Below are 114,161 nucleotides of genomic sequence, written 5' to 3'. Positions count from 1 at the left end.
GAATTATTAATGCAGCAAAACATAAATCTATGATCTAACTAAAGTCTGAAAATGATGTGATACATACATGCTCAACCCTCTACTGTAGGGAGAATAGACTCGATGTGTTTGTGTGTGTCAAACTGCCATAAATAATTTTGTTAAAACAGCAGCCAGAATATTATTGAGCTCTGTGGCACCTGGATGTTTCAGTTTTAATGCAATTGTAGAAGAACACTCTTTACTTCTGCAAAGCTTTATGAACCGAGTGGTCTTCTGAACATCTATCAAACGGGACACTCAAAATCAGAATATATTTCTCATCATGACCCCTCTGCCATGGCAACAATCTGAAAAACGCACAGTTTCAGCAGTAGCTGAAAGCTGACGGACAACAGCACAGGAACAAGCCAAGAGTGGAAGCCGAGAACAGAACATCCCCTGGGAAATTTAGTGGATAGCACAATCAAATACAAATAGCCCACATCTGTGCTCAAAACATTAGCCTTTACTTAAAAATCATGTTTATTCACTGTGCGTAGGCATGAGGATTAATGCTGCATTCACAAAATCACTGAGATTTTCCCATCAATATTTTACTTGGATTGTTTCAGCACACTTGGTTTTAATCAACGGTTTTATAGGTGGAAGAAGCACAGTTGAAGTTCAAGTTTAATGTATAAGGCTCTGCGACATTTTCTGCTGGTTATTGCATACCATGCAAAACTAAATTAAATAGCTTGCTTTTCTCTGCATTTCCTCTGTCGGCAGAATGGATGATAAACACTGCTTGACAGCAAGTTATTTTATGATGATCTTTAGGCCATCATCCAATATAAAGTTAAATGTGCCAAAAGAAATTGCAGTATTAAACTTTGGTAAGTAGATTATGCACCGTTTGTACTACAGATACTGAAATTGGAAACCTCACAAATTAGCCCCTTTCACACAGCGCTTTGAACCCGGCAAATTGCCGGCAAATTGCCAGAGTGCCTTCTGTGTGAACGCAAACACGACCCGGGACTGATGCCGGGATCGATGCCGGGTTGGGGACGTGATCGGTTTTGTGTGTGTGTGTGTGTGTGTGTGTGTGTACACTATCCGGACAAAAGTATTGAGACACCTGCCCATTAAACCAACAGGGACTGTAATGACTGCATTCTAAATATATAGACATTAATATGGAGTTGCATTTTGGACTAATTGTTGCTAGTTTATTGAGGCTGCAGGAACCACCTAGTAATGCATTACATGAACTAACTTTTCTGCATCAGAAACAGATAACATGTTCCAGTGATGTTTCTGAGGTGGAAGTTGGCTGTTTTTGTGAAACACGAGTTGCTGTCAAATATAACACCCAGGTAGAGGATGAAGTAACAGTACATCCTTCTAAATGCAAATTGAATTCTAAGAGATTCTGTGTACAGGTTTTGGTCCAATGAGTAATACCTCAGTCTTCAAAATTACTGGTCATCTTATACATATTTTTTATATAAGTTCTTCCACTCCAAACTCATCCAACCATGTCTTCATGAACCTTGGTTTGTGCACTGGAGCACAGTCATAGTGGGATAAAAAAGTGCCTTCCCCAAACTGTTTCCACAAAAATGGAAGGATAGCATTGTCCAAAATGTCTTGGTATTCTGAAGCATTAAGATTTTCCTTCACTAGAAGTAAGGGGTCAAGCCCAACCCCTGAAAAACAGACCCATACCATTATCCATCTTCCACCAAACTTGACATTTGGCACAATGCAGTCAGGCAAGTAACGTTCTCCTGGCATGCTCCAAACCCAAGCGTGATTCGTCACTCCACAGAACACGTTTCCACTGCTCTAGAGTCCAGTGGCGGTGTACTTGATGATGTGAGGCTTGCATGCAGCTGCTCGACCATGAAAAACCCATTCCATGAAGCTCCCGACGCACAGTTTCTGTGCTGATATTAATGCCAGTGGAAGTTATGGAATCAACAGATTGTTGATCTCAGCACTCGGTGACTTTGCTCTATGACTTTACATGGTCTTCTGTTTCGTGGCTGAGTTGCTGCTGTTCCTAAACGCTTTTGCTTTCCACTAATACCACTTACAGTTGACCGTGGAATATCTAACAGTGTTGAAATTTCACAAACTAACTTATTGCAAAGGTGTCATCATATCACAGAACCACACTTTAATTCACTGCTCTTCAGAAGGACCCATCTTTTTCACAAATGTTTGTAAATTAAAAAGGTGTGATTGAAACAACTGAATTCAATAATTAAGTGTCCCAATACTTTCGACCATGTAAGCATGTATGTATGTATACAGTACCTGTCAAACCTTTTCAACATTGATAATAATAATAGAGACATTTACCTGAGCACCAAATCAGGATGATTTCTGAAGGATCATGTGACACTGCAGACTGGAGTAATGACGCTGAGAATTCAGCTTTGCCATCACAGGAATAAATTACATTTTAAAATATATTAAAATATAAACAGTTCCTTTATTTTGTAATAATATTTTACAATATTACTGTTTTTACTGTATTTTTGAATAAATAAATGCAGCCTTAGTGAGGATGATAAAAAGCAGTTCTTTCAAAAGCATTTTTTTTATGTTTACAAACTTTTGACAGATACTGTGTGTGTATATATATGTAATACATCAGTTATAGCAACCGTATACAAACGCTAAAAAACACACACCCAGCAACTGCATAGCAACGCTCAAAATGTTACAATGCTGCCATGGTGAAGACCAAGAATGGTGACTTTTTCCATCTTGACATCACATGTAGAGTTTCATGATGTTAGTGACTTCAGTGCAGTTTGGCTGGACCACCTAGGCGGGATAAATATCCAGCTGATTTTTTTTTTTTTTTACAGTGGAGAGACTAACAACGAATTGTTTGACAATCATTTCAAAACGCCGCTCAAACTCGCAAACATCAGTGGTGTTCTTTTCTGAGGGCCTCCGCGAACTCTTTTGATCTCAGCGTGATGTCGCCACACTCCTCAGCTGCTAAGACCAAACCTGACCACAACTTTCTGATGTTTATATAAGGCAGTGCCCCTCCATTTACTCTCTAATGAGCTTCTAATCATTTGCACCTGTGCAACAGTGCACCTGATTTTCATTTTAGGCATTTGCTGCATGTGGAAATTGCATTTCTGTTTATTTAAATAGTACAAATGACTGTAAAACCGTACTCAACCCTATATGACCTAACCAAATCTTTCTATCGATTCTGATTCAGCTGAGAATACTGCAGTGAGACTGTGCCACAGGGCAGGATATTAACACTGCCCCACATGTGCTAACAAACATATATACACATGCAAACATATGCATGTTATTATACACAGATACAAATAAAAGAAAAAAACAACTGTTATTTATGTTGCTGATATCCTATATGTAATAGCATCTTCCCTTGGAGACTGTAAGAAAAGACAAACAGCATCACTGCTGTAACATGAGCACCTAAATTGGAGGTTTACGCTGATTCATTTATAGAAGCTACATGATCTTTTTGTCCACATTGAACATCATCAGATAACTGCCTCTTCACTGCAATTTTTATTTTCTTATTTAAAAAAAAAAAAAAAAACTATGTCTAAATATGCACACACCCTTAAAACAATAAAAAAAAATCAAGCTCATTAAAAGGGCGGAAATGCTTCAAAAAGTTAAAAAGCTAAAAGTTACAAAGCTAAAAGTAACACAATAATCTTTTATTATTATTATTTATTTCATTCACAGAAAGACATTAAAATATTAATGTTAAGTTGTTAACACATTTTGTCCACAGACTTAACACAATGTTTTAGCATATATCTTGAACCATTATTTATGAAAAGGCACATTTTGTTCAGGTCAAATTAAGTATTTATAATGCAAAAATACTTGAAATTTAAAAATACTTAAAAAAATCACCATAAAAGTTAGAAACCATCAAAATGTTTGTGGAAAATTGTTTCAAAATCTATGAAAACAGTATAAATACTTGTCACATTCATTTTAAACTACAGATTTCACTATAGTTTCAACTCAACTTTTTATCATCTCAGACATCTTTATTTGTCAGACAAATTATTTTGAAATGAAAAACAGCATGAGACACCCTGGTTATTGTGTTAGGTGAACATTTCTCAGGTGAAATGAAGATACTGATGATGTCGTCTGTCCTATAGGTAACACAGGTGACCTTTGGTGATGATGTCAAAAGCATGCTCTAGCTAGCACATAGTGATTTAATTACAATCCCCCACAGAAAGAGTAGCATGCTTTTAAATGGCAAATATGAGCCCAAAACCAAATTCAAGAGGTGATCTGTTGTCTTGCTCTCCCACACACACACACACACACACACACTCACACAAACACACTTACTCCACGCCAGATGGCTCAGGGTACAAAAATCAATTAGATCACCTCAGGAGCAGAGGGAATTCATCCCGGCCGACCCCAGCAGCCCCTCCTCGGGTCTGAGTACAGGAGGACTGAGGTTCCCCTTCTGCCTCATCACCTCAGCTCTAATCTACTTCTCTCCGCTGCATATACACACTAACTTCATTAGACGAGCGGGGGGAGAGGGAGAGGGAGAAATAGGGCACGCTGAATATCTTGAACTGCATGAATCAGAGCTCCTCTAAACATAACCGAATTGCGAGAGTATACTTGAGAGCAGGAGAGAGAAGAAGAGAGAGCTGTAAGGAACATCAAAATGGATTTACTTTGCATTGTCAACCCTTGCCAGCTCTGCTTTGGAGGAGAGGAGCAGAGAAGGAGGGAAGAGACTGTGTAGTGGGATTCTGGGAGAAGGATAATGTGCAATAAAAAGAAATAAGCTGACAGCAAGAATTAAGACTGTGGAAGGGCTTAAAACATGATCTTCATTACACCCTAGTGTTCATATTACAACATTACATCGATTTCAGAAATTGACAACCCCAGTCCACATTCGCTTTCATTATTAGTCTACAAATTATTCCCAGTTGTTGTGTTCCACAGAATTTGTTTTTTATTGAATTCAAACTTTAACAAAATGTTGCAGGCTGTATGTGAAAAGTCCTTAGAAACTACAACCACTGAGCAATAATAGAAAAAAAAGAATGGTCATTAAAGGGATAGCTCACCCCAAAATGAAAATTTTGTCCTCATTTATTCACCCTCATGTTGTTCCAAATCTGTATGAGCTTCTTTCTGTTAAACACAAAAGAAGATCTTTTGAACTTTGAAGAATGTCGGTAACCAAACAGCCCAGATAGCATACATATCCGGGCCAACTATGGCACATATGGCTCAGTTCTGCCAGTGGCAAAGGTCACATGGGCCGTATCTGGCCCACACACATCAAGCCGGTTTTAGTGTGAGTTAATACTATGGATGGGTGCCGTCAACTGTCTGGTTACCAACATTCTTTAAAATATCTTATTTTGTGTCCAGCAGAATAAATAAACTCTTACAGGTTTGGAACAACTTAAGGGTGAGTAATGATACAATTTTCATTTTGGGGTGAACTGTCCCTTTAAATGATTGCATGCGTTTCAGACAGCTATTAAAGACCAATGAAAGACGGGAGAAATATTAATAAAAACAGTCACGTCTTATTCAATGTCAATGGTGGTTACGGCCCTGTTTAAGGATACACATTTCAAAGGGAAAAAGCTGCATGTATGAGTAGACAGCAACCTAATTGATGTTTAACATTACACGCCTGTTCTGTACCTCTCCGAGCTACTATCTTCTCAGCAAAACTGCACTGTAAAGAGGCTGCGGCACCTCAGATCATAAATCATCAAGAGTAGGGTGTGAAGAGATTGTGTGAGTGTGTGTTCTTGTTAGGGTAAGTGTGTGAGCTAAACTCACGGGAGCAGCAGTCATAACACTGGCGCGAACACCCATCATTTATCACACACGCGCACACGCTCGCGCATCAAGCCTATGATTTCATAGGCCTTAATTAAAAAGGCACACAGCACTATTTATAAGTCTGATCGTCACTTAGTAGCACTAATAAGGATGTTAGTTGAAGAAACACATTATTAAGCCTTAGGAGAAGCAGGGGCTCTGCTAGCATGTACACATGCTAATAAGCTGCTGACGGGGTCTAACACCACTCCACGGGCCTGAACAGGATTAATCAGCCTGTAAAAGAGACCCACCACACGGCTTCCTGCAAGGACACCGAGGCTAAATCAGCAGTTGGAGACAAACTAATTAAAGGGGGGAGAGAGACCGAATCACTAGAGACTAGTGAAGAGAGGCATTGCTTCTAAATTACTGTCAGTCTTATTCACAAGATGCCTGGCTTAAAGGGTTTCTTTCAGACTGTCTATACCCAGGATGTTTAAGCTGATGTATGTGTAATTTTAAAGCTGTAGTGCTCTTTACTTCTCATTTAACTTTCGAATCCAACTTCTGTCTACACTTTTCTTTGTATAAGAATTCTTAGTCTTATTTTAAAGCTGGCATGCATATGTATAGCCTATGAGATATTTTACAAAATGGTTGTCATTTGTATCCTCCATATACATGTAAAAAATGAATAGTTGATGCCAGCTTCATTTTTGAAAAACACATCAGCAAACAATTTTAGTAAACAATTGATAGCTGAAATATGGATATTTGCAGAAATATCAGTGTTCATTTTTCTAAGGGGCCGTGGTGTACACGACACCGTTTTCAACTAAAAACAGAAAACTTTTGATGCGTTTTGGCCATTCATTTAAACGACAACAGCGTTTTGGGGGCCTGAAATAGCAAACTTTTGAAAGCGGGTTTCAAAGTGCAAGTTTTTGAAAATGATACTGTTATCATCTCCCTGTAAACTACAAAAGCGGGAATTTGTGAAAACGGTGATGTCATGTGCACGCAATATCAGTCTATCGCATATCAGTCTATAGACGACTAGTGTTTCTTTACAAAGTGACAATTGCCAACTACTGGCCTGGCATGCATAATACAGCGCTTTTAGTCGTTTTCGTGGATCTGTGTCAACGGGATTGTTTTGATAATGTTTTCGTCTGTACGCAAAAGATGCAAAGGAAAAACTTTTCCGTTTACATCGTACCCTAAGAAGCACCATATCATTTTCAAGCCTTTGTAATCTCAAGTTTAATTGTCAGCCCTTTTACCTTTCTTAGGCCTCATATCTCAAAGTAAACATTTATCTAGGAATGGCACAGTGCATATGTGAACACTTTAATATTATTTGTCTGATAGAATGTTTGACATCTTCCAAAATTAAAAAGGAGCAACTTATCTGGCACTCTGGAAGAGGCACCCATTTCTTATAAATGACCAGCACATTGGCACACTCTCCAGCAGCCTCATGCTGGAGCCACTCTATAAAACTCTGGCCAGGGTTCTTCAGGTGTTCTCTTCTGCAGGATTTACAAGCTCTTAATGCTGGGTCAGATGATGGAGTACGGATAAACCAATCAGGCTTCACCCAGGATGAGTAAATGGACATGCAGATGGGTCCATTATCTGTCAGGCTCGTATGATACAGCAGCTCTATATTTACGGCCTACTTAATGGGGTTGATTGTATTAGTGCACATGGAGGGGGAATGGCTCTATCACAGACATAGTAGTTCCAGCTTTGTGCAATTACCTTATGTAAATCCCGCAACCAGGCGTCTATTTAAAATGCATTGAATTTCCCAATGCAAAACCATCAAGTCCAACCATGCGAACTTCATTAATACCAAAGCATGGGCAGATAACATTTGAAGTACTGCTATGATTACTTTAGCCAATGCCCGTGTGCATTTGTTTTTTTTTAAAGGATACTTGAGATGGTATTTGGAAAGACTTGCTAAATGGAGCATTTAAGCACAGTAGCCTCAGGAGTGTCTTAAGTGAGGAATAAGCGCAACTTTACATGAAAGTACCATCAATATTTACACAATTGCCTTATAAAAGACAATTAAGGAGAGGAAATGGATTTCAGCATCATGTTTGTTCTGTATTCGGCATGGGTTACATCTCTGTGCAAAAATTGAATTAATGGTCAATCATTTCGCACAAGAGACATCTTGAACAATACCACATTCTACTACATTTAATGCTTAAAGTTACACAGCAGACGGATGCTTATCAGCTACTTGGACATTCCTATAAATGTCATTCAGGCTGCATGCATAAAGATTTACAGCCCACAAATAGAGTTTACATTTATATATGGCCCTATAATAGTAGTTACCATGTCAAATAAAATGTTTTCATCTGCTCTCCCCATACAAGTTGTGTTGGTGTCAAAGATGAATGTGATTGGATTTTAGAAAATGTGGCTTTTTTCTTGATCTGATAGGCTCATTCAGCCGGCTTTAACAACAGCGAATTTTTATTTCTTATCACAGCAGTTGAACAAAGCAGCAAATGCATGAATTTTTTCTTTTCAGTTTTAATGAACACAATTACTCAGTTTAGTTGGGGCTCCAAAACAGAGATATGAAAATGAATCCCAGTAGAAGTGAATTCAGAGAAGACTCGATTATCGTTTATGAAAGTCTTCAGTCACACATGCTTTAGGCACACAAACATGTTCTTGGTCAGAGTCTGTCATTCATTCTGATCAGGTGGCAAGATGCAGCAACATAGAAAATGATAGACATGTAGAGGAAAAAAAAAAAGAAGAGTCAAAGTCATGAATGTTTTATGGGTCATAATGGCTTTCTCATATTTCCTCACCACACTTTGGCCTCCACGGACACACAAGACCAGGGGTTTTCCTGGCACCTCTGCCCCACAGACACGCAGCAGCATATGGTGTGCAATTCAGACACCTCTAGGGCCCTGGCTGCAGCAGAGTGTGGTCAGAGCTATGAATTATGGATATGAGCTAATTGTTTTCTCATTTGGAAAGTCTTGCTCTTTTGAAGTCGCACAGCTCATGGTTTCTAGCAGGTGTTTGATTTGATCACCACCCGGCCTCGATTCTGTCATTTTCCATGCCACTTTTTCACTGATTAAAGGTGGTCCTGTCTAGAAAAACAAAGCGAGTTATATATAGCCACACTGTAAAAAAAAAAGTTGTTTTACCTTAAAGTTTTTGTTCTGCCTTAAATTTTAAGTGTAGTCAACTCAAATATCTAAGTTGTCACTTAGTACAATTTCACATTTCAAGTTGACTAAACTTAAAATTGAGGCAGCACGGATACTTTAAGTTGAAATAACATTTTTTTTCAGTGTAACTTAACTAAAGATAAATTTAAGCTTTAATGAGATTATTTTGCTGTGATTTAAATCAAACTAATTACGCCAGTGTTTTACTGAAGCTACTGGGTTTAAAAACACAGAAAAGCTCTGGACAATCCGCTCTGCTCAAATAAACAGGATTTATTTTTGTATTATAAATCCCTGTATTAAAAGGAAGGAAATGGTTGATAGTTCCCCATTTCATATTATCAGTTTCTGCAATATCGAGATGAATGACACATGAACAATGAAAATAAACACTAGACTAATAACTCAGGCATTATCACTTTAATATTATCCATGAGTTTTTGTCTTTTTTAATTAGGATTAGACATCAATTTCAGAAATAGCAGTTAGTCTGAAAATTACATTCAAAATGTGCAGTTCACAATGCGTGATGACATCACCCCTCCCTCGCCCTACCCAGCACTCATTTCTTTTTTCCATACATCAACAATATTAGATCTTTTCACTTGTTATTGACACACAACTTCAAGCCATTACACTTCAACTATTATTGGTATTTTTCTTTGTTTGTACAACAGGGTTCAAGTTCTTGTTGAAGTAGTATGTACATATACTTTCTGAATTTGGTTAAAAACAAGACAAAGGCGGCGTTTACCATGCGTACCTTCCGTTAACACTAACTGCAGTACTATTTCCAGTACCATCCTGTCAATTTGTTATCAAGCAGCTTTCCATCCAGGGGCAGAGCAGGAAACCGGAGATGAATATTTTTCGGTATTGATTTGAAACTGTGTAAGGCCTAAATGCCGATATAAGCATCTCACCTTTCTTTTTCCAGTAAGCCCGAGAGATACGAGGGCGAGAGACGAGCTCTCTGACTGTTTTTGAGAGGTCTTGCTTTTGAACTACACAACATATATCAGGTTCACATCTGGAAAACAACCTGTTTCTCCTGCATACTGTTACACAATTCGGCACAACACAGTCCATTTATTCCAAGGAAACAACACAGGTTTGACCTCAAGCACGTGAAAGACCTGATATTTCATTAAAGGGAGGGCCACTGAATTAAAAAGGAGTTTCTCTGTTGGATAACACAAAAGACACAAGTGTGATGAGCATGTCTGTTATCCAGTAGCGTGACGTCCTGAAGCAAGAGGCGCATGGCCTTTCCGGTAAACTTTAGGCAAGTGCAGATGGAGGGCAAACATGGGTGGATATGGAGAAAACACTCTGGGAAAAAAAAAGAGATTTTTCTCAGAGCCTTTCCCATTTGAAACAGGATTCCTGTCCTAATACTGATTATTAATCATTGTCCATTTTAATCGATCCCCATTATCCGTCGGTCAGTAGTCATTGTCAAATAATACTGTCTACTAATACAGTGCACTTTCAGCTTATTCCACAGGAAAAAAATGAAGAAAACAAAAACTCTGAGTCAAAGAAAGCCCAGATACAAGTCAGACACGTGTCTCAATGAATGAAACCCCAAAATCAGTTTTACTTTTAAACATTTCACAGCAAAAAAAAAACTCAATCTGATGAGACTTGAAAGTGTCTGCTCAGTCAGTTTTCATTCTAGGCGTCAATACTGGCTAAGATAAAGTCCATTCCAGTTCCCAACTTAGGGAAATATTCAAATTTCCCCCCAAAAAAGAGTGCATAAAGGAAACTAATGACCATCCATAATTGTCCAAAAGTTCATCCAGCTTATTCTAAGCCAAGGAATGACGATCCAAATGGAAAAAAAGAGAAAATTTTGTATATCCTCAAAATAAAAAAAATAAAAAAAACATTAAGTGCATAAATAACCTTCCTGTATTCATTTTCTTTGCTTATATCCAGTCATAAGTCACAGTAAATCCACTCATGTTTGTTTATATACACTTTTAGGCTTGGTCCACAGCAGTGGTGCGTGTTTGTGCGATGGATATGAGATGTTAAACTTCTGGCGTTGTGTTCTCTGGATTGATTCTCAGGTGGTGTCACTTAGAGATGTTCTACCTCCCAAAAATGTTCTCATACTCCAGAAGGATGAGTTCTACAATCTGGTTTTGATAGACCATATGAACCGCCATATTGCCCGTCTCAATCTCCGGCCTCAGCAGGGTTGGGCCGAACACGATAGCCACGCTCTGGGTCGTCATCCTGTTCACCTCGCCGTGATCTATCACTCTGAAAAACACAGAGAGAGTCTGAGAGTCTTCCCTTGCTTTCCTGTAAACTGGTTAAAAATGTAACCATCGTCAACAGAAGAGCTTCATTTTTTGCCACTAAAGAGCTTCCGTTTGTCTGACAAACAAATCACGAAAGGTGAATTTGTAGCAGGTAAATGCATTTTTGTTTTGCCATCGATTTTACTTTTAAATAAAAATGTTTGGGTATTGTGCTTAAATTACATAAATACAGATGCCTTTTCCCTGCAACAGCAAAATGTCAGACCGTAATTTTTCTGGAACGCTATGCCTCCATCCTCCATTTTTAATTACAGTAGACCGAGAGCCATTTAAATGCAAATGGAGCAAAGGCAAATGTCATTGTGCGTGTTTGATATAGCAATTACGATTGAGACTCAATGCCGGTCTCAAATTACATTCAGAATTACACAGTAAGGCACATCATACAACAACATGGGGAAAATGATTCACTCTATATGTCCAGAGAAAATGGAGTTTTCTTTGTTTATTTCCCACTTCATTTTAACTTTGAGTTGATTTAAAGAAGCCTGAAGTAAGTATACTAAAGGTGTGAAGGTGATGTCCCCACAAAAAAAACATCTTCTGAATTTGCCTTAAAGGGATAGTTCACCAGAAAATGAAATTGTCATCAATAACTCATTGTCTTGTTGTTCCAAACCTGTACGAGTTTCTCTCCTCTGTTGAACACAAAAGAAGATACTTTGAAGAATGTAAGCAACCAGACAGGTGACATTGACTTCCATAGTATTTTTGTTCCTACTATGGAAGTCACTGGGTGCCGTCAACTGTCAGGATAACAACATTCTTCAAAATATCTTCTTTTGTGTTTAACAGAAGAAAGAAACTCATACAGGTTTGGAAGAACTTGAGAGTGAGTAAGTAATGACAAAACTTTCATTTTGGGGTGAACTATCACTTTAAAATGATGTGCATGAACAGACACGTCTAAAAATAGTGTTGTCATTTTAGATTTACAAGAGACTATGGGAATCTAGAGGGATCGCGGGACACTTTGACTGCTGTCCTTCACAAAGCTAAGAGCAAAATTAAAGTTGAAATATACAGTAGAAAAGAACTGACTTCACTAGACCAAACGAGACAACTCCCTAAAGAAAGCCCAGAGTGATTAAAGATTCATGTGACTCTCACCTGCCACTGAGGAAGCAGCTTTATAGCTCATGGTTATTTTAAGGTTTGGAATGGATGTGATAACAGAGGTGGAGTTAACAATTTATAGTTATAAAAAGTGTCTTGATAAACCTAAATCGACAAGAAAGATAAAAGAGCAGTTTTAGTAATGGATTAAAGACTGGATTGCCTCCTGAAGCACAACAACATGATGCCTACAAAGACCAGTACACTACTTTTTTTTTTTGTTGAAGAGAATAAATTAATACTTTTGTTCAGCAAGGATGCATTAAATTGATCAAAAGTGACAGTAAAGACATTTAGCATGTTACAAAAGTGTTTATTTCTATAGAAGATGTTGTATTCATTAAAGTATTCTGAAAAAATACATGAGATGAGATCATGTGACACTGAAGGCTGCAGTAATGACTGCAGAAAATTTGCTATCACAGGAATAAATAACATTTTAATATATATACACTACCGTTCAAAAGTTTGGGGTCAGTGAGAATTTTATTTTTATTTTTTGGAGGAAAGAAATCAATACTTTTATTTATCAAGGAATAATTAATTTGATCGAAAGTGACAGTAAAGACATTTATAATGTTACAAAAGTCTTCTGAACTTCCTATTCATCAAAGAATCCTAAAAAAAAAAACAAAAAAAAAAAAACTGTACAACTGACAGACCAACAACTGTTTCAACATTGATAATAATAATAAATGTTTCTTGAGCATCAAATCCTCATATTATACTGATTTGTGAAGGATCATTTGACACTGAAGACACTGACACTGGTGATGCTGAAAATTCAGCTTTGATCACAGGAATAAATTACACTTTACTATATATTCACACAGAAAACAGCTGATTTACACTGGAATAATATTTAATACTATAACTGATTTTTGTTGTATTTTTAATCAAATAAGCGCAGCCATGGTTAGCAGAAGAGAATTCTTTTAAAAATATTTAAAATCGTACCGACCCCAAACTTTTGAACGGTAGTGTATATTAAATCAGAAAACAGCTATTTTCAATTGTAAGGCTATTTTACAACACTGTTTTTTTTTTTACTTTATTTTTGATAAAATAAATACAGCCTTAGTGAACTTAAGAGACTTCTTTCAAAAACAATAACATATCATACCAACTTTGTAATTCAATTATGTACTCAGGTATTTTTTTCAGTAATTTATTGCAGACATAAATAATGATTTGATCAGATATTCAGGCAGTTGTTATTGATTTTTTTATTTATCGGTCAATATTGGATATTTACTTGTTCATGCTCATATCCTCTATTTTTACATTTAGGTTATATTTGCCAACATCTAAAACTTAATCTTTAACAACATAATAATTTCATAAAACCGTTAAATGTCATCTTTTTCAAATCTCAAAATAAACCATTTTTCATACTAAATTCACTTTAAAACGGTTGATTTTAGTATTTAGTGTTTTATTTATTTAGGCAGAATAGTATATACATTTATTATCAGCCAGAAGTAACAAACAAAGTAAGAAAACATTTTAAATATCAATCAGTCAGTTCCTGTCTAAATGGGCAGATCTATGCCAGAAAGAGGACATCACTTCATGCTAATATTATACTCAACACTAGATGACGGATACTAAAAGAGCATCAGCAACATAACAGTTGCGTTCTCCACATCTGCCGTTTCCTGTGAAGCTCCCAAGGTTGATGTCACAGTCAAGAGCTGTTTACACAGGCTGTTAACTAATTGAATTACATTCCTGCTGCATCACAATCGCAGACCTGGATTAACCACAGCACCTCACGCTTTCCTCCATACAGCCCTTCATGTTCTCTCTCTGTCACTGTCTTCTGCTCTCTCTGTGGCTCGTGCATCACACACACACACCCCACTGCCAATGGCCATGCATCAGTAGGATGTGGTGTAGACCCTCCCTCCAGTCTCTTCCTGTCCCACTCTCCTGCTCCACATGTCTCTCTCTCTCATAATGATGTAGCTGGCTAGTCTCCAGGTCTGTCCCAGTAATGGATACAGTGAGATAACTCGATATAGGCCTGCTGTGCAGAGCACCGACCACACCCTCCTCACCTCCAACAATCACACACACCAGCATGGCTCCAAATCAATAATGAATGATGATGGCTTGCTTGGAAAGAAAGGCTTATTAACTCAAAATGACAAATCAATCCTTACAATAAATGGCCTAGTGTATAATACACAAAAGTTCCAGTAAAAACAATGTCAGGTGCAGTTCCTTACCTTTTTAGGTGTTCAAATAACGCTTTCATTGTTTCCTGATTGGGTTTTGGCAACTGTTTGATCAAGTCTTTTATGGATTGGACTCGCTGCTTGTAATCTGAGTTTTCTGAAAAACAAGCAAAATGAAAAAAACAAACAAAAAACAGGATTAGGATACTGTTGAGAATGAGATGCTCTGGGAACTGGGAAAACTATTTCCCAAGTCAAACTGCTCCCTCTTGTGGTTGATGCTTTATTAGTCTTCTGAGTGTATAATAATAAATGCTGTTCCCTTATTAATAATGAATGAATGAATGAATGAGGCATTTATATAGCGCTTTCATATGTACTACTGTACACCCAAAGCACTTTACAATCCAATCATATCAGGGGGTCTCTCCTCAACCAGCACCAGTGTGCAGCATCCACTAATAAGAGCATCTAAAGAACCATTTTTACACTACTGTTCAAAGGTTAGTAAGATATATTTTGTTTAAAGAAAATTATACTTTTATTCAGCAAGGATGCATTAAATTGATCAAAAGTGACAGCACTGAAAAAAGTATCAGGGTTTCCACAAAAATATTACGCAGCAACTGTTTTCAACATTGATAATAATAAGAAATGTTTCTTGAGCAGCAAATCAGCATATTAGAAGGATTTCTGAATGACCATGTGACACTGAAGACTAGAGTAATGATACTGAAAATTCAGCTTTGCCATCAAAAGGAATAAATGACATTTTTAAATATATTTAAAATATTTAAGTGATTTTAAACTGCAATATTTCACAATGCAAAGTGAAATATTTATTAAATTTTTTCACTGTATTTGTGATCAAATAAATGCAGCGTTGGTGAACATAAAAGACTTCCCGACTCCAAACTTTAGAACAGTATCGTACTTGAATAGAAGCAAAAATATTTCATCTTCATTTTATTTAGGTTTCAATTTGAGTTTAGTCCCAGTATTTCAGATCTCTGAACCCCACAGTATATTTTAAATTAAAAAGTGAAAAGAAGAATTAAGATATTGTAAAAGTTCAAGGAAAACCAAAACAAAGACAAAAACAAAATTAATCATTTCTGAGCTGCTCAAGCTTTTCCAGTTCACATGAAACCTAGATACATCTGTTTGTGAATCAATCAAACAAGTACTTGTCTTAAATAAAATATTTTCCCGAACAGAGAAATGAAAGAACTCACTAATGGCTTCGACAAAGTCATTAAAGGATGTGTAGGTGAACAGAGGCTCTGGAAGCTCCCGGAAAAACATCTTCAGAGCACCTGTAGTCACGTGGATATCCTCCCATTTACTGTCTTCCAGATTCACCTTTTCATCTGCAGACACATAAACACACCCTTTATAACAAATAGAAACTGGATAAAGTACGAGTCAATTTCTGTCTGAATGTTTGTTGTTAGCTTTCAGTGTAGGAACCATTTGTTTTAGTATAATTTATATGCTATCAGAATTTACTAATATTTTGAATTAGCTTTAATTTAGCTATGTTGAGTCTTTATTTTAATTTTAGTTTTAGTAATTTTGTTATAAGCTTTTGCCATTTATTATTATTATAATTTGTGTCCTTTTACATTTATTTTTATTTCAGATTAGTAAATTTAGTTCTTATTTTATTTTAGTTAAATGCTAAGGCAACATTTCAAATGATCTAATATTTATATTTCATTTCAGCTTCATTTCAAATGACTGGAAATAATTCTTAATATAGATTTTATTTTAGTTTTAGCTAACAATAACAATGATTTGCGAGACCTACAGTTTGCGATATTGTATCATTTTACAAAAAAAACCCCAAAAAAAACAAATCCCTACCATGATTGACGGCAAAGCGCAATTTCTGTATGACGGCCAGATTTCCACTGACTCTGTACAAGCCATCAACATTTAAGCCTGAGAAAGAGATGCAGAGAAATGAGACAGGAAGTGGATGTTGTCTGAGAATGACAACTCAAAGAGTGTATTAATAATCAATCACAATCAATGAAACACACAAATAAGTACCTGTATTCTCCACATGCTCAATGGACGTCTTGACAAAATTAGGCACAGAAGTGCCTTCTCTCTGACACAAGGCAGTCAAACTGCAGCCAAACACTTGATCTGAGAACAGACAGGAGGGTTAGCAGAGGTGTCTTCTAACAGAACCACTTCCTCTTTATGTACATCATTCACAAATGCTAAAAAAGTCTTGTTAGCTGCTTTATATCAGGGTATGTTACCTTTTATGTAGCCCTTGTCCCTGACAGCCTGTAAGGTTGGTCTCCGTGTGAGAAACTTCTTCAGCTTCACTCTGGTCTTCTTCTGTTCAGACGACTCCATGCTGGGGTTCTTCACTACTGCACAAACACACACAGGACTCAGCACAAACCCTATATGTAGTTATGATTTATTTGACAAATGTATGTCCTCTGTACCTCTGTTTTTCTTTGAGTCTCTGGGGTCTTTCTCTTTGTCGTGTTTCTCAGTTCCAGGAGACTCGGGCATGTCCTCTTCAATGGCTTCATCAGACTCCCACGCCTACAACACGTGCATCATCGTTACAATGCGATTTTGAATAGTTCATTTCATATTTTTGCACTGTGTTGTGTGGGTATTTCACTCACATGTGTGTTGATGGTTTCAGAAAGCGCTCTGAACCAGTCATTAATAACACTGTCAATCTCAGACTGAATCAGCAGCTCTGTGCCCACTCGTGTCTTCAGCTGCGGGGGTCAGAGTTCATATCAGGTCAGTGGGATCATATTAGGCAAAGGCAGGTGTCAGGACAGATTCAGTTACAGTAAGAATTATTGGTCACACTTTAGATTAGGGTGCAATTCTCACTATTAACTATGACTTCTGCTTTAATAAACTTCTAATTACTGCTTATTAATAGTTAGTAAGGTATTTGTTAAGTTTAGATATTGGGTCGGATTAAGAGATGTAGAATATGGTCATGCAGAATAAAGAATTAATATGTGCTTTATAAGTACTAATAAACAGCCAATATCCTCATTGCATGCTAATAAGAAACTAGTGAGAATTGGATCCTAAACCAAAGTGTTACTGAAATATTACAGTTAATCTTGGAAAACTAATATTATAAATGTATAGTTGCTATGTTGCTTGGCAATCATAAACATGCTGCAATTATGCTAATGTAACTGTATTACAGACAGTAGGCTACCTGATGTAATGTATTTGGATTTTCATTACTAATAACTCACATAAGATCTAAGAATTACTAAATAACTAATAAAATAAGAAATAAATAAGCTATTTGTTTACCACTGTTGTATTATTATTGCTGTTGCCATGTATTATTCAAGTAATAAGCCAGTAATGGTTAAATTACTATGAAATACAGTAATTTGACCAGGGTTAAGAGTTCTAGGCAATGTAAAAACAACCTGAACAAGTGATAAAATCACTGTAACCAACAGTATCTCATGGCGTATAGCTTTATCTTCTACTAATTCATCAGGAAATTGCTAAAAGAAATTCAGAGGTAAAATCAGCTGACTCTCACCTCAATTACATGCTTCTTGCTGGACTTTTCTTTGGATGCCCACTCGACCGAACCTCCTCGGAGGTCCACTGTGAATTCCGGTTTGGACTGGTTGCCTCCAAACTGTAATAACAAAGGTAAATTCAACAGCTCAGTTTAAATCCAGGGCACTCTTCATTAATTAATCATCATCTGAGAGTTATTTAGGATTGTCTTTAGTCCAGTGCTGTTAAACGTGAGCTATATTGTTGTTCCTGTTCAAAAGCGAGTTACGGAGCACGCTACATTTTAAGTGTCAATTAGTTATGGGTGCCAGGGACTATCCACTAATAGGTTAGACTTGAATATTAAATTCACAATGCACACGCTTCACTGTTTTATAATTCATGACCCAGGTTTGCAAAGAACATTCTCATATTTTGCTTTGCGCAGTGCTAAGCTCCACTTTGTATGTTGTGATAATACATTCAAATAGCATAAAATAAATGAGTCTGATTATGCAGAAATGCATGCCAGCAAACATAAGGTTCTTAGTGCATCCAAATTTTCATTTACTAACTCAAATCAGTTTTAAATTCAGCCTCTCTTGCAGGAGGAACTGACTTCAAGCACAAAGCAGGGGGCGATAAGTGAGGCGCACAGGCAGAAAGTAGAACGTGCACAAATAAAATGGGAGACAAGCTGCCCTGCTCAGCTGATCTCAGAACAGCTCTGCATCACATAACTTAAATTAAATTATATAATGAAATTAAATTATATCAAATACCATACATTTCTATCCTATTTGAAACAGTTACAAATCGCAGTCAACTTTAATCTGAGCAAAACTGTTCCTAGATCAGCATAGAGGGCACATTCATTCAGTTCAGAGAGGCTGACACATACAGAAGGAGCCCGGCCGCGTCTACAGTGCGTATAGGACACAGCAGGCCGGGGCTTAATCGAACGCTTCCAGCTACTTAGCAATGAAAGGAGGAGTTCAGGAAAGGAACCATTGCGGCAGTACGACTTTGAAGAGACAGAGAAGAGATGAAAGAAAGGAAAAGAACATAAAGAGAGTGATGATGCATGAAAACACACTCACAACACACATGGGAGATATAAACGAAGGAGAGAGGTACAAATCGCCAAGAGATCTAATATTTATAGTAAATCTGAATACTACTTTATTACGTAAAAGCATCCAGGCGTCTTTTGGTTCACACTTGTTGAGTGCTGAATGCACCCTGCATAAATGCAGGCAAATTTGCGGCAGACTATGGAGGAGCCTGCCAGTATTCAAAGCATGTCGATTGAAATTACGCTGTCAACTGTTATTACAGACTACCAAGGTCAAATACACTGATCTATCAATCTATTCAAGAGGAAAATTGCACATTTGCCCCAGAGCAATGGGTCATTGTAACCTGGTATGAATACATACCCAGCTGGTGGCGCTGCCCTGACCCTTTGCAAAGAGTAAAGAGGATCCCTGCAGGACAGTCCATGTGGAGGCCCAATTCTTCCTGCAGGACAATAAAACAATAAGAAAAGGGAACCACATTACTATATTTGAATTTCAGCTCTGAAAGCTTCATCAGCACTTGTATACATACACAGTGATACGAACAGTAATGATGGCGTCGGTTTTACCGTATCAAGGCCTCATTCTTAGAAAAAGCAAGTAAAGTGGATTTGCTTTCGCAGTGCAGAAAACAGCGTCTTCTTGACACGTTGACAACACGAACTAAACTCTTCCAGTTTCAGCTACAGTGTTTGAGGCCGAATTTACTGAAAACTCGTTTCGGCAGTTCAGAATTGATTCTTTTAGGAGACAATAACTTTATTTGTCGTTTACTTTGATCTTTGCAGACATTTTATGTTCACAAACAGCTGTATTACATACTGCATTAAAGGTAATATTTGAAAAAAATCATAATTAACCACTTTAAAGACCATTTTTCAATTTAGCACTGTTCATTCTTTGTAGCATCAACCAATATCAGGCCACAAAAGGCTTTTTCTTTAAAGAAAAAATTAAATACGGCATAATGCATAAATATTACCATTTTAGTATATCTATTTCCCCATACCTATAAAAGATAAATTACCTGACTTTCTTGCCATGTTCAGTAATCTTGGTGACATTGAGAACACCACACTTTTCTGATGGCTACAGAGAGGAGAAAAAAGAATAAAAATTTAAAAAAAAAGAAACAAATCAAAGGGAAACCGATTAAACAAAAAGTAAATAAATACATAAAATAAGAATATTGTATTATTATAAAGATTATAACAGTAAATAGTAAGATTCTTATTATTATTAACAGTAGTATTTAAATTAGGCAATTTAAATTGCATTGTTAATTCTGATGACAACATGCATTTAAAAGAGAACTGAATGTTACTACACCGAAAAGGCACATTCACAGGTTATGGGTTATACTAACGGTCGAGGGGTGTTTTGGTGAAGAGGGGCAGGAGTCTGATTCAGGAGAGTTGTGTTTGGCATTTACAGACTCCTGTAAGTCATAAAGAAGAAAACGTGCAGTGTTAAACAGGGTTAGAGGATGAATATAAAAAGAGGTTAGATCCATTCTGAAGGTAGTTAAGAATTTCCTATGAGAAAAGGGCTGGTGCTTACATGACAGATAATGGTAAGAATCACGGTTATCTCAAATTATTTGTAAGAACTTGGACAGGATGTTGTTGACATGTTAGTAATAAAAGAAGGCAGCAGACGCAAGCATACACGAAATAAGCACACCCAGATAAATCATGTACAAATCATAAAGAGCACATTTTGAGCAGGTTTTGATTAACCCAACTGATTTATTTCCTTGATTCGCATGAAAACACTTCAATTTGGGAAGTGAAGAAATCAAGAAGTCTGTAATCACATCTGATTGGTTACGGCATAATGAAGTGACTAACTTCTCTGTACAGTGACAGACCGAAGCCCCCGGTGAGGCGGTTCACACTGAACCATCTGTTTTTGAATGGCAGCTGGAATGAAAACCATTGTGTGACACAAGAGCAACATAATGTCAGGCTTGTTTCATTTAGCATCTTTATAGAACCAGCATGATTGAGTGACAAAATAAAATACAAAACACATGCACTGAGGTTAAGAACTCGCGCTCTCCTTTAGGAAATATATTTGGTATGTGTTAATCTTCACTGGCATCTGTGTGGGGGAAAAAATGACTTTGACAGCCTCCTAATTGGCTTTTAGGCTACATGCTGGTTTTCATAGTAAAAGAGGTCCTGAGAGTTACATAAATGGAGCCAGTGTTTCCCACAGGATTTTGGGAAACTGTGGTGGGTGGACCTCGGCCTTCTTAATGAATGGGAAGCAGAAGCACCGACATCTATTTGTGGCGGTCATTGTTGATATTGTGGTGGGCCGCCACAGATAAATCAATGTATGGGAAACATTGGGAGTCAATAATAACAATAAACACCCAAAAAGTCATAACCCAGGGCAATGAACATCAAAGCAGTTATGTTACTTTCATTATTGGAGTTGGTCTATTGGAGTTGTTTGTTTCATTATATATATATATATATATATATATATATATATATATATATATATATATATATATATATATATATACACTGTGTACACACACAGCCGTTTTATTGAGTAATATTAAATAAATACTAAGAACAGCCAATAATATTATGAAGCACAACCATTTTCAGCTGTGATCGTAATAAGAAATGTTTCTTAAAGGGGTCATATAATGGTACATGCACTTTTACAAGTTGATTGTACTGAAATGTGTGTTGGCAGTGCCTGTACACAGCCATCATAAAATGATAAAAATCCATCCAGTGTTTTTGTTTTAATCTCCTTATATGTTTTCCCCTGCCTCAAATCGAGCCGTTCGAGCCTGTGACGTCACAAGCTCGCACGCCCCTCCCACGATTGTTGATTGACAGAAGGGTTTCGACACAAACCCGCCCTCGCTCGTGAGCCAGCTGTCAATCATAGTCCGCGCGGACCGGCGCGGTCATTGTTGATATGCTGGAGCACTGTCTATGAGCAGAATGGCGTCTAAGCGATTGTGGTGTTCTGTTCTTGGGTGTAATAACGAACACAGCAGTCATTTTAATGTTCCTAAATCCGAACCGCCGAAGACGCAGTGGCTGAGTTTGTTTTCGAAGGGAATATTCCCCACAAGCAACGTCAATGCTTTCATGTTTGCGCAAATCATTTCACACACCAGACTGCTTTATAAACGAGGGTCAGTATGAGCTGGTTTTGCTAAGAAGCTGCTCCTGAAAGGATCGGTACCATCTATTCGTGTTCCTGCAGCTGCTCCAGAAGAACTGAAGTGAGTGTAACGTTTTATTAAACTTTATATTAATATTTATATTAATCCTTGTAAATCGCTAGCTGCACGCTTCACAATGAATGCGTCTAAGGTTTACACTCAGGGTACATTACGGCATGTTTTCTATGTATGACGTTCTTAATATAATGCATAATCCCACGTTTATACTGAACAACGTGTTATGGTTATTGTGTTATTGTGTTACAAACGATGTACGCCAGAGCCGGCTCTGGTGTACGCACAGAACAGAGAGGCGGAGTCAGCAAACCTCATGATCATTTGAAGTCATATACACTGAAATGGCGTGCTGAAAACAGAGCTGTTTTTTACCAGGTAAAATAAGTGTTTTCTTCCAATACTAATGAGAATTTTTAATTAAAGTATATTACAAACTTTTAATTTAGACCCTAAATAATCATATTAGCTTGCCATTTTTGTACATTATATGACCCCTTTAAGCACTAAATCAGTATTAGAATGATTTCTGCAGGATCATGTGACCCTAAAGACTGGAGTAATGATGCTGAAAATTCAGTTTTGCCATCGCAGATGAATATTTTAAAATATTTTCAAACAGAAAACAGTTATTTTACATTTTAATCATATTTAACAATATTTTACTGTATTTTTGAGCAAATAAATGCAGACTACAATAATAAAAAAAAATACCCCAAACTTTTGACTGAGAGTGTATGCATTTATGTATATATTACACAAAAGAGAACTGTATTGTGAAGAACTCTTGTTTGTGTCCAACAACATACACGTGTACCTTATCAGTGATGTCCAGCACATATGTGCTGTGTCTCCACTTGGTCAGCACAATGGGCTCCTGCGGCTTCCTTTCCAAACTGTGACTCTTAGGAGCTTCTTCAGAGATTGGGGGAGAGAGATTATACTGGGAACAGACAGGAAGGAGAAGAGAGAGAAAATGTGTTAAAACCATAGATTAAAGCCAGAGATGACTGGAAATGGAGGGGGGGGGGGGGGGGGGGGGCAGGAAGTGAATTTTAGGGGGGGGGGGATGGGGGGGGGGGGGACGGAGTTGCAGTTCAAAATGTAGAGGATTTCCACATTTTATCCACATTAATAGCCTCAAAACACTATGCAAATTTCATAAATATAGTAGGATTTTCTGCATCTATTTAATTCTACAATGGTTTGCAGAAACGAACAAAAAAGGTTGGTTAATTTATATATGAAATAAGTATAGACAGTGATAAAAAACACAGAAAAGAATAGAAAACAGCCGCTGTCGTACCTCTCCCCTCACCGTCCACAGCACCATGTGCGCTCAGATCCCCTCCTCCGAACATAAGCCCGCCCAACCCGCACAGCTATGGCGTTATTATCCTGTCCAATGTCGAGAGCGCATTATTGTAGCGCGAAAGTACATTAATATTATGCGCGAGCGTGAATCTCTCTGCTCGCGCGCGGAATATGATGTGCCGAGCGTGAATCCCTCTGCTCGCGCGCGGAATATGATATGCACAGCGCGAATCTCTCTGCTCGCGCGCGGGAACTGGGCGCGCGCTCTCAGATACACTTCTCTTGTAAGAATTCTCTCTCTGGGCTGAGTGAGCTCGCTGCCTCGCTCAGAGAATATGCCTGCACTTAAAACGTGTTCAGTGCAATCGCGAATTGCTCCTCTTCCCCAGCTAACAATTTTAGGTTATAAGAACGTTTTCATAACGTTCCCATTAAGTTATAAAAACGTTATTTCTGAATGTTCTAGGGAATTTCAAAAAGTCCAGTTTTTTAGACGTTGTATTAACGTTATTTCTTGGTTATAAGACCGTTCAATTCTCCCGTTATGTAAACGTTGTATTAATGTTTTTTCCTGGTTATAATAACGTTAGAACGTTCAATTCTCCCTTTATATAAACGTTGTATTAACGTTCTTGCTTGGTTATAAGAAGTTATTCAAACGTTCAATTCTCCCATTATATAAACGTTCTCTTAATGTTTTTCTAAGATAATGAAAAACGTTTCATTCAATAAAAAAAACATTAAGAAATGTTTTAATAATTATTAAAACCTTTCTTAATGTTTTTTACATAACAAGGTAGCCTATATAATAGGCCTAGCCTATATGAAGAACCTAAAATAAAAATAAAAAAAGACCCATGAATCATGTCTATAATATGTGTAATGTAGCCTACTCCACTGAAGTCGAGTTGAATTGAACCCAAGTAGGCCTATAGTTTATTCCAGTAAACCGATTTGGGTTGAAGTGACCATATGAAATTAACATGAACATAAACTTGGACTAAACATAGAATCACCAACAATGGTACAGGGAACAAAGCTAGACAAGAGACAATGGGAACACAAGGACAAGGATTATGACCAAAAACAACCACAAGTTAAAGTTAATTTAATTTATATAGCTCATTTTTACAACAATTTCCAAGTTTATGTTTATGTTAATTTCATATGGTCACTTCAACCCAAATCGGTTTATTGGAATAAACTATAGGCCTACTTGGGTTCAATTCAACTCGACTTCAGTGGACTACATTACACATATTATAGACATGATTCATGGGTCTTTTTTATTTATTTTTGTCTTAATTTTAAAATCTGAAAGTTCTTGTTTTAGGTTCTTCATATAGGCCTATTATATAGGCTACCTTGTTATGAATGAAACGTTTTTCATTATCTTAGAAAAACATTAAGAGAACGTTTATATAATGGGAGAATTGAACGTTTGAATAACTTCTTATAACCAAGCAAGAACGTTAATACAACGTTTATATAAAGGGAGAATTGAACGTTCTAACGTTATTATAACCAGGAAAAAACATTAATACAACGTTTACATAACGGGAGAATTGAACGGTCTTATAACCAAGAAATAACGTTAATACAACGTCTAAAAAACTGGACTTTTTGAAATTCCCTAGAACATTCAGAAATAACGTTTTTATAACTTAATGGGAACGTTATGAAAACGTTCTTATAACCTAAAATTGTTAGCTGGGGAAGAGGAGCAATTCGCGATTGCACTGAACACGTTTTAAGTGCAGGCATATTCTCTGAGCGAGGCAGCGAGCTCACTCAGCCCAGAGAGAGAATTCTTACAAGAGAAGTGTATCTGAGAGCGCGCGCCCAGTTCCCGCGCGCGAGCAGAGAGATTCGCGCTGTGCATATCATATTCCGCGCGCGAGCAGAGGGATTCACGCTCGGCACATCATATTCCGCGCGCGAGCAGAGAGATTCACGCTCGCGCATAATATTAATGTACTTTCGCGCTACAATAATGCGCTCTCGACATTGGACAGGATAATAACGCCATACACAGCCCCCCAGAGCACAGCATGTGTGTGTATATGTTATATGGAATGAGTATGTGTAATAAAAGAAGAGAGTGTGCTCCGATAAACAGTGCCTCTGAGGCACTAGAGACACTGATCTCGACTAACTCGATTAGGGAATCAGGGTTACTTTTAGATTTTCCTGGTAAACCTCCAACTTTCCTGGTTAACACTAGAGCTAAAGCAGGCAATGAACACCACATTATTTAAAGACAGGAGAAAGACTGTCTGGGTGTAGCTGTGAAAAAGTTTTACTTACTTTTGGTAACTCCCATTCTGAACGGGATCCATCGGCACTATAGTAATACGGCCGTCCTTGTTCATCCACATGCTTAATCCACTACCAAACAAAGAAAAATATCTGTTACACTATGTATCATTCATAACAAAAAAGGTGTGTTAATTGGTGTGTAAGCAGCTCTTTCCAGCACCTTTTCATTGTTGTATTCAGACACATAGAGTGTGTGGCCATGTTCATCCAGTTCCTCAGACCAGCCTCTAGGGGGTGACCCGTACTGACTGTCTGACTGACTGGAGTGTGTACTGGGACAGTTCTCCTCAGAGGACAAATGCTAGAGAAGACAGTGGAACAAGAGAATGAGAAAACAAAAATGTCAAAAAGACAAAGTGATTCATAAAAAAAGATAAAAGCATTCATTTAAGTAACTTCGACCCTATAGCATGGTGCTAACAACACTGGCAACGCTTTTTATTTCCATGAAATAAACGAATAACATGTATTCTTCAAATGCAACTTTCTTCAATAAATGTAAATGTAAATGTTACTTTAAAAAAAAATTATTATTATTATAAAATAGTATAATGTTTAAATAGTAATAAATAACATTATTATTATTATTATTAACAGTAATAAATACATTTAAAAAATAATATTGTTTTACTATTTTACTATTATATGTAATAAATACAAACACAATAATAACGATAATAGTTATAATTATTTCGAAAATAATAATACATTTTAAAACCGATATAGTGCATCTGTAACCAATAATATTTTAACTGAGAAACAAAATATACCATGCCCCACTTGTATTACACCCAAATTTAAGTTTTCACCACTAGATGGCAATGAAAAGAGTGAAACTTGGATTGAAACTCAGGCTGTCCTAAATGAGCTCGGGAAACGGGTCAAACTATATATACTCTCGTAAACATGCATGTTAGCTCTTACAGTATCCAGAACAACTTGACTAACATTATTTCTGTCATTTTAAATAATAATCCATTGTAATAGTAATATCAGCTGAGAATGAGTTGCTCCACTCTGTTCTGTCTGAAGCTGGGTCAACTGCCTGTTGAAGCTTAAATATATGAACAGCATTTTTCAAAAACTTAAATATAGACTGAAGACCTACTTCAACTTTGGCCTAGTTCAAACTTTCACATGCACAAGCATGTGGGCACACAGTCACACTCACATTAGCAAAAAGACATCAAGATATCAAGACATATTTATACATTTTTCCAGTTGTTTGTTACCTCCATGTCTCCAGTGTTGGACGTGTCCCCGCGACTGACCCCGTTGTCTCGTGAGCGGGGTGGTTTCCAGGTCCTCTCTTGAGTCGTGCGGTTGTAGTAGAAGCTTCTTCCACTCGAATCTTTGTGCGTTTCCCAGTCGCCCAGGATGTGTAGAGGGGAGGAAGCGGGAACAGGTGGGAGAGATGACTGAGAGATCTTCAACTCCTGGAGGTTTGTGTACACGGGGGACTCGGGTCGACCCTGTCCGGTGGGAGATATACCCTGTGGACAAAAACAGAGAAAGAGCAGCAAGTCAGAGGAAAATTGTCCTTTTTCAAAAAAAAAAAAAAAATGTTTCTCCAGTTCTGCATGAACATCAACATTTTGTTTAGCAGCTTGAATGTAAATGTCTCAAATGGCACACATCTGACAAAGCAAGAAGGCCAAGAGAAATAAAAGCAGCTAGTAAAACTGTGACTGATTCTGCCAGCCAGTGAAGAAATTCTGAGAGAGATCCAAGAGTCACAGGGGGCTCAGAGAAACATCTGCCAATTATTTTATTGATGCTTTGCTTTCATGGCTGACAACTGGCTCGATTTCCACACTGTTCGTTTAAAACAAGTCATGTTTTAAATGCAAATAAAGCATGGGGAGAATTCAATGAAGTTAAAAATCATAGAGACAAAGAACAACAGGAGAAACCAGTTAAAAAAGCAGTTTCAAAACATCCAGACATCACAGAATGATCTGTACTTCATTTTTGAAATGACTTAAATTTATCAATCAGTCCTGGCAAACACATAATTAATATATTTTGTTAAATAAATAAATAATAAATAAGTTGCTTTGGAAAAAAAAGTTTCAGAAACGAATCAATTGTAAATATAATGACAGTAAAACGGTCCAATAGTTCAGTAGAAATGTCACCTTGGTACACATAAAAGTAGAAGTCAGTCAATTAAGAAGTCAGCCACTCTTTCGGTTGTTTGAAAGAGTTATTTTAGAAAGTGTCTCTTCCTCATTACTATAAAAGAGACGACGTCTTCGACTCCTCGCTGCTGAAGGCGCTGTTATTTTGGTGCAACCCATTGTGAGCTTCAACATAATAACCACACAATACAAACCACAGGGAAATTGAGCAACTGAAAACTCACATATACAGGAAGAACAGAAATAGAAGCCAGTCTCTCACTTGAGTAACACAAACTACTGCTCCCAGAACAGCAACAAAGTCACCAGTGACTACTTGACTTGAAAACCTAATACTGCAATTGTGATTGGCAAGTTAGAGGGTAAATACAGTATCTGTGAATGCATACGCTACAATTGGGGAATTTGGGTGACATGGCATATGTCTGAGGACCAATCCAACAAAGCAATGACCGATTGCTAACCTTTGAAAAAACCTGACACGATTCCTGTTTTTATGGAAAGGCCAGTTGGCAAAGACCTCAAATAGTCAGGGAATTTGGAAGAGAGGGAAAGAGGCCTGTTGGCTAATCCATCCTGCCATGCATGGAAACATATGGGACTTCCTGTCATACTGAAATAATAAGGTTTATCGTGATAATAGACTCAAAGCTGCTCTAACATTTTCCAGTGTCCTGTGTGACTGCGTGGCGTTGGGCAAAACATTCCAAAAGAGAATCCCAACATTACATTCATCTAAATGCTTTTTGACTGGCAGTCAAATATTCATTTATTTGTATAATAGCCACTAAACTACACCATGCTAGTTCTCTTTCAAGCGTACATAATACAAATAATATCAACTCAAATTGATATTTTATGTCCATATATTTATTTATTTGATAAGTGGCTGTGGTTTATTTGTGTCCGTGACCAGCTGACTTACATAACTCTTTAAATAAAAATGACATAAAAAAAGAATAGTTCAAACTTTTAATGTTAGAATAATAACAAAAAAGCCAAGAAAACAATCTTCGCCAATTTTTAAAGGCGGCAGCTGCAGCAAACAAGATTATTTGAATCTACTTTTAAACACACGCAGGGTGAAGAAATAAATAAACTGCATTACAATATTAAATGAACAAAAATTAAGATTTTTACACTATATAAATCATCATTTAAAGGATGAATTTAACTGTATAATATAATATACTATAATATAATATAATAACCACTTGAAATGAATTCAAACATTAAAAAATACATTGGTAAATGTCACCTTCTGACTCCTGCTTGTCTCTTGAGCTGTAGGTCTTTTTCTCTTCACTCTAATACTAAAACTCGACACCTAAATATCTGCATTCAAAACCTCAACCCTTGTTTGCATATCTGTCTCTGTCTCTTGCTCGGTCTCAACCACGTACACACTGTACCTGCAAATATAGACTAGCCTCTACTGGATCATTTCATAAAAAAGTTGACCCAAAAATAGCTCAAACAGCAAAGTTCATTTCACTCAGTGTATGTACAATGTTGCGTGCACAAACAGAAACAAAGATGAACGTATTAAAATCCATATTCAAACACATGCCTCCACATTGAAATCTGTAGAGCACACCCAAGACGAAATGCATACGTGGTAACAGCTGTGAGTGTACATGAATTAAAACCCCTATAAGCAAAAGGATATTTAAGTAAGGACTCTTTTAATAAATGCAGTCAGGTTGCAGGTACTGAAGTGTGTCTGTAATCATGTATACGAGTTCAAACTGAAGTACTAGCACACATGAATGCCAATTGGTTTCATGTTATGAAAAGTCCAGAGATGTTTTCAGATTAGATGTTCAGATATGGATGCTAATGAAGTCCTTTGTGGTTAGTTACCAGTCAGACACACACACACACAGGAATCTGTTGGCTTCTACTCCACATACGCCTTCTCATTCAGACAGCACAAAGGTACAATAGATGCAACGGCACCAGTCACTGTAATCTAAATTCTGCAAGCTTTTTTTACATTTTCTTGAAGCAAAGAAAATATTCTTTCAACTTTTGATTAATCATCATCAATTCATGGATCTGTCCATCATCCTCCAAGTGCCAACCACTCTTATCATGCTTACGCAACCCACAAGTCTTGCCGTTTTAGAGATACTCCGACCCAGTCGCCTCGCTATAATTTATTCAATGTCAAATTTGCTCAGATCTTTATTCCTTCTCATTTCTCCTGCATCCAACACATTGATTACAAGAAACTGATGGTTTACTTACCATCTAATCTACCCAGACCATAATATGTAGCAATGTTAGGATATGACCTATGATATTCGCTTCACCTATGATGACTGGTCATAATGTTTTTACACTTTATCAGATCCTCTGCTGTTCTCTTTTTTGTGATTGGCCACTAGGGGTCCACATTAGACCATTAAACTGAGTGCCAAAGAAGGATTATGTGCAAACATGGTAACCTGCATTCCTTTCCTTCCTAAGCACCTCACCAGTGTGTGTGTAATGAAAAAAGAAACCGGACAAAAGTAAGGTCCACAATATGCATTTCTATAGGGTCTTGGTCTTGTAAAGTACTTTGATTAATGGTGTCTGTGCAGTATCCTCTGAGACAATGTCGATTTATAAAGTTCAGAGATCATTATAGAACAACATTTGACTGCAAAATCCCATTACTGACTAATCATTTCAGAGAGGTTCCATTAAGGTTATCCATTCCATGCACGCATTTACTTAAAGACCTTTGTGTGCTAAGCTGGGACATACTCTAAGATGGTTGCATAACAGAATGAATGTGTAAGGTAAGAAAGAGAAGTGAAAAGACCATTTGTGAAAACTTGTTTCTTTATGGATGTGCTTGTGTGTAGGACAGGAACGTTTTCTACCCAAAATACAGGCTAATGGCCACATGAGAGAAGGCAGTGACTGTGATTGGCTGATTACCTCTTCAGTGGACTAACGTCGACCTATCACGTTCATAACAATTGCTAATTACAAAATATAACTCACTCATATAGACTTTGGCCACTGGAGGAGCACTAATGTCAACTATTTTACATTTTGGCGAATTGGTGTCAAATTTGTACCATTTGTACCTTTTCATACATTTGTACCTTGCTGGTGGTTATTTAGGTGTGGGGTTAGGGGTAGATCTTCATGCTTGCTTTTAAAAAAAAAATGTTTTAAACAAATTCATACGAATTTATACAAATTTGCCAAAAAGTAAAACCGTTACAAACTGCCAATTCAAATTACCAAAACATTTTCTCAAAATATCGGGTTGTTTCAGCTCAGTTAAATTAATACTTGATCTTCATACTTGCAGCAAAGAATGATTATTAATAATAATAATAATAACAATAACAATCTTCCATTTATCTTATCGCTCCCTTTGTTTTTAGAGGGCACCGTCTTTTTTCCTCCATCAAGAACTCCCCCTTACACAAAGAAAGGCCTATCTCACTCTCTTTCTCCTGGACTAAGTATGAATGACCAGTATAACCTACATTTCCATCTGACTGCCTGCAGTCAGGATGCATCCACTCAGCCACACATTAGCACATCTGTGACATATGCAGAGCCACCCAGTCACCTCCCCCAGAGCCCCTGGAGCCACATGGATGTGTGTGTGCTCAACTGAACATGAGGTCTATATCAACTGTATGAGACCACAGTATCAACTGCAAGTGTGTCACGAAGGACACAACTACACACACACTCCAATCAATAAGTGAGGCTCCAGGAAGGCTGATTTCGTCGACAGCAAACTTTATGGGGAATTTTAGCTGTTTCACACCTCTGTGAGTTCAGCGATGCTCAAACTCTGACAGAGAGACAACCAATTAACCTTTAGGTCTTCGGCACAATGCTGCGTGATAACACACACCAACAGACCACCCTGTGCTCATCGCTAATGCTGACGGCTTCTGTAAGACTCAATGAGAATATGAAATCTCAGTCAGAGCAGCATGAAGAACAGCTGTACACTTTTTTTCTCTGAAGCACTGCAAAAGATGTCGAAAGGGTACAAATGCAACAAGAAAAAAAAAACAGATTGAAATTAAAGAGGAAAACCTGGCAAAAATTATTACAGTGTTTGCTTTGCTTTAGTTATGCACAGCCTATAAGAAGCACATATATCCATCAATCCATCCATCCATATGTACATGTATGTATGTAGATATATTATGTATATAGAGCTAGACATGGTTTTTTTTTGGTCCATAAAATAAAAGTCAGTAGGATACAATGTTGTTTTGGACCCCTTTCTTTCTTTCTGCATCCATCATAAACAGTGAATGTGGCCGTTAATATATGTTTTTCTGTGATTGCGTAGAAGTGTGTGCGTGTGTGTATGGGGAAACCTGCAGGCGGTGTGCTTTGATGGTAGTCCCAAATACACTACGGCAGACGGTGCGTCCCGCGTCCATGCAAATCCCTGTGTTCTCATTGGTTCCCTTCATCTCCCCAAAAACCCCTATTAATTATTCAGAAATGTTAGAGAGGACTCCTAGGGAGCAACACTCTGTTCTCTGTGCTCAAACCACTGCTTGTGAGTAAATGTCCCATATCTTCAACCTACAGTCTGTACACACGCACACAACTCACATGCTGATGGTCTTCAATTGTTACCAATCCATGTTTTCCATAGTTTTCCATACATTAAAGTTTTTGGAAAGACATACTCTATTTTCCATTATCGAACATAAAACTACAATTCTGTGTATAGCTTGATGCTACACAAAACTGGAAATTTCACACTAATCATTATAGATATAAGATGAGGGGGAGTTGAACAAGGGGAGTTCAAAATATGGGGATGGTTGTCACCTAAATTAGCTTAAACCATGAAGTGAGTTGTGGTGAGGATGCTCCTGGACAGAAGGGCTGGATTGATGATTCTTCCTTTATCTCTCTCTCGCTCCCATCCCCCTTATCCCTCTCTCTGTCTTTCTCTCTTTGTGTTGCCTCTATGTGCTGACGAATGCAATGGCTTAAAAAACTGCACTACTGAAAAACTTAATTGAACTGACACGCTCTGCAACACAAGTATAACTTTTCCACTGTTTGTATTTTTGTCGACATAATGCATTTCCTACAAGTTCCAGTATCTACAGCAAAGCAGACTGTAGCTGGGGGGAAACTACTAATCCTGACCAGTAAAATCTTGGGTTGACCTTTGGGGATAAACTCTTCCTTCTTTTGATTCATCTATTAGGGTGCATTGACCTCCAGCATTGGAAAGTAACTAAAAAGACTATTGTTTTCAAATAGAATAGATTTTCTATTAACAAGCTAATTTGTTCCAAAAAGTAGCAAAGAAATGGGAATTTGTCACAATATATGGTGTATGGAGGATTACAACCATGCTAGTCAAAAACTCCAGAGTCCAGGGCTACTAGCCTAACTGTATAAATATAATATTAAATTTCAAATATTGTTAACAGTAAGTAATAAAATAAAAACTAATAAATCAAATTACGAGCAAAAGTATATAAATACAATAGAACAAACATACAAATGAAATAAACAATGCTTTTTAGGTTGGTCTAACAGTAGTTTTCAGGTACAGAAATTAAATAAAGTAATAAAAAATAAAAAAGTACCCGTACCCAGACCTATCCGGCGAGATTCTGAAGTGTGCATACGATGAACACTTTACTATCCCATGAGGCCACAGGAGAGGACTTGTGAATGGCAGTGAAGTGACGAAACGGCTGTTAGGTCACATGATAACGACAACATGGCGAATGTACGTCCAGGTTACATTCATACACACATTGATACATACTACTTACTAATAGCCGATTTTAGTTTTTTGGTTGTGAAATAATTACTTATTCAAAAAAATACTAACTCAAAGAATGTGATTTTGGACGAGGTTTACGAGGAATATGGGCACTTTGCCATAATTTTGCACGATTATGTCCGTTCAAGAGCAAGACATGAAAGCCACTTTCTGGGTGTGCGCATTGAATGCGTGTTGCTCACACAAACATCTCAAAAAGTGCACGATTACTGAATTGAATTCTCTTTTGCATCTTAAGCTTAAATATTAAATTTGCAAGGCTTAAAAATACGTGCAAATGATAAACTTTTGTGACGATGCAGCACTGGTCCGATCTGGCAAGAGACAGTTCCGTCCACTGTCCCGAGCATCAGAGACAGATGATTCCCCGACACACACTATGGGGTTAACGATGGTCTGTACAAACTAAAAAACACATTTACCATGCACACACACGGACAGGTAGGTTCACAGCAGCAAGAAAGATTTTATTTTTCTCCAAAATACAGATTTAATGTACCAGAGATAGAGCCTTTAAATAATTTTAGTTAGGCTATAACATAATTTAATTAGTTTCAATCGACTAATTATCTAAGAAAATCAGGACAAACACACTTATAACATCCCAACAACAACTACACTAGAACACAAGTATAGAGATCTATACTCTGATATACCAAAACACTGTTTACCCAGTGTGGCTTTACTACTAGATTACACTTGACTTGATTTGAAGTCAGTGCTTATCCAAACAAAAGATCTTTATCAAAACACAACATCCAATCTAATTGATCTAAAACGCATTTTAAAAGGTGCTAAAGCAATGGTTTATAATCATAATCGTATAGTTTTTTTTAACCAGACTTGCTGGTGACCTGAGATTCTCTGCTGTGTTTATTCTCTCACTTCCCTATGGGCAGTGAGGAACTCACCAAAACCCATTTATTTGTTACATCAAGACTGCAATTGCATTTTGGCTAACTTACCAAAGACCTTTATCAAACACTTACAAAGAGTTCAGAATGCAGCAACAAGACTGCTGTGCTGACTCGTCCTGGACTGAGGAATCACTTAAATCCTTTGGCTCATTGGCTGCCAGAACTGATTGCAGGATCCTCCATTTTTAAATGTCTTCACGGTGTTGCACCAAACTACCTCAGCAATATGATAATGAAACACTTGAGACCAATGTGTAAAAAACAGCGGGTGGGCTGAATGAACATGCAAATTCAATCTCTGACAACAGGCGGCACTTATTGAAAAGCAAAAATACAGCGGTTACCCCGGCTACTATAGTACACAAAGTGCTGCCCAACTTTCTTTCCAACTTGCTTCGTTATAGAGAAGAAAGCAAATAAAACATGTTTCAAACAGCCATTATCAAACACCACCAAATACAAGATTATTAATTTCTAAGTGACACTAATTCGTAGTTTTATGTAACAACTAAGCATGTGACCAAAAGTTTGAATCTTATTGGTTTTCTTCGCAATGCGATAAATACCTCTCTGTAAAAAAATTAAAAATAAAAGTTGCATTAATGGCATGCAAATGTTCATGTGGGCCTAAACAGACATTAACATTAGTCTTGTTGTGAACTTGCTTGTACCTAAAACATAGCCGTCTTTATATTCACTGTTGTCTCAAACTGTGAAAAACAAGCAAATAGATATGCATTTAATATTTTAATTCTGTCTCACAGAGAGCATTACTGTCAAAGATACCATTTTACAAATATATAGGATAAATGTTCTGATAAAGTTTTTATTTTTGAAGTACGTGTGTTACCACTTGGTGTCTTACTACTTTCCTTTTAATCTTCAGTGAAGCACTTTAAAAGGTGCTTTATAAATAAAGTTTTGCTTATTTAGAGAGAACAATGGACAATATTTCAGTGCATCATGCATGACAGGAAATATTAAGCAACACCACATAATGTCTTTTGATCGTATCTTAGCATTTGGAAATGCCTTCTAGATAGATACTTTCCTCGTTCTCTCTTACTCACTTAATCACAGACTGATAATTCAGACAGAGTGGGTTTATCTGAACTGATACTGAAACAGATAATCTTGTCAAGGTGAATCAAATCAGAATCGGCCAAACATGCACCTAGATGCAATGATGCAATCACTGTAATGATGTATCCAATAAAATAAATCCCAACTGTGTGTCCTAGACTCAAATTAAGCACATGGCTTGTTAACAAAGGTGCAGAGTCATTGCGGTGCACTTGCTGTGCTAGATCACTATGGCTGATTTACTCAAGTGTTGTTCCCGGTGTTGGTCCATCACCCCTGTACACACAAGCACAGCAGGGTTCACGAAACGTCTTAGACTCTCGTCGAACGTCTGCCACATGGACTAAAGGAGATGACGGCTCTTGGTACAGAGAGCACAATAGCCATTCAGGCAGAGCTGCCCTCAGAACAACTCACAATGACTCAACAAAGAGGAACAGAAAGATGAATAGACAGAGAGAGGCGATTCGGGAGTGACAGACACAGCCAAAAGGATTTTCAAAAGTGTCACTTTCTCAGCACTGAGGCATGGATGAGCAAAGAATATGATTTCCGAAAGACTTCTGAAATAGTCTGGAAATATGAGGCTCTGCATTGGAAACAACCAAAAACTTTTCTCTATGCCAGAACTGAAGAGCATGTTTGAGGGATTGTGGGAAAGGAATTCCATTTATGCAAAATTATAGGAGAAAGACATTCCCAACGCTCAACATATGAGGACATATGTTAGTGGTGCAGGACACCCATGCCTGCCCTGGACAAGACCTTTAGCTGCAGAAATAGACACAGAACAACGTGTCTTTATCACGATGACCACAAAGCCACCGTACTGACGGAACAAAGCTTAAGTGTTGAAGACACTTGCCTGAATGACATGGGTTAATCAGCAAAAAGACGTCAATAGCTGCAATGACGCAACCTGTACTTGCGTCTCGCCTCAGTGCTGCTCTCCGTTCAAAAAAACAACTGACATCATCCTTCTCTCCTACACACTGTCCATTTCTTGTAGGTCAAGTTTTTGTGTGGGATTTCACCACAAAACTATAGAGTATTCCAGCCGTTAGACAGCATGACAGTGAATTCCTTGTGTAACACTGCAGCTAATTAAAATAATAATCACACCATACATATACATACATCACAAAAATACAGTAAAAACAGTAATAATGTGAAATATTAATATAATTCAAAATAGCTTTTTGATTTAATATATTTTAAAATGTAATTTATTCCTGTGATGGCAAAGCTGAATTTTCAGCATCATTACTGCAGTCTTCAGTGTCACATGATCCTTTAGAAATCATTCTGATATGCTGATTTGCTGCTCAAGAAATATTTCTTAAGTTATTATCAATGTTGAAAGCAGTGGTATGGCTTAATATTTTTGTGAAAACTGATACATTTTTTCAGGATTATTTGAAGAATAGAATAGCATTTTTTTTTATAGAAATGTTTTGTAAGATTATGAATCATTGTTTTCACTTTTGATCAATATAATGCATCCTTGCTGAACAAAAGCATTCAACTTTTAAATGGTAGTGTATATTATTATTATTATTAATAATAATAACAATATATCCACCATATTAAATTTGTATAATTATTATTTGATTAACATTTTTATTTCAATTTCAAAATATGTCACAAATTTACATATGGATGACAATTATCCATGGATAACATTTATCATGCATAAGAAGCCACACCCTTAAATGAGAACCCAACCTACATTAAACGTCTTCCTGTATATCACAGCATTCTCATTTTCCCCATTCAGTGCTCGGACACTCACCAGGTAGTGTGGAGATCGAAGGTAGGAGAACATGTCTCCTGTGGATCTGGGGCCAAAACCGGCCCCCGCTGAGAAAGTGAGGTCCTTCTTAAAGCAAGAGGGACAGCAAGCGATACAGAGAGGGCGGAAGAGAGAAATAAGGAATCAGAGACAAGAGTCAGTCACGGCTTTCTAACTCAAAGCCACAAAGAGGCAGGCACTAGGTGCTTAAAGAGAGCATCTTAGTAGGTTAAATATAGAAGCAGTAGCGTTCTCTTTAAATAGGCTCACTCATTAGGACACCGGTCTTAACTATTGTAGAGTAAAAGAGAGAGAGCAAAGCAACCACTAAGAGAAATCATGACAGGGTGGCCTTGTACGCTGCAGGTCTGCCAACAGAGGTCAGAGGTCACAGCACTAGAGATCAATGGAGATGCAGTTCACACGCTCCACAGAGAAACGGTGGGATTTCAATCGCCATAGTTCCTGTTCATGAGTCTGTCAGGGTGTAAGTTTGAAGCTCCATTCACACTGACAGTGATTAAATCACTAGAGGTCACCAAGTTACTGTGCTGTTGGTTGCTTTTGAACATTTCAACTAGACTGCAGTGTCAGGTGGCAAATCCCATGAACTTCACTGACCAAACTCCCACTGGTAGTTGCCAATTTTATATTTCTCATCGAATTTAACTTTGTTGGATGACAATTAATGACTTTTTTTGTGGTCTACACATCACTGTCAGTGTAAAGGCTTGATAAATAAACACTTTTGTCCTATTTTATTATAATATCTACAAGTAAACCATGTGTAGGTTGATGCACTCTGAAAAGTGAAAACACAACAGTGTTATCAAAACATTGCTGTTTGTTTGAGCTCCCTAGCCAGTCTGACATAGCAACAGTGGCTGAACCAATAGCGTGAGTTTGGGGCGGGGATTTTTTTTTTTTTTCAACCAATGGCGGACGAGGGAAGTGTTTGGGGAAACCTGTTTAAAAACAGTCAAAGCTTGACCTGCCTTGAGTCAGCAGTTTTGACATTTCATTGGCTGGGCAGTTGCCATGCAGGGCTTTGAACAAAGAACAATTTTGTGAGTGCCCTGTGTGCCTAGACAAGCTCTATGGCATAAGTCTTCGGCTGATAATTTGCACACGGTCACGTCGACTCTCGTGCCCAATACATCACACCCACTCACAACCCCACTTACTGAATAATGCATATAGTGATTACGGTGTGTGGCTGAGCCTGAGAGAGACTGGTGTTTACAATTCTCTAAAGTACAACCAATGTCCCCTTTAGGCAACTCTGTTGACTCGGCAGCCATTTCCGCAGCTTTAATAACACATCTATGTCAAATAGATTAGCCAAGAAAATTAGCCAAGTTGGCTAAACTGGCACATTTACATAAATGTTTATTAATGCGCATTGTCCCTGTAACCCTGTAACTGTATACATAAAAAATCAATTAATCATTCCTCATCAAGACGACATCAACTCGGTTCGCAGTATTTATAATAATAATACTATAGATAATACTATCAAAATTTTTATGTCAATTTCCAATTAGATTTTTTAATTTTATGGACAAAGCAAAAAATATAATCTCCCCTGCATCATTAAAGTTTTGGGGAATTGAGAAAAAATTACATCCCCACCAAGAGGTGGTGATATTATCAATAAACTTCTATGCAGGGAAGCGTTTTGGATTCATACACTTAACACTCTTGAACAGTCTAAATGAAGAATTGAGCTTATCATGCTTTCTCTAAACATTTAAGCATATTAAAATACATTATGTAAGATGAATATACTTCGATTCCCAGTGTATTGTGAACATTTTATGCTTGTAACCTGTGTGTGGGCACTTGCCCTTTAATGACTGATTTGTGAATATGGCACCTTGGATTAGATGGGTGGGTCTTTGGGTGGCTAAAGCCCCCTTTACGCATAATCACACCTGTTGATGATCCTTATTAATGGCTTCATTGCCCATTTTCTCTAAGGACTCTGATGAGTCCTTAATAATAAATAAATGTATTATTAAGAATGACTCATCTGGCGATGTCTTCCCTTTCTGCCTTGGTTTGTCCTGCAATGGTTGTACCGGATTGTTGTGAATTGCAGAAGCGCAGAGAACCTTCCTTTTCGTTTGAAAAAATATAATCTGTTGTGTTTCATAGAACAAAAAGTCAAACTTTTTTGATTGACATGAGGGTGAGTAAATGAGGACAGAATTTTCATTTTTAGATGCACTATTTAAATAAATATCTCTCACATGCTCATGCAGAAATCGTCACTATGGAGATTACAGATATGAATGAGAGGGTGAATCAGGTTAATTAAAAATTAAGACACTAATGCTTTTATCAAACCTCTCCTGCTTTAAACAACGCGATAAGAAAAAGGGCAAGGTTAAAGCGTGACCGGCAATCTGCACAAGAATACTGTAAAAAAGAATGTGTACATGTGTTATCACTTCTGCAGAGGTGTGAGTATTACCAAGTCTGTCATAGTGATTATAAGAACTCAACACTTGTCCACCAATTTAACACTCAACTTTTCAAGAGCTCTCTTCCTCTCTGCTTCTATATTTTATGCACTTTCTCCTTCCATAAAGGTGACCCACATAGAACCATCCCTACGTGCAAATATATAGATTTTGCTGTGCAGAGCTAATCCAGCATTAAACCCGTCACAGAAACCTCCAATCAGACACTTACCACTTTAGCCTCAGGGAATTTTGTAGGCTGGATTTCCATGATTTTAAAATGTCAATTCAACTATCCTTCAGTGCTTCATTGATAAGAGCGCTTCAGAGACATCATTGACATTCTTTAGGTCAATCAAAAGTCATGTGATCATTTTAGAGCTCAATCTAGTTAACAACAACAACAGCACTGAGACAGGCACAGACATAGAGGAAATAAAACCACTGTGAGGAACAAAAAGCCAGACAAAAGACAGGAAATGAAGTCAAACAGAAGTGTTGTCTGGGGTACAGGTGAGAGACAGCTGCTCAAGTAAACAAAGTTGATCTAAAGGCCTAAATAACATATACAACATGGCCTTTGTTTCAATATTTACATGTATTCGTTTAGCAGATACAAGACAAACCCCATTATAAACACATTTGTACAAATTATAAATGAATATTCAAGCAAGAAGGGAAAATCTAACCATGATCCTTTGCAATTACGTCATACTCTCAGCCTCAAGTTTTGTTTGAGGCACCAAGAAGCAAGTTACCAAGATAATCACAATCAACACTGTTAAGTCTGCTTTGTTTTATTATGTCTATGAAATAGTCTATACTAATGTACTGATGACGGTGGTTGGTTGCTTTGCAGTGGCTGATGTGAAGCTGGATTCCGCAGTGTTTTCGGAATGATTTTAGGTCAGACAGGTCATGGAGATCTTTTGCAGAGTATCCAAAATCTCTCTAGACCTTGAAAATTGAAGAGAAAGAATGAGAGGAAAAGCAGAAGAGAAATAGGCACCCACTAAAAACTTCTGCATTAGCCATCATGCAGCTTACGTTACTCCTACAGACTGATGATCAACTAACATCACCATGTCCCAGCGCTTCCATAAACTCTTAACTGGCACATACATTACACTCTGCTCTTCAGTGTTATGTCCAGTCTGCATACATTAGTCCAAATCCTAAAGATCAAGCTCGTTTGTCACCATTCTTAGTCTTTTTACGTTACAGTCGATAGCAATATAAGAACAAAAATAGTTCCTCCGGTACCCAGAGTTACGTAAACAAGGGAGATGACAAGAACATTGTCATCTGGATTATGGATTTAAAATCTGATTTACCCTTTTTGCCCGGGAGGAGAATGACCTGTTAAGATGTCAAACCACCACAACAAATCAAGACATGTTCTTATTCATCTTGAAATGTTTGTTCCTGACTCAGGGTTTTGAATCACAGGAAGAGAAGAAAATGAGACTCCTCAGACATCATTTGGTACTGATTGTTCATGTAAATAGTAAATTGTTGTTGAGTGTCAGTAAGACGGTCTCTTCCTGTCTTGGAGTACGGCTTGCAGCAAAAAATAAGCAGCAAAATGCAAGATTTTTTACCTTTCCATCTAGTTATCAATCAATATACCGGCCAGGTTGATAAATTGGCAGATATTTGGTAATTTAATTAGTTAATAACCATGTTTGCTTGAACAGAAGTATACAGAAATATATGGCTTCTATTTGAATATATTTTAAAATGTGATTTAGTCCTGTGATGGTAAAGCTGAATTACCACAGTATTCAGTCACGTGACACTTCAGAAATGATTCCAATATGTTGATTTTGGTGCTCAAGAAACATTTATTATTATCAACGTTAAAAACTGTTTTGCAGCTTAATATTTTGGTCAAAACCATGATACTTTTTCTTCAGGATTCTTTGATAGAAATAGAATAAAATAAAAAGTCAGTGTCCCATGCCTGTAAAGTGCAGGAGATTCAGATGTAAATCAAATCAAATATCACAAAATAAAATTTCTGCTATCTAGGGTTGCAAAATTCTGGGAATTTTCAAAGATGGAAACTTTCCATGGGAATTAATGGGAATTTAAGGCAATTAACAGGAATTTACGGGAATAAAGTGGGAATTTTCAAAGATGAGGGTTGGCTCTTCATAGGGAACTTAAATATAGTTGAGGAAAGTATATTTTAGCATAATCTTGACTAAAACAAACAGATGCCATTCAAATACACTTGAATATCCATGCCATTCCTCAATCACATGCACATAGAACACTGCTTACTGCATGGCTATTGAGACCACACCCCCTACTGGAACTATGCATGCCTCCATCACATGTACAGAAGCCCAAAGCACAAGACTATTGAAGGCACACATTTAAGCCTGTGGACTAAACAAAGTGAAGTAAGTTTTGATGATATTATGGGGAAATATATTCATTAAATGTTTAAATTGCAAATATCACATACAAATGTATTCATCTAGTAGCAATGCTGATAAGTTAGATGCTAAATAAGCTAGCATAACTTTATTTACCACATAAGGCAGATGCTAGCTACCTCATGTGGCTGTTTTTCTCTGCCTGCTGCAATATGTTTTCAAGATCATTCCAGTTGTTAGCTAGCCTTACTATTTATGTATCTGTTCATGCCATTGCATTAGTATTCTTACTAGGGTTGGGCCGATGGACGATATCATCGTCCATCGTGATGGCTGACAGACATCACGATGTTTAGCCGACATCACATGCTAAATGTGACATCATTAAATGCGACATCATTATTACAGCGCGTGAATTCATCAGTTTCTCCCGAAATACATGAAAGTGAGTGGCCGGTGAACTGAAAATGATCGATTACATTACAATGAATTCCCAGTTAGTTCCCCTAAATTCCCATTAATTCCCATTATTCCCATGGAAAGTTTCTAATATGGAATATTTCCAAAATTCCCCAGCTTAACTTCCCATGGAAATTTCCCGGAAACTTTCCAGAAATTTCCCGGAAATGTTCCGCCCCTTTGCAACCCTACTGCTATCTCCAATATGTTTCTAATAAGTCGAGAAATTTGTCGTCGCTGTGTATGCGTCTCTTCCAGTATCTCAAACATCCTTTTGCACTATTTCACTTTGTCCCTCCCACATATTTAGCCTCAAACAGATATCAAAACTAGTATTTCACATCTGTCAACTCAAATTCATCTGTGACATTCTCTTTCTCTCGCCCTTTGGCTGACTGACTGGATGAGAGTATTTTAGCTGAAACGGAATGGTAAAGAGACATGGAGGCTCTTCACCCCCCTCAGATGTCTGATAATGTGGCTTTTGTCAGTCATTCAGCCCTTTGGAGGCCTCTGGAGTCTCATTCTCTGTCTAGTTCAGTGATGACAACACTTCCCCTCCAGTTGCCTTAGATTCAGCAAGTAACTCCAGGTGGTGAAGCTAAAAGCAGACATTTAATTCAGGATAGACTGCTGTAGTTTCAAAGCCAATAATTGGGTTTTCGGCCACTTTGTGCATGCGTTTATGGGATTCAAATTTATTACTCCGGGGCTTGATACTTATAATGACACAGCATGAAATTTAGAGCACACAGTCCTAAATAAAGAGACCTGAATCTGAACACAAGGCAGTTCCGCTGTTCCGAGTTATTGTTTGGGAAAAATAAAAGTTGCGTCCCAAATGACGCACTATACACTATGCACTTATACACTATGTACTTATGCACTATGTACTCATCCATGTAGAGTATGAATTTTATATGGTTATTTTGTCATTCGACATCGGAGTCCGATGCCCCACCTCCCTCCACTACGTAATTAAAGTTGCGACAGTTGAGTTGATCTTAATTAAGTGCATCATCCGGGTATTTAAAATGCACTTTTCTTTTTGGAAGTTTCAGTGTGAACACACTAAAAAATTGTGCATAAGTATGCGAATTGGGAGTTTTTTCTGGCTGATATATGACTTCCAGATTCTTTGACTTGAATATTCAATACCATTTTTTTGTTATACTTCACTATTGCTTACTCACAAACAAACACTTATAACTAGGGGTGCACAATATATCAGAAACACTGTTAGTGGCAAATATTAGTGATTCGCAACTGGTCGATTTAATTGTTTGAGCTCATTTACCAGATTTTTACATTTATATTAAGTAAGATAAGTAATCTTTAAAAACACTAATTTAATAAGCAAATTTCAAAACGAATATCCATTTTTCATACTATCGGCATCTGTTATTGACCCCAACATGAAAATAATTATCGGCTAGATTCTTAATAGTGGTACATTAACGCAAAGGAAAGAAATCCGATAAATGTTTTTGAATCTTGTAAGAGGGACACACCATAACACAAGCGGCTCTTTGAGTGTTTGCTTTGGTTCTTTAGGCTCTCTTTGTGCCAGTATAAATGGCCATTTTGGGGCACCCAGTGCTTACTGGCACAAACATCCACCCAAGCCTTTCTTTCCAATTGCACAAGCAGACAGCAATCCATCACACACTGCACAGACAGAGAAAGAGATATTATTGACCTCTCCAAAAAGGACATAAAAGAGTATAAGATGAGTAAAAGGAGGGATAGAAAAACTGCCCTTTTAAGAGGCAATTAACATTATTGGCTGGAACTCAACAAACACCAAACCCACTGTAGAATAAAGATTAGATTGTAGACGTAGATTAGATTGTCGTTTTAAAATCCTCACCAAATGTATGCACATACAACCATGTCATGCTAAGAGTGTGCGTCACATTCCCCTTAATCCAGTTCTTTCCCATCTGCCCCCAACCCCCTCTTCTTTATGGAGGTACCATAAGAGGCTTTTATATGGGGGTGGGTTGTGTTGGATGCAAGAAGACAAGGGGAACATGCTTTTATACTAATTTAAATACACTCCAAATCTTTCCAGGTTGGTTGACTCAGAAGCTGGCATTTTGAGAGATGTTTTTAACTTCAGGCTCTAAACTGATAAGACCTTTCAATTTCCCCAACAGCACTGAAAGAGAAGTTAGAGTGAAACGTGAGAGCTAGAAGCACTCAGTGGCCAGCGATCCAGAGGGTGACAGGAAGGATAGCGAGAGTGGTCTTTGACTGGGGTCTTCAAACCATCTGACTAGACAGTGTGTTAAAACACAGGATCAGACAAGCTGATTTTATGAGGATTACATGAGGGGAGTGTCTTGTTGGAAGATATCACAAACTGTCACTCTCATTGACACGCTTCTCCCTATGTACCAGAGATTAACAACTCTTCAGTGGAACAAGATAAAACATTTTGAAAAATGTCTTGTACTTTTTGTCCATTTCAGCAGGGCACAATAATGTTTTGAACCCATCGACTTTCATTATATGGACCAAAGCTTGAAAATAGTTAAAACACTTCAAATTATCTTCTTCTGTGTTACACACATAGAACAAAAGTCTCAGTTGGAATGACATGAGGGTGAGTCAATTAAAATTTTTGGGTGAACTATCCTTTTAAGAACTGACATTGAACCCTTACTGTTCAGGTCTGTGTATGCTATTAACTCTTTCCCCGCCAGCATTTCTGACCATTTTCACAAACTTTCATGGCCCCCTGAATATTTTGTTGTATGAATATCTGAACATGTAATATATACACAAGAACATGCTCTGCTTTAAAAAAACAGAACAAAAAACTTTTTATTCTAGCTTCATGCATTCTTTTTTACCAATAGAATGTGGGCAAGTTTCATAAAAAACAACATTTTAAATTAAAAACCTGAGAAAATAGTGAAAAAAAGACTACGCCCGGATCGTATTCAGAATGATGATCAAAACATATATGGAGTAGATCGAGTCCATCAACATCCCCTAAGCTTGCACAGTCCTAAACCATTTCCTAGGTCGACATTAGGCAGTTTTGATTTATATGCTGTTTAATGTTTGATGATTGTTATTTTACATGTGCATAAGCCATGGTTCTATCACTTGTTTCCGTTTCTTCTTCGTCTGTGTTTTTATCCGGAGATTTTGTACTCTTTTAGAAGATCATAGCTCCCTCTAACGTATAACAGTAAAAATATGGATTGGCGGAAATTTCCATCAATGGCGGAGAAGCGTTGTGTCATAAGTGATAGAAAATTCTGTCAATGCCGGGGAAAGAGTTAATATTTCAAAAGCATCTCTTTATGTAATAGTGAGATTAGCGCAAGCATAATCTACAGCTCAAAAAAACAAATCTTTGTGATCCAAGTGGTATTTGGTGCAAGAAGGCCAATGGGTAACACCCCGGCAGGGTTATTTGTGTGTTAAAGGAAGTGCATCATTAGGTTTTGCTTGCACAAATACACTGCAGACACAAACTGGCACACAAATAATACACATACAGTAATACTGAAAGTGCAAACAGACAGTGGACAGAGGAAACTTCTTTAGTAATGACTTCCTGTGTCCTTCAGCCACAACTGAATCACAGTAACAAAAGCTGGCAAAAATTGAGAGTGTACAGACGACTCAATGTACACACACAAATGTGAAGTACTGAAACCAGTGAAATTCTTCGCCCTTTTGACATGCTTGCTAAAACTAACAGCTTTGCAAATACTTAAACACATCTCTAAGTGACTGATAATCAAACAAAAACATGTCTGGTTCACATTTCACACAGATAGTACATGGAAAAACTCCCTTGAGGCATATACATTACTGTTCAAAAGTCTGAGGTCAATAAAAAAAGGGGAAAAAAAGACAATTCGATTAAAAAATACATTAGAAACATGAATAATGTGAAATACTATTTTATTATATATATTTTCAGCATCATTACTGCAGTCTTCAGAGTCAAATGATCCTTCATAAATCATTCTAATACTAATTGTGATTTAGTGTTCAAGAAACATTTTATCAATGTTGGAAACAGTTGAGCTGTGGAAACCTTTTAACATTTTTTCAAGATTATTTGATGAAAAGTTCAAAAGAACAGAATTTATTTGAAATAGAAATTGTTTGTAACAATGTAAAAGTCTTTACTGTGACTTTTGATCAACTTAATGCATTCTTTCTGAATTAAAGCTGCAGTAGGGAGTTTTGAGAAAACGTTGACTGAAAATTTGAACAAGCACAACTTACAGGTCCCACCCCCTTGCTCTCTGCTGCGCTACAGCCCTCCCTCCACAGCGGAGCCTGTCGTGAACGCGCAGGCTAGTAAACAGGGCCACCGATGACGGCGGATAAAAAGTTATATGGCACATTCACTAATAGGGACTAAACGTCAATAATATGCTTTACATTGACTATGGCCTGCCCATACTTTGACTACAAACTTGGTCCTCAAATCATTATGTATTTTCCAATAGCCTACATGTAACTTTATAACGTTGCACTCTTTCTATAAGTTATAAATAGCTAGTAAGATAACGTTAATATAACGGTAACTAACGTTACAGCATGTAAGTAATTATTCTAGCGATATATAATGCTAGATAAGGTGTGCTAGTACAGTGGTCTCAAACTCGCGGCCCGCGGGCCATTTGCGGCCCGCAGGGTGATATTTTGTGGCCCCCTACTTGACATTAAAGTTTAATGTTAGTGCGGCCCGTCGTTGCGTGTGCCGCGTTTTAAAAAAAATATATATTTTTTTTATCCCTTAAAGGGCTACCATAGATAGTCTCGTGACACGGTGGGTTTGTTGTCAATAGTTGTCATAGACAACCGCGAAGTACAAACATATTGCGCCTGGAAAAAATGAGCACGTCGCTTAAATTATGAGCGCGCTTGCCGCGCGCCTACATTTGAAATAACGAACTTGAGCGCGCAAAATATGTGAGCGCGATATGTGAACAGGCCCCTTGGCGAGCTACCACCAATCAGACCACGAGCTACTGGCAGCTCGCGAGCGACGTGTTGGAGAGAGACCCTGCCCTAAAACAATGTGAGAATAATCATTTTGAGCTTGTAATATGTGTCCAACAGGTTCATAAGAAGGTTTGCTTTGATTTGTGCAGTCAGTAATTTGAGACACTATACATGTGAAAGAATTCAATAAGACGGGCAGACATGACTGCAAATATTTGTATTTCAAAAGCAATAATTGTTTTTCTAAGTATAATAAAAGGAAATGTGCCTTCAAAAAAACAAAAAAACATTCAATATCATTAATGTGTTGTATAAAGAAAATAAAAAGGACATAAGCAAATATAAATATCACAAATATGTGTTATAGACAAAGAAAGTTTGTAAAATGAACTTCAACTGTCAGAAGGACAGCTCATAAAGAACCAATCATGTACAGAAAGGAATGTTCAAATTCAGAGGAACAGTTCAGAAGAAACGTTAATAATAAATATTGAGAAGATTGGATCAGTTGTGCTCCTTTTTTGGAATACTTGAATACTATTTTTTTGTGGAATACTTGATGCGGCCCCGCCTGACCCCGACTCTACCTCCAGCGGCCCCCAGTTAAGTTGAGTTTGAGACCCCTGCATTTCAGCAACATGACAAGCCAGTGAATTAGCAGGTTTCAGTTGTTGCTTAGCAGAGTGCATGACATTTTATCTACATATTTTATCTGTGTAATTCTTTCTTTTTCGCTTGTTTATCGTCATCAGTCTTTTTCCTTTTACCTCTTTGTTTTATGAGCAGGTGTCACTCGAGAATTGGCAGGTTAGGTTGTTTCTCCGTCATAAGCACAGCTGCAGCACGCCGGCAATCTTTAGTTTGAACGACGGCTCGCGCTCCGGCGCTCGGGCTGTGCAAGAGAGGGGTGTGATCAGCGCTTACACGAGCGTGACTGACACTGCTAAGACACTCCTCTCGGCTCTGATTGGTTGTTTCTGACCGGGAGCGTGTATTTCTTGCAAATGGCAATAGAACCACTGGGAGGAGCCAGAGGAGCTTGATTTTTACACAGATTATCTGTCTCATATTCTACTGTCAGGACATAATGACAGTTTTAGCAAATACATGTTTTCAAAAGTTACCTACAGGAGCTTTAACTTTTGAATGGTGTAGTAAATTTAAATAACATATGATGTTTTGTTTTGCCTTACAGCAATGACAGAAATGTTTTTGCACTGCAGTAATGAGAACTTCAGGAAAGCATGTTTAATTGCTGTAAAAATGGCAATGAAGAAAATATAGTCCAAAAACAGGCTTCATTTTCTATAAGTAAAGCATGATCTCTCACATCTTTCTCTTGATTTTGGGTCAATCTGAACTGCACATGTTCTTCACCTGACTATTTCTTTGCAATGGTTTGTCACAAGCATAGACAAACAGTAACTTTCAGCTTTGAAGGCATTAACCAGGTGCCAATCTTCTATGCTGGAGAGTGACATCAAACAAATTATGGCCTTTCAGACACGGCAGGAAACACACAGCACTGAGACATCCATCTCCACAGTGAAATCCATTTCATTAATTAACTTGTGAGAAGAAACACAGAGGAGAAGGGTCATCAGCCAATCACAGGCGAGGACAGTAGAGGCCTGTGGCCTTGTACTTCCTATCCTCTACACACACAGATGTTGAAAACTGATATGTTTAGACTAGTTAAGCACAAGTAATATTCATGGCAGGGAATTCCCATAGGAAATAGAAATCCATGAGCAAGTTTGCTGACTGCAGTGTTTGCATAAAAAAGTTCTCTAATATGTGAGTGGCTTGATTCTTTGTGAGTGGGCAGATCACTCCGGATCATTCTACAGTAGTGGTTCACTATTGTCACTGATGCACCTCAGCTCAGCAAACCGAGATGTAGAACGTTCCCTCTGACAAAAGCACTCATGCACTGCTGAGATAATGTCCAACATCATCAAAAGGTCATAAACCCCTGTGAGGGACGGGTTACCTAAGTTCAGTCAGTGGCACAATGTTGTTTTCGCTCTCTCTCTCATCTGTTTGACTTTAGCCTTTCCCACAGTTAAATGTCCCTGGATGTATTGTGGCTGGGCTGAATTGGTTTAAACACCAGAATAATGTGAAACGGGGAGAAAAGTATTCGCAGTGACATAAATTGATTCGCAAAGTTTGCTTCTTTTGTATTTGTAGATTAATTTTCACATGTTTCTATGGTATACTGGAGAAAAAAATTAGGCATTTCATAAGATTTAAAGGCTTTTACTGGCAAAAAACCTTTAATGCAAAGAGTGAACATTTTTACAGTGTTGACCCTTCTTCATAACCTCAGCAATTTGCTCTGGCATGCTGGATATTAGCTTCTGGCTGATAGAGATCAATTCTTGCCATATAGTGTTCAGAGTCTGATTGTGCATTCACCATTTGAGGATTGACTCAAGCTCTCTATGGGATTAAGATCAGTGGGGTTGCCAGGCTACGGATCCAAAATGTCCATGTAATGATCACTGAGCCACTTCACTATCACTCTTGCCTTGTGACATGGTGCACCACCTTACTGGAATATGTATGGATCATCACCAAATTACTCCTGGGTCGTTGGGAGAAGCTCCCAGTAGCACCTCAATGCAGTACATGAGATCCACGGGGAGGAGTCGGATCAAGATCCAAGGGGAGGAGTCGGATCAAGATCCAAGGGGCGGAGTCGGATCAAGATTCAGGGGGCGTTCAAGGCAGTGTTTTTGGAGAGAGCCCACTTCCTTGGATGAAAAGCAACCCCACACATGGATGGTCCCAGGATGCTTCACTGTTGGCATTACACAGGACTCATGGTAGAGTTCCCCTTTTCTTCTAAGGACAATCGCTTTCCCAGATGTCTCAAACAGTCGGAAGGGGGCTTCATCAGAGAATGAATGTATCAATCCTTGTACTTCCTGCAGAATTTCAGTCTGTCCTTGATGTTTTTCTTGGAGAGAAGTGGCTTCTTTGCTGCCCTTCTTGACACCAGGTCGTTGTCCAAAAGTCTTGGTGCATCTGATGCACACCCACCTGCTGCCAATACTGAGCAAGATCTGCACTGGTGGTGACACATAGCTGTCGTAGCCTACTCCTCAGGAGGAGACAGTTGCTGGACACTCTGGGGGGTCCTGAAGCCTTCTTTACAGCAGTCGAATCTCTCTCCTTGAAGTTCTCGATGATCCAGTAAATGGTTCTTTCAGGTGCAATATTCTTTGCAGTAAATTCCTTGCATGTGAGGTCATTTTGATGCAAAGTGATGATGGATTCACGTGTTGCTTTTTTAAAGGTAACCATTGCTAAATAACACAGCGCTTCTTCCCACCTTGTATAGCAATCATTCTGCTCTTATAATCCAATCAGAATGATTGAGTGATTTCACCTGGCTAGAGCTTGTTCACACTTTCCCATGTGCTGATGATATGATTAGTGAAATGATGTTAGCTGGTCATTTTGTGCCAGGGCCAAAAAAAATGTTTTTTTGTGTGTGATAAGGTCTATTTGTAATTGTTTAAAATGCATCTGATCACTCTACACAATAATCTAGAAACACCACAGCAACTGAAGTAGCAAACTTTGCGAAACACAAAATGTATGTCAAGGCTGTAGATAGAAAGATAGTGCCTTTATTACTTGTCACCAGTCTAGACATACATTACCAATCCACTTTTTAGATAACAGTAGTAAAATAGAGTACTACACTTTTATTGGTAGCTGGATGGTTCTACCTGACTTTCCAATCCCATCTAACAAATAAACAAAGTAGTATCAACCACAATGTTTTATGTCTATTTTTGACTTAACTCTAATTGCCATTCCAATTAAATAAGACGTTGGATTAAAATGCTAAATAACACATTTTTATTTCAGAGAGCATTCCGTTCAAAAGTTTAGGGTATGTATGATTTTTTTTATTAATTAATATTTTTATTTATCAGTGGTGCATTAAATTCATCAAAAGTGACAGTAACAATATTTATCATTTTACAAAAATTTGTATTTTAAATAAATGACATTCTTTTGAACTTTCTATTCATTAAAGAATCCTGAAAAAAAAAAAATCACAATATAACAGTTTTTACTGTTTGATTAAATAAATGCAGCCTTGGTGAGCAGAAGAGTGTTTTCAAAAAAAACAAAACAAAAAAAACAATGCTAATCCCAAACTTTTGAATTGATTTTGTATATTGATTTTGAAGTGATTTTTCAAAACCTCCCTTTTGGATGGGACACCCTCAATTAAAAAAATATCATAAATAAAGCTTTTTTCTTTTTTTTTTACTTATTAAAAAGCAAAAAATGTTCTTGTAGATTTAGGCAACTATAATTATCTTTACATAAAAAACAACAGAAGTCTATAGTATGTCTCTATTTATATTAAATGTGTGTTAGTCTATTTAGACTAAACTTACCTCACCCTCTGGACACATTCTGCCCCGACAACATGTCAGCTGTGCTCATCGACAGCAGACAGACAGAATGAGTTCGAGACAGAGAGATGCTCTGACAGCACGAGGTTACCAAACCACCCCCACATCACCCCAAACACACATCGATTTGATGTCCACTGCCATCTTTCAGCCTAAAGTCCATATTTAGTCAAAAATAGAGACGGACAGACAGGAACAAAAACAGACAGAAGAGAGAGCGAGAGATCTTTGATACATGAGTAAATATTAGATTAGGGTGAGCTGTACTGTTTTCCGCCCACTAGGATCGGTGGGGCTTTATTGGGTTATCCAACTGAAGTCGGTGTGTGTGTGCTGGTACAGGAATGACAGGAATGCTCGGGCCTCCTTTACTGTCAGGGAAGGAGCTACAGGATTCGGACTGAAGCCGAACCCACACACACTTCTAAGACTCTTTTGGGCCTGTAACATGTGAGCTTAACAAAAGCGTCAATGATTCAATACTTGTGAAAATAACAATGAATGTACATGCATGCCAAATCAAAGGAAGACCAGCAGAAACAGACTGAAACATTAAAGAAGCTGAAGTACAATAACTGTTCAGTCACACAAAGGAAAACACCCAGCTGAGGGGGCTGAATTTAATTTCGTGCAGCTGCCCATTAGAAAAGCCCCTTTCTCTGTTATAAAAGCTATTCGTAATCTTTTATTAGAGAGGTGACATGCTACTAATCCCCGGGTCAAGCGTTTGTGTGTCTTCTGATGGCTTATTATTATTTCAAGTTATTTGAGTCTGTCAAAAAAAGGATAAAAAAAAATAGTAGAATAAGGAAACACTCAAACATATAAAGTCCATAAAAGTGAAAGAGTGGGGGAGGCGAAGAGAGTGAGAGCCGGAAAGTGTGTGTGTGTGTGCGCCTGCAAATCTGCTTCAGGGGGTGAAGATAAAGTCGAGGCATAGAAAAAAGGCGAGAAATTGGGGTTCTAAATCCGTCCTCTGTGGGCCACTCTGGTGGAGTGTTGAGGGAAACAGATTTGGACCTCAATCCTTTCAGAGCGCAGAAGCTGCCCGTTCATAAGTGGAGAGGAGGGATCAACGTCAAGAGGGACGCGGGCAGAGAGTATGTGACTTTGGGCTAAAAGTATTTATACAAACAGTTCCCCCACGCTGAAAATTCATCATTTACTCAGCCTTCCAAGAACGTATAAATGGCATTCTTTATTACAGCGTTGTTATTGGTAACTAAAACTATTAAAAGTAGAGTAGAAAAATGGAATAGAATAGAATATTGAAATAAAGCTAAAATAAAATATGAAATGAAAAACAGAAATGTGGCTTAGGGGTGGGGGGAAAAATCGATTCTTAGATGCATCGCGATGCGGATGTGGACGATTCTGAATCGATTCACAATTGTCAAAAATCGATTTTCCAAAAAAAAAAAAAAAATTTAGAAATATATTTATAATAACGTAATATTGACGGAACGCGAAAGACGGAACTCTGAAGCGCGGAAGTGCAGTGGCCGGACCGTCTGTGGCGTGCACATAACAGACGCGGACGCGATGGCTGAGCGCCAAATCCAAACACCCTCCTCGTTAAAAGCTGACGTGTGGAAATATTTTGGCTTCTGAAGTTGAAGGGGGAAAGGAGCTGGACAAGAGCCACACTAGTTGTAAGCTTTGTAGAGTAAAACTAAAATATTTCGGAAACAAGACACATATGAGAAGCCATATGACACGTTTCCAGCCAGAGGAGGAAAAACACTCGGCTGTAACGTTACCGGTCGTTGTTATATTATTAATTTACTACAAATATGCTGCTGCTAGTTCAGACACACATGTATTTTCCTGTTGGTTCTTTGCAATGTTAATAAAATATATTGTACGTTAATTCTTTATGGGTCATTACTTTGTACTTTTAAAGCAAAGTATTTATAGTCACACACACACAAAAAAAAGATTCTGATAATCGATTTAGCATCGAATCGCAGCCCTCTGAATCGTAATCGAATCGAATCGTGAGGTGCCTAGAGATTCCCACCCCTATTAGCAACTAACTGAAATAAAATAAGTTCAAGTTGAAATACTAAAATTACTAAAACTGAAATAAAAATGCATTAAAGCTAACTAAAAATACTAACAACTTAAAATGAAAACTGATTAAAAATAAAAGCTAATTCAAAATATTTATAAATGCTAAACTACATTTTACTCCAAAGAACAGAAGACTGTTCACACTTCTCTTTGTCTATAAAATATATCCAATACATTTAGGTCTTAAAGGCTATTTTGTGTTAGAAACATAAAATAATTATTTTCTTGGTTATTAACTGAAAACAATCACTTTCATGGGCAGACGGGACATTTGGAAGAGGGGGACATTTTCAGCAAATTTCTTAGTTACAATAAAATACAATGTTATTTTATGGCTTCACAAGACTTATGATATTTTGTGTTTTTAAGGGTATGGAACCATGAGGCTCAGTAATGGTGAACTCCTTCTTTAAACCAAACATCATACATAGCAGAAGTTTAATGAAATTTGGAGGCCAGATATTCTTTGTAAGGGATAGTTGTTAAAGGGCTGATTAAGTAATCACATGGTTTAGTATTAGCAGCTGACCCTAATGGACAAAGCCTGACATGGACAAATCCCTCAAAAGCCCAGAGTACTGTATGTTCTTTTAAGCCCATATACTGTATGTGTGCGCATGGTTAGAACCTGACTTTGAGAAGCATCATGATTATTCTCATTATTTGACAGCAAGAGGCTAGAAATCTTCTTGATGTTGTCAACCAAGATAAGTAATAATAGATCCACTCAATGTGGCATTCCAGAAGATCAGCTCAATATACATGACAAGCTACAGGTTTACTCATGCTTATTGTCCTTATTGTTAACAATGATGATCTTATGGATACCAAAATCTAAATGCGCATCTTTCCATCTCACTCACACATACAAAACGGGGGCAACAGTATGATCTAGTCAGATATGACCTACTTTCTATTCTCCCACAATCCCCTTTGTTCCCCCAGCAGCACCCTGTTTCATAGAAAGAGAGAGAGAGAGAGAGAGAGAAATGGGGGAGGAGGATAGTAACAAAGACTAAACACCCAACTCCACATGATGCACCCTGGGACACTCAAAAAGCTCAATCACTCAGAAACTACTTAGTACATATTACTGTGTGGACTCCCCAAACTGCAGAGCCCCTTGACACCCAAGTAGTGGATTAAACATAATGCATGTGTTTCATGTTTCAATTTGCTCAAAATAAGTCTTCAAAATCTCCTATTTGTGTATTACATCAAAAAATATAGCTTTCATTTTTAATATTGTAGAGTGAAAGCGTGCACACACAGGCCCCGTTTACACGTACATGGTCATTTTGACAAACGGAGACATTTCCCTTCGTTTGTGCCCTTCGTTTACACACAAACAGAGAATTCGCGTCTGAAAACGATTCTTTCTAAAAACTCCGGCCAGAGTGGAGATTTTAGAAAACTTCGTTTGCACGTTTGCATGTAAACTGAGAAAACTGCAGTTTAGGCAGCCGACGTCACAGTATGCGACAGAACTTGCACCTGCGTCAAAAGTGCGACCTTGCGAATCGATTCGTTCGATTGACTAACGTGGGCTTGAGCCTCTCGTTACACTACCACCTACAGGTTTGTCATGCTGTTGACGGCATATATACACGGGTTCGAGAGTAAACGAACACTTTTCTGAAAACTGACAGGTGTGCACGATGTTATTTTTGAAAACGGAGGGTGAAATGTCCCTTTATGAAAATAACCGGCCACGTGTAAACGTAGCCACAGAGAGGCGCGTTTCAGATAGCGCTTGATCACTGAATTCATTTCTCTTTCGCATCTCCTTGCACCTGAACGAACACATACACACAAAATTGTGTCAAAATATCCATCTTGGCAAGTATTCTCGTAAACACAGTCATTATGTCTTAATTGAACGTAAACAGTTGAGAAAGAAATCGGATGTGTATCATTATATTGTATCTGTGCATCAGGTCTTAAAGTGACAGCAGCCTAATATACCTGCTGTTGTCTGTGTCATTAATGTTAACAATCAAACAACAAAGCACAGCTTTAAAAAAAATATATATATATAGCTTTAACAAATATTAATCTATATTTCATTTATATAGTGTTAAAGGGATACTCCACTTTTTTTGGATATAGGCTCATTTTATAACTCCCCCAGAGTTAAACTGTTGAGTTTTACCGTTTTTGAATCCATTCAGCCGATCTCCGGTTCTGGCGGTACCACTTTTAGCATAGCTTAGCATACATCATTGGAGTGGACAAGACCATTAGCATTTCTAAAAAAAAAATGACCAAAGAGTTTTGATATTTTTCCTATTTAAAACTTGACTCTTCTGTAGTTACAACGTGCACTAAGACCGACGGAAAATGTAAAGTTGCGATTTTCTAGGCTGATATGGCTAGGAACTATACTCTCATTCCTGCGTAATAATCAAGAAACTTCACTGCCGTACCATGAGAGCAGCAGGCGCAATGATATGACGCAGCGCCTGAAAATAGTTCCGTTGTGTTGACGGAAGGTGGCCTATTTTCAGGCGCTGCGTCATATCATTACACCTGCTGCACTCATGGTACGGCAGTGAAGTTTCTTGATTATTACGCAGGAATGAGAGTATAGTTCCTAGCCATATCAGCCTAGAAAATCGCAACTTTACCTTTTCCGTCGGTCTTAGTGCACGATGTAACTACAGAAGAGTCAAGTTTTAAATAGGAAAAATATCGAAACTCTTTGGTCATTTTTTTTTTAGAAATGCTAATGGTCTTGTCCACTCCAATGATGTCTGCTAAGCTATGCTAAAAGTGGTACCGCCAGAACCGGAGATCGACTGAATGGATTCAAAAACTGTAAAACTCAACAGTTTAAAGGAGAACTCCGGCGCAAAATGAACCTTTGGTCTAATTACACATTGTTACCTAGTCAACCGTTATCTGAGATTTGTTTTCATGATTATCGAATGTAAATAGTTTTATCTCTAAAAACAGTTTAGCCTATAAAGCTAGTATAACGCTAGTATATTGGGCATAGATCAATGACAAATAAAAATCGCTTGTTAATACCACTAACAAGGCTCAAAATAGCTCCACACTAACACGGTAGCATAATGAGGGTCCCTACCTTCAAACCGAAGCATTGAGAACTTTGTCAGTGTCCAGACAGTTTAATAAGAAGATTTTTAATACATACAGTCAACTTCGCGTAAACAGGCAGAAGCCATCTTTGAAATACAGTCTCTACCAGTCGATCTACGAACGCCGATCCAAGTGCGCTGGTGAGAATGTGAACGAGCTATGAGTTGTGATAAGGTGAGCGCGAACAGCAGGCTTGGATCGGCGTTCGTAGATCGACTGGTAAAGGCTGTATTTCAAAGATGGCTCCTGCCTGTATACGCGAAGTTGACTGTATGTATTAAATATCTTCTTATTAAACTGTCTGGACACTGACAAAGTTCTCAATGCTTCGGTTTGAAGGTAGGGACCCTCATTATGCTACCGTGTTAGTGTGGGGCTATTTTGAGCCTTGTTAGTGGTATTAACAAGCGATTTTTATTTGTCATTGATCTATGCCCAATATACTAGCGTTATACTAGCTTTATAGGCTAAACTGTTTTTAGAGATAAAACTATTTACATTCGATAATCATGAAAACAAATCTCAGATAACGGTTGACTAGGTAACAATGTGTAATTAGACCAAAGGTTCATTTTGCGCCGGAGTTCTCCTTTAACTCTGGTCTGGGGGAGTTGTAAAATGAGCCTATTTCCAAAAAAAGTGGAGTATCCATTTAACACTATAGTGTTATTTTACATTTAGGCCAAATTATTTCACTTCTGTACCTGAATACTACAGTTAGACCTTACTTTACTTGTAACTTTGTTATATTGTATTTTTAATCTATGCTACACTATTAATAAATACAACTAAAATACTAAAACACAATATAAAATATTTTTGATATATTTATGATTGTTAATATAGAACAATTGTTTTATATTATTATTAATATTTATTATTACAATTACACTTAAATAAATATATTATTAAAATTATTCATTCACTAATTTCACATTTATTATATATATTACATATACACATATTTTAATACATACATTACATAAATGCACACCCACACATATAATATATTATACGATACACACATAATGTACCGTGCATTCAGAGATTGTAGACTAATACAAGCAACTTTTTAAATTCAGAAACGACTCTGTAAAAAGCCCAACAAGTGTTGCATTTTGTGATCTCAATGAGTCTGACGTCTCTACTGTCTTAATCAAACCCTGAGAGGTGGCCACAATTTCCATCACCATAGCAGAGGACAGACTGCATCTCCTGCTAAACAAGTCTCACACGGCGGAAAGGAAGGAACGCAGGAAGAGGAGAGAAAAACACTGCTGAAACCAATTTAATCTGACAGAAAAGACGACGTGCAACCGTAAATGTCAGAGGTAAAACCGAAGGAGGGATAAAGGGGAAGAAGTGAGGAGCAAATGTTAGATTAGTCTAGTAGTAATTGCTGGAACAGCAGATAATGACAGTCAAAGGATGAAAAGGAGCATTTCTGGCAAAGATAAGTGCTTGAAATGTAGAGAATGAAAGCCAAAGACGACATCGAAAGAGATAAAGGCAGAACATGAGTAAGTTTGGGAGGGAGAGGGAGAGAGAACAAATGCGTGGGAGAGGAAGGAGGAGGGCGAATGTCACTCGTTCTTACCTGCATGTGTTCGGTAGAGCTGCTGCTGAGCTCATCTCCAGATTCAGAGTCATTTCTCATTTTCTCCAACCCATTTCCTGGTGACACGCTCCCTTCCGTGTCCACCGTCAACACACCTGGGAGTTTCCCCTGGCAACCATGCTCTCGTGGAGGGGATTCCGCCCGCCCTCGTGGAAGTGTGGGGTTGCCATGGTGATAGTTATGATGGTTGTTGTTGTTGAGCAGAGTCAGCTCGGCAACAACGCTCTTCATCCCCGGGTTCTGATTGGTGTCCCGCATCAACAAAGGCGGGGTCAGTTGCCCTGGCAATGGGGAAGGTGTCGTTGAAGGAGGTGGCCTGCCAAAGCTGGACCTTTCCGTAGGAGCGCGTTGGTTGAGATTTTCATTCGACGATCGGCACTGGCTGATTTCAAGGACGTTGGGGGGCTTTGCGCGAGGTTTGGGCGGTGGCATAAGGGCACGTCGGACCTCTCGGACGTACTGAGCGGGGACATAAAAAGCCTTGGTGCCCTCCTCCCGCCGAACTTGCCACCAGTCCTCGTTGGTTTTACGAACCAACTGGTAGCATTCGCCCTGCCGTATGGAGATGAGTTTGTCTTTCGCCTTGTACTCATAATCGAACTCCACCTCGATATATACCTGCCCCGGGGCGATGGACAAATCACAACGGCCATCCCGTTCCGTCATGGCTCAATCTGTCCGTGCGTTATTCAGAAGACAGACTGTAAGTGGATCCACATCTCTCTCTTGCTGTGTCCGCACGGCTGCAAAAAGAGAGAATGAGATTGTTAGCACACAGGGATTGAAATCACACACATGTTGAAAACTGTGGTACTGTTAATCAATAGCATTTGTGACAGACTTGATCTGATCACACATTACACAGAAAAGTGCTACTGTACTTTCCAGCATCAAGGACAGACGCATGGTAACCTAATCATGCGTGAGGACGCCATGGCAACTAACATATCAGTAATCCAATGATCAAATTACAATGACAGGTCTCAAGGAACATAACCGTGCTCACTCACACACCGATCACTGAGTGAACCGAGTGATATTTTCCAGAGTATTGCCTGCAGATCCCTATCTACCATCAACATGCATCTGTTTGCCCCCATATCCCACTCTCACATGTACACAATCCCCCTTAAGCATTCTTAGGTTAAATATACACTGTCATGTTCACATATGGTGCTTACAGATGATGGATTGTGACAGCCTTGGGCCGGATATAAAGAGCGGCTGGATTCACTCTTCCTTTCATTTCTCTGACTCCTTTGTTCTTTTAGCCCTTTTGTGTATATGGAATAAAAGGTGTAACTTTCTGATGCATACTATGCACAAAAACTGCAAGTACTTTCTGATCTGGCCAGCTCTAGTCTGATTGGCTGGATTTTTGAGCAACCTCTGATAGATGATGCACAATCTTTGAAACATGCCGTTTAGTCTACTAAATACACTACTGTTCGGAAGTTTGGAGTTAGTACGATTTTTTTTAAAGAAATAATTTATCGAACAAGAATGCATTAAATTAAACGTGACAGGAAAGACTTACATTGTTTAAAAAAAAATTCAATTTCAAATAAAGGCTGTTCGTTTGAACTTTCTATTCATCTATGAATCCTGGAAAAAAAAAAATCACAGTTTCCAAACAAATATTAAGCAGCACAACTGTTTGCAGCATTGATAATATTAAGAAATGTCTATTGAGCACTAAAGCAGAATATTAGAATGATTTCAGAAGGATCATGTGACACTGAAATAATGACTTTTGAAAATTCAGGTTCGCCGTTTGAGCTGAGCTGATAAATGGTCCGTGTGGCACGGTTCAAACGAGTAGCGCTGTTTTGTTCTGCTTTTGGCGTATATTACATTGAATATTTATCGAACTTTTATCGAGGAAAATTAAATTAGATCACAATAATTATTTTATAGAACAGCCCTATTTACAGTGTATTAAAATAGAAAAAGGTTATTTTAAATTGTTACAATATTTAAAAATATTACTGTCTTACAGTATTTTTGATCAAATAAAATGAGGTTTTAGGGAGCATAGAAGAGACTTATTTAAAATAAAAAGAATTAAAATTAAAATTAAATAAAATAAAAAAAAGAAACCAACACTTACCCCAAACTATTGAACAGTAGAGCATTTCAAACAATTGATTTTGATATTAGCGTTTTATTTTTAATTTATTTAGTCAAAATAGTATAGACTTTTGATATCGTCCATAACATGAAAACAGTTGTGAGCTATAGACTTTATCCCAATAATGCAGAGTTTGGTTAAGGGAAACTAACATTTTAAAGACACACTCTCTTAATAAGCCATGAAACCTTCCCTACTTAAAGTTAATCCACACGGTCTGTCCTTAAACGGTCAGTCATGGAAGCTGATGGGTTTACTAAACATTTCAAAATAGCAACAAATATTATACAACCTGCTCAGTGTGTGTGAAGCCATGCGGCGCTGTCAAATTTTAGATGTGGATTTGATGTGACATAAGGCACCTCTCAAAATAGCCATGGAGGAAAGGGACTGATAAAGGTTACTAAGACTGAATGAAACTGAATACTGTAACCAAACACAGACTACACCGATCCCTCCACTGAGAAAACCTTGCACCGTTTATCAAGCACATGCCGCATACAAACAATTCACTACGCACAAAATAATACCTAATCAGTTGAATGTATTTTAATCATGTGGCACATTTCCACATCAAATCATTGCATTAATAAAGCTGTATCATGTTTGTTGGATGTAACCAAACTGTTTCTATTGGAATTATCACAATCACATTGAACCAATATGATTTACCTCAGACCCCAATTTGGCTACATTGACCTGACCTAAAGTAATTCTCTTTCAAATCAAACTTAGCTATATTATATTCAACCAATGTATTTTTCCATGAAAGTCAAACTTAGCTACAATATATTTTATATAGTTTTGCCTGTCTTTTCTAAAATATCGCTACTACCTTCCTGATCATATACAGCAGGACAGGACACAGCTGCCTTTTATCCAAAAGCTTCACAAAACCTTTGATTTTCAACCAAGCTTTAAATTGATGAACTCATCTTCAAAGAGAGGTCAGCTTTCTTTATAAAGATCTTCATTTGTGTTCTGAAGATGAACAAATGTCTTACAGGTTTGGAATGAAATGAGGGTTTTTAGAATTTCCTTTTAGGTGAACTATCCCTTTAAACATTTACACTGAGACAGTCAAAGGGACTTTGTCATGATGATTCGACACATGTACTAAAACATCATTAGGGTCCTGAACCTCGTGAGAAAGACATAAAACTGAAGCAAAAACGGTTTCTCACATTTGAACTTCTCAACAACCACACATCTCTTCCACTATACAAGTTGACCCAGCATTGATTTAACCAGCGTAGAGCTGAAGTCTGTCTACTCTCCCTCTGTCTTCACATTTTGCAGTAAAGACTCGTGCCAGTCTTGGCAGCAACTTCAATCTCTCACATTCTTTCATTTCCTGCATACTTCATCAAGCCCTACCGCAGGCACGCCAATAAATGGGGAAACAACAAGACAAGATAATCTGATTCAAAGAAAACACCAAATAATATACAAAAAGAACAAAAGACTAATGAAGAGCATGACTGGTAAAGGAGAGCTGCTAAACGCTACCGACTGCATCTTACTTTAAAGGGCTGTTCACACAGAATCTGTTTTTGCATTTCAGTGCACTGCTTTTCAATAGTTCTTAAATGTAAACATGCACTAGACAGACATGTTTGACCATTGCGTTCGAGCCTCGCATCATTTGCATGCGGTTTCTCCTGAATGACACGGTGTTCTAAAAACGTGGCGCTCAAGTTTAAAGAAAAGATCTTAGAAGGACGCATTTTTAGACCTTGCTTTTCATTCCACTGCCCCGCGTCATGTATTTAAATGCAAAAACCTCCTGGATAAATGGGCCCTTAGTGTGAACTGATACCGTAAGGGACACATGCCAAAAGAACTCAGAACATCCAGCACTGAACAACTTTGTGAGAGAGCAGAGAGATGGGTTCTGTACAACTAACAACAATTAATAAACAACTATTAATAAAGTGATTGGCCTTCTTAATTGAGTCTCTACTGAGGAATAAAAATATTTGGGGTCGGTGTGTTGCATTTATTTGATCCAAAATAAAAGTGAAGCATTTTTTTCAGGATTCTTTGATAAATAAAAAGTTCAAAAGAACAGCATATATTTGAAATAGAAATCTTTTGTAATATTATAAATGTCTTTACTGTCACTGTCAGACCATTTTTGTTTTCTCTAATACTAACTAACCCAACCTAAAGTTTAGAACAAGCCTGTCCGCTAAAATGCCCCATCCTCCCTTGACACCATGAACCATAACTTGAGCTAAACATAGTCCATCTTCTCCCTCTGCCAATAACATCCACACTTACACACAGGATCGCCAGGAGTCAAGCATGTTTGAAAGCTCGTGTTGCACTGTTATCACTTGAAGGAAGTCGGAGGAATAAAGGCCTTCAATGATTTCCGATAAGTAAGGGACATGGCGACATTTTAAAAACAAACATTATTAACACAGAGGGGAGAATAACAGGTGAAAGCTCTGATGGCAGTTTTCCACCAACATTAAAACAACTTGAGGTATCAACACTTTTTAAAGAGTAAAGCAGATCTTCATTAAAGTGAGCAAATCTTCAATCGAAAAAGTAGCACACAAGAATTTTTAAATCTACCATGTGTCTCCCATCTGGGGACTTGACTGCTAACCAAAGTGGAGCTTCTATAAACAAGGAGCAGATGGAAGGTCTCCTCTGGGTGTGAGTGCAGTGTTAATGCGGCCAACGCAACGCATAAAGTTACTACCAACTTTGCAGCAAGATGAGTGAGACTGTCACTCCAGCAGAAATCCCATATCATTGCAGGTGGATCTTGACATTCCTATTCAATTTGACTGAATTTCACATAGCGCCTCTATATACAAACTTACAGTAAAACCCAGAGCAGTACCAAAGAGCTTTACTATCAAGACATTAGCACCTATTACAAATGTGAATTTCATTCAGAAACAGGTAAAATACAATATAATATGCAGCATTGTATCCAGGGATTGACATTAACACCCACCAAATGCAACACACTTTAGCGGGTTGATATTGATAATACATTTTTCAACTAGTCTTTTAAAAAGGCGTCTGAAATAACGCAATGTAGTGTTGTCAAATATTGTTTTTTATCCATACTGAAGTATCTGAAATGCTTCCAATGCTCATTTTCCGCAGAATAGATACACGATACCAGCTGCACTTTCTCGATCTCTCATCTCTCCGACAGCGAGTTGACACACAAACCAAACCAGCCTCCGCTCACTCACTCGTTTCTTTTCCTCTGGATGAATATTGTTGGTGTTACAGGGCTTAAATTTCGGCGTGGGAGTGCACGTACTGTGCATAATTTTACTCATTCCCGCATGTTTTGTGCTCACACCCAAAGTGCGCACACATAAAGCTGCCTTTCAGTACAAAATTTAGTTCTTTTTTGCTGCTTATTACATTGAATACACACAAAATACTCAAAAAGCTGGTCTTGCAGAGTATTCGCTGCTATTCACGTAAACAGTCAGTTAAGTGAACGTAAACAGTTGAGAAAGAAAACCTATGTGTAACAGTATAATGGATCCTAATTATGAGATTAAAAATATCTATATGGCAGTTTTTTTTTGGCAAAATTGTGGCCAGTGAAATGCTGAGGGGCTAGTAACTTTAAAAACCACTAGCCACATGAGCAAAAAAGTCAAGCCCTTAATGTCTCCATTTCAAATGCTAACGTACTACAGAAAGGAGAAATAAATTGACAGCAGTTATCTATGTAACAATATAAGCCTACTCATTTTTCCTCAGCTTTAGGTTTCAATACTATTGCTCGAGAAAAAAAAAAGAAAAGAAAAAAAAGCCAGAATAACCAGAGATTAACCAGATTCAAACCAGAGAAGAAAAATATATGGATGAGCCACACAAATCAAACCAAATTTGAAAGCCATAGCAAATGTTGAGTCACAGACACAAATGCATTGAACTTGAGAAAATACATGTCTCTGTTAAATCTCACTTTCCCCAAACGGAAACAAGGCTTGTAGTGTGACATTTACACTCTGGGTATGATCAAATTAAGAATTGCTACACAGTGGTCTTTAACATTACATAACATTTAGCAGCACTAAAAGCCAACATGAACCTAATATCAAATCAGCAGTTGTAAATTTAAAGGCAAACATCATGACGAGAGGTTCACGATATCATTTCTTTTTCTTTTAAACACAACTACCTGTATGTCTAAATTTGAAACCTGGGAAAATCCTGAGTTTTAAAGCAGTGTTTATGGCTGACAGATAAAAGAAAACATTTTGAATCCCACAGTCCGAGCCAGGAGGATCCTAAGATTAGCCAGGATTACACTCACAAACACTGTCATCTTCTTTCGAAAAATGTTTTATTGCGCAAAAAAAGTGTTTTGGTTTGATTAGCCTAGTTTTCAAGTGATTTATAAGCACACGACAAGAAAAGAAAAAAGTCTTCAAAAGTTTAGCAAACTATTACATGCTATTTAAGAGAAAGTGAATGAAGTGTTTTGTTCATTAGTGACTTGTATTGTGTTGACAACTATTTTTTATAAAATGTTGTGTAACGATGTAAATGTGTGGAGAATGGAAGTGATGAGTAAACAAGATGGATGAAGCTTGTTACTCCTTCTCTGCTTAATAACACAAGTAGTATTTGATCCCAGTAGAAACAAAACATTTAGGCGTGGTTTCACAGACAGGGTTTAGATTAAGCAAGGAGTAGGCCTTAGTTAAATTAGGACAATTAGCTTTTGTAAACGTTTCTTGGAAAAGAACATTACTGGTGTGCATCTTGAAACAAAACAATGGCACTGACATATTTTAAGATATGTCAGTGCAAGATGCTTTCATTTAAGACAGCTCAACATGTATTTTAGTCTGGGACTAGGCTTAAGCCTTGTCTGTGAAACCAGGCATTAGTCCACATACTGATACCAGAACATGACACTACTAAATGCCAAAGTGTCCATCACTTATAGATCAGACATAAGTCTCTCATTCCATGACATGACTTTCACCCACATTTGAACTAAAAGATACATTTTTGAAAATAGGTTCAAGTCATGTGATCAACACAGAATTGATAGACTCACCTTTGACAGTGTAATGCCTGTTTGAAATTAGTTTGTGACTTTTAGTAAAAAAAGGCCCTAAAACTCTAAAAAAAAAAAAAATTAGTTTTCTTTTTAAAAATATAAAATATTATTAGGAAACCTTGAAAGGAAAAATGTTTCACTGTTACTTTTGCCTTTACAAAAACATTGAATGGCTAAGCTTGACAAATGCAGCAACGCTACAATTTTACTAAAACCTAGTCCTAGCCTATCACATTTTTTCAAAGCATTTACTTGTCTTCCTGCCATGCTGTAGAAAGGCTGCAAGGAATACTCATTAAATGAGTAGGCTATTTAAAAAGCAATTCATTTTACTCAAATAAAATCAGAAATGGTCTTTTGTCATTCATATTACTGACTTCAAACTGAGTGGCCCTTTCCGATTAAACTCTTTTCTCCCTTCGACAAACAAACACCAAGGCTGGACAACCCCAGACAGCATAAAACGGGTTTGTTTATCTAATCTACTGAGCCACTTAGCAGCCGTGAACACAAAGTGACCTTGCAGGCGGTATACGCATTATCGACAACACTTTGTGAAGTGATTTTCAGCCGTCAGGTTCTCACACGTCAAACACTATTTGTCTTTGTTGCAGCGGTTCATTCAAGACACATGCAGATGAGCCCAAACGTGAGCCGTCACTATTCCTCCAGCGACCCAGTCCGTAAGTAGAGAACCCCGTTTCCCCTGGTAACCCGCCTTTGTTTGTGTAGCGACTGGTCACTCATCACGGTCGCCAGTGCAGTCCCTCCCCGGACGAAGGCGACAGCGAGGCCGCAGGAGAAAGGGGGAAGGGTCGGTTCGGCCCATACACTTTCAAACAAAATACAGAAGTAGCCTACAAACCAACAGTTCTGTTCTGCCCAAGAAATGTTTACTGTGATAAATAACAGATCGTTGAAACAAATGATGTGCCATCACAATAATGACATATTTTTTTCCAATAGCAAGAATAAACATGCCAACTGCCAACACTAATTCTCTAAGAGCCTACTCATCATAACTTTGATGAACCGTTGCGCCCTTTTGACTGATGACAGCTTATTACTTGCAAGCCAAGTGGTAATCAAAACAAACCACATATTATAAACACAGGTCTGAGTAAACCCTCTAAATCACCTCATAACTAGATAATAAAAATGAGCTGGGGTGTCAAATGCGAAGGAAACACATGGCTGTAATTTAAAAACCCGATGGGAGCATTTTGCCGCAGCACGATAGCAGGTTCCCCAAACCATGGATTACCAAAGCGGCTTTCGTGGTTGGCCGCAAGGTAGCAAACCGCTACGCAACAATCAGTCCCCAGCGGTCCCAACAATGCAACTCTTTATATTTGCAACAATGCGCCTTTGAAGCATAGGAATGAACGCAGAATCTGCTCGTACTGACCTGGCGTTCAGGGGAATCTGGGAGCGATCATGCCCGTTAGTTGGTGAGTCTTTGAAATAAACTTTTCCCTTGCAGTCCTTGGCACTTGCGTGAAAAGATACTGCGCGCCAGCAACACAAAACACACGATCTGACCGCCTCGCGCTTCCAATCGCAGTGGGTCTCTGTGGGTGAGTGCATGCGCGTTCGCGTCGCTGCGCACTCCCGCCTGTCCTGTAAAGCTCTTTTGGACTGCTGATGCTCCTGTGTTACTGCATCAGGCCCCCTCGTGGTGCTGCAGGGCTCCCATTGATCCCCCTTCTGTTCAATGGAAAGTACGCAGAAGCGTTTGCGTAGTTCTGCATGCACAACACTCTTGTCACACATTTTTTTGTACACACTTAAGGTTTTAAAGAACTTTTATTTTATTATATTTATTCTATTGCATTTTATTTTGCATTTATCGTTATATATTTTATTATGTATATATTATTCATATAAAAAATGTTTCATTTCTTTTCTATTATTCTCTATTCTGTTCTACATTCTATTATTCTATCTTTTTTGTGTGAAATATGCCCAGATTCCAGGGAATTTTATACGATTAGTGTTTATATAAACCATTCATACAAACAAGCATATTTATTTTCTTTTTATTATTTATGAAGGGGTTCGTTGCAATAGTCTTCTAATTTTTATAAAGACAGTATAGGAAATTCAAAAATTAGTGTTATTAGGTAAGCTATTTTTTGTGGCATAATTATTTTTATTTTCAAGAGCAAATGTGATAATTTGTACAGAGAAAACTATTAGTTATGTCTACTCTGTTTCTGATATTCAACAAGCAATTATGACCACACACATTGTGACATTTAGGAACAGTTTATTCTTGTGTCTGTGAAATGTAATTAGCCACAGTTCATGAATCACCTTCCAGGAGTAGAACTGATACATTTTAACAACTATGCTGCCACCAATAACATTGTATTCACCAATATTGTACATTGAACCACTGTCCACTAGAGTGTGACACGTTCGACATGACATGCTCAAAAACAGATTCCAGTACCTATCTTAAATGAATATGCTCTCAAAGTGTAAATGGCCTATATGAAGACCTCCGATGCAAACGCCTCTAAAAGCCACCTCTGTCAAAAATGAGATAATAATATTGAGTAAATGTTCTCCGCACATAGTAATACTTTCACTTCAAACTCACTAAATCCCAGCCTCAACCCATTCAGAAATGCCGGTACTTGGGTAGAAACCTATACATAGGAGCCTGATAAAAATGTTAATATTAAACAAAAACTTTAGATCGAGGCTTTTGCATCTGAAGTCTTCATATAGGCCTATATATATATTATTAAAAAATATATAATTGTACATTTCTCAGTTGTCTTAACATTTAACTTGAAGATTTTTTAATACATTTTTTTTAATAATCATTATTTAGTTCAGTTTTCATATTTCAGAATAAATTCAGTAAAAAACTATCTTTAAATTTCCTCAGAATGTCAGAATTATTGTGTGTGTGTGTGTGTGTGTGTGTGTGTGTGTGTGTGCGTTACCATACTCTTATTCTAAAATAACATCCCTGCAGAGAACCAAGTCTTCCGGTTCTGAGCGGACGTAAAATCACTTGTAGTCCTAGGTCTGCATTGCTGCGGGTTTAAGAATGCACAAAAAACTACAATGCCCGTCGTTCTTTAACAGGGTTGAAGGAGTGTACAGTAAAATAAATAAATAAATAAACAGCGGTTCTTTCTCATGCTAAGCATCGTTGGGTTGAATGAAAGTGCGTATTTTTGGATAGAGGAACAAGGCTGAATAAGAAATACATGAAAGGCGAATCTGTGCACATTATCCCGTCTCGGTTGTTAATCTCGTAATTCAAATATGGTGTAAGAGTTACAATCTTTTAAAGGCGCTATTAGCTTTTTTATTGTGCAGCACCTGCTATGGACCTGTCATTGCGCAGTTGCAAAAAGTTAGTTCATTTGGACCTGAAAGGGGCACCTCCTAGAATTGACTACCTAATTCAGGTACAACTCCTTTTACTCTAATATAACCGTCTAAATAAAACAAACGAATTAAGGAATAAACCACGATTATGTTTCCTCAGTTGATCCAGTTATTTGCTGATCTTGGTGCCAATGGCTTGCTCATTGAATATGAGGATATGTTTCCCTATGAAGGAGAGCTGAAAGTTCTGCAGTCTACGACTCAGCCTCCATACAGGTGAGGGTATATATTTTAAATGTAGATTTTTTTTGTGTGTGATAATTTATCTGATGAAAAATGCCTAATATTCAAACAGCCGTGAGGAGATTGCATCTATCCAGGATGCTGCCAATAAAAGAGGGCTGGAGATCATTCCCCTGGTGCAGATGTTTGGACATTTGGAAGTAACTATGAAACTGATTTTTGTCATTTACATAAAGTAAGAAAGAGCCAAAGATTTGCCAGTTTAATATCAAAACACAATGCATTAAAATAAATGTATCAACAAAATAAACAAAATCAAATCATGCATATTCAAACATTAATATTTACAATTTTCTCAATCAGTTTGTCCTGAAGCACAAGGTGTTTAGAGATCTGCGGGAGGTGGACTACTGTCTGGGAACTCTGAACCCACACCATGATCGAGGAGTTAGGCTGGTGCAAGAGATGCTAAAACAAGTCATGAAGCTCCACCCTAAAAGTACCAACCTGCACATCGGAGCCGATGAGGTGAACCCCAACCCTCTGTCAATAAAAAGAGTCACATGTCTGATTCCTGCAAGAAAAACTGTTGCCTCGAGATCTGTTCAGATCTTGAAAAAGTAGATGTCTGACATAGGTTGCTAGTTTAATATTGGTCTGTTGATCAAATAACATTTGTTTATTTTCATAGGTTTACATGCTTGGTCTCGGAGATGAGTCCAAACAGTGGTTAAGTGCTCCAGGTCGGAGCGTTCACAAGCTGTTCCTCAGTCATGTCATTAAAGTGGCGAAGGGAATTCAGAAAAGTGTGCCCAACCTTAAGTTGATCATGTGGGATGATATGCTCAGGTCCATGACCCCTGAGACCATTAAAGGTGAGCTTTTAATTATTATGATTTTGCTGTGTACAAAAGGAAAGGATATATTCAATAAATAGTGTCATATGTGAAAAATTTCTTAATTTTCTCACCCTCATGTTGTTCCAAACCTACATTTTTATGTAACCTCTTAATGACATAATGTTTATTTTTGTGTCAGCCATCTGCCAATTGCCAAAAAGCATACAATTATACATAAAAAGACAATAGAAAGACATTTTTTTGGAGCGGGTTTGGACTTCAAACAAGGTCTAAAGGGCTGTTCACTGAGGAGGATGCACTTTTTTTAATTGTTGGTCTTTGACTGATGCGACACATCTTGCTGTTCAAATATTGTACTTAAATGCTCCACATCTTCCACACTTACACAAAGTGAAATAAAAGAAATTAAATAAATAATATAATATACTGTTAGTAATGACCAAATTGAATTTAACAGAAATCCCTATCCAATTTGTGATATTATTCTAGAAAGCGGTCTTGTTGGATTAGTGCAACCAATGTTGTGGGATTACAGCCCTGCTCTGGATGTCAAAAACACTGGTACGTTACTCAGAAGAATTCTACATTACGTTTAAGTTACTGTTAAATGCTTTGAATTATTTGTTCATAGTAATGCTTGATCATTTTACATGCACTCTTTCCAGTTGAGCTAATGGAGCTATATAAGTCTGCGGGTATGTCACAGCAGTGGGCCGCCAGCTCTTTTAAAGGCTCGACCACCGTGCACACCTGTGTGACCTGCACTCAGAGGCATGTGGACAACCATTTGCAATGGCTCAAAGTGGTATCCAGCCTGTCAGCTGGCATTGAGCTACAGGGAATTGCACTAACTGGATGGCAAAGGTTAGATGACATCCTCACTATCACTAGAATCAGTCTTCTTATTGACCAAGGCAACAACATGTATGTTTCTTTTTTTCCCTTAAGATATGACCACCTGTCTGTTTTGTGTGAACTGATGCCCGTGAGTTTGCCCTCTCTGGCGTCTTGTTTGCAAACTCTTCTGCACGGTCAGTCTCTTTCATTTTTAAGTTTCTTTTTCTTTAGTGCTTGCGTGGCAAATTGGTGGGAGTAAATGCATATTAAGAGTGCTAAACTCACTATAGCTGCTCAATGTGATTCAGGTAGCTTTACTGAAGAGGATCAAAAGAAGGTGGTTAAGACACTTGGCACTGTGGAAGTAGGAGACTTAGAGAGGTACCTTTCATTCATACACGTGTCCTCAAAGAAAAAAGCATGTGAGTGTGTAACACTAAGAAACCTCAAGGGTTACTTTGAAATAGACTCATTTACAGCATATTCTTTGGCCTCTGTGTCCCAGATCGTCTTCCAAGATGTCTTCCTCCTTTGTTGGGGCGAAACTAGCTGAACTCATAGTGAAGCTGACGTCTTTGCTGGAGTCTGCAGAACTGAGACAATTTCAGAACAATATGTGAGTTCAGGGCTATTAGGGTTTCCCTTTTAAAAGATGCTTTTGAAGTTATTGCAAAGTTCTCACTAACCGTTTTATTCATTTTTGCATAATAGGTTTGTGAGGGGCTGGTTCACGCCTTATCACATTCAAAGGAAGACCGTTAACCCACTAATTGCTCAACAGATTAAAACACAAGCAAAAATGTAAGTCTTTTATTATGAATACAGTAGTGCATGTTTAGTTAGCTTTTTTTCACAACATTCTTTCTTGTTTCTTATTCAAGTGCATTTTAAACAAGTCCCTTATATGATCATATACAGGTCCTTCTCAAAAAATTAGCATATTGTGATAAAGTTAATTATTTTTCATAATGTAATGATAAAAATTTAACTTTCATATATTTTAGATTCATTGCACACCAACTGAAATATTTCAGGTCTTTTATTGTTTTAATACTGATGATTTTGGCATACAGCTCATGAAAACCCAAAATTCCTGTCTCAAAAAATTAGCATATCATGAAAAGGGTCTCTAAACGAGCTATTAACCTAATCATCTGAATCAACTAATTAACTCTAAACACCTGCAAAAGATTCCTGAGGCTTTTAAAAACTCCCAGCCTGTTTCATTACTCAAAACCGCAATCATGGGTAAGACTGCCGACCTGACTGCTGTCCAGAAGGCCATCATTGACACCCTCAAGCAAGAGGGTAAGACAGAAAGAAATTTCTGAACAAATAGGCTGTTCCCAGAGTGCTGTATCAAGGCACCTCAGTGGGAAGTCTGTGGGTAGGAAAAAGTGTGGCAAAAAACGCTGCACAACGAGAAGAGGTGACCGGACCCTGAGGAAGATTGTGGAGAAGGACCGATTCCAGACCTTGGGGGACCTGCGGAAGCAGTGGACTGAGTCTGGAGTAGAAACATCCAGAGCCACCGTGCACAGGCGTGTGCAGGAAATGGGCTACAGGTGCCGCATTCCCCAGGTCAAGCCACTTTTGAACCAGAAACAGCAGCAGAAGCACCTGACCTGGGCTACAGAGAAGCAGCACTGGACTGTTGCTCAGTTTTGCATGTCATTCGGAAATCAAGGTGCCAGAGTCTGGAGGAAGACTGGGGAGAAGGAAATGCCAAAAATGCCTGAAGTCCAGTGTCAAGTACCCACAGTCAGTGATGGTCTGGGGTGCCATGTCAGCTGCTGGTGTTGGTGCACTGTGTTTTATCAAGGGCAGGGTCAATGCAGCTAGCTATCAGGAGATTTTGGAGCACTTCATGCTTCCATCTGCTGAAAAGCTTTATGGAGATGAAGATTTCATTTTTCAGCACGACCTGGCACCTCCTCACAGTGCCAAAACCACTGGTAAATGGTTTACTGACCATGGTATTACTGTGCTCAATTGACCTGCCAACTCTCCTGACCTGAACCCTAACATAACCATAACACCTCAGCAGTGCCACAGGCTGATTGCCTCCATGCCACGCCGCATTGAAGCAGTCATTTCTGCAAAAGGATTCCCGACCAAGTATTGACTATTGAGTGCATAACTGAACATAATTATTTGAAGGTTGACTTTTTTTTTTTTTGTATTAAAAACACTTCTTTTATTGGTCGGATGAAATATGCTAATTTTTTAGACAGGAATTTTGGGTTTTCATGAGCTGAATGCCAAAATCATCAGTATTAAAACAATAAAAGACCTGAAATATTTCAGTTGGTGTTCAATGAATCTAAAATATATGAAAGTTTAATTTTTATCATTACATTATGGAAAATAATGAACTTTATCACAATATGCTAATTTTTTTAGAAGGACCTGTATATCCCTATTGTTCTTCTCGTCTGCTCCAACAGGATTCTTGATGATGTGGAGATTCAGGTGCAAGAGGTGAGGGGAGAGATGTGTCTTCTGTACTCAGTCTCTACAGTTCAGGAGTGGATGGACCAACACGTCACCCCAGTGCTGGAGCCTCTGCGCAACCTACTGAGAGACACTGAAAGCGTTCTAAATGAAATGGGATTCTGTACTTAATCTACCTCTCAATCTTAATCTTAAATTTGGTGCATGAATTTCATTTGAAAACTTTCTTTGGTTCCTTTCAATTTAAACTCTACTTGCAGAGCAATGTAAAACATAGAGAAACAACTGAGATGGCTTGTGTTTGTGAATAGCTATTGTATTCTTTAAAAAACAAATGCAAAAATAATTTTTTGGGGTGGTAATATAAATGTAATAAAATATAACACTACTATGGTATTTGTTTCATTTAAAATGATCACCAACCAATATGTACATGAATGAAATTAAAATCTCTCATTCTGATTTCCATGCAGAATAAATACATTTTAAACTTTTAAACTTGTTTTTCTTTTCAGCGGGATTGTTGAAGTAATCCATCCGCAGAAGTGTTATTTTAGTTATGTATATTATTATACTATTTATTGATATTTTGAATTAGCTTGGTTTTTTTATTAGTTTTTTTTTATGTATGTATTTCTATATAGCGTTAATTATTTTTTATTTAATTTTTTTAAACTTAAACATTTATTTCGGTTAGTTCCAAAGCCAACATTTCTACAATTTCCCGAACATTATGTCTGAAATAAAGAAATGCCAAAAATACCATTATCCAGACTTTTATTTTGTCACATATAGATTTCCCTGACCGGGAAGTGATATGTTAAGTCTCACCCATAATATTTGTAGCTTGCATGGGTCGTTTGGATAAACAAAACGGATCAGTATAGCGTTTTACGGCATTGTAAGCTATGTCGCCTCGCGTGAGCGTTACTAACACACCGCAGCAATTTTGCCGTCGTCGTTATCAACGCGTGTAAACCCGGCCCGTTTCGCGTAACAGCGCCCTGCGGAGCGCTAAATAAGGCATTTGGTCTCTGATCAAGACGGAACTGACTGTTTGTGCTGCGAAAACATGGCAGAGTTGCACGTTGAACCCAACGCGACTGGCATCATCGAGCAGACCGAGCATTGTGAAATCAGAGGCTCAGTGAACGTGAGACTCCCCTCCCCTACTCTGGTGATTCCGCCCCGGACTGGCTTGTCCAGTCCAGGGGTCTCCAGCTCCAGAGCTGTGTTTGGGTTTCCTATGAAGAGCAACCCCACTTCCCCATCACCAGAAGCCACAGAGAAGCCAGGATCTCGGTGGGTTCGGTTGAATGTCGGGGGAACGTACTTTGTTACAACGAAACAGACCCTGTGCAGGGATCCTAAATCGTTTTTGTATCGATTATGTCAGGACGATCCAGATCTGGATTCGGATAAGGTAAGGCTCTGTTTACATCATTAAAACACGTCATTACATGTAATTTTTCATCTGTATGCAACGGTAACATTGGGAATGAATACATTGTGGACATAAAGGGTTGTATGTGTGCATTTTATTTTGTACTGCACATACTTATACATGCATAGTGCATACACATGAAGCTCAGCTGGTAAAATCCAGCTTTATGAATACAATTCTGTCATCATTTACACGTCGTTCCAAAGACCTGTATGACTTACTTTCCTCTGTGGAACACTAACGACGATATTTTGAAGACTGTTGGTAACCATTAACCAAACAGTATTGACAACAAAATACATTTCTCAAAACATCTTGTTTTATGTTCCATAGAAGAAATAAAGTGGTGGTTAATGAGGGTTATTGAATGATGACAGAATTTTCATTTTAGGTTAATTAATCCTGTAAGATAGATGGTTTAAAAAAAAAAAAAACATAACTGGTTTCTACATGGTCTAAGTTGGTCATTATCTGTTTCACTTTCACCAGTTACCATGTTCCATAAACCACCTTGACCACCTTAAGATGATCATCACCAGCTAACTGGGTTGTTGTTGTTCCAAGATGGTCTACCAGTTTGGACCAGGGAATTACCATTTTAGACCAGCTAGAAACAGGTTAACATGTTCAAGAACCAGCATGGCCACCTTTTCTTCCCTATTGTTGTGAAGTATATCGTAATGTAGGGTGGGACTTTATTTTTTCCATCGGAAATTGATTGGATCATTGGTTCTTTGTGGTTTGCCATTGCTGTGATCTCATGCGACTGATGCGAGTGACAGGTTGTCCCATCCTCAAGCCGGTAAACATCATCAGAGAAGAGATGTCAATGTCCTTGCAAGAGGGAGGGGAACTTATTTTGATTAAAGATTATGAGGGAACATGAATTAAAAAAAAAAATAGTTGTACAGTACACTGATAAATTAAATACTGCAATATTCCATAAATAAAAATTGTCAATTTTGATATCATAGTGACTATAAGCTGGTAGCATTTCATAAATTTCTTGCGGGTCCAAGAAAGTTTACTAGCTTGCTCCACCATCTTGACCATCTCTAGACCATCTAGATAGCTACCATGTTAAGTTTTCTACTAACTTGAACTGTTTAAAGCAGGGTGTACAAGCGTTTCACAGTGCAGTAGAGTATTTCCTCTCCAAGGTGTCAATTCATGTAAAAATAGACATCACAGTTTGCAGTTTAAAATTCACTGAAGATTCTCATTTGAAAAAAGCTGTTGTTGCTACTCTAATTTGCCCTAATACTGGAGCATGAAAGGTCTCACAAACTGGGTTCTAGAAATGTTCAATCACTTGGTAATCAGTCGCTACTTTACCTGCTGCTTCAGTGATGTTAACATGATGTTAATGGTATCAGTGGTTTGTCAAGGGGGGTTTTCACAAATGATTTAACACTTTTAACTGCAGCGACTAAAACAGTGATGGTAAAGGAAATCGAAAACTATGAATTGCAATTGCAAATAGCACTATTCACACTGTTAGTTGTCTTTTCTCACAGGATGAGACAGGAGCATATTTGATTGACAGGGATCCCACATATTTCGGACCCATCTTGAACTACTTGAGGCATGGAAAGTTGATCATCAACAAGAACCTCGCTGAGGAGGGTGAGATGATCTGGGCATGCTGCCCTCAAAAACTTCTTAATGGAACAGTAATGACCTAGTTTCATTTAGAAACATCAATTTTTTTGTGGAAAGGGACCACAGTGTACTCACGTAAGAGATAATTTCCTGCAGGACTGGTGAGATATTGAAAGGCTTACAGTCTATGTGTCCAATAATTGTGTCTTTTTTTGTGAGTCATTGCTCCAAATTGTGACAATGGCAGTTATTGCATGTTGTTTTTGTTTTGTTACCAATTTGGTCTACTTGTAGTGCATAATTTTTGTATTGCTTTTATTGGCATGGATGTAGCATTAAAGGGATAGTTCACCCAAAATGTTTAATTCTGACTTCTTTTACTCACCCTCATGTTGTTCCAAACCTGTATAATTTTCTTTATTCTGTTATACACAAAGTAAGTCCGTACAATGAAAGTCAATGGAGTCCAATGATATTTTGGACCCCATTGACTTTGATTGTGTGGACAAAATAGTTGAAACATCTTCTTTTGTGTACCGCAGCAGAAAGAAAGTTATACAGGTTTGCGAGGACATGAGGGTGAGTAAATGACAGAATTTTCATTTTGGTGTGAACCATTCTTTTAAGACTATATTTTTCCAGATATTTATTTCTGATTACAAAGCGGTAACCACATGATAGATCTTTACTGATTCTCTGGCTACTGCAGGTGTTCTAGAGGAAGCTGAGTTTTACAACATTGCGTCACTTGTGAGGCTGGTGAAGGAGAGAATACGAGACAATGAGAACAGAACGTCTCAGGTATGTGGGAAAATAACAGCCCGAGGAACAGGACACTTTAATACAATCAATCAGCAAATTTGCTAGTATCACTGGCATTACTCAAAGGAGGTATTTCATTCTTCGACTTTAAGCAGTCTGTGCCAAAGGGAAAGAGTACTTATCATTGGAATGTGAATTCCTCATTCGAAACTATTTAGGAACTGAAGGGAACTTTATTTGAATCAATGTTCCTATAATAAAATAGACACGCATTGAGAATTTGCTTTAAGGGAATAGTTTAAATGACGAGAGACTTTTCATTTTAGGGTACTCACCCTCATGTCGTTTCAAACTCGTATTTCTTTTTTTTCTTCTGTGAAATGCAAAAGAAGATGGTTTGAATAATGTTCATGCTGCACTTTTCCATACAATGAACTTTGTGCTTCAATTGTATGGAAAATAGTATGCTCTTTCTAATAACTTGTTCTAGTTCAATGGAAGAATTAAACTCATACAGGTTTGAAATAACATGAGGGTGTGTAAATAATGATAGAACTTTCATTTTTGGGTGAACTATCCTTAAATGGGTTTCTAAAAACCTGTGCATCTTCACAGAATGAATTCATTATGGAATATGATTGTTTTTACAGGGCCCTGTGAAGCATGTGTATCGTGTATTACAATGTCAAGAAGAGGAGCTCACTCAAATGGTTTCCACCATGTCAGACGGATGGAAGTTTGAACAGGTAGGTTTTGTTTTCTCTTCACAGCCCCATCACATAATGTGATACTATTGACCGGTATAGGTAGAGAATAGAGATCCTATGTCTAGACATGCAGTATTTTATTGTAGTAGCATATTTGAACTCAGACATACTGCAGATCTCTTGATAGCTCCTTGATGTCTTATCAGGTTGTTTCTTATAAGTCATGTCCCTCCAAACAACAGATTGTAGATGCTGTACATTGTTTTTGAGAGACAGGCTCAAACACCTTTTGAGTCCCTACACCTTTCTTTGGGACTCACGTAATTTGCTGTTTTTGTTGCTTATCTGTTTGCTATGGTAAAAACTTGACTCAACTTGTCCATCTCAAGCTCATAAGCATCGGCTCTTCCTATAACTATGGCAACGAGGACCAGGCCGAATTCCTGTGCGTCGTTTCCCGGGAGCTCAACAACTCCACTAACGGAATTGTTATCGAGCCCACTGAGAAGGCTAAGGTATGATGAGCTCTTTTTTTTAATTACCTTATTTAGTTGAATATATTTTTTTGAAAACTTTTTTTTGTAACAAAATATGATATTTTGTTATAAAATATAATATTTTGCTACATAAATGTTTTCAAATAAATTATTAAACTAAGATGAAGTTACATTATTATTATTATTATTATTATTATTATTATTATGTTTTGTTACAAAAAAGTTTAAATGAAATGAATAAATAAGAAGAAATAATAAAAATGCGCAGCCCTTCAAAAAGCACAGCAAACCTGGAATATTTTTATATCGCAAATGCAATTTTTTCCCCCTAAATCGTATAGCCCTATTATTATTATTTTTATTTTTTGCTACAAAAAAAGTTTCTATTAAATTATTAAATCAAGTAAAATATAATACTGATTATTATGGTTATTATTAGTAGTAATAATAACAGAAGTAGTTAATAAAATAAATAAAATAATAATACAATAAAGTAAAAAAAAAAAAAAAAAAAAAAGTGGTATTATTTAGTGTTTATTAATGGTTCTTAACTTCCATAACAGATTGAGGAGAATTTTATTTAATTAAAAATTTTAGAGCTCATCGTTGTCCTCATGTTTCCCCAACAGATCCTTCAGGAGAGGGGGTCCAGGATGTGAGGAGCCCAGACAGATCTCCCATCCCTCACTTCCTTTCTCCAGATCCTCCTCCACCATACAGCTGACTTCAAGTTCATTAGCCCACCACCCCTCACCTCACCGTCCCCTCCTCCCTTGTGCCTTTCCACTGTGGGGGTTTCAGTCCCCCTCCTCCCTGCAGTGCTGCAACATTAACCAATCAGCACCACCACTAACTATCACTGCTATTGTCGACTAATCGAAAAATGTGTCCGAGGTCAAACCTCAGATCATTACATTTGATGCAAGACTGATCAGAGAGAGGATTACAGGGAAGGATTCATCATTCATCCTAATGCTTATTTATGCCGACTTCATCATCATCCTCCTCATATCCCAGTCATTATCATCATAATCTTTAAAGCTGCTGGCTTTAAATGTTTAAAGGGGGCGCAGTTGCCCCTGTTGGCTCGGCTGCATCCACATGACCATAATCTCCTCAGGACTTCCAAACGGGGTGCAAGATAGACTCCATTTCCGACCGTCAATACAGCTTCTATTAACAAGCGCATTATCTAATCATTATCAGCCAAATCTGCATCATTTCAGCATTCACTTCCCATTGCCTGGTCAGACCAAGAGCACAGCAGATGGCGCAATGGATAAAAAGAAGACAGCGGCTTTTGAACTTCTTCAGAGTGGCATGTTTCTTTCGTTAACTACCCATTTACCCATCTGGAAAGGACTAAAGGAGAAGGGAGAACTCATACTGCCAATTGTCCGGTCAGATGCCCAAAATCGCGTGTCCATCGCTGTGAAGACGTCTCACATTTCCAGTTCGCTCCGGTTGATTTTTGTCATCCTGGATTTTTTTATTTTATGCCTTGTCGCTGGATATTTCAAAGCATCAAAACAGGAAATAAATAACAAAACAAAGAAATATGTGGTTGTAGGGCATGTGAGGCTTATGTATATTACAAACATATGTATTATGAAGAGGCCGAATGCAAGTCATTGTTAATATCTGTACCATAGTGGTCGAGGTTTTTTTTGTGGGTGTTTATCAAGATGAGTTTCTCTATTTTATTGGGGGAGGTTCTGTATTGACCCCTAATGTAATTTTTGAGATGTGAATTTGTTGTGTGGTTCCTTCAAACTTTGTGTCGATGACTGGAAAAAAACAGGAGATTTCTTGCATAGAGGTATCAAGCCTACATAGTCCAGGTGGTTCAGGAGACTGTTGTAAGACAAAGTGCCCACAAGTTTTGAGTCAGGGCAAAACTGCATTAGTGGCTCTTTGTTGCATTTTTTTTTTTTTTTTTTTTTTACACTTTTCTGACATTTTAGATTGAGATATAGCTCTCCCTGTAACATTTTGGCTATTTAACTGTTTAACAAATTTTTGTTCAACAAAGTCTGATCACGTCAGTGGAATGTTTTTGAATGTAAAGGGATCCATTTATTGTGGAACGTTCTTGTCTTTTCTCCCCCCAAAACTAGTTTATCACTAGAGGTAAATCATTTTAACATTGAAGCCCAGTCTTTCAAACCAGTTGCCCTTAAATAAACTTGATTTCCTGTTTTGATTTTTTTTACTAAATTCATAGTGGTTTTTCTGAATCTGCTGTGATTATATCACAAATTGTCAGTATTTGAATGGTATCCAGGCTGACTTTTGGTTATTCATATCTTTTGATAAACTATTGAATCTAGGGATCGGTGTAAGATGGCATCATGTGTGTGGACTTTAGGTGACGTTTTTATGGTCTGCAGTGTTTTAAAGTGTTGTCTCTTCCTATCTAAATGCCGTTAAGGATTTTACCTCTTTATCGCAGTTTACACTCATGTCCTTTTGTTTATCATATCAAGAAGGCATAGTACTTGAGTTTGTGAGCTACAGTATACTTTGTTTATGTGGTCGTTGGTTTTCCTTTTTTTTTATGTTAATTTTTTTCCCCCTCCTGAGAAGAGTTTATTTGTTCAGCCTCAAATATTAACGGGACCTCGGCTCTCTCACAGGATCCTATTGTACATTCCCATTGTTTAAATAGGCTTCAGGTCTGGTTTCAAAGCAGAGTCCTGGATTCAAATCTAGAGGGCACCGTTTAAGTCTCTCTCCACCCCACCTGTTTGTCTAGTGTTGTGCCTTTGACCTGTCGTGCCCTATGTGTTTTTCACTCCTAGATTACTCTTCTTAAAATGCAGATTGTTAAAATCTCATGTTTTGTTTTGACTAAGTCAGTTCTGTTCCTTGACTCAGATACTGAATGTACCCATTTCCCCTGAGTTTGTTCTTGTTCTTGTTTCAGTGGTTCATCTATATTTAGCTTTTTCATTTCTGCCCCAATGCACTTTTAATTTTGCACCTACCTACATTATAATGTTCTCACTGTGTGGATTTTGTTTTCAGATTTTGTTCTATTTTTAGAATCGAACCCCATGTTAGGCATTAGAAAATGTCATGTGCAGTCTCAAGTTTTATTTAAGACGGTTCAGGAAACTGATATGAATGTCACATTGACTGCTGATGCTTTACAGCACTTGAGACTTCTTTGTATCGTTTCCTTAAAGAAATCTGCCATTCTCCTTTAGGTCTTGTACCATGTGTTGTTTAAGATCAAACAAAAAGATAGATAAAAGATATTTTCTTTGTGAAAATATTTATGCTATTCTGAAAAACCAGGAGGTTGACGTTTTGGAACGGCAACTTGGAAGCATGCAATGTGTTGAGTATGTAATGTTATATGCTGGGATATTGTCATATTGTAAAGGTGAATTGGTGCATGGACAGTTTACAGATGGTATTAATAACACTTAAGAAGTGGAAAATCTGGCCCTATTTTGTTTGTTTTGTAGAGATCACTAAAATCAAACTTGGAAAAACTTGCTTGCTAAGGCAAAATATATTTTTGCAACACCCCGTGTATTTCTATTTGGTTTAAAAAATTGACTTTCAATCAATGTTTTTGAGCCGGCCAAAAGTGCAGTACTCTGTCAACATTTTCAGATAAAAGTTAAAAACAAGGTCCGTGTTTAACAGAAGAGTTTTTTTTTTTTTTTTCTGCCATGATAGTTAGTCTACAACACCTGCATGCTTTAATATACAGTACACATACATTTAAACGTGCTGAAAACCTGCTCTTTCATCAGATGTTTTGGGTGTATTGCATTGTCAATAGTATTGATGTAAAGTGTCAAATATGTCACTATAGGCTATGGAGATTGTGGAGCTAAGTGTTCTGGAAATGAATAGTCTTGATCAGACTGTCCTTTTCAATATTCATTTTTTGTTTGTTTTCATTTTTGAAGTTTGTCTTCTGATGCAGTTTCTTGCAATGTACAGATTGCAAAATGATAATGTTTGATTTTTATCATAAAATGTGTTTGTGTTTCAGACTTGTGGCATGTACAATTTTTTACATTAAAACTTTGAATATGTATTCTGTTTAAAAAAAACATTTTGACATTTAGAAAAATAGAAATCTATATTATATAAATGTATATTAGATTTTAGATTTTGTGCTCACAAACCGTAATTTTAGGACAGCTAAATATTTTTGAGCCTTAAAAAAAATCACTATTGAAATGTTAATTTGCCATATCAGGAAAGCATTATTTTAAAATTTACTGATGTTTAATTTTGATGGAAACCCTGTAAATAATACTAGGCTATATGATTTTAAGGGATAATTTACCCCCAATTTTTTTATTTTGACCAGATATGTCGTTTCTACCATGGAACACAAAATGAGAAGTTGGGCAGAATGACAGTCTCAGTCACTACTCGCTTTTATAGTGACAGACATTCTGCCCAACATCTGCCACTGAAGAAAGTTCCACAGACATTTCTTTCTTTCTTCTTTAACTATCTCAGCTCGATGGCTATATACTTTAATTCAGGTGATCTAAATTAAAATGGTCGTAATATGTTTAACTTGTAAATGATTAGTATTGGAAAATAACCGAGCGTGTTTTGGGTAAGAATAAGATGTTTGTTTTGGATTTAGAAACTACTGCACAAAGGACATTGCGTCATGGGATCAGTAGCCTGTTACTTTACTCTACTGTTGGGGGTAATTTTACTTTTAATAATCATAACAGTTGCTGTATGAATGGACTAAAAAACGCATTAAAATAAAGTCTGTGGGTTATATTTGCTAAACTACGCCAGCATATTGAAACCCGCCCTTCAGCGCGGCACTAGGCGGAGGAGACCGAGTCGCTCTGGGGGAAAGGCAAGAGGAAATGCCATGCCATCGCCCCGGTACTCAAATTTCCCTACGTGTAGACTGTTAAAGGAGCCGTTACCAATTTAATCTAGCTCTCTCCATTTGTGTTATGTAGTCATAGTGGGATATGTGAAAGAACAGGCTGTTACATTTGCCTTTGCTTAATCGCCCGGAGCCTGAAACTGCTCCCTCTCAGTGCCTCCTCCTTCCTACCGCTGATATGGCAGTCTCCGCCGCAGCCTCCGCAGCAGCACAGAGACGCGGCACTGGCGTGGATGCCTGAAAATGTGCTAAAAGGTTTGTTTGTTGTTTAGCTTGTCAAGCTTTGAATTTTACCGTGTTTGAGCATGGCAATACGCATTTTTTCCACTCGTATCGGGCTTGAAGAACAGGATGAAATTTTGACATTGACTCGTGTCATCCCGGTGATGTGGCCAATTTCAGGTAATTTCAATAAAAGACTGTTTTGAGAAGCTTACTTTAGGGCTTTAGCCGGTCAAACACGTCTTAAAGGGTTTTTTTTTTCTAAAGTGTTTTGGCAGCTATTGTAAGCACATAGGCTACGCTACATCGGCTTTTCGTTTAGTGTCTTTGTTGTTTATGTATAAAGTCGCTTCTTCCGGGAAAGCAGATATGTCATCATGTTCAGAACACTTTAACAGCTGCAACAAAAACACCAGACAAAGGAGAATGTGAACTGATATAAGTGGTGGGGATTTGTATTCATCCCAGTGAGTCGAATCTTTTTATCTGTTCGTTCAGTGACCCCTAAGTTACATCGTAACGCCAGGTCGCGACACATGAATGTCATTTTATATGAAAAAGTTTGTCATTACACCCTCAGGTTGTTCCAAACCTCAGGTTCTTTCTTCTGTTGAACACAAAAAATATATTTTAAAGAATATGTTGACAGACAGTTGACTGGGTGCCACTGACTTAAGAAAAACAATACTATGGAAGTCACTGTCTGGTTACCATACCAACCTTCTTCAAAATTTCTTCCTTTGCATTCAACAGAAGAAAGAAACCAATTCAGTGACTTAGAAGATTACAAGAAAAACTAAAAACGACTACATCCAGATGTGTTGTAGTAGGTTTTAGACAAATGTTCATTTGGTTAATATTAAGTTAGGCTACAGATGAAACAAACTGAAACATTTCTAAGGTGGATGTGACCAATAACCCGGCCTTCCCCCTCTGGTCCACTTGAACTTGGAAAAGTAAACAAAGAGGAGTTTGACATGTTCATACTAGAACTCACTTTTGTAGCTTCTATATTTTACAAATTCTGTCCTGTTTGTATGGAAAATGTTTTAAATGGATCTTTGTTTAATAAGATTATTGCATAACCCCCCCTCCCCCTCCCCTCTTTTTATAGGCTTTTAGCAAGGACACTTTATTTTGGTGATATAGAATATACAAGAATGTGTTTCCCCGCTCTTCTGGTGCTGAGAGCCCAAAGCCCCCCGGATCAGGTGGAAAAAAACGGCAGTGACTTGATTACCATCATTTAGGAAACATGGCACCTCAACAACCTTCCAGCTTGGAGGAGCAGGCGGGGGAGCTAGATGAGCCTGAATCTGAGGGAGAGAAACAAGGACCAAGACCCCCTTCTGATCAAGATCATCCAGCTACCTGCGATGCTCCAGATGGAGGCTGGGGATGGGTGGTCCTGGTGGCTACCATCCTTGTCTTAGCTCTGACACTGGCCTTCCCCGCATGCATTAGCATCTTCTACTTAGATCTTCAGGAAGAATTTGAAGCCAGTTACAGTGAGACATCTTGGGTGCCGTCAATAATGACGTCAGTTCTGCATGCCGGAGGTAAGAATGTGATATAGTCAGTTTTTGTTTAACAGTTATAATTTCTTCTACACTAGCAACACCAAACAAAATTGCAAAAATAATGACTTTCAGACATTCACACATCTACCATTGATCGGACAAACAAGAAGTCAAACCCCAAAACTTACCAGCCAATGTGGTGAAATCAGGCTGTTTAAATAACAGAGTAATATTCTGAAAGTGCCACAGTGTCACAGTATTTAAACTTTTTGGAAGAATAATCCTACAAACCGCTTTCTTATAGTTGTGTCTCTTAATTGAAATTTAACTTGCAAAAATACCTCCACTCCAGAGAGTTGTTACTTTTCCAGCAATTGTATTACAAAATAAACACTAATCAACAATTTAATTAAATTACCAAATTATTTAACTCAGACCCCTCGTATTTGTATTCAATGAGTTTATACTCCTTTTTTAACCTTTCAGTATTCTTAAAAAATTATTTTGGAGTAGATATGCTTGTATTATCTCTCCACTGTGAGAAGGAAGTTGTGGTCATTATCTGATTAAGCTACAGTGCCTTGCAAAAGTATTAATACCCTTTCTTTTCTTTTTTCTCACATTTTATTGTTGCTGCTTTACTTTAAATGACTTTTTTCACATCCATCTACAATCCACACACCACAATGACAAAGCAAAAAACACATTTGTGACAACTTTGCAAATTTATTAAAAAGGAAAAACTGAAATAAGTACATTGCATTAGTATTTGTACCCTTAATGTAGTACTTAGTTGAAGCACCTTTACAGTCTCAAATCTTTTGGGGATTTTCGATTTTCTGCCATTCTTCTCCTCAGATCCTTTCAAGCTTTGTCAGGTTGGATGGGAACCATTGGTGGACAGCCATTTTCAGGTTTCTCCAGAGATGTTTGATTGGGTTCAAGCCCAGGCTCTTGCTGGGCCACTCAAGGACATTTACAGAGTTGTCCATAAGCCACTCTTGCATTGTCTTAGCTGTGTGCATAGGGTGTCCTGTTGGGAGGTGAACCTTCTGCCCTGTCTGAGGCTCTGAATGCTCCGGACAAGGTTTTCATTAAGGCTATCTCTATATTTGCTGCGTTGGGCTTTCCTTCTACCCTGACGAGTCCCCTAGTCTCTGCAGCTGAAAAACACCCCCACAGCATGATGCTTCTACCACACACTTTACTGTTGAGATGGTACTGTGCAGGTGATGAGCAGTGCCTGGTTCCCTCCATACATGATGCTTGGAACTGAGGTTCATCAGACCAGAGAGTTTGAGAGGGTCCTTTAGGTGCCTTTTTGCAAATTCCAAGTGGGGTTTCATGTGTCTTCACCGAGGAGAGGCTTGAGTCTGGCCACTCTGCCATAAAGTAGATAAGTGGAGTGTTGCAGTGATGTTTGAGTTTATCCCATCTCCATATATGATCGTGGAGCTCAACTAGAATGACCATCAACTTCTTGGTCACCACTCAAGTCCCTTCTCCATTGATTCCTCAGTTTGGCAAGGAGCCCAGCTCTAAGAAGAGTCCTACTTGTTCACATCTTCTTCCATTGGGGATTATGGAGGCTACATGATTCTGTGAACCTTCAATGCAGCAGAATTTTCTTCCAGATCTGTGTCTTGACAAAATCCTTTCTCTGAGCTCTACCGGCAGTTCTTTTGACCTTGTGGTTTGGTTTTTGCTCTGATATGCATTCTCAGCTGTTAGACCTTTCATTGAGAGATGTGTGCCTTTCCAAATCATACCATTCAATCTAATATGCCATAGGATAACTCCACTCAAAATTTAGTGACATCTACAAGTGACATTTGAATGTTCCTGAGCTAAACTTCAATTATCCCAAAAAAGGGTAGGAATACTTATGCAATGTAATTATTTCAGTTTTTTTTTTATAATTGTACAAAGTTATCACAAATCTGTTTTTTTGTCATTATGGTGTATGGAGTGTAGATTGATGTGAGGAAAAAAGTTTTTTTAAGAGGTTTATTAGATCCAACAGACAGGGTAATTAAAAGTATAATGTATAATGACTTTTAATTACCATGTCTGTTGGATCTAATATACAGTGCCTTGCGAAAGTATTTGTCATACCCTTATCATACCCTTATAGCGGTAGTCATTGTAACAGTCATAGTCATAATAAAAAAAGAGGAACAGCTAGATCCAACATTTTATTACACACACTTAAGTGTACCTCTTAAACTGCCATGTGTCAATTACTTGTATGTTGATATTTGAACAAGGCAGTTCATTGGTGGTGTTTTGAGTAGCTGGTTGTTGAAAATGAGTAAGCCATCTCAAATGAAAGTTTTTTTTTTTTACTGTAAGCATTTTTCTTCCAGGTCCTCTGTGCAGTGTGCTGGTGGAGCGCTTCGGTTGCCGGGCGACAGTAATGTTTGGGGGAATGCTGAGTGGTTTGGGGATGGCGGTCAGCTCTTTCTCACATTCAATAGTTCACTTGTACATCACTACTGGGGTCATCACAGGTCAGTAAGTCCCCAGAGGGAGTGATTATGACATCTTGCTTGATCTGTATATGAAAGAGCAACAGCAGTGATTACATAAACGTCATTGTGATTATATAAAGAGTTATCGCTAAGCGCTTTACCGTCTGACCTGATATGAATAAGAATTTTCTTGAGCACACAAGAATCCTGCTTATGATCAGCATGGCTGTTATTTGGCTACAGGCATTCAGTACAACACCACTACTGCCAGTGCGAATGCTGTTTTAATTATGTGTTTTATTAAAATGACCACCCACAAAAATAGTTCCAAATATTAAAAATGGATGTACTGTAGCATAAAGCGGCAAAATAAATGTAAATGATAAATACATATAAATATAAATAAATAAAAATATAAATAATATAAATATTAATTAAATATTTAATATTACATTCAATTACATTTTAATCGAATGAAATATTTGGTCATTAATAAATATTATTATTATTAATTAAATAAATAATAAATAAATGTATTTACATTTACAGCTCTGGTAGTTGACAAGTAATTAATACATGATAATTTATTTTATATTATTAATTGATTGATTGTTAATTATTATATAATATAATATTGATTATCATATTGTTTAATCGTAACTAAATGTGTTATTTACATTCACGTATCTACAGTTACAGATTGTATGTATTTATTATTCATTGATGATTATTTAGTACAATGAACTTCAGTTTTGTTTTGTAGTTTGTAATTCAGTTAGCAAGTTTGTAAGCCATCAGTCAGTTCTATATAATGCATGACCCTCTGTTTGTTTTACAGGTTTGGGCTTCTGTTTCAGCTTCCAGCCCGCTGTCACCATTCTTGGCCACTACTTTGTGCGCCGTCGTCCTTTTGCCAATGCGATGTCCTCCACTGGTACTGCTCTGGGTCTGTGTGCATTGCCCTTTTTAGGTGACTATCTGCAGAGCAAGCTGGGCTGGAGAGGAAGCTTTCTGGTGCTTGGTGCTGTGCTGCTCAACTGCTGTGTTTGTGGAGCCGTTATGAGACCGCTCAGGCCTCGCAAGCCCAAAAAGTTAGAGATGATGACCAACAGTCCCAGACCCCCAGGCAAAAAGGCAGGTGTGCTGGGAATCTGTCAGAGTTTAGCATCGTGCCTCAGAAAACACATGGCCTTTGACCTCTTCTACAGTAACCTGCGATTTCGGGTGTTTTCATTGGGCATCACTTGGATGATGCTGGGGTTTGTGGTGCCACTTATTTTCCTGGTCCCTTATGCATCATCTCACGAAGGGGATCCAAGCCGAGCCGCCCTACTTCTTTCCATCCTAGGCTTTGTCAACATCTTTGTGCGGCCTCCCGCCGGAGTGCTCTTCAGCCTTTCCTGGTTTAAAGGTCGACACATCTACGTTTTCTCAGCCGCACTTCTAATAAATGGACTCAGTAATAGTATCTGCTGCATTTCTCACAATTTCAATGTGCTGTTAATTTACGTGCTGATATACGGACTGTCCATGAGCGTGGTAGGGTCACTGATGTTCACCGTCCTGATGGATACAGTGGATATGAGTCTATTCCCGTCTGCGCTCGGCCTGCTGTCCATCATGGAAAGCGTCACACTGCTGATAGGACCTCCCCTCGCAGGTAACAAGAAAACTTTGTATTTTGAATTATGTGTAGTGTCGGTCGACAGCACCATGTCACTGCCATGTGTATGTACGACTCAAATGAGGTGTGTTCAAGTCCTCCTGGGAAGTTCATATTTAAGCGTTGGAGAGTCGTAATTACGACGTCAGGTACGTTTAAGTCACTTTTGTCGATGCAAAATGGTGGTGTACCTTTTCTTATCCCCTGTACATATTGTACGATATTGGGCTGTCCCAGACGAAAGATGACCAATCGTGGTGACTTCTGTGGTGGTCATGGCTCCTAAACGGTGGTCCTAGATCGTACAGTGAGAGAGGTTAAAATACGGCCGTTCCCACGCAGACATCCCAAGTCTCCCGGAAGTTCCGGGAGTCTCCCGCATATTGATAGCGTCTCCCTGATGCCCGGAAATTAGCTCAAATCTCCTGGAATCTAGAGCGCGCATGCGAGACAGAACTGTCACGGTAGACGTATTCGCTGGTTCCTTCTAGTCTTGTGTTTATGTTGTTGTATGAGTGCACGTGTGCAAGGGGCGTGTCTGTATGTCATTACCTGATCCGCTCCAGCTGTTCATCATTACAATCACCAGCTGCAGTTCATCTCACCACGCTTCATAAACTCACCGCTGTTCTCTCATCTTTGTCAGATCGTTGTTTGATGTTTCCTTGTCTTCTGGTTCGTGTTCCTGCCTGGTGTTCCTGTTCGTCGTCTTCCGTGTGGATTTGGGTCGTCTCACCGTCTGTCTTCACTTCACCGGATTTGACCATCGAAGTCCCTGCGTCACCTTTCACCAACTGGCTTACTGTGTCCTGGACTTTGTGTGTTTGTGCTTTAAAATAAACTGTTATACTCGCGATTGCTTCCTGTGATCAGTTCAGCATGACAGAACGATCTGACCCAGGAATGGAAGCAGCGAGCGCCTCGTCATCCTCACTCGAGGAATTTATTCACCATAGTATCCGAAGAATGGATTCTCAAGAGAAAGAGAACAGCGGTGAGTTTATGAAGCGTGGTGAGATGAACTGCAGCTGGTGATTGTAATGATGAACAGCTGGAGCGGATCAGGTAATGACATACAGACACGCCCCTTGCACACGTGCACTCATACAACAACATAAACACAAGACTAGAAGGAACCAGCGAATACGTCTACCGTGACAAGAACATACTGTGCTCCAAATGGTGTAGCGCGCGCATGACAGAGAGGGAGAGAGCGAGAGACCTTGCTTGTGTGCCTCATGAAAGCTGTCACCCCCCCCCCCCCCAACAATCCAGTCAAACCCCCCCCCCTCTCTTTCAGTTTGGGATGTCTGCGTTCGTGTTTGTTCAGCTCATAAATACGGTCATTTCGACATAGCTTGAATGCACAAACAGGCATCTAAAATCCAGACACCATCCATTGAAAACAGACAGGGACTATTTTAAATGTGGTCTCGCTGGTATTTCAACATTTGTTCCTGCCCTAGACTTGAGACAACAAGTATAGTTTCCATAGATATAGCAGGGGCGTTTCTAGCTTTTCATCATTAGGCATTCAGGTCTAGCAACAACACCCCTGATAAACAAAACATTTTGTAAAGTAAAAGGTGGTTGACCTGAAATACTTTTGGAGAGTTGGAAAGTAAACTGCATTTATAGCTATTGTGCATTCAGCTTTATGACCTAATATTTATTGTGAGCCCATTTTACTTATTTGTACTTCAGTTGTCATAACACTTGACCATTTAGATTTGCTAAATCGGTCTCTTTTTAAATCTTGTTTAACTTATTTTTCATAGACTCATAGATTTCATAGACATAGATTCGCCTGGACCCGATGACAATGCAGTGCTGAAGTGTCAACTATCCTCTCCCTATGGAGGATCCCTTTCCCACTCTACAGATAAAGCGTTGTTGAAAATCCGGTTCGCGTACCCTGAAGTGATAAAATAAAACTAAATTCTTTATCAAATGTATTGGCAAGACAAGTAGTTTAAGGCATGGTTTGTAGGGAAATTACAAACCTGCGCACATAATTCAAACGAATATAACTATAGAATCAATTTTTAATGCGCATGTGAACGCCATCAGGTCACAGGTTCGTGTTTAAAGGTGCCCTAGAATGTTTTTTTTATTATTTTATAATGTTTCCTGGGTTACCCTTATAATGTTAGTATGTTTTTTAGATAAAAAATAATCATAATTTAAAAAATAAATGGCATTTTTCCTAGCCTGCTTTTAGCGTCTGATTTGAACACTCTGTTTGAAGGGGCGTGTCTGCTGTGGGATTCAGTGTAACCGCGGCCACTGCTGTGATTGGCTGACATGCTTGCATATGAAATAGCTACGCATTACATGTGAAACTCTCTCCCGAATACTTTTATTACTGCTATTATACGTTTTTACTATAACAGCTATCGAGATTAACGGATCGTGAGATGTTTTTAAAGTATTTAGATCTATTCCCATCACATAAAATGTTGCCGTGATGAGCATTGAGCAGATGACAGTGTGTTGATCGCGAGAATGAAGATCTTATCATTGCAAAGCTGTTTCTGCACTCTCTCTGCTTTCACCAATGCAAACACGATCATGTAAATACAGTAAGAGCTTCGTTGTGCAGTAACGTGCGTCATTGATTTCATAACGAGTTTGGCAAGTGTCCAGATAAACTCGCGCTGTGTGGAAAGATTGTTCTTTGATCGCTTTCTGTATATAATTTGTTCACAATTTAAATACGATTATTTTCATCCTACTAAAAGAAACGATGTGAAGCTGATATTTTAGTCACTGGCTTGACTTACTGATGCATAAACAGTATTGAACGATTTTGAGAGAAAGATTACCTGTCTGAACTTGAACAATTACACATCAGAAAGTGTTGCTTGGTAGCTCGATCCGAGGCCAGCTCTGTATTGGCCCAAATTGAGGAAACAGTCGGTGAAATGTTTGGACATTTCCAGAGAAAATAAAATTAACCCATTGTTTCTTCAGAGGCTCAGATGAAGGAACTAAAAAATACTTTTGTGTTCATGTGTACATCCACACTGAGCAACTGCCATGCTTCGGCTGCGCAGTTCCACCTGGCATTGAGGGCTGGCATTATGCAATATTTGGAGGCGTACATATTAATGATCCCGACTATTGCGTCACAGTCGGTATTGTGTGGAGAACCGACCGTTTTTCAGGGGTGTTTTTCATAAACGTGAATTAAATGAGAACGCGAAAACAGTCCAGTTTGAGATTCACTCTGTCATGTCCATGCACTGAACTCTTGTTATTTGACTATACCAAGGTAAATTCAATTTTGAATTATAGGTCACCTTTAAAGTCTGTTTAGAGAGAACGGCCGTCGTCTTAGTGGCCCCTAATGTAATAACAAATGATAATTTTGCTGGAAGTGAATCAATCAAAACTAACTTTAGCTGGAAATAATATTATTCAAAAATCGCTATAAAGCCAAAACAATCTCTGTTACCGTAAATTGTATGTTTATCTCTGTAAAGCTGCTTTGAAACAATCTCCATTGTTAAAAGCGCTATATAAATGAAGATGACTTGACTTGTGAATGTGTTTTATTTTTTAATATATGATTTGTGAGACACTTTATTATGCTTTATTGCTAAAGGTGCTATATACATCTTTTTTTATTTGTATTTTAAAGGGATACTTCAGGATTTAGCATTAAGCTTTGTATTAGTAGGAAACCTGTAGTATTTTTAAATTACCGTGCTTTCCACCCTCATATCCCCTTGGGACGAGAGATTTATGTATTTTTTTTTGTCTGGAAAAAATCCTCCGAAAAATCTCATTTTGCGTCATCGGAGGATTTTTTGGCCAGAGGCTAAAGACTACAGCCAGTAGTAGAGGCTGTCCCGCATGTTCTCAACCCGCCCATAGAGGGTGGGATCTCACTCACAAAATGTACACAGTGTCAGCCATCTTTTTTTGGAAGCTAAGCTAGCAGGCTCTTGTTCTGTGGAGAAAGCTGAGTAACTTAGTAGGAGAAAGCTGAGTAGTAGGGGTTACCATCCTCTTTTTCCTGGACATGTCTGGCCGTCGAGATCGTACAAAATGTCCTGGATTCAGCTTTTGCCCATTGTTTACATGCACACCTTTTGTTTCAATCTAACTGAATTCATTCCGATTGGTGAATCTGAATGTAGTGTTTACATGAACGCTAAACAAGTGATCGGTTGATGTGCGTTTTAACATTGCTAAGAAAATTCCCGCTCCTCCGTGAGAGATACGAGACCGGTGCGTCTCACACATAGACATCATGATGTCTATGGTCTCACAGGTGTCGCTCGTCAGTAATCACGCCACCGGCCTCGCGTAGTTCTCCCGCGGCCCTCAGTCTCGTCCTGCTCGCCACAGTAAACATAATTAATGGCGACTGTAGAACGCAAAAGCCGAATCCCGGACATTTTGGGCGATCTCGAAATCCCGGGCAGACTCATCACGGAGACTCACTAGTAGCCTAGACTTGTTGTTTAAAGTGTAAATTGCAGGTAACATTTTTCACGAAGATAATGCAATGTGCTTACTAAACATAAAGATAAGAACCGCCCACCATTGTTTTTTTTATGTTTTTTATACCAAAATGCTGAATATAATATGAAAAGTTGGTGCGTTTTACAGTGGTTTTAAGCACGCCCCCTCCCTTCCACTAGGCTGGGCGTGACGTCATAAAAGGTACTCCAAGCTTTTACTGTCTATGCTCCAGGCCTTGGAGTTACGTTATATTGGAGACCTAGCTAGCAAAAATGGTTAACTATTGTGTTTGTGCGGGATGTACGAATACATCAAAAACTGGGGAGAGGCTCCACAAGTTCCCCAAGGACATACGGCTGATTCGTGCCTGTAAGTGTTAGCATAACTTACCCGAGGTAGAGCTTAGATCGGGCCCAAAAAAATCAAGCAAGACCCTACCCGAGCCCGCTGTGTCCGAGCCCGGTCCGGCCCTGCCCGACACATTAACTGTAATTATGAGCCCGGTTTAAACCCGAATATTTTTTAATACGTGGGTCGTTAAAACTGACGTTCTCAACTACTTTCTATATTACTTTCTCCCGCCCGCAACATTTATGTTTTGTCCCGCTCCCGCCCGCAAAAAGACTTTTTTTCTGTACCTCCAAATACTTTCAAGTTAGCCTATGTGTCGCCGCCATACACATCAGCATACATGCTCCTGATCACTGTTATAACATAAAAGCAAGCGGGCTACTGCGTGCATGGTCTGGCATGACTGCGCGCAAAGTGCGCTCCCATAATAATTCCTAAAAAGCTGACATCAGTTCATCGCGATCTCACACATCTCTGTTATTATCAATGAATCTTTCATAATATATACACTATATTTGTTATAATTAGAGGATTTGCCAGCATACAGAATTCAGCACTGAACAAAAAGTCAGTTTTGAGCGGTGAGGGGAGTCCATCGTAAATGCTTCTGATTGGCCATTATTGCGTTCAAGAAATCAACACATGTCTGTGATTGGCTACATCGCTCAACGCTGCAGACATGTTAGAAATAGAAACTCTGCCTGTAAACCGTTTCTATTTTGTTTTAGTTGTTCTTATTGCTTTTCTGCAACAGATGAATAAAAATGTATTCATTTTTATGTTTTATTCATAGATATTTCTAGTTTGCGGGAGTCCCGCGAATCGTTTTATTCTCCGGCACACACAGAGTGAGTGCATTACCGCCCGCGCTCCCTCTTATGACGTCATCACCCAGTTACGGTAAAAAACATGCTACCTTTGAAGAAACCCCAATAAATGTTATTTTAACGCATTTTAAGACAGATTTTTTTTACATATATACACATTGAGCACTTTAATTTACACATTAATTGGTTGTGGTGGTTACACTTTAACTACTGCACTCTGTTACCGGTAGGCGTGGCCACCTAGGGCAGCGAAGCAAGTGCATTCTGGGAGTTGTTGTCTTTCATCCACATAAGCTAAAAATACATTTTCTGGCTTTTCTCAGTCTAGAAAGCTCCAAATTCAAAAATAATTTCACATTTCTTCTACATAAATGACCCATTTTAAATACACATTCATCTTTCCAGAGGTGAAGTATCCCTTTAAGTTTATTTTATTATTTCAAACTGCAGCACTCAACTCTACAAACAGCTTGACTTTTAAGTAAAGTCAGGACTATTTAAAAAAAAAGTTACACTTTTTTCTAAAGTTTGAAATTTGAATTTTTGTTTTTTAGTTGAACATCCTCTATAGTTGTATGACCATATGCCTTTTATTGTCGTTTATATTTATTATTTCAAAATAAACTAAATTTACGGAAATTTAGTGAAGAAATAGTGACCAGTACCTACAAAATAGACTTTGTTACACATTCATAACAATTTTACCCTAAAACCTTGATGTAAAAAAAGTATGAACACATAATGTGTTTACCTAAAAATCCAACTGCTCTTAACCCAAGATCAGATCTTGCTTGGATCAGGAAATGAACATTATTTCCTGTCATGTCTCAACCTTCCTGTCAAAGTAAAGTACCATAAAAAAAATGTTCAAGGCATTCCCATCCCAACCATTCTTGCAGTATAAAGAATAAATCACTATGATATAGAATGAAACATATGTGATTGTGTAACTATCTGTGAGGGAGTCTGTGCCTGTGTTTGAGTAAAGAATGGCATGTCTTCTCCATTGTAACAGCACTAATCTGGATTTGCCTGTTGGTGGGAGCGGAGGCTGTGTTCTCAATCTGGTCAAGCTTAACTGGCTCTTTCTCACACAGAAATGTCATTATTAGTTGAGCCAAGCACAACCTAGCACCTTGGAGTGCTACTACAGTAATACACATTATGTTTGGCTTACCTTATCTTAGGAAAAAATGGGGTGGGGCTACATAAGGTCTTAAAGCTGCACAAACAGTCTTTTCAACCACGTATCGTTATTTCTGTGTTGCAAATATTCATATTATTCATATTATATCCGAACTATAAATTTATAGTTCGGATATAAACAGTAAGTCTTTATGAGTGAGTCATTGAATCAGTCATTCAAACTGTAAAAAATAAAAAATAAATTTACAACCCGAATTCCGGAAAAGTTGGGACGTTTTTTAAATTTGAATAAAATGAAAACTATAAGACTTTCAAATCACATGAGCCAATATTTTATTCACAATAGAACATAGATAACATAACAAATGTTTAAACGGAGAAATTTTACACTTTTATCCACTAAATGAGCTCATTTCAAATTTGATGCCTGCTACAGGTCTCAAAATAGTTGGGACGGGGGCAACAAATGGTTGAAAAAGCAAGAAATTTAGAAAGGATTCAGGTGGGAGAACATCTAGCAACTAATTAAGTTAATTGATATCAGGTCTGTAACATGATTAGCTATAAAAGGGATGTCTTAGAGAGGTAGAGTCTCTCAGAAGTAAAGATGGGCAGAGGCTCTCCAATCTGTGAAAGAGTGCGTAAAAAGATTGTGGAACACTTTAAAAACAATGTTCCTCAACGTCAAATTGCAAAGGCTTTGCAAATCTCATCATCTACAGTGCACAACATCATCAAAAGATTCAGAGAAACTGGAGAAATCTCTGTGCGTAAGGGACAAGGACAAAGACCTTTATTGGATGCCCGTGGTCTTCGGGCCCTCAGACGACACTGCATCACTCATCGGCATGATTGTGTGAATGACATCACTAAATGGGCCCAGGAATACTTCCAGAAACCACTGTCGGTAAACACAATCCGCCGTGCCATCTGCAGATGCCAACTAAAGCTCTATCATGCAAAAAGGAAGCCATATGTGAACATGGTCCAGAAGTGCCGCCGTGTCCTGTGGGCCAAGGCTCATTTAAAATGGACTATTTCAAAGTGGAAAAGTATTCTATGGTCCGACGAGTCCAAATTTGACATTCTTGTTGGAAATCACGGACGCCGTGTCCTCCGGGCAAAAGAAGAGGGAGACCTTCCATCGTGTTATCAGCGTTCAGTTCAAAAGCCAGCATCTCTGATGGTACGGGGGTGCATAAGTGCATACGGTATGGGCTGCTTGCATGTTTTGGAAGGCACTATGAATGCTGAAAGCTATATAAAGGTTTTAGAGCAACATATGCTCCCCTCCAGACGACGTCTATTTCAGGAAAGGCCTTGTGTATTTCAGCAGGACAATGCAAAACCACATACTGCAGCTATTACAACAGCATGGCTTCGTCGTAGAAGAGTCCGGGTGTTGAATTGGCCTGCCTGCAGTCCAGATCTTTCACCTATAGAGAACATTTGGCGCATCATTAAACGAAAAATGCGTCAAAGACGACCCTAACTCTTCAGCAGCTGGAAACCTATATAAGGCAAGAATGGGACCAAATTCCAACACCAAAACTCCAGACACTCATAAACTTGATGCCCAGACACTCATAAACTTGATGCCCAGACGTCTTCAAACTGTTTTGAAAAGAAGAGGAGATGTTACACCATGGTAAGCGTGCCCCGTCCCAACTATTTTGAGACCTGTAGCAGGCATCAAATTTGAAATGAGCTCATTTAGTGGATAAAAGTGTAAAATTTCTCCGTTTAAACATTTGTTATGTTATCTATGTTCTATTGTGAATAAAATATTGGCTCATGTGATTTGAAAGTCTTATAGTTTTCATTTTATTCAAATTTAAAAAACGTCCCAACTTTTCTGGAATTCGGTTGTAGATTAATTAAACATTTCAAATAGACAGAAGAGAATAACATTTTGTCAGAACCTCCAGGAAAGTTCATGTTATTTTGTTCAGTTGTCTGAACTGTATGATAATCGTGATTTCTGTTTGAAGAAATTCCAAACTTGTGACCAGGAGTGTATAGGTTAATTTACAGTTTTGTTTTGTTTTGTTTCTTACTTCTCTAGATATGAAAGGAACTGTTAAATGTTATCATATCTCTGTACCTGTGTTACAGGAATGCTTGTGGACAGAACCGAACAGTACACGTACATGTTCCTGGCCTGCAGCATCTCAGTGGCCTTATCAGCTCTTTTCCTGATGGTTTCCTTTTACTGGCTGGACTCTCGTGATGCAGCCCTGAAGAACAGTTTACCAGCGTCTGGGTCTCCAGCTAAACCTGCAATCAATATGTCCACAGACTGCCAGTACAGCAGTGTGCCTACAGATGGGGACAAGACAAATAACGCATCATCAGAAGCATAAAACATCACAAATGTATGACCTGGATCGGAGTTATTTATGTTTTTGTAATTGTGATCCATATCAGGTACAATATATTACCCCATTTCTTGGTATCATAGAATGCGCTGTTTATAACTGTATCATTTCAGCGAGTGTCAAACCCTGGTTGTTTTGTACTTTGGGTTATGACACTTGCATTTGTAAAGATCCTGGTTTCACATCACTGGTTTGCCTTATACAGTATATGCCATGGCGAAACAATGCCATCTGTTAATGCTTAATTCAAGAAAATATTATAAACGCTTCTTCATTCTTAATCTAAAATGACAGAACGTTGCCGTTATTTGCCCAGGAAATTAAGCTATTTGAAGTCAGGAATTTTTTCATATCATGCCCTTAATATTAATTTCCTTCATTTTTCACCAGTTACACCTCTGTTCATTTTGGGGTTGGTAAGATTTTTGAAAGAAGTTTTTTATGCTCACCAATGCTGCATTTATTTGATAAAAATACAGTAATATAGTGAAATGTTATTACAATATAAAATGTTTTCTATTTTTATATATTTTGAAATTCACTCCTGTGATGGCAAAGCCATTACTCCAGTCGTCAATGATCTTTCAGTAATCATTCTAATATGCTGATTTTGTGCTCAAGAAACATTTATTATTATTTAATATTATCTTATTCTTAATATTTTAGTGGAAACAGTGATATACTTTTCTGTATACTATAATAAATAGAAAGTTCAAAGGAAAAGCATTTATTTGAAAGACATTTTCAATCTTTTGTAACAATATAAATGTCATCAGTGTCGCTTTTAATGCATCTTTGCTGAATAAAAGTATTGCTTTCTTTAAAAAAAAAAAAATCTTACCAACCCCAAACTTCTGTATTACACTGTGTTGTTTTATACATCATTTGTGTCATAAGACCCATGCACTGACAAACCTGACCCTTATTGGAAGATTGTTGGTCTAATGTCTCTACAAATTCAGTAGCCTACTGTATAATAAATGGAGAAAATAGTTTTGCTGTTATTCCACGTGGGCTCTTAAAGTTTTCTCAGTACAACTTAGCACAAATCCTCTTTAACCAAGACACATTTAAAACAAAGACTTTCAAGTTTTCCTGTTCTCAGTGAGTGCTTGGGTATGAGAAAACTTGAATATGTGCCTAGGGTGTTTGTTAGGTTCAAGGATTTTACTGAATGAGATTGTGTTTGTACAAAGGGCCCATTGTTATTGAGTGTCTTGAATTATTATTTACTGCTGAACAGAAAAAGTGTCACATCTCACTTTGTGCTGATTTATATGTAAATTCTCTTGTTGTAGTTGCTCTGTTATTGTGTTACTTTACCAAAGCAAATGACCAACTTCTAAAAGCTTAAAGGGCTGTGAGCCCCTTGAGAGAGAGAGAGAGAGAGAGAGAGTAAAATTTATATCACAATGTGTAATATAAAGTATTTACTACAAATAAAGAGTTTATTTCTATACTCAATTTAAATATAAAACTAAGATGTATGCAGAAAAATGCTCTGCTTTTTCTTTTGCTATCAATAAACAAGCAGAATTATAATTTGGCTTTCTTTTTTTCTAGGTAAACCTGTACCCACGTTATGTTTAATGCTTGGAGAAATGTTTTTTGGTGCCATGTTTTAAAGCTTAGACAAATAATGAATTTTAAGTGTTAACAACTTACATTCTGCATAGCATGCACGCTAGGCTAGTTATACTTCCCAAGGCATGGCATAGCGATAAAACACATACACAAAACTTACAATATTGATGTTAATGTGTTTAGAAAATGCCTATAATAATACATTTTCTATATTAAAATCCTTGTTTACTTACACAGTATGCTCAGAGAAAAGGGCTGCACTTTCGTGAAAGGAGGACAGGATTAGTTTAATATATTCTCTAAACAGCGCTCTCTGTTGGCCACTTGAAAAACAAACGAGCGTGACCGGGGAGGCGTAGTACGTCATGATCCGCCATACGCACTACGTACAGTAGCTAATTGAGATAAAAACGTTTTGTGCACACCGAGGCTGCCTCGTTTTAAACAAACTATAAGCTTAATCCCACTATTTTCTAAGTCGATTCTTACTATTCTTATGCGCACTGACCTGAAAAAAAAAAAAACAGTTTTGACGGCGCCCACATGTGAAAGTGAAACCAAAAGTGATCCTCCGACAAAATGCAACGAGAACAACTAATGGTAAGAAAACTAAAACTTTATAATGTTTAGTGCTTATGCAATATATTTAAAAGTACTTGAGAAGATTATTGCTACTAAAAACATCCTTAACCTGCTAGTCTTAGCAGATTTAAATGGGTTTTGGGATAGTTGGTCAGACGAAGAGACCAACGTGCCCAACAGCTAAAACCAACCAAAAGACTAATGTGACTGGGCTATATAACCATTCTAGTCTGGTTTATCTGATTCCTTTTTGTCTTCTCAGTTTTAATATGATCTCAAAGGCCTACCCCATACCCAGAGCTGCAGCAGAACATGCTGCTGTGTTGTGCTGTGATCTTGTCATCTGGGCTTTTGTGTGGATAGCACTGCTGTGGCTGGATGGAGAGGGCAGTCTGGATCTACGGTGCCTGTGGGCTCTCAGGACCATCAGCTACGTTGTGCTTTATTCAGTAATCACACATGTCTCTGACAGCAGCAGTCAGCCTCTCCTGAAGCGCTGGATAGCCCTACTGAGCTTCCTACCTCCTTTGTTTGATAGCATTCAGACAATGCTTCACTGGACTGGGAGAGGCTTTAGTCCTGTTCCTGATCCTGGCATGGTGATCCTGAGCACTGCTACATCTACTCTCATATATATGGTGTGGGAGATGGCCTTCCCACACGGTGGACCATCTAAGGGTTCCAGGAACCAGAAGAAAGATGAAGAGGCCAGAGCACTCCTAATGAGGGTCATCCGCTACTCCAGGCCAGACTATCTTCATCTAGGAGCTGCCTTCCTCTTCCTCACCCTGGCGGCGCTTTGTGAGTGTTTTTCCTGGTTGAGGAAACTAAAATATTGTCAGAATTAGTCTGTGATTTTAAATCTAAATCCTGATTTCAGTGAATCTTTTATCATAGAATAAACTATTGTAAACTAGATCCATAGTAATACCTTTTATTTTGTAGTTGAGACATTCATCCCATACTGCATTGGGAAAGTTATTGACATACTGAGTGGAAAGTACCAGCACAACAATTTCTTATGGGCCATTGGACTCATGGCACTGTGTTCACTTGGAAGGTCAGTGTAACATCAATCCAATGCAAAAATTGTACTAAAAACTAATGTCTTTGTGTACAAATTGGTTTTGTTTCTCGCAATTAAAATGTTAAATTATTGTGTCTTTAGTTCTATGTTCACTGGTCTGCGCGGTGGGATGTTCATGTGTAGCCTCTGCAGACTCAACAAGAGAATCCGACACCGGTTGTTCCAGAACCTCATGAAGCAGGAGATAAGCTTCTTTGAAGATAATAAACCAGGTATGATACCTGTTCCTACACTTTGGAAGTTGAAGTTTAGCACTAATTGTCTTTCTATGTAAATAGGGCAGATTAAATGAAAATTCACCCCATCTATTTTAATAAATGCATGTTATAGATCTCATGTGTTTCTTTTTTGACCTTGTAATATGTAATAAGAATGTCATAACTGGACCTTTCAGTGAAAACAACAGACTTCCCTCTGGTGACGTATGCAGGACTCCAATCTTTAAGTACACTTAAACCCTGACCCAGGAAAGCCTGTACTTTTGAGTGCAAAGCCCACATCTTAAAATCCAATCAACAACCAATGCTTAGAATCAAGTCCCCGCCCTACATTTTTACTTTTTCGATAATTCATTTCACTCGCATGTGCTTCACAATGCGGAAGACCTAATGCTACTTCTGTTTCATCATGAATATTTAACACTACAAGCACTGCAATTTAAAAACACCCAAAGTCATAGAACTGCTTCTTGTAGATGTTGGCGAGAAAAATGTTTCTGGGGTTTGTACTCGTGTCAAACTGAATAGGTTCAAAGTACAGAAGAGAACTGAAGGCTTATGCCAGGTGCACATTGTATGATTTTGAGCTGTCCCAAACGAAAGATGACCAATCGTGGTGATTTCTGTGGTCGGTGGTCCTACAACGTACAGTGAGAGATGTTCAAAGACAGCCGTTGTCACGGTCTTGCGACCTTTTAGCCTGCGATACATTTCTGATAGTGTCAGAAATTCACCTTGATCATCTCACAGTGTGTTTAATGCTACGACCTATGTCTACTGACTTGCCAATTGTATGCAACATGAAATGGCGTATTGATCATGACCGTTTTCACAAATTTGCACTTTGAAGCACATTTTTTTTATTTGCGTTTTCAGGCCCCCAAAACACAGTTGTCCCGTAAATGAACAGCCAAAATGCACAAAAAGTTTTCAGTTGAAAATGTGTCGTGTAAACAGCCCCTAAAATTAAACAAGACAAAGAAACAGAATGGCCGTGACATGGGGTGACATTTCTTCGACATGAAGAAAACAAGTGTGAACACTTGAAGATTTTTTGAAGACCATTTCACCTTTCTAATCATATCCACTATGTTTTTGAGTGTTCACATAGGAAGTGCCACAAGTTTCACCAAGTTTTATACCAAGTAAAAAAAATTTAAAAAGAGATTGCATTCTGCTGCATATTTGAGTATTATTCTAAGAGTAGACAAAGCTACAAAATTGTGCATATGTGATAATATAGGCCATTATTTAATATCATGACAATTTTTTCTCTCTTACAGGTAGTCTCACATCACGTTTAGTCTCTGACACTGATAAAATGGGACGTTCTGTGGCCATGAATGTGAATGTGTTACTGCGAAGCCTGGTGAAGACATGCGGCATGCTGTTCTTCATGCTGAGCCTGTCCTGGCAGTTAACCCTCCTTACATGCATTGAAATGCCACTTCTTGCTTTCATTCAGAACTCATACAACAACTTTTCCCAGGTAAGTAACCCTCCTCAAGTTGGTTTCCTTTTCATTCCTGTGTCTTTCCTTACGGCCTATCCTAATATTTTGGGGTAGACCATAATGAATTCATAATCCCTTACCTTCCTGATCAGAAAACATCCAAAGAGCTTCAGGACTGTAATGCAGAGACTACAGAGTTGGCGTCTTCTGTCATTGGGTCGATGAAGACTGTGCGCAGTTTTAAGGCAGAGCATCGGGAACAGCAGCGATATGAACAGACTCTCAACAGGAAGCTCCAAGTTTTGAGGCGTAAAGGTGTCTACAGTGCAATTCATCTCTTAATACGCAGGGTAAATCATATACAGTCCTAAGTTGCATTCACTGTTCTCCTTAGTAGAAATTGTGTTATAGTTCGTTGATTCCTACAAATGGCTATCTTCTTGGATTGCATTTTAGTTCATTACAGTTGGCTTGAAGGTAGCAATGCTGTTCCAAGGCCGAAATCTCATCTCGTCTGGACAGCTTAGCAGTGGCAGCCTTCTTGCGTTTGTGTTCTACCAGAAGGACATGGTGACCAACATGAGGGTAAGATCAAAACCGGGTACATTTTACAGTATGACCCTTCATTTAGACGAGACTAAATTCTGGGCATAATTATATTCTCAGCATCTTCTATATATCTATGGAGACATGCTGAATACTGTGGGATCAGCAGTGAAGGTGTTCCAGCTGCTCGATAGGAAGCCACAGTTGAAAGAGGCAGGCCATCTGGCTCCAGAGAAGCTTAAGGGAAGACTAACCTTTGAAAAGGTCACATTTTCCTACCACTCCCGTCCTGATCAAATGGCACTTAAGGTAAGTTTTTTGTTCATTCCGGAAAAGCTAATCATAGATAGAACTAATGTGATTTGCATGTATTCATTGTTGAATTGTTGCAGTCTGTTACATTGGAATTGAGTCCAGGAAAGCTGACGGCATTGGTAGGGCCCTCTGGTGGTGGGAAGAGCTCTTGCGTCTGCTTGCTCCAAAGGTTCTATGATCCACAGGAGGGTGAGATGTTCCTGGATGGAGAACCTCTGTACCGTTACCAACACCAGTATTTGCATAAAAAGGCAAGAATTGATTCACCAGCATTTACAACCATATAACTTCAGGGGCCAGTTGTTCAAAAAATGTAGTCTGGATCAGAATGATCTGGATTTGGAAATCCCATGTTTTACTATCCAGGATTAGGTAAACCATCTTACTTTTGTGCCAGTTTTTCAATGCAAAATTTGAATTAGATCACCCTGATGCAGATACACACTTTTTCAGATTACCAAATCTGGATTACTAGTGCTCTACGGAGCCCTAAAGGGACATACTGATAGAAATAATATGAGATTGGGGAAAAAATGCAATGCTTTTGCGTTCGCTCGCAAATCATTTTTGACTGGTTCATCTCTTATGATTGTTCCAATGTAGTTTACAAACAGTGATAAAAAACTCTTTAAATTAAATATAATATTTTTTTGTCTGATATTTCCAGCTGTTTGGGGATTGTTTTATGGCGCCAAAGTCTCTTTTTTTTACTTTACTGTAGGCTTCCAAAAGGCTTAATAAGCCTAATGTCTGCTTATAATTTATTACTTTAACAGTTTAAACTAATCAAGAGGAAAATAAAAAAATGTGTGTATATTTTATGATTACATTTTTGTTCCTGAAATCCACACTTATGCTGGGATCAGTATAATCCTGATTTTTTCGATCAAATGTATCCCAACTTACTAAAAAAGTTTTGAACACAAACTGATGATTTAATCCAGATCAAAACCAAGATTGGATTTTGTGATCTAATCCGATTTCAGAATACTTTTTTCTTTTGAACAACACATATTCAAGATTTGATACAATCCAATAACCGAAATCTGATCAGATAAGTTTCGAACAACTGGCCCCAGGAGAGATGTGAAAACATTCAATTCCATTGGATGGTTTGGTGAGACAGTATTTTATAAAACTACACATTATTCTCTTTCATTTGGCTCAGGTGGCGATGGTATCCCAGGATCCTGTGCTTTTCTCTGGCTCTGTGAGATATAATATTGAATACGGTTTGCAGGACTGCACACTTGAAAGAGTAGAAGCAGCTGCTCGTAAAGCCAATGCACACAACTTCATATGCAAATTGGAACAGGGATACAACACAGGTAGATATAACTAAATTTTATAGCCAATATAACATTTTTATACTTTTTTGTCTAAATAAAAAATAAAACAGACCAAAAAATGTAAAGAATGCCTGGAAGTGAATGTAGGCATGACATTATACTGTTCTGTATGAAAAATGGATATTCATTTTGAGATTTGCTAAAGAATGTTATTAAATTTGTGTTTTTTGAAGATTGACTTTAAAGGGTTAGTTCACTCAAAAATGAAAATCTGTCATTAATTACTCGCACTCATATCGTTCCAAACACGTAAGACCTTTGTTCATCTTCAAAACAAAAATGAATATCTTTTTGATGAACTCTTGCTACGCAACTACCACTTTGATGCTTCAAATCCATATGAATTGAGTGGTTTAGTCCAAATTCTCGATCGCTTTATATGAAGAACAGATTTAATTTAGTCTTTTATTCACATATAAACATTGATCAGCGAACATAAACAGAAGCTCAACCGAACATGCTTGACGCACGAGAACAAGCCTCATTGGTTCTCGCACGCCAAGCAAACATGCTTGAGCTTCCATTTACCACAACTGATGTGTGAGTTGATGAATAAAATGATATTTATACTGATATTTATAAATCAGTGACATGGTACTGATATGTGTATCCCTAAAAATAAATCGAGTTGGTTAAATTTGAATGCTTTTTCTGTAGATGTTGGCGAGTGTGGCGACCAGCTGTCGGCGGGGCAGAAGCAGTGCATTGCTATAGCCAGAGCTCTGATAAGGGACCCACAGATTCTTATCTTGGATGAAGCCACCAGCCACATGGACTGTAGCACACAACAAGCAGTACGAGCTCCTATGGAATTAATACTAAATCTGCACAGTAATTATTTTTAAACTGCAGTAACATGCTAAATTTTGAGGTTTTCCCCATTTATAGTGTCTATTCATGATCTTATTTCCCAGGTTCAAGATGTACTCAATAGTATAACGGATCAGACAGTGCTGGTAATAGCTCATCGTTTGGAGACTGTAGAGAAAGCAGACCACATTATCTTCATGGAGGGAGGTGAAGTCGTGGAGCAGGGAACACACCAGCAGCTCATGGCCAAAGGAGGAAGATACTATCGGCTCAGAGAAAAGCTTTTCAATCTGGAGACACAACCAGTTGGCTAAAGTATCAGATTTGTGGATAGATTTTACCCAGTCTTCAGTACACACTCACAGACTGCCTTTCATGTAGATTTAACAACTCATTCTAGTGTAGATCTGAGTGGAGATTTAATTTTTTTTGTACATTTCTCCATCCTTCTGTTTATACAGACAGTGTTTTGTTCATTTTTTTAAGTGACGATGCATGGGAGTTGGGACACATAAAAAGGAAAGCATGGGCTTTGTATCCTAACTGTAAAACAGTATGAAACAGTCTACTGTATTACAAAATGTATGTAATACACAATTTCGTGTGTGTATTTAAATCAGAGAATGACCAGTGGGTTTGCCCTCAGCTGCAGAAAAATGCGGAACAAGATCTCAGAGCTCTTATCTGTCTTCATTGTGCCACCAAGAGCTGCTTGATTTTGAGCATCCTGGAGATCTTTATAAAGAGACTGACAAAAGAAAAAAAAAATAAGCAAAACTGTCTGATATATGTGAATTAATACTAATCACAGAGTAAAGGTGCAGCCACAAATGTTGCAGGCAAAAAAAAAAACCATTGTCAATAGTGTAGCGACGCATGAAGCCCTCATGTCGAACTCCAGATTGAAAACAGGTGTGTGTGTGTGTGCGAATGTAAGAGTCTGCATGCCTGTAATAGAATGGGTACCTTTTTCAGTTTGATAAAGTGATCCCCCCCCCCCCCCCCCTTTTTTTTAAATAACTGGATTTTTGCAGCAAAATTTGCATAGCAACGGTAAATGTGATGGCACCTTTAGACTTTAATGCAAATGGTGTAATCTAAGCATGCAAGAATGATCAAATAAAATGAAGGGAATCAGATCTACCTCAACGTGCCGTACAGCTTCACACAAGCTCTGTGCTTTTAACTGCTTTGTATGGCAACATTTTACAGTCGAGTCTCTCAACAAGACCTGTTGAAAAAGTCATGATCCCCAAATCAGATTCAATTGTAAGTCCATGTTAGAAAAATAGAAATATTTAATTATAAAAGTACCTGTAGGCGCCTCAGAATGGCATGATGCAGTCCGCACACCGCTGCCACAGATGTACTCTCCACCCGAATCTCCAGGACTTCAAGAGGTCCTTCAGAACATAAATCTCCCAGTGTCACCTTGAGGAAAGACATGAGTAGCTCATTCTAAATGATAGACTTCATGATCGGAAATGAGTAATAAGTAGTATAAAGTCAGCACCTCTTTGGCCATAATCTTGACAGAGCATCCATCTGGGCTGTAGGCACAAACCACTGGGCTTTGTACAGACTTTGTTTGTCCCATCACCTCTGGTGATACCAACCAGTTTAGCACAGACACACATGTTTCTGAACTGCTGCTTACTGAGATGTGCAGTTTGGCCTTTAGAAGCTCGGATGATACTCTGATCAGCACTGCAACGGGTCCTGACTTGGAAATAGTATCAGAATCTTTAGTTAACGCTCCTCTGGCACGCAGGAAGGCTTGAATGCCATCCCTGACACTGTCGTGTCTGATGTTACCATGAGAAAATGATCCCTCTAGCCTTAAAGCATCAAGCCAATCCACTGTTAAAGAATTCAAAGGTGCACTGATGGAGCCCATCTCTGTTAGGAGCTGGGAAACACCAAGAGAAGTTGCTTCAGGGCTAAACAGATTGGAGAGGGAGAAGGTGAGAGAACAGTAGACCCTCACTGGCAGAGACAGCCCATCAACGGTTTCAAGAGGAATGGTTACATCCAGTTTCTGATCAGAATCCAGTTTCTTCAATGGGAATGAGTATGTCCTGGATAAGCTCTCAATATTCGAATATTGGGATAATGGGTGGACCTGAATGCATAGAGTCCAGCCATGTTCCAATGTACATCCACTTGAATTTTCAAGCACACATGCAAGAGTCAAAGAGTCTCTTTGGAGCAATGAGCTCCATCTAGCCACACCATGACAGCTGATTGGATGTTTGGTGCCCATATTAAACTTTTTTTCATTCCCATGGGTGTCCAACAGTAGGCTGCAAACATTTATGACTTGATTCAGACGTTTGAGAGACTCATTTTTCCCCTGAAGCTTGTGTTTCAAGGATTCTGCCCTGCAGAAGACAGTAACAAAAGGATCAATGACGTGACACTCATTTTGGTCGCTCTATTTAAAAAAAATTCATACAAACAGTGACTTGTGTATTAAAAAAGAGAAAGAAACCAACATGAATACAAAGGGTACAGAACTTTTAAATTAGGTTTAAAATAGATTTTTAAAAGATTCTTTATCACTGACACTGTTATATCTCATTGACTCAAAATGTGACATTTAGCTTTAGGCGTTGGAAAAACAGAAGTTTTCTTTTTTATGATGAGGCATGAAACAGACCTCTCCCAGATGTTTCCGATGGAAGCCAGGAGGTCCTTCACTCTCTGGCCTGCTGGAGATGGAGGTAACCTGGGCACGTTTCCTTTTTCAGATGCTTCAGGAAGGTTCACTCGAAGCAGTCTTCCACTCAAAGATATGCCCATCAGCTGCACAGATCCTTATAATTCAAATACAAACAATTTCCGTTAGTGACTAAAGAATTAAACCCCTTAAAAGCCTGGTAAACAGCATAGGGATGGATCAGAATGCAATGCATGTACAGTACCTGTAGGGTTAGTATATGGACGAGCAAGTGCTATAACCCTGCATACACCAAGACTGTCTGAGGTCAGAGCGTGCAGCTGGGACTCAGTTCCTGTGGCTTCTGATGAAGATATCGTGGTGAACTGAAGTGTGTGTAGGTCATTGAGAGAGCTGTAGTACAGCCGTTTATCATCAACACAAACACACAGCACTGGTCCACGTACACTATGCTCATTGAAGCCTGTAAAATGTGAATTTAACATTTTACCAAAACTGATCTATAATTTATTCAAAAGCATTGAATAAATAAAGCATTGCTACAACTGTCCTGATATCAAAAAACAAAACAAAAAAAACTAATTCTTGAATAGAAAACCAAAACCAAAATGGTTTGGTATTATGTATTATTATTTATTAAATATTTTAACAAAACTGCTTATTGATTTTTTGTCTGGTTGTAAAATGTCATGTGGTGCAAATCGTAATTATATTTATGAATGAATCGTAATTATATTTATGAAGTCAAGATATCGATATAAAAGCCTTGAAAACTATATTTTATACTTCTATACGAGTATAATAATGTGTATACCGTATTCAAGATGTAAGGAAATATTTGATTACTTTTTTTATATTTAATGGTTACACCACATTACACTTTTTCAGGCATTAAACTAAAACATTTTAAAAATGGTATAAAGTTTTTCGAAAACAATATGAAACCAGTACAAAATAAAATGAGAAAATGATATTAAAAAAAGGCAATGCATACACATTTAACTTTTTTAAAAGATCTTTCCTTTTCTTTATTGTCGACAATCTTATTGACTATCAAATCAAAATCAAACACTTTTGCAAAAGTAAAAATATGTGTAATAAAAGCACATTCATTTCATTCTTACTATAATCTGCCTCTTTTCCTTCCGAGCTTGCTTGTTTGCTTCTGACCATTAGAAGTTTGCCTCTTTGACCAACTGCGATGAGACACTGAGGTCCGTGTTCTCCAGAGACGCAGGTTCCGACAAATACGATTGGCTGCTCTAAGCTCTGAAGGACTCTGATTGGAGATCTCTGCTCTCCTCTTGGACCAGCCAGGGTGGGGACGAGCAAAGGAAAGCAGCAAATACGTCCATCAGGTAAACCACATAGTATGACTGGAGAATTGACTAAAGAGGAATCCACTCCAAATAAGAGCCTGAAAAGACGGGGCTCAAGATAAGGATGGAGGTCAGACTGTTGAGAGTTGACTGACGTGGAGCCTTTAGGATAGATGCAAGTCAGCACTGGAGGACAGTTCACACTTTTTTCTTTGTCTGTTATGTTTAAACGGCATGAGTTTACAGTTGCAACCTGGAAACAAGCAAGTTTACGAAGGAGTCTGGATCCAGGCTCTTCATAGAGATCAAAACTCCAGATGGACTTGTGAAGACTAAGAGTGACAAGGATCTTCTCAACTATGGTAAATGCTTGCAGACTGAAATTTTTCAGGACAATGGAATCATCTGATACTATATTCAGCACACGGTCAGGACTTTTGCTCGCCAGGACAGAGGAAGAACTAGTAAAAAAGAAGCATGGAAAACAAATTATAAAAAAAAAAAAATCCACATTATAGGGACTAAAGAAAATCTAAAGATCCATTGAAATTGCTTGACGAATGCAGTTTTCCTTCCTGTAATGACGTATTTATGGACACTCACTTACAGCAACTCTGCTAGGAAAATTCACATACAATGACTGGATGACTGCATTTAATTTATGTTGTAGAAAAAAAAAGTGAATTCTAAATGTGAATTGATCCAGTTTGCTAAACCCCACCCCCCTTTATTATTGTTGCTGACCAGTTCTGAATTGACTGGACAAAAAAAAATCTGTTGCAATATTATTTGCTATAAGTGAGCTATAGCATTATATGTAATAGAATTATATCTTTCTGTCCATCCATAGACAGCTACGCAACTACCACTTTGATGCTTCAAAAAGTTCATAAAGAGATTGTAAAACTAATCCATATGAATTGAGCGGTTTAATCCCAAAAATTTCTGAAGAGACATGATTGCTTTATATGAGCTTTTATACACATAAAAATTCTTCAACTCACACATCAGTTATCAGTTTAACGGAAGCTCAAGCATTCAATCTGTTTATATAAAGCGAAAGAGTCTCTTCATAAAATTTGTTCTAAACCGCTCAATTCATATGGATCCGTTTTAAGATCTCTCTCTTTATGAACTTTTTGAAGCGTCAAAATGGTAGTTGGGTAGCTGTCAATGGAGAGACAGAAATCTCTCGGATTTCATCAAAAAGATCTTCTTTTGTGTTCTGAAGAAAGACTTAAGGTGATGATACACAGGGCAACTTTTTGAGCAATGTTGCTGGGCAATGTTGCCGTCAACGGGCAACCAGATGAGACACAGGGCCCACGACTGATCTAAATTATCCAGATAGAAATGTATTGCCCATTTTCAATGGGAAAGTGCCCAAGCAACAATCGCTCGGCAAGATTGCCCTGCAACATTGCTCAAAAAGTTGCCCTGTGTATCATCACCTTTACGGGTTTGGAGCGACATGAAGGCGAGTTAATTAATGACAGAATCGTCATTTTTGGATAAACTAACACTTTAAGTGATCTAAAAAATATGTTATGGCAGATATTAACGTTACCTGAGCTGTGGTAGAGGGGTACAGTAAAGACCACCGTTCGCGCAAAGTGCATAAAGCCGTGCTTTATCGCCACTTAATGCCAAATTGGTCACTGAATCTTCAAACTGCATCACGGTCTGAAAACAACAACATGTAACGTTATTGAGTGAGCTTGCAGAAAAGTAGTCTGGTATATAGTGTAACACAAAAGTTAAAACAAACATGCACTTGCCGTGACTCTCCTCTCCTCGACATTGAATACGAGCACATCTCTGTGTCCGCAGGCCAAGAAAAGATTCGTGTCGTCCTGTATGATGCGCACTGAGTGTGACTGACAGTCACTGAACTCAGACAGATACTCCACACTGCACCGCTCCATTATATGATGTCACACAGGTCTGTTTTACATTCTCCACAGAGTTTACTCCAACTTAAAAGACTCTTTCGTTTCGGATAATAATAGTTCTCAGATTTAAGCACATAACAGAAATGCTCGCGACTGTTCCTAACTTGTTTCATGCAACCGCCGCCTCAACAGTGACCAATGAGGATCAATGTTCTTCCTCTTTTGTTTTTTAACCAGTCAGATTTAATACACTGCCATCTACCGGAGATTCCGGACATTGTTTAACCTTATGTTGACTCAAGGTCCCATTCAAAGTAATTGTATCTTGGTGCCACAACGTTTTCTACCACAAAATAAATTTATATATATATATATATATATATATATATATATATATATATATATATATATATATATATATATAAATCTTCAATCCAAAGAGATAATGAGTATACTGAATATTCCCTTTTAATATTAGGCCTATAGGCTATACATATTCCAGGCTGCATTAACACTATGAAATCAAAGCAAACTGGTTTCCAGAAGCAGCAACAACTTTTGAGCATACAACTGTCTTAAGCAGTTCACTTAAAATAGTTTCATGATTAGAAGGTCTTCTTTCTGGCTCTAGAAGAGGAGAATCGTCAGAGCTGGACTGGGGGAAAAATTTCAGGCCATTCGGTCACGTTTCCCCGTTAATGTTTTGCTGGTTACGGCCTTTAAATTGGAATAAAGGAATTAATCAATGAATAGCTAAATAATATATATTTTTAATAAAATGCAAATGTGTTAAATATTCATATTGCATTATATTGAAGACTGTTAATTATTGAATTAATATTTGACTTGAAGTAAAGTTTATTAGAACTGATCATATCTACACAAAAGAAAAAGTCATAGCTTTATCCTTAATTCATGGGATCCAGATTCCAGGCTATAAGCTTTTAAACTCTGCTTTGTTGCCCCAATTAAATGTTTCCATAGATCTTGGACAGATTCCAGAGTTTAAGACTAAACCATGGTTTTATGGTTCTATAATAACAATAACAACAAAATAATA

The 114,161-nt window shown here is 38.0% G+C and overlaps 6 protein-coding genes and 1 long non-coding RNA gene across 21 annotated transcripts; 4 read left to right on the top strand and 3 right to left on the bottom strand.

Moving 5' to 3' along the window:
• Nucleotides 1-9,440: 9,440 nt before the first annotated feature.
• Nucleotides 9,441-68,213, bottom strand: arhgap12b (Rho GTPase activating protein 12b). 15 transcript variants are annotated; one of them, XM_056255656.1, is made up of 21 exons: nt 67,979-68,213; nt 59,357-60,120; nt 37,849-37,935; nt 27,351-27,611; nt 26,279-26,419; nt 26,107-26,187; nt 23,303-23,428; nt 21,122-21,193; nt 20,638-20,709; nt 20,299-20,360; nt 19,632-19,713; nt 19,094-19,216; nt 18,230-18,331; nt 17,325-17,423; nt 17,136-17,238; nt 16,941-17,057; nt 16,723-16,821; nt 16,534-16,611; nt 15,903-16,037; nt 14,719-14,824; nt 9,441-11,309 (listed from the first exon to the last, which is right to left on the bottom strand). In XM_056255656.1, exons 2-21 carry the CDS (start codon nt 60,041-60,043, stop codon nt 11,135-11,137), a joined length of 2,808 nt encoding a protein of 935 aa, XP_056111631.1. In that variant the 5' UTR covers nt 60,044-60,120; nt 67,979-68,213; the 3' UTR covers nt 9,441-11,134. The 15 variants fall into 15 exon arrangements, with proteins under 15 accessions (XP_056111631.1, XP_056111632.1, XP_056111634.1 ...); XM_056255657.1 differs by having other exon boundaries at nt 16,941-17,054; nt 67,979-68,212; XM_056255659.1 differs by lacking the exon at nt 20,638-20,709 and having other exon boundaries at nt 67,979-68,212.
• A 1,497-nt stretch (nt 68,214-69,710) lies between these two features.
• hexdc (hexosaminidase (glycosyl hydrolase family 20, catalytic domain) containing) lies at nt 69,711-74,813 on the top strand. The gene is made up of 12 exons (XM_056255654.1): nt 69,711-70,001; nt 70,082-70,197; nt 70,277-70,364; nt 70,528-70,692; nt 70,856-71,039; nt 71,514-71,585; nt 71,690-71,888; nt 71,973-72,055; nt 72,170-72,242; nt 72,367-72,477; nt 72,573-72,662; nt 74,309-74,813. Exons 1-12 carry the CDS (start codon nt 69,918-69,920, stop codon nt 74,484-74,486), a joined length of 1,443 nt encoding a protein of 480 aa, XP_056111629.1. The 5' UTR covers nt 69,711-69,917; the 3' UTR covers nt 74,487-74,813.
• A 299-nt stretch (nt 74,814-75,112) lies between these two features.
• kctd2 (potassium channel tetramerization domain containing 2) lies at nt 75,113-81,526 on the top strand. Its single transcript, XM_056255653.1, has 6 exons — nt 75,113-75,738; nt 77,277-77,385; nt 78,071-78,162; nt 78,774-78,869; nt 79,220-79,345; nt 79,957-81,526. The coding sequence occupies exons 1-6, from the start codon at nt 75,388-75,390 to the stop codon at nt 79,984-79,986; spliced, it is 804 nt and encodes a 267-aa protein (XP_056111628.1). The 5' UTR covers nt 75,113-75,387; the 3' UTR covers nt 79,987-81,526.
• A 2,635-nt stretch (nt 81,527-84,161) lies between these two features.
• Nucleotides 84,162-100,527, top strand: slc16a5a (solute carrier family 16 member 5a). The gene is made up of 5 exons (XM_056255643.1): nt 84,162-84,470; nt 85,552-85,996; nt 88,324-88,467; nt 89,267-90,088; nt 99,004-100,527. The coding sequence occupies exons 2-5, from the start codon at nt 85,693-85,695 to the stop codon at nt 99,249-99,251; spliced, it is 1,518 nt and encodes a 505-aa protein (XP_056111618.1). The 5' UTR covers nt 84,162-84,470; nt 85,552-85,692; the 3' UTR covers nt 99,252-100,527.
• On the bottom strand, nt 93,868-94,165 carry LOC130088723 (uncharacterized). The gene is made up of 2 exons (XR_008807491.1): nt 94,100-94,165; nt 93,868-94,066 (listed from the first exon to the last, which is right to left on the bottom strand). It is a non-coding gene; the product is annotated as an uncharacterized LOC130088723 (long non-coding RNA).
• A 750-nt stretch (nt 100,528-101,277) lies between the features above and the next one.
• tap2t (transporter associated with antigen processing, subunit type t, teleost specific) lies at nt 101,278-107,524 on the top strand. The gene is made up of 12 exons (XM_056255637.1): nt 101,278-101,450; nt 101,695-102,233; nt 102,378-102,492; nt 102,601-102,731; nt 104,021-104,226; nt 104,343-104,540; nt 104,647-104,775; nt 104,857-105,045; nt 105,129-105,302; nt 106,220-106,379; nt 107,058-107,194; nt 107,315-107,524. Exons 2-12 carry the CDS (start codon nt 101,702-101,704, stop codon nt 107,522-107,524), a joined length of 2,181 nt encoding a protein of 726 aa, XP_056111612.1. The 5' UTR covers nt 101,278-101,450; nt 101,695-101,701.
• On the bottom strand, nt 107,502-113,284 carry faap100 (FA core complex associated protein 100). Its single transcript, XM_056255635.1, has 9 exons — nt 112,988-113,284; nt 112,777-112,892; nt 111,015-111,670; nt 110,135-110,353; nt 109,870-110,026; nt 108,724-109,591; nt 108,525-108,641; nt 108,355-108,441; nt 107,502-107,958 (listed from the first exon to the last, which is right to left on the bottom strand). The coding sequence occupies exons 1-9, from the start codon at nt 113,132-113,134 to the stop codon at nt 107,827-107,829; spliced, it is 2,499 nt and encodes an 832-aa protein (XP_056111610.1). The 5' UTR covers nt 113,135-113,284; the 3' UTR covers nt 107,502-107,826.
• Nucleotides 113,285-114,161: the final 877 nt, after the last annotated feature.

This window comes from Rhinichthys klamathensis, unplaced genomic scaffold (assembly GCF_029890125.1).
Source record: "Rhinichthys klamathensis goyatoka isolate OS25496 unplaced genomic scaffold, OSU_Roscu_1.1 h1tg000121l_1, whole genome shotgun sequence".
In the NCBI taxonomy this organism is placed as follows: Eukaryota; Metazoa; Chordata; class Actinopteri; order Cypriniformes; family Leuciscidae; genus Rhinichthys; species Rhinichthys klamathensis.
The sequence above is the reverse complement of the archived record's forward strand: the minus strand, read 5'-3'. Positions and strand labels throughout refer to the sequence as shown.

Excerpts from the sequence above, each read along its gene's own strand:
- arhgap12b (XM_056255656.1), bottom strand. The coding sequence starts at position 60,043 with ATGACGGAACGGGATGGCCGTTGTGATTTGTCCATCGCCCCGGGGCAG. Across the intron at positions 17,424-18,229 it reads GCAAGAAGCATGTAATTGAG|CTGAAGACACGAGTGGGCAC; the intron begins GTGAGAGTCAGC and ends TGACCCCCGCAG. Across the intron at positions 17,058-17,135 it reads AGACTCAAAGAAAAACAGAG|TAGTGAAGAACCCCAGCATG; the intron begins GTACAGAGGACA and ends GTGTTTGTGCAG.
- hexdc (XM_056255654.1), top strand. The coding sequence starts at position 69,918 with ATGGACCTGTCATTGCGCAGTTGCAAAAAGTTAGTTCATTTGGACCTG. Across the intron at positions 72,056-72,169 it reads TTTGCAAACTCTTCTGCACG|GTAGCTTTACTGAAGAGGAT; the intron begins GTCAGTCTCTTT and ends AATGTGATTCAG. Across the intron at positions 72,243-72,366 it reads GAAGTAGGAGACTTAGAGAG|ATCGTCTTCCAAGATGTCTT; the intron begins GTACCTTTCATT and ends TCTGTGTCCCAG.
- kctd2 (XM_056255653.1), top strand. The coding sequence starts at position 75,388 with ATGGCAGAGTTGCACGTTGAACCCAACGCGACTGGCATCATCGAGCAG. Across the intron at positions 75,739-77,276 it reads CAGATCTGGATTCGGATAAG|GATGAGACAGGAGCATATTT; the intron begins GTAAGGCTCTGT and ends CTTTTCTCACAG. Across the intron at positions 77,386-78,070 it reads CAAGAACCTCGCTGAGGAGG|GTGTTCTAGAGGAAGCTGAG; the intron begins GTGAGATGATCT and ends TGGCTACTGCAG.
- slc16a5a (XM_056255643.1), top strand. The coding sequence starts at position 85,693 with ATGGCACCTCAACAACCTTCCAGCTTGGAGGAGCAGGCGGGGGAGCTA. Across the intron at positions 88,468-89,266 it reads CACTACTGGGGTCATCACAG|GTTTGGGCTTCTGTTTCAGC; the intron begins GTCAGTAAGTCC and ends TTTGTTTTACAG. Across the intron at positions 90,089-99,003 it reads GATAGGACCTCCCCTCGCAG|GAATGCTTGTGGACAGAACC; the intron begins GTAACAAGAAAA and ends CCTGTGTTACAG.
- tap2t (XM_056255637.1), top strand. The coding sequence starts at position 101,702 with ATGATCTCAAAGGCCTACCCCATACCCAGAGCTGCAGCAGAACATGCT. Across the intron at positions 104,776-104,856 it reads ACATGGTGACCAACATGAGG|CATCTTCTATATATCTATGG; the intron begins GTAAGATCAAAA and ends TTATATTCTCAG. Across the intron at positions 105,046-105,128 it reads CTGATCAAATGGCACTTAAG|TCTGTTACATTGGAATTGAG; the intron begins GTAAGTTTTTTG and ends GAATTGTTGCAG.
- faap100 (XM_056255635.1), bottom strand. The coding sequence starts at position 113,134 with ATGGAGCGGTGCAGTGTGGAGTATCTGTCTGAGTTCAGTGACTGTCAG. Across the intron at positions 110,354-111,014 it reads AGGAAAAGAGGCAGATTATA|GCTTCAATGAGCATAGTGTA; the intron begins GTAAGAATGAAA and ends CACATTTTACAG. Across the intron at positions 109,592-109,869 it reads ATCGGAAACATCTGGGAGAG|GGCAGAATCCTTGAAACACA; the intron begins GTCTGTTTCATG and ends TGTCTTCTGCAG.